Source organism: Equus quagga, chromosome 16 (assembly GCF_021613505.1).
Source record: "Equus quagga isolate Etosha38 chromosome 16, UCLA_HA_Equagga_1.0, whole genome shotgun sequence".
Classification (NCBI taxonomy): Eukaryota; Metazoa; Chordata; class Mammalia; order Perissodactyla; family Equidae; genus Equus; species Equus quagga.
The window spans coordinates 29,594,962-29,716,857 of NC_060282.1; the positions used below are offsets into that span (position 1 = coordinate 29,594,962).

Genomic DNA, 121,896 nt, shown 5'->3' on the forward strand with positions numbered 1-121,896 from the left:
TTCCAATTCCACTTTATTCATAATAAAGCTGATCTATTGATCCTTGTCTCCTGTGACTCTTCTTCAATTGCTTCAGAATCTGGGAAGGAGAACTAATGTGTTCTTCGAATGACCCTCAAACCCAAATACAAAGACATTTCATTGTTTCAGAGTTTGATGTGTTACAAAAGTGTGGAAATTCAGCATGACTAGATGAAACGATGGAGAAATAGATGAAATGATGGAGACGGTAGAACTAAAGAGGGAGGTGCAAGACAGATTGTGAGGGATATTTTATACCATGACAGAGAAAATTTACTTCATCTCGTTGGCAATGAAGAGATTGTAGGAATTTTCAAGCTGGCTAATAAGACAATCAGATTTGTTTTGAACATATTAACTCTGGTAGTAAACTGATGGGTTAATAACAGTTACAATATACTGTTTATGGTGACGTATGATCACTGAGCTATTGATGTGTCCTACAGCACAAAGTTTAAGCATAAGGCAGACTTGGATTTCAATTCCTACTCTGCAGTTCCTACTAGCTATGTAACCTTAGTCCAGTAACTTAACCTCTTTCAACTTAAGTTTAATCATCCGCTAATGGATAGTACCTAGCTCTTAGTGTTGATTTGAAGGTTAATTAAATGAGAAACTAGATGCATACAGTTAACCATGAATAATGTTGGCTTTTATTAGTCCTCTAACACTTGAGATACTCACTGTCATATCTAATGCATAACGTACAGACAATCACTAGTGCACCAATGCTGCTCAACCTCAACCCACGCTGTCCATCAAAAAGAATTGCAAAATTTTGAAAACACGTATGCCAAGGTCCTACCTCAAGATTCTGCCTTAGTTGCTCTCTGGGGGAAGGGGAGCGGGGAGGCAGGCATATGCATGTACTTTAGGATCTACAGACAATTCTGATGCACAGCCACAATTAAGAACACTTATTTAGTATGTGATAGATTAAACACTACTTTCAGATTCATTAGAGTGTGTTTGGTTTATATGCCATAAATAACATAGTAGTTGACTTGGAGTTTATAAATCTTTGTACCTCAGCTTCCATAATCACAAAATGAGAAAATGGGAATAGCATTCTTGTTCAAAATAAATAATATGCCAAAACCAAGCCTGTAGCTAAAGATGATAATGCATGTATCTAAGATCAGGAAAGCTAAGGCATATTCAGAGGAAGGGATCTAGATGAATTGATGAAACAGCAACCATATTGCTTAGTCCATAATTCAAACACACAAATGAGTCAGAGGTCAAGATTTTGCAGTCAGTCAGAAAGGAAGAAGAAAAGGAAAATCAGTGCCTGCATGGAAAGTCCGAGTAAACAGCAGATGAGCGAGAGATAAGAAGACATAGATGAACTGAATATTCACAAAGCTGGAAGGCAAGGCAGAAGGTCGAAAGCCTAGGCGGGTCAGCAGGAACTTACAAGTAAGACGAGCAGAAGAACAGACACCAGGTACCAGCAAAAAGGAGAGCTTGATTCCAAGGCAATCTTCAGTGTCTGTCAGGAAGCTTCTTATATACTTCTTGCTGCAGCAGGAACCAGTTGAGGCCTGTAGGTGGAAGCAAGTAAATGCATGAAAGTGGAGGAGGTAAAGCTCATGGGAGCAGGAATAGCACAAGATCTCTGATGAATAATATTAGACAACTACAAAGATGCAAAAACACTGAGAAACAATATTTACATAAAATATTACTAAAACAGAATTTTACATTCAAGAAACTATGACACAAATATGTCAGCGTAACGTGATTTAAAAAGAAAAATGGACCAGAGAGAGTAATTTCATTCATTCATGCATTCAGCCAAATAGCAATTACTGAATGCCTTCAATTGTTGATCCCTGTGCTTAGCATTAGGTATATCAGGACAAAAGCAGAGTCTCCAAGGATCTTATTGTCTAGCAGGAGCAATAAAGATGGAATTATTACAATGCAAAGTACTTAGTCCTATGATACAGTTAACATTAGGGTGTCAGGGAAGACTTCCCAATGTGAAGCTTTGAAAACTTCACAGCTATTAGTTAGGGAAGAATGTAATCTACTGTGAATGAACAGCATGTGCAAGGACAAGATGGCGAGAGATGGTGTGGCATGTTTGAGGAGCTGAAGGTAATTCCATGTGGCTGGAGCATATGTTGTGAGGTTAGGAAGAGTAGAAAGTCGAGGCGGGAGAAACAGACAGGGGACCTCTGATGAAAGGCTATGTGAAAATGTTTGGATTTTATCCAAAAGATAATTTTCTCTGACTTTAAATCATTTTAAGAAATATATCCAAGAATTTGCAACAGAAAATGCAAGATGAAACAGAACACCAATAATACACATGAATTCAGCCATGCAATTACCCATGCATGGTCAAATAAAGATCTGGTTAAAAATAAACTGGTTTAGACCCAGTCCTGAAAATACAGAGGAGCCCTTTTTAAGGGGGGAACAGACACAGCTCCAGATGTTTACATCAGATTTATGTTGTCTTTTCCACGATGGTGTCCAAAAGATCATCTTAAGAAAGTCTACAAAGACCACATCAAGGGCTCTAGACAAATCTAAGTTTATCCCATTTTAATTTTTAAAAAATAAATATAAACCTTTCTGTATCTTTGAAAATGAAGGATGAGTAGAATACAGAGTTCTCATATGAAACAAGAAGGATGTGTTGATTTAATTACAAAATGGTCACAGATCAGTGTTTTTTGATAACCATAACCTCTCAACTGTTTAAGGATATGTCAGCTTAGGAAACAGTCCCAGTGAAGACTATAAGGAAGTTTATTTAAGAATTCTATCCCCTTTTCTAGCCACATCTGCACCTAATCAATTCTTTTCCTATTCTTAGGATGCTGGAAAAAATCTACAACTATGTGGTTTTAAGACACCACAAATTTAAGATCCGCAACTTCAGCTGGGCTCCATGCCCTGACCGGCACGTCTTATTCAGCTCCCTTTCTCATTTCTCTCAGCAGCTATGCCAAACTTTCATCTCTTTGCCCAAGTTCTCTTACTCACTTGCAGCAAATTGCCTTGCTCTTACTCACTGGATGTAGGAACTGAGTATGAAGGTTACAAACACAGTTGACTAAAGATTGTGAGATCAGCAAACAGCCAAGGAAAACCCACATTTAGGGGTAACTGGATAATAGAGGGCCCTTAGAGAAGATTAAAAAGAAGAGGACAGCAAATTAGGAGGCAACCCGAGGTTTTAGCATTACAAAACCCAAACAGACTCAAATACCGCTGAAAGGTCAAATAAGTTAAGGACCAAAGTGTCCGCTGAATGTGGCAATATGATGATCATGGTAAGTAGTGACTTTATTTCAAACAATTTCAATGTGGTGATGAGAATAGAAACGAGGTTGTATTTGGCTGAACAGCAAATGAGAGTGTAAAGAGGAAAAAGAGAGTGCATGCTACTCTTTCAAGAAGGTTGTGTGTGAAACGGGGGGTTGTCTTAACTGATTTAGAGGGATGGAGGACGAAAGGAAGGTTTCACTGTGGATATGGCAATAGTGGTGATGGTGGGAGAGGAGGTGGAGGAGGTAGCAGAGGTGATGGTGAAGACAGTAGAGGTGAAGGAGGCAGTAGTAGTGGTGGTCTTGGAGGTGATAATGGTGGTAATGATGAAAATGGTGAAAGTGGCAGAAGTAGCAAAGGTGGCGGTGAAGATGCTGTTGGCAGTGGAAGTGGTGGTATAAGCCATGATGGAGGTGATGTCGGTGGTGATAGCTAAGATGGCGACGGTGGTGGTGGAAGTGGTGACAATAGAAATGGAAACAGTAGTTTTAAATACAGAAAATACTTGACCATGTTTATCCACTAAGGGGAAAGAACCAGTAAGAGAGATAGAATTAATTTTTAAAAATGGAGTTGGTCCCGAAGTAAAATAGACAAGGAGGTTAGAGCACAAGTGGAGGGACTAGACTGCAGTACCATCTTCCATAGTTAAAGCTCCCATAATGAACGCCTGCAGTTCTCCAAGTGTGTCATGGACTTCCACGACTCTCAGCCTTGGACCGGTGCTATTCCCTCAGCCTAGAACACCCTTTCTCCCCTCATCTTCTGCATATTACTTCTATTTTTTCATCAAAATAGAATTCAGAATCTACCTCTTCCAGGAAGCCTTTTCTAATCCCCTCCCCCAGTTTCATAGGATGCCTGTTCTCTGGGGTTCCAGAATACACTGCACGTGGCCCAGCACAGGACTTCTCATACTAGGCTGTAAGTGTTTTAATCTCTGTTAGAATGTAAGATCGACAAATGCAAATATCATGTTTCGTTAGATTTTCATTTATTAACTCAACAAAATTAACAGACCACTACTACTACTAATAGAAATCTGTTGAGCACTTACCACACGTCAAGCAATAGTGAACAAATTTCAACCCACTTGTTTTTTGTACATAAAGCTCTTTTGGAACACAGTGACTGCCATTCATTTTCGTATTTTTTATGGCTGCTTTCGCACTATATTGGCAAGTTGAGTAGTTGAGACGGAAACTGTATGGTCTGTACATCCTAAAATGTTTACTATCTGACCCTTTACAGAAAAAGTTTGCCAACCCCTGGTTTAAGTAGTAGAGATACAACAGTGAACCAGTCTTGTCCTACAGGAGTCTGTACTTCAGTTGGAGACACAGGCAATTATGGCACAATGTGATTTTTTTTTTTTTTGAGGAAGATTGGGCCTGAGCTAACTGCTGCCTATCCTCCTCTTTTTGCTGAGGAAGACTGGCCCTGAGTTAACATCCATGACCATCTTCTTCTACTTTATACGTGGGACGCCTACCACAGCATGGCTTGCCAAGTGGTGCCATGTCTGCACCCGGGATACGATCCGGCAAACCCAGGGCCACCAAGAAGCGGAACATGCACACTTAACCGCTGCGCCATCGGGCCGGTCCCTGTGATATATATTTTAATAGTGCAAATTAAAAGTGCTATGGGAGCACATAAGAGAAACATTTAATCTAAAGTTTGGGAGATCAGGGATTTTGCATATCTAGCATCTAACACTGGCTAGTGTATTAGTAGAGGAACAATTTTATTTGAAGGGGAGAATTAATCTAGAACATGAAATACTCCAATAAGATGCTAAGGGATACGGTTGAGACATCATCCCAAAAGACTACCAGTATTTTCACCACAAGGGAACTAAACTAAGATCTCATTTAATTATCACATCCAGTTCATTGTAAAGCTAAATTATCCAAATCTTTCAGGTTCATATCCTTATTCAAAAAAATAAGGCTCCAGCTGTGGTCTCCCCAATAAAATAGAAACTCTGGTTCAGGCACCTGGGCTGAGAGGCTGCTTCTAACACTTGCTGACAGCTGGGAGACCCACACAATCTTCATACTGTTCTTTCAATTCCCTTCAGTAGATTTGATAGTGATTTTTTAATGTCAAAGCCTAGCCTAAAAACATGGCATTAATAGCCTCTTGGTGTCTCTTTGTTTTTCACACACACACACATACACACACTCCTATGTTATACTCAATACTATCTCAGATATAATACATACATACATATATATATACAGAATCCACATATATATGTACAAACATATATATACACAGCCCACACATCCTTTGCATACACAATATAACCTCACATGTTCAAGAAATATGTGCATAACTCAAATTCAATACATACGTATATATAGATTTATCCTATATCAGAGATGGCAAATAGGTTCTACTGAAGGATCAATGGCTATCAATCACAGGGGCTGCCTGTGGCACTGTGTTGAGAAAGCTTGTGAGGCGACTTTTGAACACATAAGAAGCAGAGGACCATAATTCTTTTTTGTTTTATTGAAGTATAATTGACATATAATATCATATTAGTTGCAAGTGTACATCATAGTGATTCTCTATTTACACACCTTACAAAATGATCACCACGATAAGTCTAGTTACTATCTGTCACCATACAAAGTTATTACAATGTTATTGACTATATTCCCTATGCTGTACATTACATCCTCCTGACACTTATTTTATAACTGGAAGTTTGTACCTCTCAATCCTCTTCACTTATTTTGCCTGCCCCCCATAATTCTTTAGTGATGTTGGTCTTGGATACCATAGGTGAATGGTGGACATGGGTCAAATTATTTGCCATCCCTGTCTCTTAAGGATCTCACACATTCACAAATTTCTTAAATGTAATCTTGCCTCAAGCTTACCACAGGTAAATGGGCCGTGATTGGATCTCCTGAGAAGTGAGGCAGGTAGAAAAGTTCTTGATGGGGATAACCTTGATGGAGAGGCTAAGGATAATAACTTACATTTGCAAATTACTTTATTGATTTCAAAGTGTCCTCATGAGTACTATCTCATGGAATCTCTGCAAAACTTCTTTTATTTTATAGATTACAAAGTCGAAGTCAGGAGGGCTCAGCCGTCATTCATCCACGGTCGTGTGGAAATTTTGGCAGATGCTAAATGCAGAGGGTTTGACTCCCAAAAGGAATCCTTTCAGGGACAGAAGGCAGCATCCCAGGTAATCGGGAGTAGCCCACTGTTCTGGGGTAAGAGCAACTAGGTGTCACCACACATTATTTTAGCCATTCACTAATCAACATTCCTAAGTTCCTAGTGTATACAAGGCACAGTCACAGAGATTATGAGGATTGTTTGAAAAGTTGTTACAAGATGTTTTGGAGAAACATATTATAGTACAAGGCAAGGACTTATTACATTACAAGTATTAAAACAAACAGTCAATGTAAAAAAATATAACCATCACCTCTCATAAGCCAGGAACTGCACTGTCAGCAATACAAATAAGAAAAAAAATCCCTAATGCTAAAGAACTCACAGGTGTTTTTTTCTTAATTCTCTAAATTAATTCCCATTCTAATAAGTTCATGTCCATATGAATCACCTGGGAAGTGTGCTCAATCTGAGAATTTGATTTATTTGGTTTAGGGTGACTCCAGAAATCCAGATTTTTAACAAGCCCCAAAATATTGCTGAGTGGGAGGTACTGGCCCGTGAAGTTCACTGTGAAATGCATTATTAACCCTGTCAAAGAGCCACACTGGTTGCATAAAATGTAGGAACCTGTTTTACTGGTTCCTTCAGCTGCTCTCCAAAAGAATGAATACTTAGAATGTTCTTCCATCCAGGCCTGCACGATCAGTGCCAGCTTGAACTATTCTCTAAACTGAAAACATTAACTCCATAAACCGCAACAATTTGGTGATGATGTCCTACATTTATGCCTATATCTGTTCCTGTATCAGTATCTGTGTATGTGTATATAACTATACTGTGCAAAATACATGAGCGCTTTAACATTGTTCCATACCTTTTGAGTAATCTTTATAGCTGTAGTTGACCTACAATATAATACCCTGATCACACCCCTACACTCATATACGCATCATCAACAAGCTTGGGGGCTGCCCTAATTCTTTCATACAGATCTTAGAAACTTGCTATTTTGCTACTTGTTTTCTGCTCAACAGTGACCTTGATCCCCTTATTATCTTGATTTACCTTGCATAAAATTGTTAAAGACATTCATTTTAATTTGATGTGAACCCACTCCTTTGCATGAATATCTACATTTTCGCAGACACAGTATAGTGCAGCCATATGATGTAATACTATAAAGCTGCTAAAAGAATTGTGTAGCAGATTAATCAATAGTAGAAAAAATTACATATGATGTCCTGTGGAGAAATCAAGTTTCAAAGTTTTAACAAAAAATACATATATATCATATGTATGTGTACATTCATTAAAAATGTAGGAAAATTTGTAATAATGGTTACCTCAGAGAATGGGATAATAAGTAATTTTTATTTTTCTGGTTTTTTTCACACTTACCTATTTTCTAAATTTTCTATAACGTATTATTTTGTGATCAGGAAAAAGTTATTATTTAAGAAGACAGTATATTCAGTACACTTCCATTTTTATTTTGTTGTATTACATAAGAAGAATATACACACAAATATTATTAGTATTTACCTTTGAGTGAGAGATTGCAAATGATTCTTTTTCCTCTTGCTGCTTTTCTGTATTTTTTAAATTTTCTATACTATGCTTGTACATTTTTACTGTAAAAAATAAAATGCAACTGCAAGGAAAATCATATGCTGGACTAGGGGAAATTATTCTCTAAAGGTAGAACATTAAGTCATTGCATAACCTGAGTGTTTACAGGCATGAGAGGGCCTTTCAGGTCACAGACTTCCCCTTGAGAAAGATTATATCTGAAATCAGTAATCTCTGACTTCATTATTCTTCCTCTAAACCAAAAGAAATTTTACCTAAGAACAACTTCTTTTGGCACATAACAGCAACTGCTACCAGAGTGCTAAATAAAGATTATTGTGAAAGCAGTGAAAGATAAATTTTCTAAAACCCATAAAAATGAAAAGATAAGGGGGAGAGCCCTGTGGTGCAGAGGTTAAGTTCACACGTTCCGCTTTGGGGGCCCAAGGTTCTCCAGCTTGCATCCTGGGTGTGGACCTACACATCACTTGGCAAGCCATGCTGTGGCAGGCATCCCACAGATGAAGTAGAGGAAGATGGGCATGGATGTTAGCTCAGGGTCAGTCTTCCTCAGCAAAAAGAGGAGGACTGGTGGCAGATGTTAGCTCAGGGCTGATCTTCCTCAATAAATAAATAAATAAGCAATGAAAAGATAAGCAAAAATAGGCTCTCAAGATAATTTCGAGAAGAAAATCTAAATTGAGTGATGGCTTTACACATATATCTTAAAAAGACAAATATGAAGCCATTATCATCTAAGTCCAGCTCAGAAGTTAGACACGTGATAATGAAAACCCTTTTCTGCAGAGGAGCTGCTAGTCTCTCCTCACACAACAGTCACTGGAACGGATTTGAGGCACACATTTGAGCCTTAGCAAAAGGAATAACTGTGTGGTCACCAACACCTTCATTTTAAAATGGCAGATATAACTGAAGCCTCAAAATGAGAAAAGATTCCCTATCCCCTTTGACAAGACACTGTTGCTATGGTGATGGTCTGCTAGCCTATGGCTGAGTAGCTTCTGGTGGCTTTAGTTTTGGGGGGATAAGCTAAGATATGTTTGAACCACCTTGCTTGCACAGCAACCTGATCAAAGAAAGCCCTTTATATTTAAGAATAAATTATCCACTTTTTGAAAACCTCCGTGGCTTGGAAGCCATCTATGTGATGAAGACTCTCAAATGTTTATATCCAGCCTCTGAGCTTCAGACTTCCACTCCAGAGCCCCATTTGGATGTCTGATCATTATCTGACATTTCCCATGAACAAAACAGAACTAATCATTTCTCCCATCCCCGTCCCAACCATCACCTCAACCACATCCTGCCTCATCAAAGTATACCGTACTCCCATCCACCAGTTATTCAGAACAAAAACCTTGGCATCATCTTCATATAACCTATTTTAACTTCCTTAAAGCACTTATCAGTGCCTGAAAGGATCGTGTTTGTTCACATATCTTTTGCCTGACTCTCTCCTTAGAATATCAGATCTTGCAGAGCAGGATGCAAACTGTTTACTCCAACACTTCATTCCCAGCATCTAAAACAGTGCCTGATATATAGTAGGTATTCAATACATATTTATTGACTGACTCTGCCTAGTCCTACGGTACCACTTTCTTATTTTAGAATGTTCAACAATATTCCTAGGGATGTGATGTGACTGCAGGCAATTTACTTTCTCTGGGCATTTGTTTCCTCATTTGTAAAGTGAGGGAAATTAATCTCTAAATTTTCCATTTATGCTAAAAGTTCATGACTTTGTGATCAAAGCTTATTTAAATTACAATATATTCCTTTTCCACTTACTTCACCATGTAATTTCCCTTTAGCTGTTTTGTTATGGTCATGTACAATAATGTATACACAGTTATAGTTCTCAAAGAACTTTTGTTTCCATTATTTCCTTTGACACCTCAGACTCCTGGAGCATTGTACTTATTCCTTCTGTTTTAGTTCTATAGTGAAGTTTACTTAGTTTATTACTTAGTTTAGTTCTATAGATCAAGAGCTACAGGCTCAGAGAGTGTATATGTGCTGCTCAAATTCACCTTGCCTCTCATTTCACTAAACGTATCTGTTATGAATAAAAGTTGTTGTCTTGGCTAATACTTTAAATATTTTTATGGTCATATAAAATTCATCATCATATGTGTGGTTTGAGGGAGTCTAACATGGTTCTACTGTCTTCCCAAGGCTTTTGATTAGACTCGAGCCCAGCCCTTTCTATAGGAAAAGAGAAAGCTACTGGCATGTTTGAGTTGAGTGGACAAAAGATGACCAAAACTCCCTGTCCATCCTGCAGTAGCATTTAGTATTTGACTTATTCCTTTGAGTGAAGGCAGGGCTCCAGAAAGCTCTACAGTGAATAGGAATACAGAGTAATCAGAAATATTTGGGTTCAAATCCCCACTCCACCATTTACTAGCTGTGTGACTGTAAGCGAGTCGTGGATCTTCTTTTCTTCATCAATAAAGTGTACGAATAACTACTTCTTAACAAAAACGTAATAATTTAGACTGTGTAAATTGGTGCCTGGGATATAGAACACACTCAGCAAATCTGAGCTCCTCTCCAACCTGGTAACTTGGAGGAGAAACATATCAACCTAGTCACACTGTAACAAACAAGCTGTAAGGAAATGGAAAGAGGAAAAGGGAAAACAAGATAGGTCTGGAATATGGTACTCAGTAAATGTTGCTGAATGAATAAATTAATTACACACAGGTAGTAGCTCTACTTATTTTGATGAAAGCAGGGAAGAACTAAACTTCAAATATTCTTAGCCCAAGACAATTACAGTTTAGCCCCCCCAAAAAGAAAGGTTGACATTTCTTTGCAATCACTTTAACTGAATTTGTTTTCCTTTAACTTTGAGTTTCTTATAGCACCATGTGGCTTCTGGGCACCATTTGAACCTTCCTATTTGTGAGCTAGTTATTTAACATTATTCTCAAGTCTAGAAAAATCAACAGAGAATTTTCTCTAGTCTAGAATCTAGGAAGAAACAAGCAGGTAAGAAAGAAAGATTTTTTAGTAGCCATGAGGAATGAGCCCTGGCTTGGAAACACATGGGTTTTGGGAAGTTGGGTGCCAGACAGAAGAAACAAGGAACTCAAACACTGAGGGAGCGTGATTGATACAACATCTCAAAGGCTAGATGAGACAATCTTTTAAAGTCCCTTCAATCTCCAAGATTCTATAAACCTCCTGGTTTAAACTTTACTCCTAAAATGAATTCAACAACAGTTTCTACAATTACACTGCATTCTTGCAATGTGTCCAGGAAAGAGTGAGTCCAGCAGTTTGTGCTCATAGTTGTCTAGAGATATTTTTGTGTTCTTAATTTCCGAAGGTCATTTTATAGAAGACGCGTTGTGGAGGACGTATATTGACAATGAATCGGAAACTAAACTCCAAGGGACAAGCGCCTCCTTTTGTTCCCCAGCAGTCAACACTGTGCCCATTCACACTGATGAAAACCATTCCGAACAAGATTTCCCTCTCTCTTCCTCCATCCTCTAATCCACTTGGTGCTGCCCACTCAGGAACTCCTCATCAGTACCAAGCCACCCTTCTCTCTTCCCCACTGAACTACTCTCATACTCACCCCACCCCACCTCACCTCAACACACACACACACACACACACACACACACACACACACACAATCCCAGTGCTCTGAAGGCTTCGGAATAAAAATCTAATGACGTTTCCTTCCAAATAGGTTGGAATCCCTGTTTTAAAGGAAGCTGTAAAATTGCAAGGACAGGAGCCTGCTTATCCTTAAAGCCAGTAGGCTTACATTCCCATGGCACTTTACACGCACTTTTTTTTTAGCTTCACAACAATCTTTTAAAGAACTAAGAGGGATTCAAAGGGAACAATCTAGGAATATCTGATGCAGAGGGCCTTGAAGCTTGGATTATGCATAGAAGGAAGAGAGAAAACCAAATTCCTAGGACACAATTCCAAGAGACCATGAGATAGTTGGTGAAGGAAAAGAAGGTGCAGACAGCAGATCTGACAGGAAGCCAAAGGGGTGGATTTATCTCCGTTGACCGTCCAAGGGGGGCTTAAACTCACTGGCTGGACCTTGGATGAGGCCAGGAGGTGGGAGGAGGCAAGGTATATACTAATACCTAGTAATGTCAAGATTTGGTGAAAGAAGAATTTTTGATGTGATGGGGTTCCATTATGATATGAATCTGCATTTTTAATGGAGGAGGGGGTTTCCAAGATTTAAAACACACCAGAGAGAAGAAATCTTAGAGTCTGAGCCTTATGATCAGAGAAGGGGAGAAGGGATGACCAGAGGAAAATGAGCTGGAACAACAGAATAAAACATTTCATGCATTTAATATGTGCCAAGTTAAGTAATGTGAGACTGCTGGGTTTCAACTGTGTAAACTTTGCGGGGTGAAGTTCTCACACACATAAACAGAAGTCTGTTGTACTTTAAGCTGACTGTGTGTGCTAAACTCTGGTGCACAGGGTGAGAAGGGGAGCCAGGAAAAGAAGAGGGTCAGCGTGAGGACAGGGATGCTGTTCTCCAAAAGCGGTCTTCTGTACAGAAAGCTCCTTTTTGGGGTAAAAATGAGGATTAATCTAAAAGTAAGCAGATAACATAACAGTTAGAAACTCACCCGGAACAGCCTTTAGCCTGACCGTGGTGGCTGCTCTTTGACCCTTAGCTATGCTAGGACAGATGCAACCATTTGCATCATGAAGGTCTTTAGTAAAACTGAATGCTCTTGACGGGGCCTCTTGGGCCTCTGGCAATTCTGAGGGAAGAAAGTGTCTTTCCACCAATCTCCAGAAACCCACCTCCCCAGAAAAGCAGGTAGTGGGGCTGAGGAATTAGTGTTGCATTTGGACTAGCAAACTAGAACCGTTTTCTTTCCAGTTCTGAGGTTTCCTTCAGCCTTATCGAAAGTCAATACAAATTATATCTACATTGCATTTGCTATTAAAGAAGTCTGGAGTATTGTATTTTGTTTTTTAAACCCAATCGCCATTTTCTCCTGAGAGCTAGAAAGTAAATGACTACGTGCATCCCCACGATTAGGAAATTCAGAGGCACCTTGTTTAGAGGAGGCGCCCAATGTCACTGGTAAAGTCAGAAAGAACTTGCGGCTGCAGGTAAGTCTTCCTCTCCAGTTTTGGGCGGTGCCTCCTTAGCTGCCCCTAGACAGACAGGCTGTGGTCATCAGAAGAGTTTTCCCAGGGAGGGACAGACCTAAAGGGCACCTCAGGTGCACGCTGCGGTTTTCTGTGGTTTGCATCACCAGCGGGGAGACAGCGTCTTCGTTAGCTGCGGTGAGTGGAGACCGCCAGCGGACTCCGGCCCCAGGCCCGCAGCGGCCCCGGGTCTCCGGGCAGGAGCGAGAAGGGGGTCTGCGCCGCAGATCCTCCGCCCTTGGCCATCCCCCCAACCCTGAGTCTCTGCAGTGCGCCGCCCCCGCCCCCAGCGGCTCCTGGAAACAGAGCGTGCAGCGCCAGCAGCGGGGGCCCTGGCGACAGGGACGGAGCCTGCAGATCGGAAACCCCGGGAGCAGGACCTTGGAGCCCTTGGCGCGCGGCCTTCCCCGCTGCGTCCCTGCACCCCACCTACTGGTGCCGGCCCTTTGGGCCCCCGCCTTTCTCCCTACTCCGTGCGCAACCCCGGCCGCGCTCCAGCGGCTGCGGAGGCCGAGGGGCCGCAGGGACCCGAGGTGCGGGTGGCGAAGGCACCACGTGTCCGGCCCGGGCTGGCGCGGGCGGAGCGGGCCGAGCCCGACTCCCCGAGCCTGAGCGCACAACTGCGGCGGCGCCGGGGCTCGTCCGCACCCGACCCCGACCCAGCGAGGCCACGGCCACACGGGCGCGCGCAGATGCCTCCTCCTGGACGGCGCGATGGGGCCCTTCCAGCAGAGAAAGGGTAAGACCGGGCGTCTGTGCGGGCTCTGCTGCATGTGCCCGCAGGCACTGGCGGACCACCGATCCTTGCGGTCCAGTGAGGGCCGAGATGGGCGCTCGGGACCCCGGGACGGCCCCTTCCAGGGCGTGCGGTTGTCCAGAGTGTTTCGGGACCCGCAGAAGGAGATCTTGGGAAATGGAGGCTCAGCAGAGGGAGCCTGAGGGGACGGCGTCCCTGATTGATTGGTTATTGAGATGGTTGGGCTGGACTCGTCGTTGCAACAGGCAAGGTTGACAAGGTCATTTGTTTTGGATCGCCCTTTACTAGTTGTCCTCGAGAGTCGGGCTTAGAAATGGTGCCTTTTAATAAGGAAGGTTCAGTGAAGAATTCATGCTATCTAAAATGAAATCCTCAGGAGACAGCGCCAAAGACGTGGATGGTCCAAAGTCCCCAAAGGACACTTTTCAAGTTTCTGCTTCCTCGGGGGATTTTTCGTACAGATTATTTGAGGTGGGGGCGGGGGGGGGGGGGACCCATTTTTCATCAATATGTTGTTGAAGGCCTCAGTTGATGAGCTCCAAACATCCTCCTGCTGGGTGGCTTCAAAATGAGTGAATTGTAGAGAGAAAAAGATCTGTAAGCTTAAATTGGTGCCAGGGAAGAAATTCTTAAAGGTTTAAATGGAAGGAGTCACTGGGGGAAAACTGCTTGTTCTCCCCTGTCGAGCAAGTAGTGACGTAAAGGAAAGCAGGAAACCCCTCTGCTAGTTTCCTTGCGGGTCCTCTGACCCCAGACTCTGGGCAGCGGAAGCCAAGAGCGGCTCCAATGTCTGAATCTCCTTTCTCAGAAAACGGCCAAATTTGAACCCCACAGTTCAGAATCTTCACCTTACAGTTTCTGCTGCAGCATCACCAGCTCAGATACTTGGCCAGGCACATTTTCGGGATGTTTGCTTTTTCCTCCCCAAAAGGTGCCCTTGGGGACAAAGGAAGTAATGGCAGGGCCAAGTTGTCTCCACCTGTACATTTGGGAGAACAGTAGTACCTGTCACCTTGCGAGATGGGTTCAAGTGAAATCATTTTTTTACTTGCTTTAGATTTTAGAGGAGCGATGTATTATCATAATGCAGCTTTTGGTTACCTAAGTTATTTGACAATGTCGCTGTTTTAATGCAGAATACATTTAAAACACTTCAATCCTTGTTGATCTCCACATATTTAAATCATATTTTATTAACTTGGTTTGCATTTAATGGTCTTTAAAGTGGTATCATAAATGAGAGTAAATAACTGTATGAGTTGTTAAATGGTGGTGTCCTAAAAAAAATAGTCTTAACCTGCTTTTTTTGTTGTTGTTTGCTGAGGAAGATTCATCCTGAGCTAACATCTGTTGCCAATCTTCCTCATTTTTTTTTGCTTGAGGAAAATTAGCCCTGAGCTAACATCTGTGCCAGTCTTCCTCTATTTTGTATGTGGGTCGCTGCCACAGCATGGCTGACTAGTGATGTAGGTCACCCCCAGGATCTGAACCCACGAACCTGGGCCACCAAAGCAAAGCCTGCCAAACTTAACCACTAAGCCGAGGGACCAGCCCCAAACCTACGTTTTTCTACATGAACTACTGAGGCTGGCAGAGAGTGAGTTGTCCAGGGGTGTGAATTAGCCAGTGGCAAACTTAGAACCAGCCATCTCTTCACACCCAGTCCTGTGGCTTTTTCGTATTTTAGTAAAAGTATGTAAGAAATAAGCATAGAAGAGTAATTTTACAAGCTAATGATTGGCTGGGCTTAAAAATGGGATGAAGGGGTCTGTGACTATAAAGGAGAAGCATGAGGGAGATCTTTGTGATGATGGAATGGCTGTGTATCATGATTGTGATGATGGTCATATGAATCTACACATGTGGTAAAATGTCATAGAGCTATACACACACATTGCATTAATGTCAATTTCCTAGTTTTGATATTGTAGTACTTTATTATTTTTTTATTTAATTAATTTTTTATTGAAGTAACATTGGTTTATAACATTATATAAATTTCAGGTATATATCATTATATTTCAACTTCTACTTACTGCATAGACTATTTCATCTTCACCACCCAAAGTCTAATTGCCATCAGTCACCATACAAATGTGCCCTTTTACCCCTTTCACTCTCCCCGTACCCTCTTCCCCACTGGTAACCACCAGTCTAATTTCTCTATCTATGTATTTGTTTGTTATTGGTGATTTTTTATCTTTCACATATGAGTGAAATCATACGATATTTGGCTTCTCTATCTGACTTATTTCACTTAACATAATACCCTCAAGGTCCCTCTGTGTTGTTGCAAATGGCAAAATTTCATCTATTTATGGCTGAATAATATTCTATTGTATATATATGCTACATTTTCTTTATCTATTCATCTATTGATGGGCACTTACGTTGCTTCCAAATCTTGGCTATTGTGAATAATGCTGTAATGAGCATAGGGTGCATATATCTTTTCGAATTAGTGTTTTCATGTTCTTTGGATAAATACCCAGAAGTGGAATGGCTGGATCATAAGGTAGTTCTATTTTTAATCTTTTGAGAAATCTGCATACTGTTTTCCATAGTGGCTGTACCAGTTTACATTCCCACCAGCAGTGTATGAGGCTTCCCTTTTCTACACATGCTCTCCAACACTTGTCATTTCTTGTCTTTTTAATAATAGCCATTGTGATGGATATGAGGTGGGATATCTCGTTGTGGTTTTGATTTGCATTTCCCTAATGATTAGTGATGTTCAGCATCCTTTCTTGTGCCTGTTGGCCATCTTGGAAAAATGTCTGCTCAGATCTTTTGCCCACTTTTTTTTTTTTTTTTTGAGGAAGATTAGCCCTGGGCTAACATCTGCCGCCAATCCTCCTCTTTTTGCTGAGGAAGACTGGGCCTGAGCTAACATCCATGCCCATCTTCCTCTACTTTATATGTGGGATGCAATCCGCACCCAGGATCCAAACTGGCAAACCCTGGGCCGCCGAAGTGGAATGTGCAAACTTAACCACTGTGCCACCTGCCCAGCCCCTCTTTTGCCCATTTTTTAATGGGGTTGTTTGGTTTTTTGTTGTTGAGATATATGAGTTCTTTATACATTTTGCATGTTAAACCCTTATCAGGCATATGATTTGCAGATATCTTCTCCCAGTTGTTAGGTTGTCTTTTTATTTTGTTGATAGTTTCTTTTGCCATGCAGAAACTTTTTAGTTTGATGTAGTCCCATTTGTTCATTTTTTCTTTTGATAGAGATTGTGTTGAATCTATAGATTGCTTTAGGAAATATGGACATTTTAACTATGTTAATTCTTCCAATCCATGAGTATGGAACATCTTTCATTTCCTTGTGTCTTCTTCAGTTGGTTTCAACATGTTTTATAGTTTTCAGTGTACAGGTCTTTCACTTCCTTGGTTAGATTTATTCCTAAGTATTTTATTCAGAGTTTTTATCATAAATGGATGCTGTATCTTGTCCAATGCTTTCTCTGCATCTATTGAGATAATCATGTGATTTTTACCCTTCATTTTGTTAATGTGGTGTATCATGTTGATAGATTTGCAGATGTTGAACCATCCCTGCATCTCTGGAATAAATCCCCCTTGATCATGGTATATGATCCTTTTAATGTGCTGCTGTAATCAATTTGCTAATATTTTGTTGATGGTTTTTACATTGATATTCATCAGTGATATTGGCCTGTAATTTCTTTTTTTGTGTTGTCTTTGTCATATAGTACTTTAGTTATATAACTTATAATCACTGGGGGAAACTGGGTGAAGGGTACGTGGGTCTTCTCTGTACTATCTTTGCATCAGAGTGGAGTATCAAGTATATTTAGCTCTGCCAAAGGTAGAAGCTATATTTGCTTTTTATTCTATAATTTATGGTAATGATTATTCAAATTATCTCCAGTCCTATGGATGTGAACTTTTCAGTCTCTCTTATCAGAGTATGTTAACTCAGTTTGCTTAAACTCTGTGGCATCTGGTTTGGTGTAGAAATCCCTTTGAAAAAAATCCATGGATGAGAAACCTTTGCGTTCTCAAAGTGAATTTTAAAAAACTATATGAGCTGGACCTTCAGAGCCAGTCTTCCTCAGCAAAAAGAGGAGGATTGTCAGCAGATGTTAGCTCAGGGCTAATACTCCCCCTCAAAAAAAACCAATTATATAAGCAAAGATAGGTAGATGAATCTGGAAGGACCACAGCAGCATTCCTAAAAATACTTTCAAGGAACTTTGCTTCTGCTGGTTCCAAAGTGAACTTTTATGACCATCAAACCTCAGTGAGAATGTTCACTCAACAGACAGGAAAGAAACAACATTTTGTATATATATAACAACATGTGGCTTACAAAAGCATTCTTCAGGGCCGTGATTATTTTTTTATTTAAACAACCTATTTACAAGCATTAAAATGATCCATTGCTTGTTGCTCTGTTTTTAACTTTGTTTCTCAAGAAACATTGGCATGCCTCTTGTACAATTGAAAACTATCTTCCTAGACCTTACCTACTAGCAAGATCCAGATTTGAGAGAAAAGAATATTAATTCTTTGACCATGACTGAATCGATATAAGGAAAAATAAACTCAGTCACAAACTGAATTCCCCAGTTATTTCTGGCCCTTTGTTTTTAAAAACCTGAAATACTTACAAAATCAGATGGGATTATTTTTAATACTCAGTAATTTTTAAAAATCATTTTTCTTACCCTATTATCGATACAGATAGAAAACCAAGAAATTGGATTAGAATAGACTCATTCGTAGGTCTCTCACAAGACTTTACCATGTTTGCCCCCTCATTTTGGAATCAGTCTGCCATGGCCTGATTTAAAAACAAATTCAAGGTGTTTTTCCCCAGGGGAGTCCTAATGATGTTGGAATGACCACTACCACGTGGCAGATGATTTCATCCTCTTCTCTACTTTATTTAAGTTTGTGGAAGGCTGATTAAAAATAAGGTAGGACGTGTGGGCTGCTGAGTCATCAAGTATTCAACAAGTGGGCGCCTGTGGAGTGCCGCTATCTATCCCAGCTTACACCTCTTGACTCTATATCCCGTCTGGTTTAGCATTTTGCCCCAGAGAAATGGCAGGTGCATAATAAATATTTCAGAAAGAAAATTTAAATTAATGAATAATTGTATGAGCTAACACCACCTATTTGTCATGGTGTAAAGTGCTTTTCATCCAAAGTAATTTCATGTCTTATGCTGAATGGATACGAAGGCTCCAGAATGAAGAGAGTGCACAAAGAGACACATTCATAGAACGCCCATATAACTTAACGTCCAAACTGGGGCAAATAGAGAATGCAGATTCCATAAGGGCAGAGGGTTTCATGCTATTGTATTACCAGAGCCTAGAACAATGCTTGGTAATAGTATATTTTTAATAAATATTTTCAAATGAATGAGTGAATAAAAGAAGACATGTATATACATATAAGTGTATTGACACTTATGAGAAAATATTAACATTAAATTCAGAATTCAGGGGCTAGCCCCGTGGCCAAGTGGTTAAGTTCGTGCGCTCCGCTGCAGGCGGCCCAGTGTTTCGTTGGTTCGAATCCTGGGCGCGGACATGGCACTGCTCATCAAACCACGCTGAGGCAGCGTCCCACATGCCACAACTGGAAGGACCCACAATGAAGAATATACAACTATGTACCGGAGGGCTTTGGGGAGAAAAAGGAAAAAAATTAAATCTTTAAAAATAAATAAATAAATAAATAATTCAGAATTCAGCTCCAGGTTATTTTTTCCATGTGGTCTTGTGAATTGCCAAATTGTATTTAAGGTGAGTAGTTCTAGTGTAAGGGCAGCCCATTCCATCGCTGGCAAGATCCAATTGTCCTTATATTGAGAATAAATTTGAACTCACATAATTGCAATGCCTCTACTGTCACCCAGCCAGAAGTTCTTGATAATGACATTATGTGAAACCTTGCCAGATGCGTCATCGAGGTCCACGTGCTCTGCCTCGTGTTCCAAGCTAGCAGCCTAGGGGCCGGACTCAGTCTACAGATGTATTTTGTTTTGTTTTAAAAATCCAGGGAGTATTCGTTAATAAAAGGATGCAGTTAAATTTTTTAAAATCAAGAGGATTCACATAAAAATCCCAGGTTTCTGGCTTCCCTGGGAAAATCAATTAAAGCTGATAAGTGGTAGCTGGAGCACAACTTCTTCTGTTCAGAGTCCTCATTAGCATTCCATTTGCTGGTACACTGGGCCACTTAGATCATTTATGTTAATGGCCTGGTCTACGTAAACTTCTGAGTTTGTGACTTCCATCCTGACCACTTCTCAGATTTACTAGTCTTAACCCAATCTGTAAAATAAAAAAAAAGACAAAGAAGCTAGGCTTGCTAAGTTATTCTTTGGAGCCCAAGCTGATCTCTAAATTTAATCCCTTTTTTTCCTTTTCTAAGTGCTCAGAAACCATCTTTTTCTGAATTTGTGCAAGAATATTGCCCAATATTTCATTTCAGTCTCACCAAACCATGTTTTAGAGAGTCTCCCTTCTCTCTAATTTTTGAAAATCAGAACTTTATGCTTCATTCCTAGATTTCCACCCTCTTGGCATCTCTCTTCATCTCCAGATTCTTCAAAGACATGAACATTGTTATCATAACCCGATTTGTAAAAGGTGAGATTATAAAGCCCAGGACATAATTTGTCTGTCAAGTGAACTAAATGCCTTAGAGGAAGCTGGTAGCATTACTAGGTCTGAGCTTTGGTCTCCTTTACTGAGTTTTGTTCCATCCTTTTTAGTTGGAGATCATTTTACTTGATAGACAAGCAAAAGAGTAGCTACAAAGTTCTGTCTTCTCTTAGTCATCCATCAGTCTAAAGAGAACTGCAACAAGTAGTGAGTTTATACTTTCTCTTCTTCCTTCAAAAGTAATTAAAGTGAATATTTTTCTCATTCTTAATATTTTTGAAAGTCATAGTTCAAAAATAGATTCCAGTCTTCCTAAGACAATGAACCAAAGTTTTGCTGTATTAAGTATTCCTGGGAACAGGACCTTGGATTTTTCAGTTTTTCACATGAATAGTAATAGTATTTATTATCATATTTATTTCAGATTTTAGATTGATTAAACACCACCATTTTGTCTGATACACAGTGATGATGTGAAGGAGACATTACAAAGTAAGAATATCTTGAATGACCCTGAGGTTGAATCTGCGAGATGAGTACTGGAAAGAAAGGAAGTGACAATTTATCTATTTCTCTGAAACTATGGAATAAAATATGAATTTAATCACAGAAGTGCACATATTTTCTTATTCCCTGAAGAAAACTGCAAACCTTTGGTGACCCAACCAAAGACAGTTATCTGAGTTTAAAACCATAAAAATCAATTTAAATTCAACTTACTAACAGTGAGTATTTCTTCCCCAAGGGCAGAGCTGACATCTTTTGTAGTACAAATGAAGAATGGGGTGGAAGGTAATATTAACCTGTCCTCTCCCTTCCTTCTTGGTTTAACCTGTACCCAGGGAAACTCAATTCATAATTTCATCAATTTCACACCATTAATACACATTAAATTAACCTTAAAAGGTGTGGTATAATAGTCTGAGTGGTAGGAGCCATTAAATCTGACACTTAAATGCGTTTATCACAGTGATGCATGTCTTTAAAAGGGCCATTATGTTTTCCCTTAAGATAGAGGGGATTTGAAAACGTAAACTTTATAGTATCCAGTTGAACATTCTTTAGTATTCATTTGGTCCTTAAAACATATTAAAATGGAAGATGGCTACAATAAAGTTATTTCTTGTGTTTTAACCTAAGAGGAACGTTTCCTGCTCCCAAGAGAAAGGCTGACTGCTTTCGGTGCTTTTGTCCATGGTACTGAAACTGGCTCTTCCTCAGTGGCCCCACTACAGGGTCAGATAGAGGGGGGACAAAAGGATTGACATTTATTCCAGTTAATGACCTATAAGAATATGAATATTGACTTAGAAGTGAATGTATTGTTTGACTTTATAATCAATGTCACAAGAAAATTTCCACAGATTGCATGTTTGTGTTTTTGAATAATGTGCAACATGGAGTCTGAACTGGCAAACATTTGCTTTTAAGATATTTGAAGTACAACTTGGGAATTTGCATCATTTTGTTCCTACATGTCCTTTATTTATTAATATATACCAAGCAATGATATTTAACAATTGTCAATTTTTACTTGTTTTCCAAAAACTCTTTATTTTGGATTTTCTCGGGCCCATATTAATGCTTTCTCTCTTTGACTTGTTTTATATTCCTCCAATACAATGAGAAACAGTGTTTAAAATGATCTGAAATTAAATTTCTCGTATACTTTGAAACGTATCCTGTTAACACATGAATAAATTACACTATTAGGCTTTTTTCCCTCTTCTTGGCTTTAACTTTTTTATAATATTTTCCATCCCATTATGCTATGCCTTGATCTATATTTCCCTGCCCTAAGGAATTTCTTTCTCTTTTACACTACCTGCTTTTATCTGCCAATGAAAATTTTGCACACCAGGGAGAAGAAAGAGGTGAAAAGAATTCAAACACACACCCTTGACTTCCTTAATGGACATTCACAAGAAGTGGAAAATTTCTTTTGTCAATGTCTCCAGTATATCTTTCAAAGGAGTTGTGGTAATATTAATGTGACTACAAATTTCCAACTGGTCAGATCTACACATTCACTGTGTGGTTTGTTTTATTAGTATACTAGGGAGGTTTCATCTCTGGGACTTATTTTCTCCCTATCAGGATATTTAAGCTGGAAGCTTTGTCGGACTGCATCAGCGTTCCCTGAGCAAGCAGTCACGCAAACTGCGATTTTAGCATTAGCATTCTAGCTAGAACAAAGGGAGGCACCCAGAAGCACCACACACCAGTGCAGATTCCTCTGGCTTCCCTTTCAAGGGAAGCTACAGCCATCTAACTCTTGGGTTCATTTAAACAAGTCTCCAACCCTTGGCTCCAGAACTGAATCCTCACATAGCTCTTTATCTTTGCCTGAGACAGTGATTTTTGATTACTTCTCCTTCCCGATAGGTAAGTTTGCTTGCGGTGATGAGGGAGGAATATTTGTTTGCTCAGGGGTTCTATTTTTGTCAAAGATTGGTCATAAAAATATTAAGGAAGATGTGGTTAACTAAACCATATTTTGGAAAATGTTGCTGATTTTTCCAGAGGAGCCTAGTTTGGGAGTTGAAAGGGATCTGGAGAAAATCTGTTCCCAAGTGAGCATTTAAACAGCAAACAAGTTACACTGGCTGATTCAGGATTCCTGCAAAAATATTACAAAATACGTTTTATAAAAACTAACCCTATGGGGCCAGCCCAATTGTGTAGTGGTTAAGGCCACTCACTCTGCTTCTGTGGCCCAGGGTTCATGGGATTGGACCCCAGGTGTGGACCTACACACCATTCATTGAGCCATGCTGAGGTGGCGTCTCACATACATAATAGAGGAAGATTGACACAGATGTTAGCTCAGCGACAGTCTTCCTCAAGCAAAAAGAGGAAGATTACCAACGTATGTTAGCTAAGGGGCAATCTTCTTCACTAAAAAAAAATTTTTTTAAATTAACCCTAATTTGTCACTGTGGGAAAATGCAGCTTTTCTTTTTATAAAGCCGTACAAAACTGTTTCCTGTGTTATTCAGTATGAGTGTCTCTAATCTGGTTGACAAGGAGAGAACTGCTAACTACACTGGCATGTAGCCATTCTGACACTTGCCAGCGAGGTAACAGTTGACTGAGTGGTTGAGCTTCAGCGAGTCTCTATCCACCTTTTACTCTAGACTCGATAATTTTATACTGCAGGCTTTGCTTTAGAATGTAACTGAGAAATAATGCTCTGGATCTAGAAGCATTTTAATTAAATTAATTTGAATGTGATATGTTAGCTGTTTTGAGGTTGTACTCATGGAATGCTTCTGTAGCCCATGAGAGCTTATACATGTTCTCCTGGTTGGCAGTTGTCACAAATTAGAATTAAAGTGTCATATCCACTATTTAGTAGAAGTGCTGTATTATATTTTGCTAAACCATCTAGTATGCAGATTTTCAAGAATAGCTACCATGAATTCAACAGTCTAGTTTACAACTTGATGGAGACTCTTGCAAGTGAAACTGGATTTAAATATAAGTTTTTCTCTAGGCTCCAATCCCAGTTGGCATTACGTGGATGCCAATTAAACTCCCACCTCAGCAAGGAGGAAAGGGTTGTTGCCCACTGCCTTAAGGCAGCTTTCTCTCCAATGAGGCTTATACTGTTTTTGCAGAACTTCACAAATCTGTCCCAAAGTGACAGTGGTTATTGTTACTACCCAAGTTATCCTTTTGCCAGTAACATAGAGAGCTGCCATACCTGTGCTGTTCCTAATTCCTCACACCCACCTGCTGCCCCAAAGCTCATCTTATAAGAGGTCATGTGGGTACAATAACAAAGCAATTGCAGAAGATTAGTGCCCTTGTTGTGGATGGAAACTAAGAGCAATATTTTCCAACCTTAGCTGCACATTAGAATCACATGGGGGCCCCAAGCATCAGTATTTTTTAGTTTCCTAGGTCATTCTAAGATTTAGTCAAGGTTGAGACCCACTGCCTGAGAAAGAATTATCTCCCTGTGTAATTTTTTTTTTTTTTTTTGAGGAAGATTAGCCGTGAGCTAACTACTGCCAGTCCTCCTCTTTTTTGCTGAGGAAGCCTGGCCCTGAGTTGACATCCATGCCCATCTTCCTATACTTTATATGTGGGACGCCTACCAGAGCATGGCGTGCCAAGCGGTGCCATGTCTGCATCCGGGATCCGAACCGGCGAACCCCAGGCCGCCGAGAAGCGGACCATGCGAACTTAACCGCTGCGCCGTAGGGCCGGCCCTCCCTGTGTAATTTTTAAAAGCCATTTGCAACTGCTCTCCTCTCCACCCCAGGCAGCAATGTCAGCTACTGGAGTCATTTATCTACTTGTGAGAGAAGTAGGGACGTATCAATGTTGATTCAACAATCTTGAGTTACAGAGCATGACAAATAAAATTCATAGGGGTGCAAGTGTATTTAGCTTTGAGAATATAAAGCAAGATGTTTTATCTAAATGGTGATGTATTTGGAGTAAGGTATGGAAAAGTAAAATTTTTAAAAGTATTTAATTTTACTTTTTCATATCTCTGTATGCCTACAACTAAATATAAAAAGTGGCGTTTGAGGAGCTAAGAACAAACAATGGAGAAAGGAAAGTCTCAATCAATCAATGGTGTTGGGAAAACTGAACAGCCACATGCAAAAGAATGAAAGTAGATCATTATCTTTTGCCATACACAAAAATAAACTCAAAATGGATTAAAGACTTGAAGGTAGGACCTGAAACCATAAAACTTCTAGAAGGAAATATAGGCAATACACTCCTTGACATCAGTCTGAAAAGGATCTTTTTGAATACCATGTCTACTCGGACAAGGGAAACAAAAGAAAAAATAAACAAGTGGGACTTCATCGGACTAAAGAGCTTCTGCAAGGCAAAGGAAACCAGGATCAAAATGAAAAGACAATCCACCAACTGGGAGAAAATATTTGCAAATCATATATCCAACAAGGGGTTAATCTCCATAGTATATAAAGAACTCACACAACTGAACAACAAAAAAACAACCTGAACAAAAAATGGGCAGAGGATATAAACAGACATTTTTCCAAAGAAGATATACAGATGGCCAATAGGCACATGAAAGTATGTTCATCATTACAAATAATCAGTGAAATGCAAATAAAACTACACTAAGATATCACTTTACATCCATTAGAATGGCTATAATCACCAAGACAAAAAATAGCAAATGTTGGAGAGGTTGTGGAGAAAGGAGAACCCTCATACACTGCTGGTGGAAATGCAAACTGGTGCAGCTACTATGGAAAACAGTATGGAGATTTGTCAAAAAATTAAAAATAGAAATACCATATGACCCAGCCATCCCACTGCTGGGTATTTATCCAAAGAACTTGAAATCAACGATTCAAAGAGACTTGTGCACCCCTATGTTCATTGCAGCATTATTCACAATAGCCAAGACATGAAAGCAACCCAAGTGCCCATTGACTGATGATTGGATAAAGAAGATGTGGTATATGTATACAATGGAATACTACTCAGCCATAAAAAGGATAAAATCATCCCATTCATAACAACATGGATGGACCTTGAGGGTATCATGTTAAGTGAAATACGTCAGACAGAGAAAGACAAACACCATATGATTTCACTCATATGTGGAAGATAACCAGACACACGGACAAAGAGAACAGTTTAATGGTTATCAGGGGGAAGGGGCTGGGGGGAGCATAAGGGGTGAAGGGATGCACTTATATGGTGACTAACCAATAACAATGTACAACTGAAATTTCACAGTGTTATAAACTATTATGACCTGAATTAGAAAAAAATGAGTGTTTGAGTTATTCAACAATGCTTATTACAGTTCTCCTCTCCCTGAGACCCACCTCAGCCTGCAGTTTGGAAAATACCCAAGCCCGTTTCCTCATCTAGAACAAGTGGCTGGTTTACTACTTTACTTAAAGGGTTATTGAAAGGGTCAATGGGGTAATGCAAGTTCAGGTGTCTAGCGTGGTGCCTGACACACAGCTGATGCTTAATCTAAGTTAGTTTTCCCCTTCCCTCTTGAGCTTATCAATTTTAACATTAAAACATCCCAGGTTAGAGACTAGCCCTATGGTGCAGTGGTTAAGTTCATGTGCTCCGCTTTCGCAACTCCGGGTTTGCTGATTCAGATCTTGGGCACAGACTTACACACCGTTTATCAAGCCATGCTGTGGAGGTTCCCCACGTATAAAGTAGAGGAAATGTTAGCTCAGAGCCAATCTTCCTCAGCAAAAGGAGAAGGATTGGCAGTGGATGTTAACACAGGGCTAATCTTCCTCAAAAAAAAAAGAATCCCAGGTTAACCTTCAGACAATGCATATGGACAAACACTTAGGTCCTAAATCTGTTGATTCTCTGTTTTTTAAAGTGAATTAATTCAAAGCTTTGCATAGAATATGATGTGTATTTCTTTGTAATTCATTTCAAAGTAATTAAGGAAATTCAAAGTAAGTAAGAAGTCACTCAGAAAATGCAAGTTTATTAATTTGCCTAATTGTTGTTAAAATAAGGAAAAGGAAATGACTAAAATGCATCCTTATTTTGGTAATGGTGGCAAATGTACTGCAGAAAGCATTTGAAAATGAGTTCTCTCATTTTTTTTAAAGTTTCCAGGGATTAATTTTTAAAGTGTCTTAAATTTTTTAGTTTTATGAACAACCATTACCATTTATTGACACAAGTTCTTTAAAAAGCTTCAACTCAAATCTTAACTCATATGTGTATAACTTGCCTCTATCCAACTGAATACATATTTCTAGTTCTTTCTTTTCTTTATCTTCCTTAACAGAGAGAGGAAGAAGAGATTTCCACCCTATATACTCTGAGATCTTAGCCAATTTAAATGTTGATATCAACTGACTACTGCCGGAGCAATCCACTAAATGCCAAACGACATGTTCTTAATTATACAGAAAATCCCATTCTCTCTTGGGTATCATGTCCACAGCTCAATTTATTAAGAAAATATTTGTCATTTTTAATCACATAACTTCTGGACATCAAGTTGTAAATCTCAATACAGAAATTACTTATGCTTTTTCTATTTCAGTTGAATTCTCGCTATTTTATATTTTGTGTATGAAATAGCTGATTCTGTGTTTTGAAATTAGCGTTAGACAACTGCTGTTGATATTGAGACCCCAGATTCTACGTTGCTCAACTAAAGTTTACTAAATGCACAGCAACCTTAAAATTACTTGCTTTTGCTACATTCCTTCTAATAATGATAACCAACTACATGAGAACTTAATTTATTTATGTCAGTAAATATTTTCCTGAGATAACAACTATGAATCTGTCTCAGATATATGCAGAAGTGAGGTGAAGAAAGAGGTTACTTCTAAAATTCATTTTTATTTCCCTGTTTTCTTTTTAATATTTCATTCCTTACTGAAATTATGTATATGGTTCAAGGAAAAAATATAATCTGATATTAAGGAAAAAGGTTTTCATTCCTATTCTTAAGTTACATAGTACATATTAACACCCAATTTATTAGTTCATTTTGACTTCATAAATGAGTTTTTCAAAAGGATTTACACTAATAACTCCTTTTTAATTCAAGTGGAGAGGAACAGGCTGTCCTCATTTTTATAATTAAATATTTATAAAGTACCCACAGCATCTTCAGTGCATATTAATTAAGTCATAGTCCTAAATCAGCTGTATATTCTTGCAAGCAGCATGAGTCCAAGTTATACAAGTAAATAAATAAGTGACATGAGTGCTCCCAAAATTGAATTAGAGATTTTATTTTGATGTTTCAGCGAATAATATTTCTGAAACCCGTAGAACACACTTATGTAGTTTGAAACTTTTCAAATGCTGTAATCACTATATTAATCAAAATTATTTTAGGGTGGGGCCGGCCCGGTGGCGCAGCGGTTAAGTTCACACGTTCCGCTTCTCGGCGGCCCGGGGTTCGCTGGTTCGGATCCCGGGTGCGGACATGGCACTGCTTGGCAGCCATGCTGTGGTAGGCGTCCCACGTATAAACTAGAGGAAGATGGGCACGGATGTTAGCTCAGAGCCAGGCTTCCTCAGCAAAAAGAGGAGGACTGGCAGTAGTTAGCTGAGGGCTAATCTTCCTCCAAAAAAAAAAAAAAAATTATTTTAGGGTAAATTGCTATTGGGCTAATTCATGAGGCCAAAAATTAAATTCCAGCAGAACTTGGAACGCACTGGAGTATTACTGTAAGAATATATCTGAGGAAGGCCATCTGCCATCTTCACTGAGTCCCCCTCCATCCCCCACTGAAAGAGACCCTTTGAAGTTTAGGCTGAGTGTACCTCTCGGAGGACACATCTGAGAGAATGCTCCATGTGTATATATTCCTTCTCTCTCTAATAGTATGAATAATAAATAAGAAGCTTATGAAATATGCAGGCACAGCCTTCCTCTCTTTTTGAGAAAACGCTATGCCACACCCATAATAAGGAGAAAACCTGAGAGATCTGTAATAAAATCTGTCTTGAACTTAATATGACTTCACCGTAAGGAATGGTTTTCTGCATATAAATTTGAGTTCACTCTATCAAAAAGAATTATTATGGGAGGAAAAACTAACATTATACATTTGAAGTCAAGATTTTCATACCTAGTTACTATGCTGTAAATTGCAAAGAGCAATTTGAGAAGTGTTGTCTCACTTGGTCCTTTAAAAAGAACCTGTAGATTCTTTTATTCCTTAGAGAACAAAGATGAGAAATTCTATGTTAAGATTCCCTTTGTTACTTGCATAAAGTAAAGCAATGTCTCTTCCCTCTCTCTCATTTCTTTAGAGAAAAATAGAGAAGATAATTACATTATATTCCCCAAATGATAATATATAAGGAAGAAAGAAAGGGAGAGAGGGAGAGGAAGAAGAGAAGGGAAGGAATCAGGATTGTTTGGTAAAAACTGATATCCTGGCAGAGATAAAACAAATGTTCTTTAATTTGAAATTTTATTTAAGGTATTATATCTAAACAGTTATGACAGAAGTGAACGACCATTTATATCTTAATTCAATAGTATTCACAAAACCAAAAATAATTACACTAATAGGCTCTTTAAAAATAGTATTATAGAAAAACATCATCGTAAGGGTCAAAAAGTATTTAGAAATTAAATGAGCTAGTATACATGAAAATGATTTGTAAGACTAAAATATATAAGGTAGAGGCCAGCCTAGTGGCTCAGCGGTTAAGTGCACACGTTCTGCTTCAGCCGCCCAGGGTTTGCCGGTTCAGATCCCGGGTGCAGACATAGCACTGCTTGGCACGCCATGCTGTAGTAGGCGTCCCACATACAAAGTAGAGGAAGATGGGCACAGATGTTAGCTCAGGGCCAGTCTTCCTCAGCAAAAAGAGGAGGATTGGCAGCAGATGTTAGCTCAGGGCTAATCTTCCTCCAAAAAAAAAATGTATATAAGGTAATATTATTAGAGGTGTATTTTTCTGGAATTTTCTTTCTGTAAATATGAAAAGTTTGATTTAAAAAATTTCCTTAAAGTAGAATTTTACCTTTTTAGTGTTTATCTTTGGTATTTTTATTGGTATGTTGATGCATACATATATATGTTGGTAATAGCCAATAACAGAAATTGCTTTCTACATCATGAAAATTATTTATTAGAGTTCTGTTCATAGTTCTTTGCCTGTCACTAATCTTTCCTTCATTTGGCCTAAGACCATTAATCCTGTACATTTATACTGAAAATAAATGTGCCTATGATAAGTATTCATCGGTTATTGAAGGATTAATGTGTTTTAACTGCACAAACATGTATGGATTTCCCATGTTTTACATATATAGCTAGGATCCAGGCTCAGTCAATATTACTTACACAAATATTACTTACACAGTTTTAATCAAGGCATAAGCACTATTTAAGCTACCAGATAAATGTCTTTTATATGGAAACTATGAAATCAATGAATATGTTCTTCTCTGGCTGCCTTACATCCTTTTGGAGAGGTTGGGGAAGACAAGTGCAAAGAGGAAAGAATCAAACCAAAGAAATTTTTCATTAGTAGAATCTCTAACTTGCACTCCAGAAATACTGATTGAATAAAACCCAGCGTGGTATTTAATCAGAAATGACAATAAGATGTCTTCGATTTGAAATTCAACACATCCATGTGTTTTATCTAATAATACTGCACAAGTGTATTTACTCATTCAGATTTTGTACGTATTTATGCCACAGCCATGAAGATCTTCAATCTCATAGGTCTGTTGCGTCATAGAATAATTAAATAAATTAGGGAAATAAGTTTGCATTTCCACTGCCTGGTAAAATTTTTGCTCTGTTTTCAATGTCTTCCCTTTCATAGGCACTCAAATATTTGACATGTAGATGAATTTCAATCCATTTGTATCTAAAATCTAATGTATTTGAATTAAATACACATATTTACTATTTTTCAGAAGATATACATAATAAAAATAAGGGGAATTTCAAGTTATAAATTATTGAGCTTGAGTTATCAGCACAATCTTTTTCACTGTGACTTTTTTGAAGGACTATTCAATTTGCAAAGAAAACACTTGCCTTTCAGTGTTGTCCTGGCTGAATCTGAATTGCATTCATCTTGAGAACCTCTGAAATATATGCATCTTTGCCACCAGTGATCTAAAAGAGTAAGATACTATTTTGCTTTTTTAAATGGTACCATGAAGAATATGTTTTTTGGTTTCATTTTTTTTGTTGGAAAATTGTGGAGTGACATCCCCTTTAAAATCACTCCTTACTCCCTGTTGTCTTAGCCTACAAACACACATACGCTCACATGGTAGAATCACATTGTATGCTGGGTTTAGGTTTTAAAGAAAGTGTGCAAATTAAATAATAATAATAATAATAATGTTCAAATTATATTTGAAAATTCTTTAGATTGGCCATAGTTCACTATTTAGCCAGTTTCCTTCCATCATCAGAACAGGGCACTTTTTTTAAGTTAAATACCATATGAACTTGTTGGTTTATAATTAGAACCTTTATATAAAAATATTTGTATTTTTAGAAGCACATGGTTTAGTGAGATGTGAGAACTAAAGAAATAGAAGATTCATATCTCTTATTTCACTTTAACTCCCAGGCCTAAGCTGGAAAACGTCTACACTATTAAAAGTCTCTCTCTCTCTCTCTCCCTCTCTCAAATTGAATAGTTGAATTTGATTAATTTAAATGAGAATATGACAAGACTCCACTGTTTTGCCAAAAAGTCCATTAGCCTCCTTGAATTACAAGCCTCATGGGCCAGCTCTTGTTAAGAGTTGCCAGAAATCTTGCTATTTGCAACAACACAGAGGGACCTTGAGGGTATTAAGCTAAGTGAAATGTCAGAGAAAGACAGATACCATACAATTTCCCTCATATGTGTAATCTAAAAAACAAAACAAACAAACAAAACAAAAACAAACTCATAGGTAGAGAACAAATTGGTGGCTACCAGAGGAGAAGGGGGTTGGGGGTGGGTGAAATGGGCGAAGGAGGTCAGTGGTATGGTGATGGACGGCTGCTAGGTCTTTGGTGTGGAACACTTTGTAGTGTACACAGATGTTAAATTATAATGCTGTACACCTGAGACTTATGTAATAAAAAATATGAATACGAAAATATTTTTTTAAAAAAAGAATTGCCCGGGAAGTAGTAAAACACGAAGAATGAACTTGAGCCTTGGCATAAAGGAAGTAGGAATCTAAATGCTATTGCTACCAGATGTGTCAATTTGGACAAGTTACCTCAACATTTTGAGCTTCAAGTTTCCTTAATTATCAGGTGTGGGTCATAATACTCATCTCAAGCAGCTGTTAAGGGTTAAATAAGAGACTGTTCATTAAGCCTAGTATAGTGTTTACCAGTAAATGGTAACTGTTGATATTATCAGTGATTAGATCAAAGCTTCTTTAGGTTTTCTTTTTAACTATTACTTTTTTTAACTAACCACCAGAGGGTAGTAGAGAACAAATAGTTTGTATACATTGTGCCAGGGGCTGCCAACCTGGCCTCTTAAATTACGTTTCTTGTCCTCATATCACATCTGTATGCCTGTTCTGTCATTTCAAAACAAACATATGAGCTTAAAAATATGAAATATGCTTTTACTGTTCTTAAGTTCTCCAAATTTTACACATCACAAGAAATAGGCTATACTAAGTATAACATGCTTTATTTCTGATCTGTTTTAACAAAGAAAGAGAAATATAAATCTTGCTTTGAAGCATTTTATTTGCATATAGTATTTTATGTGATTGGAGAGGTTTTAGGTACTATTTAAAACATGAATTACTGCATCTTCTTTGTGGTACTACTGAAAGATACCAAATTGATGGTAATGAAGTTTTAGTGTCCTTGTTTATTTAGGGAATACAGGTCATTATAAAAACAATTTCAGTAAACACCCTTGAAATACAGCTAACGGGTTTCAAGATACTACATCTTTTCACTCTCTGTTACATGTAGTAACTGATTGTGCGTGAAAGTGGACATTATCAATATGGTATACCAATTCCAGGTAAAAATGAAGTGGAGTATTTAACTTTAAATTAGAAGGCAAGCTGAAATAAGATCATCGAGATTGAGAAGGTGAGACACGAGAGAATAATATGTGCATCTAATCCATTTTCCAAAGGCTACAAACTCTTAGGAAAAGAAGATGTAGATAATAATGACTTTGTCCTCTGAAACTAGAATTCATACTATATTTTTACGTATATAATTTTTAGACTTTGAATAAAGCAGTGGTTCTCAATCAGGGGCAATTTTGTCGCCCAGGGGACCTTTGGAAATGTCTGGAGACATTTTTGATTTCTCAAGACCTGGGTGGGCAGGGGGAGGGGGTGCTACTGGCATCTAGTGGGTAGAGGCTATAGATGCTGTTAAACATCCCACAATGCAAAGGACAACCCCCTACCAACAAAGAATTATCTAGCCCAATATGTTAATAATGCTGATTTTCAGAAACCCGGGAATAAAGCCAGGGACTTTCAAAGACTATGTTGTGCTGTTGGATATTTTCCATTCCTATCCGGTGCCCACATTGATCAATTAGAGGTGAGCTCTCTACTCAGAGGCACAGCAGTGGGGAGTGGGCGTTCATCTTTCCTTTTGAAAGCAGCAGATTTTCTAGAGCTCCCATTTAAAGAATGTGCCATATTCACTCAGTTTCTGACGGGTATTAAATGTGCTTTGGAAACTTAGCAAGAAATGTACAAGTTCTCAGTAAAGAGAATTTGTAGAAAACAGAAACAGAACAGCAGGCTTCTAGTTTCTCCTCCTCCAAAATGGCTTTAGTGGATTCAAAATGGGAAGTGTGAATAAAACTGCCTTGTATTTTAAGTAGGAGCATTTGGAAGTATTGGTAGAATGCCTTCAGGACATGAAATCTTCAGTTACATGATCACTTATTTAGAAATGCGATGAAGTGTGAAGAAACTGCACCAGCAGGAAGAATCATTTAAAATTTTAAAAACCTGAAAAATCGTTTCATAGAGCATGGATATGATTACAAATCAGCTGGCACATGTAGTAGAGGCTTCGTGTTTCACTGTCACAAATCCACTGACTTTCCTTAACTTATTAGTAGTTAAGAGAGCCAAAAGAGAGCAAAAAGGTAATTTATTTACATTAATTAGCTGATTTGGAGGGAAATGAAGCTTTTTGCTTCTAATCTATAGTTACACCTAATTTGCCTATTTCAAATCCAGCCAAAAACTAAAACATAAATTTCAAAAATCAGTAAAGTAAATGTCTTACCTATTTAATCTTAAAGAGCTTAGAACTTTCAATCTTGGTTAAAGTTATTAGAAAACTATCCAAATTGACTGCTTTATCCAGCTAATTTAGGCTAATGTACAGACCTGTGCAGTCCAGTTTGGTGGTATTAGCCACATGGTTATTGAGCGCTTGAAATGTGGCTAGTCTGAATTGAGATGTATTCTAAGTGTAAAATACAAACCACATTTTGAGGGCTTGGCCAAAAAAGAGAAAAATCTCATTAATAATTTTTATGTTGATTACATGTTGATATGATAATATTTTAGATATGTTGGGTTGAATAAAGTATGTTGTTAAGTTCATCTGTTTCTTTTCACTTTTTTTAAAGTTGCTGCTAGAAAATTTAAAAGTACATTTTTAGCTCACTATATTTCTGTTGGATGAGTTGGCCTAGGCCATTCACGTTTTAAGTAAGTAGTCACTTTCATGATCAAATAAGAATTTAAGAAATTATGGTAATATGAAAGGAAATGCATACGAGTACAGGGTTTGCTAGTCATTCTACTGCGTAGCATCGTTTGCATAATGTTAATGCCCCGTTTCTCCTTTTCTGCCCAATGGAACCTTCTGCAGGTTCAGGTTCTCCCACACCTTCCTCCGAGTACCTTGTGCTCTCTCCTCTGTGTTTTCCTGCTCACCATATTCCCCTTCTCTGAGATGCCTCCCCTACCTCATCTCCACCTCAGTCTTAAAGATCGAACCGGAAATATTCCTTATTCGTAATGATTCTCCCCAAGCGCAAGTGGCCTCTCCCACCTTTGAACTCTAGCACTTAATCTACGTGGGCCTTTCTGGAAGTATGTTTTTTCTAACACTGCCGGAGTTAACGTTTTCTGAGAGAGCAGTTCCATGGTTAAATAAGTTAGGTGAATACCAAGCCAAACACAGTCACATAGGTTCTTTACTGCAAGATTTCTTAGGGGTTTAATAGCTTAATCTGATTCGAGAACTTTTAAAGAGCCATTTGGTATACAGCATTTCCCACTCCTATTTGACAGTGGAGTACATTTTTTTTCCTCCATGCATTTCACAGGACTAAGGTACTAGCAACATGCTTTGAGAAATAGTGCATATGCTATTAAATTGGCATATGCTCTTTTGTGGCTTTTTTTTCTCTTGATTCGAACCATTACATAAATAAATCTTATACCTTTACTTACATTTTCAAAGTTTTACTTCTTGTTTCCTAACGTATACTGTATGTGATTTTTTAAAGCCAGAAATCATCTTGGTCAGCACTGTGCAAAATTACTAATTACCTCTTGACTTAGCTTAATATCTTAAGTGATCATACCACACATGTATTAGTTCTGTTAATGATAATAGCAATATTAAGCGGACATTCAGTAAGCGAAATCCTATACCTCTTACAATTGCACACTTCTTTCAAATTTAAACTCTAATTAGTGATAGAAGCACAAGACAACCCATTCAGTTTGGAATAGCATAGCAACACTAAACAAAGCCAATACATCTCTCTGGTGTTTCTTTGAAGGCAAAAGGAGTAAAATCGCTGGAAAATATAACCTTGGGAGACAAGTTGAAGACTAGAAAATGAGAGCAAAAAAGAGAACTTAAAGTAAAAAGTGTACTACAGAGAAGGAAAGACAAAGATGGATAATAAAGTACCCTCCAGAATATTTTAATTTTAATTAGATTACACTTTAAAACAAACAAAGAAAGCACCTCTATCAAACATTAGTTTGGTCATATGTTAACTGTAACTTATTTTTTCAAAATTATGCACTCAGTGACCAAATTCAAAAGCCTAGTTGATTCATTACTATTATACACACATGCACTGACTAACCGAAATTAGAATATTTAAGCCCGTTGTAAGAGTTAAACATGACAGATGATACCTAGGAAATGTCATATTAGGTCTGACCCAGAGACTATCCTATCCCATTCTATCCTTTATTGTCCCTGTCGAAGTCAGTCCTATCTCTGTCCCTATTCCCTTGTTTTATTCAAATATTTTTATGAACTTGACCTCCTCCCCGCCCCAAGTAAGATATGAGTTAAGGAGACAGAGAAGAGACTGAGTTTTATGCCTCTTTGTATTTCTATTGCCTGACATAATTCACTTAATATTTGTGGAATCTCTAACAGCGGCATTAAACATGGTGTTGAAGAAGAGAGTAACTGTTTTCCTGATTTCCACCTTAAAAATCAGGAGTACCTCCCAGATCCAAGTTTCTCGTCATAACCCATGATAAATAGCATCCATTACTTTTTCTATATTGTAAAATATTTTAATCAACTGATCAACAAGTGTGTATGAACAATCTGTTTATTGTATTTGGGGCCAGGTGCTTTGGGAAGGTAAAAAAGAAAGTAAAATACCTATTGCTTTGCCTTCAGGGTTGAGAAGAAAAGACAAACAGATAATTAGAAAACAAATGGCGAGTGAGTGCTAAGTTCTGTGCAACAGTTACTTTAGTTCAGAGAAAGAAAACTGAAAGCAGGCTGGGACAACCAAGGAAGTTTGCAAAGTAAAGCCTACTTTGAAGGCTATTAAAGCCAGAGGTATGATTTACATTTATGTTCTGGTAGACGTCAGATTGCCCGTAAAGATTTGAGGAGAGGGTCCACAGGATGATTCCTATGGTAAGGTTAGACCCAGGTGGCCCTGTGTGGAAACAGAATAGAGTCGAGGAGAGACTGCATAAGGAAGATCATGTCACAGAGTGTTGGCCTTAGCCTAAGTTGGAGGATGTGTCTCTCTAGGGCAGTGGCCACGGGACTAGACCAGGGGCAGCTTTTGAGAGGAAACAGAACTCAGAGACTGTCTGAAAACAGAAGATTAAAAGATGCGGATGAGATGGTCAAAAATGACCTCAGAGTTTTGAGCACAGGTTAAAAATAATAACAGCTAATGTTTTTTGAGCATTTGCTCTGAGCCAGACAGTGTTTTGTGTGCTCTGCGTGGATTTTCCTGAGTTTCCTGATGCGTTTATTGATGTAAGCACTAGTATTTCCCCCATTTTGTAGACGAGGAAACAGATTCATAGAGGAAATGTAACTTGTCCAAAGTCACAGCTGAGCAGAAATTTTAATCCAGGCAGCCTTGATTCAAATCCCGTGCTCTTAACGTCTATGCTATTCTCCGTCTCATGCCCTAAAGAAATGAGGGTGACATAGGTAAATTTGGGATGAGGAGCTAATTTGGGGAGAACAAGAAATAATGACTAATATTTGAGATAAAGTTTGAGTTTGAGACAGGAGTATTTCCAAGTAGACGTGTCCAGGTGAGATATGGAGATGAGAGACCTCACCTTGGACAGGCTGGACATCTAAATTTGGCATGTAAGCATCACAGAGAAATCAAAAGTTCTCAAGGGAAGAGAACATAGCAGCCATATCAAAGATTGCAATGGTTCAGTAGATATTACTGCTTGGAGGTAATGGATTTGGTAAGCGTGCATATTGGTATTTCATGTTATACGACCCTGGGTCAGCGCTCTACAAACTTCTTTCATCACATACCTCTATTATAGCACAGTTTTTGAGCATGCGCCTTGAGTATATATAAATGATTTTCCATTGTTTTCACTTGATAAGGTAGTTAATGAAGAGTTCACACTGGGAGAAGAGGCAACTCTGTCATTTTCTGGTTCTCCTTGCACTCTCAGCATGAACTTCAATCTGCAGTTCCTTTGCAGGGCACTTTTTAAAGCCATTTCTCCATTTGGTTGAGTTAAAACTATTCTGTATTATCCAGGCACATGTAAACTGCACTCTCTTACAGTACCTTGTACATGCCAGGACACCACTGTCTAGGCCTGCCTTATGGGGTTCTCATTCTCACAGCACTTACATGGGTGGCACCAGACATCTGATTTGGGAGCAAAGTTATGCACTGGTTTCATTCCATATATAAATATCATAATTTTTTATTTACAAATTGCCACTCTAGAATTTCCTTTCCATACCCAATAGTTTCTTTAGCTGTTCGCTACCTCCACCAGGGAGCTTCTCTGCACTTCAGAAACCACTGACTCTGTCTTAACTTTCTCAAGGGTCAGGAGGTGCTTCCTCAGTACTCATATTCCAGCATTTGCTGAGTGGACAAGTCTGAGATCACTAGATCTATACACTGTATGGTGTACACACTTCTGTCCAAAAGCCACTCAGCTTTCCCTTTCCGGATTAGAATCCTTGTAGATTTAGTCCCCTCATACAAGATCCTCGCTCCTTTTTTCCATTTTAGTTTCCCATTTTCCGTTTAATCACTTTAGCTTCAATCTTCTCCTGTTTTATCTTATGGTTCTTGGGATATGGTATCGAGAATTGCATTGTATTTCCAGAGGCAGCGACTATAGATACATACATGGACAGATCCCTGTTCCTTGCATGTTTCCAGAATTTCCTTTGATAACTCCCAGCAATCCATGTCTTTTCCAGCTCCTTTCACTGTGGAATGAGGACCTCCCTTTTATTTGTCATAAGTAAAAGCAGTATCAGAGTCAGAATAAATATTCAGTAAACATTTGTTTAGTGGAAAACAATTTGGAGATTAGAGTCAGATGGTAATGTCAAAAATATTTTTTAATCCTTGTTAAGTGAGTAGAAAATGATATTAATTAATGTGTCTTATTTATTTTTATTTAGTTATTGCTTTTAACTTATTTTTAATTCCTATCATTTCTTGTCAATCACTTTATTGTTTTCTTTAGCTCTGAATTAAAAGTTTTCCTATGCTTGGGCAGATAATAATCCTGCAAACAGTTAGACAGGCTAGCCACACTACACTTGGAAATATATTTGCGTTTGAGCCATAGAAAATAAACCTTAGCAGTGAAAAATGGCCAGTGTGAATATTAAAATATCAGACAACAGTTGGGAACTCTAACTAGATTATTTGAAATAAAACACAATACTGATACAGTTAAGTGCACTGTCCAGAAAGTTTGTGATATACTCATATTTCCAATATATATAAATAATAAAATAGATGTTAAAATAACTTGTAACTTCTTACCATCATGCTGAGGTCATTTATTATAATTGTAAATGGAAAAAAATGAAAGATTTTATAAATAACTGTGGACCAACTCCCTTCCTAGGCTACAAGTAAGAGAGCTTTTATTTTTTTGATTTATAAACAAAAAACATGGTTCTGGTTTTATTTTAAATTTGAAATCGATGTGGAAAGATGTCTTTCTATATATTTCTTATTAAAATAAATGAAGCCAAATGGATACTGCCAGAAGATGCTCAGAACTAGGTATATTTTAGAGTTATATCATCAGAGCTCTTTGGCTAATTGGAAGCTTGATTCATAAACATTCGGGTTGATATAGAAGCAAAATTAATTTTTTTGTCCTTTTCTATGCAGCATGTCTGTTTCACATGACAGATGTATTTAGAATCTTATCAGTATAATTTTTTAAAAACTGACTTGAGAAACAGTTTTACAAAAACACCCACTTCTATTTCTAAAACTAACTGATAATGATAAATATGTGTTTTCCCCTTCTCATACTGACAGTTCACTAGATTGCACGTATGTCCAGGGAAGTGCAAAAGAGCTGTAAGATTTGGAAAAGAGGGAAAAAACTAAGTGAAAAACAGGAGTAGAAGGGAACAACAGAATGGCTCCTGGTGTGAGGAGGGTTAAAAACGGCAGGCAGAGGTGAAGAGCGCCATGAATCTGGTAAAATTTCTTGTTCTCTGTGTCTAAAGAAAAAATTCCAGTTGGGCCATTGTGAAATATAGTTCTGCTTTTGTCAACGACATCATGGGCTCCTCATTGAAAAGGACAATGTAAATAAACAGGCATGAAATGCAACAAAGAGCTATCAGCTTTGAAAAATCCCCACCCCTGTTCCACTGGAGAACTTGAATTTGGCAGTCATGAATAGACGTCTTGTGGGAGCTGCAGCAAACAAGAGGCAGCAGATTGTCGTGTTGTTTGTTATTGCCGACACAATGGCCAAACTGGAAACTCCCCTGGCTTATTTTCTCTCATTGCCCAACTAGAAGCCCATCAGGGAGCGGACTTTCAGATGAGACTGCCTTTCTGAAAGTAAATATAAGGCTCGCCCACATCGTTGGAAAAGTCATCAAACTTCTGATGATCATTGTTTAGCAAGCCCAGTACTTTTCCATTCTTGTTAATGGGTCTGAAAAAAGTGCTAGTGACTGCAAAATGATGTATACGTTCTATGTGGATAAGATAGCTTTGCCAAATGTTAAATTATTGAGTTTAAAAGAGGCCAAGCAGGTGAATGCAGAGGTTTGAAGAATATAGTTCTTAACGCAGTTTCAGAACTTGGAGTGGGTGTAAATAACAAGCATATTGGTTTAATGGGTGACAGTATTAGATCTAATCTCCAAATGAAGAGAGAAGCTTCTGACCTGTTCAAGCAGGAAATGCTCTTCCAGATTTTAATACCTTGCCTTAGTCACCATTTGGAGAGCTAGGTGCTGCCCAAACACATTTAAAACACTGGCTCTGTTAACATTTTTGCCAGACTTACTTCTCTTTGACTTACATCAAACAGCCCATGGCGTCTTTGTGAAATAAAAACATTAGCTGAGGTTGTGGAAGACTGTTTAACAACATTAAGGGAAGCAGATGGAATGCACCGGTTACAGCATAAAAACAGGGCAGGCAAAGTCCACCTTTACATATTTCCTGTGTTCGTGCCTCAGTTTGAAAGCCTGGTCGCTGAGAAAATCACAAGTCCTGTCCTACAAATGAGAATCTAGAGCTACCTGAGGATATTAACTAGCCTAAAATGTGTCCTACATCTTCTACTCATCCTTGAGTTGTTAGACCTACTCTCCAGATGGTGCTCTCTTCTAGCACAGTGTGATTGGCTGTTTGCCACATCACTTCTCAAGAAGTGCTATCTTAGCCTCAAGAGGATCAAGAAAGGGACTTTATATGGTGCATTCAGTGATTTACTGGTGAATGCAGAAAGAAATTCAAAGGTAGCATCTTTTAGAAGGATCAGACTAAACGGGGGATAGCATTGTGATTAAAATTTTTAGGGAACGAATCTTCATTTATACTAATGCAACTTAAGACTGTGCATATCACATTTTGGAGGTGTCCATAAAGAATACGCATCCTGGTGTTTCCAATTATTGGACACAAATATATGACCAACAAATAAGCAAGCCTTAAAAGAATATGGAGTCAAAGAACTTGAAATGTTTATTAATCCCTTTGAAGGGCTGCTACAGTTACATCATGTGGTTGCTTCCCAGTTGGCTAGAGAACAGGATTGCTCAAAGGTTTCAGATTGAAAAGCCTCACACAGCTCTCTAGGCAAGGGGTTTGGCAGTGATGCTGAAAAACTACAAAGACAAATTCCCAAATATTTATCATATGATTTGTATTCTGCAGTCATTTCCAGTATCAGTGGCAACGGTGGAAAGGAAAGGATGAAGTCAGGTTACAGGAATAGAATGCTTGAGACAGGGCTTGAATATCTAATGCACATTTTTATGAAAGGCCCAATGCCAGGAGTCTATAACTACGGACCTGCCGTCAACCTTTTCTGATTAAAGCTCACCAGAACAAACAAATTACCTTCTGGCAAAAGACCATCTGAAAAACCTCAGTTTTGAAGGAGAACCATATTCCTTCTGATAAAAACGAAACAGAATTTTCTGCTCAAACCCCCTCTGTAAATCACTGTTATCTCTCGCTATATATCTCAGCTAGGGAGAAGTGAGCAGTCCGTAGTAGAGTGTAATAATACAGCTACTAGGGCGAAATAAAATCAAGTGAGTACGTTTCCTACCGTGAAGGGGCTGTGTGTCCATTTAGTTTGCAATGTTTGTAGAAACAGCAGCACTCTCTGGAAAAGAAATTCAAGGGATTCAGCCAAGGGGAAAAAAAGCCTTCCTTGATTTTCACTTAACCACATTTCTCAATTTTAAAGAAAAAAATACAGTGTTTGGTTCGTATTAATAAATAGGATTCTTCTGTCATACTTCTTTTCTGTTTTTTTTTTTCTATTCTTGGTTTATCCTAAAATATAGTTTAAAGCTAGAAATTGAAATATCTCCATACTAATGTTAAATGAGGCATGTCATTAGACCTATAAGAGTTAAAATGATCATCTTTTATTTTATTATTTAAAACTTGCCCAAAACATGGCTTAATATTTGGGTGGAGGTCATCATTTTACCTTTATTCTCCATGGCCACATAACACTCCAAACACTGCTTGGGTTCTGTGCAAGGGCACAGAGTAAAATAAAAAATCACACCTACTCTTACTGCTATGGCAAACTACTTACATTTTTCCCAATATTTACCAGGGTTCTTGGTACATAGCATGGAAAGTATTTTATGTTGAATGCATAAAATTGCTCATTAATAAAAAGCCTGGAATTCACAGGGTAGGATTTGCAGCAGTAAAAGTATAACTCTGTAAGGCAATTTTTAGGTGAGCATTGTACAAACTGCCTAATTATTATTTGCTCATCTCCATTGTGTTTTGCGATGAATATTTTAAAATAATATTTTTCAGATATTCATTATTGCATAATTAAAAGCCAAAAATGAAAGACAGAAGATTCTTAATTCTGTATTTATTTCCCATTGGCAACATTTCACAGTCCTTTCCTATAGAGGTATTTCTGAATTTAGATCTGTGTGGAGGGGACTACTGATATTAATGTAGGCAAAAAAGTTGGTAATTTATATGCAAAAATTATAAGTGTTTGCTATGGGAGACGTAAGCACATTGGTTTTAACAAGTCACACTTCCCTACTTAGCATCTCAGACATTAGGAAATTGGCTGCTTTCAAGTGTATTTAAAAAGGGTTTGTATTGTGGGGTTTTCTAGCATTCTCTTGGCCAAGTAACTGTTTAATAAATCTTTTCAAGTTTCAAAATTGGCAAAAGTAGAATTTTCCTGAGTTTATTATAACAATAAACATAGCAAATGTGGGGCCCGGCCCGGTGGCGCAACAGTTAAGTTCGCACGTTCCGCTTCTCGTCGGCCCGAGGTTCGCCAGTTCAGATTCTGGGTGTGGACATGGCATTGCTTGGCAAACACCATGCTGTGGTAGGCGTCCCACGTATAAAGTAATGGAAGATGGGCATGGATGTTAGCTCAGGGCCAGTCTTCCTCAGCAAAAAAAGAGGAGGATTGGCAGTAGTTAGCTCAGGGCTAATCTTCCTCAAAAAAAAATATATATATATATATATTATATATATATAAATGTGTCTTTTTACAAAATAAATCCTCATCTAGAATTGTTTTCTATTTTAATACTAAAAGTCAAATAAGTGGTAGGGGAAAGCAAGAGAAAGAACTATAATAAGGAATCATGGGAATACTTTTTCAAAGAGAATTCTTTGAATTCTCACTCAAGAGAAGTGAGTCCATTAAAATAATGAAGCTAAGATTAATATTTTATAATAAATGGGATGGAACGTATCTATTTTCTTTTGCAGAAGCTTTTCAGGTTATATCAATTTGGAAGTCAGTATTTCACTTGATCGCTAAAAAAATGTTTTGACTTACTCTTCAACTCATGTTACAAACCCAACAGCAACCACAGCTTCCATGCGCATCATATCTTTCATATGGCTTTATCATTCCATAATACTATACACCTGTATAGTTCCAGCAGAAAGCATTTCCGAAGCCAGAAACGATTCTCTTCTCTTTCACACTCAAGACTGGAGTAAATTCCATGACTCTGATAAATCAGATTTTCCAGCGAATATACATGGAGGGCAATAGGAACTGGACGGTGGTGGTGGGAGATGGAGGTTTGAGATTGGGAAGAGTGTTCTGGGTAGAAGGAACAACATTTGTGAAGGTGAAAGGTAGAAGGCAAGGATTAGACCATGAGGGATCTTGTAAATCATACATTAGGGTATGAACTTTTTTTTGAGGGCAGTGGTGAGCATTGAAGGGTTTCAGCTGGGGCAGGAGGGATGCAGGATGGTATGGGGATAATCAGGTTTGCACTTTAAAGAGACTATTCTGGCTACTATTTAAAAATGTACTGAAGGGGGAAGTCTGTAGGCCAGGTTAGAAATCCAGGCAGGAAGAGCTGGCAGAGAGATGAACGCATTTTAAAGATAATTAAGAGACAGAGCAAGAACGATTTAGGTTCCGATTAATTGTAAAGGTGAGAGAGAAAAGAGTTAAGAATGTCATCCAGCTTCCTGGGTGTGCATGATGACAGCATTTATTAGGGAACACAGAAGGAAGATCAACTTTTAGAGGAAATGTGATGAATTCAATTTGGAATATAGTGAGTGTGTGGACCCTGTGGGATATAAAAGCCGAGATTTCCAGATGGATTATGAAATAGTCATGGAATAAGGATGTGGATTTATAGAATTTATGGGAGAACTGATTATAAGTAGTAACTGAAGCATTTACAAAGAAAGATAGTACTTAGGGAGGGAGGGCAGGATGAAAACATAAGGGGATCAGGGCTGGAAACTGAGGAACACCAACGTTTAAGGAATAGCCTGAATGGATACCGAGAAGCAGAAAAAACAGGAGGGTGCGTTACGGAAGGAAAGTAGTTTTCAAAAATGTGCGAGTGTTTAACTGTGCTAAAAGCTGACGAGATCAAGATTAAGATGAAAACTAGCCATGAGATTAAACCACATGGACGTAATTTGTGCCTTTGGGCAAGAGCTACTTGGCAAAATGGTAGGTACACGTATGTGAGTGGAGTGGGCTGGGTGAAGAGGCAGGGAGAGTGTGAGACGTGAGTATAGACTCTTTCAGAAAGCTGATGATGAATGGGGAGAAGCAACTGGAAAGATCCAAGAGTTTAGGAGAGTCATTTATTTAGTTGGGAAAGGTTTCAGCATGTTTAAATGCTGATTTGAAGTGTCTGATAGAAAAGAATGTCCACATTATAAAAAAAAATAGCTAATAAGAACACTAACACTCACTGAATGTTTAATATACACCAGGCACTCTTCCAAGTTCTTCATGTATATTAACTCCGCTGATGCTCACAATAACCCTGTGAGATAGGTACTGTGTTTATTCCATTTTATAGATAAAGAAATAGAAACCTGGAGACTTAGAAGGACTAACTGATGAGATAACTTCCCTTAAGAGGTGGGAAAGGATGGAATCCAAAGCCCAGGTAAAGAAATTACCCCTGTACAGAAAAGGGACAACTTCCATTCTAAAGGACCGGAAATGGAAAGGGTGGGGTGGAAGCAGGGGAATCTGTAGGTTTGAAGGCAGGAGATTGAAAGAGTTCTCTTAATAGCTTCTATTTTGTCTGTCAGTCAGGATAAGGGCATCTGCATAGTGCGAGGGTTGAGGTGTTAGGCTGGGAGGTTTGAAGTGTGGCGGATTCAAATAGACCCCGTGGAGAATAGGAGAGAATGCTGACGAAGGGGCATAAAATGATTGCCAGGCAGCACTGAGGCCCCACTGCAGTTAGAGAGCCGGTGCTAGCAGTGTCACTCATCTGCACGGTTGTGGGGTTTCTCCCATGGTCAACTTCAGGTCAGAGGAGAGGTAGTGCTGTTAGGACTATCCAAGAAAGATCCAGAAGTCTTGGTGTTGAGTCCACAATGGAGACTTAGAAGACCTTGGAGGCAAACCAAACAGGCAAGGGGTATGGGGAAGAGGAGAAGGTGTAGATCCGTTTCAAAGGGACTTGTTTGCACCTTCTTCAGACATAGCGTATAATTACGCTTAATTAATCAGGTAGACAGGGAATGGATCGTGTCCAGAGATAAAAAATAGATCTTGGTGAAGGGGTATATGGGAGCTCTCTGTACTTTCTGCTTAATTTTTTGTAAACTCAGAACTGCTCAAAAAATATAAAGTCTATTAATTTAAAAAAAGTAGACCTGGGAATATATAAAGTAGTGATTATCTGAATATGTCTTACAAATATGTGTTACGTTGCTTGTCTATAGTGGCTCAGCAGATAAAGAGAAGAAAAGTGTTTGGAACTATCAGAGTTTGGTCTATCAGACCACAAAGTACATGCTCATTGTCCCATACCCATTATTGATTCTATTCATTGGTATGCATAGGCTTAACCTTTGAAAGCTTTCTGAAAGTGCTGAAAATTTGAATAAAGGCACTAGCATTTGTTTTTGAAGACTTGAGAGTTTATCCGTCAGAAGAAAAATTCACTAATGAACCAGTAGGTGGCAGTATAACATGGTGTTCTTGAAATTTTTAATAATATTGCTAATTAACAAAATATTGATTGAAGCACCAGGTACAGTGCTTGTTGCTGTGCTAGGTAATCAAAACTCTGAGACAAAATCTCTCTCTTCCAGAAGCGTACAGTCAGACAGTAAAAATTCAAGGGGAAACCCAGAGCTGCTTCTCTCTGCATGAATCCACTGGGGCCCAGTATCTAGGGCAGCAGAAGTCTCTCAAAGTGGGAGGAAGGTGGGTAGGGAGCGGCTAGGAGGAGGAGTGGAGAGGAGAGCAATAAAGAGAAAGAAACTCTGCAGGAGCTAAAATTATAATAGGACCTATTCATCCTTCAAAATTCATCTCAAAACTCACCCCTGGGAGTCTCAGACCCCAGTCCTGATTCAGATGCCAGTAGGCCAGTCTGATTCAGATGCCGGCACGCCCTCAGGGCATTCATCTGTCATGGTACTCACACAATGAATAGTGTGACAGCTGATGGTCATGCCCACGTCTCTATTAATTAGACTGAGAGATACTTGAGGACAGGAAACACTGTTGATCTTTGAATACTCTGGAACCAGTATCAGCCAGTATCTGAGCCAGTGACTGTCTCAGAATAGGAATGAAATGAATACTGATGGATGAATGAATGGATGAATGAATGATAGGTATCTGGGCATTTATCATGCCTTCTCCTCTAACCTTTTTGATCTACCTTTAGGAAGAAAAGTCCTGTCAACATCTTTTCTAATGAGAAATTCAGTTTCTTTATTTGTATCTCAGAAGTCATTTGGGAAAGACAATATTTCTCCTTAATAAAAGTTAAAATAAAAATCTTTACAATGAGGAGAATGGGAAACAAGCAAGCAGGAGGCTGCAGTGGTAGTTTTAATAGTTTGATCCTGCGGGAGAGACGATATCTATTAAGCTATAACCATGTGCCAGACATAAATAGTAGGCTTTGCATGGATTCTTGTCTAATCTTTGCAACAGTGTTATGAGCTAATTACTGTTATTAAGCCTATTTTATAGGTGAGAAAATGAGGATCAGAGAAGTCAATTTGCCCAAAGACATTAACTGGTGCAACCTGATCTTTCTCCTTTCCTTCCTTACTTCTTTTTTGAGCGTGCACTTATCACATGCTGAATCCTGGAGGGGTTCAACAACTTGTCTAAGGTCACAGAGTCAGAAAGAGGCAAAGAAGGACTCAAAACCAGACCTATGGGACTTGAGAATCTGTGTCCTTCATTAAACTACATTTTTTCGTCACAGATCTCTTTGCAGACTTCAGGGAACTCATTTCACTTTCTGCTCTCCTTTGAATTAGCCTCACACTTTGGCAGCCTGTAGCTGGGCTTCTGAATAGAAGGAGACACAGGTGTTTTTCTACCAGCCTCTGAGGTGAGGTCATTTCTCCGGTCTTGAATTTGCTAATTCTCCACCACCAGCAGCTCTTCTTGAAACTTTTGCCTGGTCCAGTTGCCACCAGGGCCAGGGACCTGGGAAGCCACCCTTTGACTTCTGAGCTTCCGGCAGCAGCCCCAGCTGTTTGTCAACAATGGTTAGGAGGACTGAGAGCTCCCATCTCAGATCAGTGCTCGATCAGAGGACAGAGGTGAGTGACTTCATGGGAAAAAAAAGGGGTGTGCTAGCCTATCACGGCCATCTGGAAACAGCCAGATGTGATGGCGTCAATGGCCCAAAATGCCATAAGTCACTTAGAATCCTATTCTCATTTTAACAGTGCTGTTTTTGATGCACAGTAGATAAGCCTGAAACCGAATATACAAAAATGCTAACAGAAGGAATATGGATAATTGGTGTTAGGTCAATAAGATGATGAGGAATATTTTTCTTTTATTTTCCAAAATTTTGATGATGTGGTTTTAGTACCTTTAAAAAGAAAATGTTAAAGTTATGTTTTTTTAAAAAGTACTTTTTTTCTCTCTTTGATTACACAGCATTCTAGAAATAGCTAGAGAGGACACATGGGCAGATGAAATAATGTAGGCCAGATTCCCAAATTCTGGATTTATCTTCCTACAGAATTTTCTGCAGCGGATTGGAGAGGAGCTACAATTACATAGCTAGGGCTACATTTACTCACTGGGTCACGAGATTTCAGGTGACAAGGGAAAATGGTTCACAGGAATGGCCTGGGAGGTGGAAATAAGGCAGCAATCAAAACTGTCCTCAGCTCTACAGCTTACAACTGCAGAGATACACACACACAGCTGTCCTCAGCTACACAACTTACAATTGCAGACATACACAGAGCTGTCCTCAGCTCTACAACTTAGAACTGCAGAGATACACACACACACAGCTGTCCTCAGCTCCACAACTTACAAGTGCAGACACACACACACACAGAGCTGTCCTCAGCTTTACAGCTTACAACTGCAGAGGTACACACACAGACTCACACACACAGAGCTGTCCTCAGCTCTACAAGTTACAACTACAGAGGGACACACACATACAACTGTAATTTACAACTGCAGAGGTACACACACACACCCAAACACACACACCTGTCCTCAGCTCTACAACTTACAACTGCAGAGATACACACTCATGCACAGCTGTCCTCAGCTCTACAACTTAGAACTGCAGAGGTAGACAAACACACACACACACATACACACCCACCCCAGCGGTCCAGTTGGTTGATGCTTCCAGGTTTCCCCCGCCCCTGTAGCTGCCATCACAGTAGTTGGTCTCTCGGGGCACTCTGCTCTATTTTGCAATACTGCTTTTGTCCTTTGAGTAGACAGTCTCAAAATCCTCCTATTTTCCTCCCATCTTTTAGCAGAAATAAAGGCAGAATTCTAAAATAAATCGTTACCGGAAAGTTGAAGGGAAAACAAGTAAAAAGTCCTGGAAAGAAATGCTATAATGGAGAACAGATTCTTTTATCTTAATGTAACTCAAATCTAGGCACAGATCTGCTTTCTGGGAACCCAGATTATGAATTTCTTTATAAATGTCTAAGCCTAGGCTGCTGTGGATGCTGAAGGAGTCCCTCGGAGCCTCTAAGCTGGGGTACCTGCTCTGCCCCTGCCACGTCTGAGAAGAGTTTTGGCCTCCGCTCCTGTCTCCTCTCTAGGTAGCCACCCCGCTGGGTTCAGGCAGCTTTCAACTGCCCTGTCCTTCTTATACTTTCTGGTCTCTTGGTCTCCTGGGAAGGGAAGGTGCTTTTCTCTCAGGCCCGGTATTCAACCTCTGGATTTAGGTCTTCCTTGTCTTCTTTACAGATCCCTTGCTTTGCCCTTTCTGTAAGTCTGTAAGACCCACACATCTCCCTGTCTTGTCTAGTCATTAGATAAATGTCAAGACTCAGTTTCTCCTACCTGGGATGGCAATCTTTACACTCATACTCTCGGGAGCATCCTAATTTCAATCATTCTACTCTATTGCTGCAATAAGTATACACCTACTTGTCCAACCATGCGTCCCCAGTTTGTTTAATACAGTCACCCTACCTACGTCTTTGGCTAGTGTCTTACCCTATTCTCACAAATGGACAAAAGGCCATAAACAGCAGATGGCCTTTTTGGAGGATTCCCTCATGTCTGCTGCCCCATCAGGGAGGCAGAAGCCTGTATCCTCACCATCCTCCAGAGCCGACAACCCCCAACCTCTGCCTCCTCGTCTGGATGTTCCCTTAATTCCTGTTCTTCATCTGAGAGATGCCTCTGACTGAAAATTCATTTGCAGAGCAGAGATAATTGACACACTCTGAACCCAGTGAATGTTCTAGCCGGTCTTGCCATAGGTTATCCTCTCCCCTCTCTGACCCAGGTCCTCTCTGTGCCCCTCCTCAGGGAGTAATCTTGCAGAATTCTACTCATTACAGTTTTACAACCTGAAGATCTCTTAACCATATCATAACCCACATACAATAAGAGGAGGGTTGATTACTCACACTTTTACAGGAAAATGGACAGCTGTCTCCCTAGGAAGAAAAATATGGGTCTCCACCCTACCATAAAAAAATCCCAAGATGCCCCAGAATGCAGTTTCTTTTCTTCATGACGTGTTGGAAAGCACGTCAGCTGCTCCTTGTTGCTGTGCAGATCGCCCAACGCTGGGTCACTGAGACAGACGGCAGCACTGGCTCGCACAGCTCATAGGATTAGGAGCTGGTGCTCTATCAGCCTTGAGTGAGTCCGAGAAAGCCCCAGCATACGCAGGTGAGCCATGAGGAAGAGCGGATGTGGGGGACCGCGATGGGTCTCTGTTGTGTGATGATGTTTTCTCTTTGCGTGCATTTGTATTGTCTTTTCTGTGAAGTTCACAGTCTGGGGAGTTCCTATCAATAAAAACCTGTCCTTCATCACTTCTCTGGTGTCAGGGATTGGCCACATACATCTCACAGGATTTTTGTGAGGCTCAAATAAGATTATATATGTGAAAGAGCTCTGAAAATATAAAGTTGTGTGCAAATGAGAGGTATGAAGCATTTAATTACAAATTTTACATAAACAAAGAATCAAATAATTTACCCCAGATATGAGGGCATAATTACATAAACACATTCCTCTTCCCCCAATTTACAATACTCTCTCTCCCCTGTTCCTTCCCAGGTCAAGGGAGTGCTATTATTTATAATCTTGAAGGGTTCCGGCCTTCTAAAGCAGTTGATGTTTTCTAAAATCCAGCATTACATTCATTTCTAAAGGAAAAGCCACAAAACCATAAAACCAGAGAATAAAATTAGTATTTAAGTAGAAACTGAAAATGATGCATGAGAATATTTTAAAACAGATGAAAGATGAATATAATATGCTGTATTAGATTATATCTCTTTGATGGTATAATCCCAATGTTATAAGACATTTCCCTTAATGACATCAGAAACACTTGAATGAAATTAAAGCCAACATAGATATTATCATTTGTAAAACTGGCCTTTTAGAACAGTAGGAAAACAAGCTTGGGTTCCAAAAGTAGAGAGCTAAGAGGCATTTGAACACTAGATCGTCAGCCTTTCCCTAGGCAGGGTTGCTATGGTAACGGTGGGCTACCACACAGCCTCTCACTGCCTGCACTTCTGCAGTAAAAGCTTTCACTGAGCACGTGTTGGATTTTTTAGGCACACACCCCATCAGCAAGTACAAAGACATACCGGAGGCAGCTTTATCTGGGTCGTTTTCAAAACAGAAGTTATTTCTGTGTTTTTTATCCTGTACTGATGGGCCCCTCATGGGGTTATAGAATTCACTTATTCATGCATTCGTTCATTTGGCTGTTCTGTATTGATCGCCTACTGTGTGACAGGCCGTGTGCTAGGCACTGTCAGTGAAGACAGACAAATAAGGCATTCTGACCCAAGATCATAACAGCTTTCCTGGGGTAAATTAAATACAGGTGTCCTGGAAGTACCTAAGGACTGACCTTCTTCAGGGACCACGGGAGGTTTCCTGGAAGAAGCTGTCTCTAAAATGGAACCTAATGTATCTTTAGGATTTGAGGAGGATGTGTGGGTGGTGTATAAGAAATGCTCTAGACAAAGGGATCAGCATCTGCAACAGTCTAGAGGAAAAAAGAGAACCTCACGCCCCAGAGAACTGAAAGTTCTACAGTCTGAGGGGTTTCTGTTTGTATGTGGAAGGAGGGGGGGCAGGGGCAGGCAGGGGGGGAGGTGAGGGGGTCTATAGAAGAGGAGTGGCAAGAAACGGAGACCAGAGAGGCAAAACAAGGCCAGATCGTAAAAGGCCTTCGTGCCACATTAAGGACTTTGAACATTACTTGGAGGACAACCGGGAAGTCATTAATGGGTTTTAATGAAGAAGCTTGACTTGACCTTTCCGAAAGGGCTTGTGGAAAAATTGAAAAGCTGGTGAGAAAGGAGTAAGAGGCAAGACTGGAAGCAAGACAACTTCAGTTAGACCACTATTGCAGTAATCCAGGATGTTTGTGGTTTAGCCTCTAAATGAAGATAATGGAGTCAAACAGAGGACAGAAGTCATCAGATTCAAGAGATTAAAACTAGAGTGGCGTGGAGTGCACTTAGTGGTTTCTGCTACGTGGGGGCCACAGGAGGGAGATGAAGTCGACAATGACTCTGAGGCTCTGGCTTGGACAGCTCAGTGGAGGGTGCTTCTGCTATCAAGCCACCAGGCTCAATTCTCAGTTCTTAGTAGGGAACTCAGAAGCGCCTTTTGACCTTAACAGTTGATTGCTATCCCACAGTATATGTCCTCAGCCTCATAATTTTGGAAATCATAGATTGTAGGAATCATCCTAGACAGTTACTTTCCTGAAGTCCATATCTGAGACAGCTGTGGGTATAGAAAGAATGAATTAATCACCTTTTCCCCTCAAATAAAGAATCCTAAGATTACCAACCTCACTGCTTAAGAGAGCTAAGTAGACTAAAAAGGCATAAAGCTGTATGGAGTCAAATTTCTTTTAGGGTATAGGAAGAAGGCAAATTGATTTCACTACTCCTCTGACTTCAAGCTGTCTCTAGATTCACACTGTACATTCCTAGACTTGAGAATTGAGGACTCAGGAAAGAGCTGTTTGGAGGGCAGACAAATGGGGATGGTGGAGGGTCAAGTACTATTGTCGAGGATCATCGTCCTCCCGTGTGGGACACTGGGGTGTAAGGATCAGACTCTTCCTCACCTGCCTTACTTCTTAGAATGTTCTCCACGTCAGAATAAAGGGCATGTAAGTCATTATACATGTTGAATTCCATCACCGGGTAAGATTTAAATATAGTAAGTGTAATAAATCGAGGCCTGTGACCCAGCCCATGATCCCGATTCAGAGTCCTCAGTTGGCAGGTTTTTGAGCTTTTTTCAACAAATTTGTCTGCCTCACAAATTTTTCTGCCTGTCAGGTAAGAGGCCTCAGCAAACATTGCATGAACGACCTGGACGTGACGTAATTGTCCTTTGGAAAGTTCTGTTCAGTCAGCTAGATACCGCTGTTTTGTTTTCCTCATCTCATCCTCCCAGCTACCCCCGAGGTAGCGTATTATTATTATCATCCCTCAATTTAACGAGAATAATTTGAAGTTCAAAGAGGTCAAGAACTTTGGGCATAAAGGCACTCCGCTTGAAGGGACTGGACTGCTGCCTTGAACCCGGTTTTCTGAGTTCAAGTGCGGCGTCCTTCCCATCGCTGGGTGCCTGGGGCTGACCCCCGGGCTGGGGCAGAGCTGGAGAAAAGGCTGTTCTCGCCCTAAGCTGCCTGGCTTCCCCACGCTCGCGGGAGCCAGCCTCGGGGGTCTTTTCCTGCGACAGGCCCTTCCCATGAGAATCCCCCAAGGAGAGTCGCAGCCTCTGAGCTCCCGGACCGAGATGCTGTGTCAGTGCTGCAGTATCAGCTTGGCCGGGGTCCGGGTGGAGGGGGACCCGCCCGTCTCTCTCAGGAGAGGTAATTGCTGGGAGCGGTGTGTTGACTTAAAACCGAGAGGGCAGGGAGGGGCCGCGAAGGAAAAACTTTCCCTTTCTCCATTTTGGCTCTCCATGATGTCGCAGCTCTTCTCAGCTTTTCCATCCAACGTGCACCCCCTGCAAACCGGATACCAGGTGCCAAACAGAGGGCGTCGGGCCCCTCCGGGCTGGAGATGCTCCGAGCCTGCGCCTGCCCCCTCCGGGTCGGACTCGGGAGAGACCGAGGGGTGCGCGGCCCGGGGTGGGGAGTGCCAGCGGCGACACGGGGTGGGCGGGGCATGCTGAGGAGCCGTCCGGGGCCGGCAGGTGAGGGAGGTCGGGGGAGGGGCGGCGCCCCGGGAGCGGCCGCGGGCGGCAGCGGCGGCACCACGTGTCCGGCCGGGGCGGGGCGGCCGGGCGCGCCCTCGGAGCTGAGCGCGAACGGCGGCAGCGGCGGCGGCGCGTCAGCCCGCAGCAGCGGCCGCCCGCAGCCGGCGCGGGCTCAGTGCGGTGTCCCGGCTCTGGTGTACGCAGGTGCCTCCTCCTGGACGGCGGCAGCGGCGGCGCGAGGAGCCGGCCGGCAGCAGCGCGATGGGACCCCTCCGGGAGACCAAGGTAAGGAGGGCACGTCGTGCGGGCGCGGGCGGCAGTGTCCGTCGGCCCCGGAGGGAGAGGGAAGGTGGGCACTGCGGGGCAAGAAGCGGGTCAAGTGAGGGCTGGAGGGGTGGCGTTTAGAGTCAGAGTAAACGGGGACAAGAGGGTGATGGGGATGGTGGGAAGGCAGAGGGGGCATTTGCTCAGGTGATGAGACCGGGGAGATGGGGAGGTGGTACTGGAGGAAAAGATTCGGGGGATTGACTCGAGGATTAAAAAGATTGATTTGAAAGGTTAATCCCATCTCCTGAAATTGGGGATTTGGGATCTAGCACTCAATTGATGTCCTGTGCGTGTGATCCGAATAAAATGGATTTAATGTATTGGTGACTGAGAAATAAGGACTCCAGCATGTCAGCGACTCAGCATTGGTTCAGGGTCTGCAGTGTGCCGAGTGGCTGGCTGACGTGTGATACCTGCTGGGTGACTGATGTGCAGAAGTAATCCAGAGGCTGGGCGCGGCTTTCGCCCCTGGATGGGGTGGATGCCAGAGCGACCTCAGCCATTCCCCGCGGCTGGGGCTTGCCATTCAATTCCTGCGCTGTGCGGATCTCCCAGAGGTGTTTACTTTGGCACCGACCCTTCCTGGTAAGGAGCGTGGAAATAAGCAGGAGGTCGTGTTTCGAAATAGTGTTTGTTACCTAATCCGAAACCTTTTTCGATTGCCGAGGTTCGAGGAAGCAGTGGGCTTTTTGCAAAGAGCTCCTCCTAGGAATCCATTTTAATAAGACAGGGTGGTGGTGACCCTGAAAAGCGCTGGACTTCAGGCTTCTAGATGATGTGCAATCTTGGCTAAGCATCTTTACCTCTTTTAGCCTCAGTTTCCTCATCTGCAAATAGGGATACAAATCAGTGTCTCTGTATGGCCTGGGTTGTAAAGGTTAAATGAGATATTGGTTGGGAAAGCACTTTAAAAATTGAAAAACATTGCCAAAATATTACTTTCTATGCATTTTTTTTTAACCAAGGCATGGCCGTCTGTCTTTAATGCTGTATTAAGGAGAGAGAGAAAAATCTCTTGTTACGGGTGTCCTGTAAGGAAAACAAAAGCTGAGCATGATGTAGAAGGTGGAGCCATCTTACCGGGTGTTGGATTTGTGTTTGCTTTTCTGTTGGCAACAAGCCTTGTGTACCAGGATATTAATGAATAATTAAGATCCTGGCCGGAAGAGGAGGGATTTGAAAGATAAGGCGCATGATCTAACAGGAAAGAATTGTTCCAGGTGGTCTACTTTGTGAGGGGACAGGAAAACAGAAGTCACATTGTCACAGCTAATTCAGGGAAAGTGAAATGGAAGTCTAAAGGAAATCGAATAATAAGCTGTGAACCTTTGAGAGCGGCTTGAGTGTGATAGAAAAAGCCAGAGTGGGAAGGTAAGTTAGGAATGGCCTGGAGAGTGGAATGGCCTTCCTGCTAGTGGGTGGAAGTGTGTGTGTGTCCGTGAGTGTGCACATCCACGCCCCAGTGTGTGCTCTTCAGTAGATTAGAAGGGTTAGCTCAGTAGAAGAGTTTCGGAGTTCATTTCAACAACTGAGATAAGGATGACTCTGTGAAGATTCCGTATTCAGAAATGTGATTTCTTAGAAACTGAGCGCAGAAGGAGCAGCCAGGAGATAAGAGGGGGAAACAAGTTTCCTTCTGTTTTCTTTTTGATATCCAATTTTGAGAAGGAGCAAAGAGTGCAGCATCATGAGAAGGAGATTTCCCGAAGCCGAATTCCCCGTTTGATTCTTCGGCCCCATCTGCCCCAGCAACAGCACAAAGTGTCCCCAGCCTCTGAGTCTCCCTTCTCGGAGGAGGAGAGCCGAGAATTCAACCCCAGCAGCTCTGGGCGCTCAGCGAGGACCATTAGCAGCAACAGCTTCTGCTCAGGTACGGTGTTCACAGGAAGCCACACGCGGGCATGAAGCGTGTGCCCTGTGGGTGCGTTGTGAATGGACCGGGAGTGGGCCCCTTCAAGCCTGGAACTAGACTTCTGTTATTAGGATGAATTGTATAAGGTTGCACCTTTTTGGCTGTGTTGACCTGCAGATACAGTAGTTTCATTTGGTTCAACCCAATGGAATTTCATGCCTGTTTTTATATATTATTCTAGTTTATAATTCAGAATGTAAAATAGAATTTCTTGTTTCTATGACTATTTAAAAAAATAGATTCCTTCTTAAATCTGGAAAATGTATTAGCTTGCATTTTATACTAGCAACCTTTATAAGCCTTTGTACTTTTATTTTTGGAATCTCCAGAGATAAGGCAACTCCTAGTGAATGAGGTCAAGATCAAGGAGGCTTGTATCCCAGGCTTGGCCTGACCGTGTAGTTTAGAGGGGAAGAGCACAGGCCTTGTAATCTTCCAGGCCTGAGCGGGAATCCCTGACCTTTCCGCCCTTGCAGCCCAAGCTCTGTGACCTTGGGCAAGTTGCTTAACCTCTTTAAGCCTCAGTTGTTACTTCCATGAAATGGGATGATAATTCGTACCTTGTATAGTTGCTGTGAGATTGAATGACACCACTTACCTAAATGTCCTCCTAGCTCAGGGCCTGGCGTATAGACGTGCTTCATAAATGATGGGTCTTAATATAAAGGGCTGTGGATGTCAGTTTTGGAACATGATTAAGGAAAGTTTCATTGTGTTGTGAGCATATTTCGTAAAGGCACAAATCTCTTTGTAGCTCCCAAAGGTGCCACCAGTATCACTTAACAGGACCTGATTAATCAACCCACTGAAGCACATAACTTAGAAGAACTTGTATTCTGTCAGAAGTATTAGGAATTTGGGTAAAATTTAAAGGAGTGACTGTCTTATGATTAATGAAGAATGTTTCATAATGGACAATTTTTAGAACTTATTTAGGGAAAATGTAATTTGGAGATTAGCACATGTCTGAGAAGGGACATGTGAATCAAGATGCTATGATTAATGCCCTCATTTAGCAGGATGCAATATTCCATTATATTTATCATTGGTAACTACATTTTTCAGAGATTTTTTTTTGGAAAGTGTAGCTTTAGATTTATTATATACTTTCACAAAATAATTGTATCCATGAGTTATGTATTAGAAATACTGTGCTGCCTATTTTTTAATTTTGTCTCTGTAATGATTCTCTGCCTCAGATTCTCCGCTTGGTTCTGAAAAATAATTGTATGAAAATATTAGAGTTTAGAACTTCTTTATTATTGTTTGAATTGTATGAGTCTAGCTTAAAATGGAAACCCACTGAGGGTTTGCATGATACTCTCCCAGGAAGAAAACAAAAGGAAAACTGACAAGCTGGAGCGGTTAAGGTCTCTAGAACCCAGAGTTGTATTTGCAGAATGTAACACTGTTTACTTGAACTCCATTTTGGAGCTCCGGAATCTCTCTGGTTGAATGTGGATGAACCCAGGGGATATCATTTCAAACTGACATGGCTTTGTTTACATAACTCAATTCCACATTCATTCCTGATATTCTCTCCACATAATTATTTTCTCTGTGACTTACTTCCGGGTGAGTGGTGTTATCAGAACAAAAGAAAAGTTTGGTCAAAACAAAGCAAAAGAAAAACTCCAAAAATATTTTAGAAAATATATTTGGCAAACCAGTAAAATATTAATTTGGGTCTTGAATCATTCTCTCCAAGATCCATTTCCTGCTTCATCCCTTCTTCCCCGGAGACCTGTCTCCCACTAAGGCTATAATGCTGTACATGAAAATCGAAAGTAGATATTGATCCTTCTGCCATTAACTAGCTGAGAATTGAGTGGCAGAAGCGTCTAATTATGGGTGTCTATAAACCTACCTTTCGATCTGTAGCCTTGCATCCTGTCTCTAGATGGGATGCCCTCCCTTCCTCGGCCTTATCTTCCTGTGTTGGCAATTCCCCAAGGTTTCGGTTGGTGCTTTTTCCTTCTTTGCTTTCCTTTCCTCCTGAACCCTGATAAACCTCACCACAGCTCTGAGTGCTGCGCTGACTGCAATTGACAGGAGCAAGCCTTTGGGGGCGTGTTAATGATGCTTTAGGAGGTCACTTGGTGGATGGGAAATAAATGGGTTTGGTACTATGGGGAGCATTAAAGCTGCAGGCAGTGAGGTAGAGAATGTAAAACACATCCAACCAGCAGGGGGAAATAGCTGGTTTTAATCCAGCCGCTTGAACACAGGCCAGAATATGTGTTGGTTGCTTAATCACGGCAGTTAAGTCAGAGACCAAGGTACATGCAAACATTAACAATGCATTAACAATGCCATCCTCTGCTAGAATGAAACTAAAATAATTTAGAGATGTCTTTTGCTGCCGTAGCTTCATAACCTTACAGAGATCATTCTACATTAGTTTGTCATCTTTACAAATCATCGCATTGACTAATGTGGAAGGAAACATTCAGAGTTAGGGGGATTCTAACTATGTCCTAGTGAAATTATACAGGAAGATGTGACTCAAACACAGTGCACTTTAATCGGAAGATTACATTTTCAGACCTGCAGGCTAGAGACACTTTCCCCAAATCTGTATTAAGGGCTGTATTAATTGGGAAGAGCATTGTATGTTCTAAGATATTTAGTTTTTAAAAGAAGGATAATGCAGTGAGTTCATATAAAGTTAAGTTTACTTAATATAAAGGATTATCCTCTATTTTCAGAGTCTGCCTTTCCTATTGTTTGTATTATAACAAAAAATTATGATAGTGGATGGTGGTTATGCTTTGGCAAAAGAAATGACAATTCTGTGTTGATGTGTCCTCGACCCTTACCCTCATGTTTTCTTTTAATTTTACTGATTTGTGAAATTAAAAGACTGGGAACTATTTTCAAAGTGACCTGGCCCTTTTTACACACTTTCTCGATTCCGTCCCGAACTCCTCTGCGTTCCCCCCTTTCTTCCCACGGGAGCTTTGACAAGGAACATTTAATGACTTGATGTTCTATATGCTAATCTGTATGTCATGTCTATATCATTTCAGAGGGAGGGACCCTTTGCACTTCATTTGGGGTGTGTCCCCAAAGAGCTCTTCTTTTAGTAGCTGCTGCTTAGCAGAATTTCTTTGAAGATACGCATGTGTTTTGTGCATTTCATCAGCATGTGTGCTTTCACACTCAGACTTCATTCTCCTGTTAAAACAGTCTATTTCTTCCAGTTTGTGTTCAGGCTTAGTCACTGTGACCTTAGTTGGGCACAGTTAAGTTTATATTATATTGGAGACCAGGCCCTATTTTGTGTGCCCGGCAAGTAAAACACTGTATATTCTTAGTAAATATTAACTAATGCTTTCTTTAAAAAAGAATGAAAGAATACATAAGGAAGTACATTTAATAGTAAGTTAATAGAAACAAAAAATCTGCTTTCATGTTCCCTCTTTTGTTTTTAATTAGTTTTTTTTAACCTATGTTTTGGCATAAAGTCACTCTATCTTGCCCCCCCCCCCCCCACCAACCCCGTGTTTCTTGTTTTAACATGCCCTTGAGAAGTGATAAAACTCATATTTGTGATTTGTGTCCTGGGTGTGGCACATTGAATCTAGGCTTCTGCCCATTTTTCTCCCCCTTTTTCTTTGGTAGTGAATTGTGTCATCGTACCACAACTCCAGCCACTATTAGAAAAGCTGATGGCCTGGGTGGGGAAGTCAGTCGCATACATCAGTCACCTGACATGGTTAGCTGCATGCTGTGCATTCTTCTTTGCTTAGTTGAGGCAATAATCACCCCTTAGAACTGGGAGGCAGATGTATTGCTGGCATTTAAGCTACTTCTCCTCGGGGTGCCTTGTAAACATGGCAGGTGGAACAAATTATGCGTATAGAACACTGGTTGTTTATTGGGAGACCAATGATTTCTCCGAGTTATTTCCGTGTTTCTGAGGTGCACACACAGATGCATAGGCAAGTTCGTAACTTAACCCATTAAAAAACATGTTCCAGGTCAATACACTAAATGGTCAGAATCGGAGTCTGAGCAGTCTAATCTCGAGTAAGGTTTTGCAGAAAGTATTTTGGTTTTGACAGAGGCTGGGAAGAAATCCTCCTTTGGGTGCCAGTGGACTAGAGATAATCATTGTTGCTGTTTGTGGGAAGAACAGTCAAGGCAAATTGCAAGCTGACTAGTGCCCTGCCGCGGCATGACAGTGCCTCCAAAAATTTGCCAGGCTGTGCCAAACAGAAATATTTTTGCTATGCTTTTGTCCAGTTGAGGAAACTTGGCAACTGGCTAGAGTAAGCCTTTGAACATAATGATGAGAACTGAGATGAACTGCTTAAAGTGAAGTGAGCTGCGGTACCGAATTACGAATTATGCCGTAATTGAATGACTGCCAACCTGCTGTGAAGAAAAAAACAAAGACTCTAACACTTTAGTATCCTTTTAATGAATATGACACCTAGGCACTGTTGCATAGTATGTATTTCAAGTGCTTAGCTGCCTCAGCCATGGAAATAAGTACCTAATGAAACAGGTTACAAATGAAGGGTATATAGGCAGTATTTCTTTGAGGATGCGGTAACTGCAATTAGGAGGACAAGCTAAATTTGTTCCCACTTAATAAAAAGTACGTAGCAGTGGGGACTGTGAAAGGTAATCACCATGGAATTTGACCATGCTTGAGAGCAAATTATGGTACTTAACATGACAGTCTTTCATGTTCTAAAATACTCATCTTTATGACATCGTTTCTCAATTTCAGAATGTGGTGTTTGTCTGATTTTTAATCCTCAGGAAGACTTGTTTAAAATGCGGGAGTCTTGGCCCCTCCCTAACCTATCATCTGGAAATGGGAGAGCCCAGGAATCTGTATTTTACAGGCTTTCCAGATGATTCTTATGCCTCTTGAAGTTGGAACCTTACTGCTTTGTCGTCTGTGTGTGTTTGGGGATTTTGTATGAGGGATGTGATGGGTGTGCCCCAGCTGACGTCACAAGATGAACAAGGATCAAAGATGGTAGAAGTGGTGGCCAGCCAAGCTGTTTAAACCCATGGCATGGAGCAAGGAAAATGCCTCCACATTCCCTGGAAATTATTGCTTCTCACTCTACATTTGCAATTCCCATGTTGTTAGTCTTAGCAATAATATTGTTTATATCTACATAATGGGTTTAACTTCTGTTCAAATGGTAGAAAAGTAAAGATGAGAAAGCATTTCCTTCCTTTATTTTGCTGTATCATCCTTTCTCTGAACTTACTATCTCTAGCCAGACTTTTAATTTTTTGCATTTTCTTTCTTCAGTGTTGGGATGATTTGGGGTACACTGAAAGCAGGTATCTTAGGTACACCACACATGTACCCTGAACACCCAATGGTACACTGAAACAGGTAGAAAAAAGAGAAGCTGGCCTGTGAGTAGCAGGACATTCAGCTTTTTTTTTTTTTTTTTTGATGTGGAAGATTGGCCCTGAGGTAACATCTGTTGCCAATCTTCCTCTTTTTGCTTAAGATTGTCGCTGAGCTAACATCTGTGCCCATCTTCCTCTATTTTGTATGTGGGATGCTGCCACAGTATGGCTTGATGAGCAGTGTGTAGGTCTGCGCTTGGAATCCAAACCTGTAAACCCCAGGCTACCGAGGCAGAGCACGTGAACTTAACTACCATGCCACTGGGCCAGCCCCAACATTCAGCTTTTCGCAAGCTTGCACAAAAATGCATTATCCAATAATCATTTATTAAGTGCCTGCTAAGGATCAGGAATTGTGCTAAGACTACAAAGATGGATAAAACACAGGGATTGGAAGCGTCAATTATTTTACTGCCTTAACCTTGGCACTGAAATAAATGGGATAACTCACATCTTTGGATGTGATTCCCACACAGCTACCTTCCCTCACTTATTTCTTTCCTGACCCTTTTACGCACACCCACACCACAGACACCTCTTCCTTGTAATTTAAGTTTGTGGCTCCATTTATTATCTACTTGGCCTCTCACATTTCATAAGCCCAAGGATTCAAAGAAATAACATTAGTTAGTGTGGTGTAGTGGGTAAATATGAGCCCTGGCATCAGCGGACTGAGTTAAAAGCATGAAATGAGATTAGCGAGGCAGGGAGGGCCAGATGGGGAAAGGCTTTGCATGCCGGGCGAACACTCAATCCCTGAGATCAAGGATACCTACAGGAAATAGACCAGTATTGTAAGCAGTGAGGCCCCCCAGAGAGATGACAATAGAGGGGACTCTAGAACTGGACAGTGTGCCCCTTCTGGAGGTATTTAGAATTTTTAAAATGCCGCTTTTTAACTAACTTTGTGGGCCAGAGAGCTGGCTGTGGCTCTTGGGCTGCCATTTTGCAATTCCTAAAGATCTTACAGAGCCAAGGAAGTGTTTTCAGCAGGAAAGAGTTATGACCAGATTTATATCAGAAAAATCTTCCTGATGATCTGTTCGACAGTGGGTGAGAAGGGGCAGGAGGTGATGGCAAGGAGCCTGCCTGGTTTGAAGACAGCTCTGGCAGCCTAAGTGAGGACCGACAAAATGACATGTATGAGGATTAGGGCCTAGAGCATATGAAGCTTAGTCACCAATTGCAGTGGAAGGATTGTGTCTGCCTTTCCACTGGATGAACAGCAGTGGAGTAGCAGGGCAGGGGAGAAGGACAATGAATGTGGTTAGTGGGCTCAGATTTGCCTTGTTGCATTTGAGATAAGGTATAGGTTTGGAGCTCTGAAGAGAAGTCGTACATGTTGGCAACTGAAGGCAAAGGAGTTGATGATACTGCCCACGGGAACTGCTTAGAGGAGGAAGATAAGAGGACCAAGGCTAGAACCTGAGATCCAGCAAGAGCAGGCAGAAAAAGAAAACCAAGGCGCCTCAGAATGAGCATTCAGAGAGAAGGGAGGCAAGCCAGGAGTGACAGTGCCTCCATCCCAAAGGAAGAGAGAGGTTCGAGAAGAAAGTAGCCCACAGGTTCCGAGGTCACAGCAGGATAAAAAGTGCTCAGGGATCAGACCACTAGGTTATCAGTGGTCTTAGGCAGAAACAGTCTCAGAAAATTCAGGGGATGGAATCCCAATGGCATCCGGCTGAGATGTGAATGGGAGGAGACAAAGTGTAGACAAATTTTTTTAAAAGCTTAAGTGGGATGGGAAAGAGAAAATAGAATAAAAACAAGTGTGGCATTTATAGTAAAGATAGAGTATTTATCAAGTGACAGGTATTTGATAAGGTTCTTAGGCTGAGGGAAAATAGACAACGAATAAAGAAACAAACAAAGAAAGAGACCGAAAAATAGTAGAGAGGTGATAGCTTTGTAAGAAGACTGAGGGTAGACCAAAAACACACATAGGAAGAAAAGAAAGGCTGGGTGGATATATTTCTAGATCAGGGCAGCTGAAGGATAGATATTTCAAAGTCTAGCTTAGCTGCCCTGTCTTTCTTCTTCCTCTGTCGTACCATATCCTATCTTTCATATCAGACCTGGTTTTACAATTTTGTATCTAGTCATCTGACTCCCCGGTAGTCTGTAAGCTCGTGAAGGCAAGAGCAGTATATTTCCTCGAACTTGACCTGACACACAGGGGCTGCTCAGTAAGTGTTTGTTGGAATTTGGTAGAAGCCATAATTAGGGGAACAAGACAAGTATTTCCATTCGTTTATTAAAATACCTTGAGAATAGGGCACTATCTTAGTAGTTGGGGGAATAAAGCAACTAGAACAGTACCCAGGACTCAATTTAATAGATTAAGACATTCCTGTGCTGAGGAGTTCAGCATCTCTAAGTGTCAAAAAGAGTAAGCTCTTTAATAGAACCGTGACCCCAGTGCTGTGGGTAGCTAGAAGAGAGAGGTCTTGCTAAGAAAATCAGAAAATGCTCCACTCAAGAGTTGGCACTTGAGCAAGGTTCTGAAGGTTGTGTAGGAGTTTGAGAAGCAGAACGTGGCCTAGCAGACAGAGAGATCCACGTGTGTCAGAGCCTAGAGCCCTGAAAGTGCAGGGCAAATTTGGGGAGCGGCGAAGAGTCCTGTCTTCCCTAATCCTTGTTTCCCAGTCACACAGCCGTGAGAAAAACCAGCAGCCTGGTTTAGAGTCAAGAAGGTATTTAGCACAGAGCCACATACCTGCTGTTTCCCAGGACTCTGACCTGACACTGACCCCCACTCCGCCCTACCCCCAGGTTGTTTTTACTCTGAGAAAGCCGCAGTCTCCTCCCACTGACCCCGGGCACTTCAGGTACCCAGGGCTGCTGGGCGGGCCTCTATTGTAAAGTGGTTTTGCTGGCTCCTGGGCACAGTAACTGCCCCAGTCCTGGCCTGCTGCTGCCTTGGCTGTCTCCTGCTTTGGAGACAAAATCCAGCCCTCCCTCTGCCAGGGCAGAGACATTCCTGCCCCAGCTGCTCCCCCTCTGCTGGATAGGCCTGTACCCAGCGCCCCACTGCCTGGGTGACACTCTGCTGGCTCCAAAAGGAGGCCTGTCTGCTGACTGCTCTCTCTTTGTAGGGAACCCAAACCAAGCTCCCAGTGCACCCCAGCGCTCACCCTCATCCTCATAGAAACACATCCCTCAGCTTTTCCCCGCTCCCTGTGGATTTTCCCAGGGCTCCTCCTCTGTCCCGGCCACCTGTCTTTATTCTCTCTCCTTTGGTGTGGGTGCCTCTGCAGACAGGATTCCTGTTAGACGCTGACCTAACCCACAGAATTCTTGAGACCCTGTGGATAACCTACCCTTCTGGTTATTCTGGGGTGTTTGTGAGGATTATATTTTCTTTACGGCTAACCATTATATTTTTTAAGCTCAAAAGTAATAACAATGTGCAAACGCATATGTCAGAACGAATGTAATCACGTTTATAGGATTTATTTTGTTTTACTTTTTTGCCAAAGCGAGATCATGCTAGATTGATCTGTCAGCCTTTCTGTTCATATGTTAAGTAAATATTTATTGAACATCTGACGTGGGCAAGGTACTATCCTAGGAGCTAACCCAGAGTGATGAACAATACTGATGGGCCTCCTGCCCTCCAGGAACGTGTATTCCAGGCAGCACCTGTTCCTGTCATTGCTTGTAAGTACATAGAAGTCTCTCCACCCATTATAACGACAGCTCATACTCCATTCTACGGAGAACCATCGTTCATTCAGCCATTCTTCTGAGGATGGACATTTCATCTGTGAAGCTAACTTTCAAATTTTAGAATTTTATTTTATGAATGTCACTGCTATAAGACTATTTATGAGCATATTTCTTCTTTTTCTCTCTTTTCTTTGTTCCATTTTTAAAATGAAGTCAATACCTTGATACACATATATTACCTAAACAATCCTTTTTTTTCCAAATAGAAAAAAACCCCAATGTAGCATTTGCATAAACTGTATAATAAGCATTGTTTTTTCCTTAGCTTCCTTCCATTTTTATCCCTTTTCTTTATCTTGACCATCACTATCTTAAGATTCTCAATGTGAGAAAAAATAGAATGGAAGGGAAAAATATTTACATTACTACAAGAGAGCTGACTGTAATTCAGGTGTCCTTAGCGAGTTTTACAGTGTCCTTGTTATAAGGTTGTGAAGAGATTAAGAGATAGCGTCTTGGTGTGTGTCTGTCTCTCTCTCTTCTCTCCTTTCTCTCCTTCCTGTTCTCATCCCTCCCTCTGCCGTCTCCCTCTCCTCCCTCTTTTCCCACCAAGGAACCTGAAAAAAAATAACTGAGTCTTTAAAAAGGCATGGCTTAGCAACCGCAAATAAACTCCTATTGCTAAGTAGAGGAAAGGTCAGAAGTATTAGTAACATGCCTATTTGGAAAGATCATAATCCTACAAAAGAAAGAACAAGAGAAATAAAAGCTTGTGTGACAGAAGAACTCCCCATCGCCTTTGCCAAGGCTCACCTGTCTTCTGGCAGTGATGGAGCTGCCCTGTTTCCCAGTTTCAGCATCACCTCCTCTCTCATCAAATCTCCTAGATAGGTTTGTTGCTCACACTACATGAACTATTTGAATGCTGTTTCCCCTCCAGAATCCTTCTCCTCTGGCTACTAATGCAAATCAAACAACTTGACGCTTGGTGGATAACCAAGTGGAGCCCCCTGTTTCAGAGAGAGCATCAGTCCCATGAAGAAATGAGATTGCCTCACTTCACTTCACTTCACTTCACTTCACGTTCTCATTTCCTGCCAAGGGCTGCACCAGAATGACTTTTATGGGAGCACTCGAGGCTCCAAAATAGCTCAGAAATCCGGGGAATGTTTGTCTGTGAAATGATTATTTTGTCTCCAAGAAACCAGGGAGACATTCATTAAATAATTACTCCACTCTCTGCTTCATTTTTATAGATGTAGGTTGCATGCCTTAGCAGAGGTGCTACATTAGAATTACTTTTAACAAGCTCGTTTCCATCAGCACACATATATGCTTGAAGATGCACCTTTCAAAGAAAATAAGCTCCCTGTGACCCCTCATCAGCTTGCAACTGCCATCTTGTTTCTTTGGTCCTCTTCACAACGAAACTTCTCCAAAATCTCCTCTCCACAATTTGCCCTTGTCAAGCATGTGAGTGACCACTTTAGCAAATCTGACATTCTCTTGTCTGCCTTCATTTTCCTTGACTTCTCAACAACACTCAACACCATTGAAAAAGCCTCTCTCTTAGGGAAGATTTTCCTCCTTGTCTTCTGTGGTCCCACCCTTCTGAGCGTTCCTCCTGTCTCTGGAGTCACTCCTCAGTCACCTTTGTAGGCTCCGCCCTCTCCCTGTCCTCACTGTGTCCAGTGTCTCAGGTCTTAGTCCTCAGCCCTCTTCTCTTCCTGCCCTCCTCTCTTCCTGCCCTCCCCGAGGGCTCCAATCTCTAAATTCCTCACCTGTAGGATGGTGATGCTCCCCAGCTTCTCCCCTGAGCTTCAGGTCCACATACCCAACTGCCTACTTGATAGCTCCAATGTTGTGGTTAATTTGTGCCTCACGTTTAACGTATCAAAAACAGAATTCTTCATTTCACCCCCTACAAACTCAGAAATGAGCACCACATTCCCCAGTGTTTATGCAAAAACCTAGAAAACATCCTTGGTCCCTTCCTATTTTTTCATTATCATAAATTAGTGCTTTCAATTATTTTTCAAAAATATATCTCAAATCCACCTACTTCCCTCAATTTTCACTACTACCACTCTAGTCAAACCACTTCATCTCTTGTTTTTATTGTTGCAGCAGCCTCCATGTGGGTTTTTTGCTTCTGCTCTTTCATTCCTAAAGAAGCCACACAGCTTACTTGTTACGAAGGAGGCTCCTGAGTAGCCTGTTTGGATTCATAGCACGGCTCTGCCACTTCCTGACTGTGACTCAGGCGGGTGGCTGAAAGGCTAGTGCTAGTTTTCTATGCCACCTGCAAAGCAGGGTAATATTAGTGCCTATCTCAGAGGTCATATTAGGTTAAATTAAGACTTGCGTTAAGTAAGCATTTAGGAAATGCCTGTACTTCGTAGGCAATAAGAAATATTAGCTAGATATAGGATCGCTAATACAGCCTGTTCTTCACAAACCACATTGTTGTCATCTCCTGCTTAATGCACACTGTGGCTTCCATTGCCCTTAAGATACACTAAGGATTCCTGGCCTGCAGTCCTGCACATACTCGGGCTTCTACCTCCCTCCAGCCTCATTATCATCCTTCTCTCCTCATCAGCCTTCCTGGCTTCCTTTCAGTTTCTTTAATGCACCAAACTGCTTGTTGTTCTCTCTGCCTGGAGTAATTTCCCTTGCCTTTTCCGTGATTGGTTTTCATTTTTCGGTCTTCGCTCAAGTTACCTCTTCAGGGCTTTCCATGACAACCCGCCTAATGAAGTACCTTCCCACCTCCCACCTGGTTAATCTATGTATAATATCACCCAGTTCGTTTCATTAACAGTACATCACAATCATTAACAGTACAGCACAATCAAAATATGTTCTCTATGTATTTTTTTTTACTTGTTTATTAACTGTCTTTCTCCACCACTAGAATGTGAACTCCTTAAGGACAAGGATCTTAGAATCTTGATCTTTGTTATAACCCTAATATCTAGAAGACTACCTGGCACACAATAGGAAGTCAGTAATTATTTGTGAAAAGAATCATGGACGGATGGATGGATGGATGAGATTCTTACACTTCAACATTGGCAATTGGGTGGTGACACATCGTATAATATTGAAGCAAAATTGGTATAGAGCCATGTAGACTTGTGAATATTCACTCCTAAAAGATGTTAAAATTAGGTGAAGGAATAGAAGTTCAGATTCGGCTATTGAAAACCTAGGATGCGAAATTATCTGAATGGCAAGCATTATATGGTTACCGTTTTGAAGCAGGAATAATGGAAACCTGGAAACAACTAGAAAGAGGTTCTTGCCTCAAATTTTTGTGGTCTATTTATTATGGGATGGCTTCTTTCTAACAGTTTCCTTTGTCTGTTTTTAATTTGAGCATTCCCAGAATTGCTGCTGTTTCCTCTTGGAACAAACATAGGGAGAAAAATTTAGAAAACAGCTAGCTTGTGGTGCTGAGAAAAACAAGAACTTCAGAGTCATACAAACCCAAATTTGAATCTTGAGTCAATTACTTGGTAACTGTGTGACAGTGGAATTCTTAACCTCTCTGAGCCTGTTTACCCACCTATAAAATAAGACCTTATTAACATTATATGATAAAAATTAGTGTTCTTGCCACATGATAGCTACTTAATAAATGTTACTTTTCTTACCTTACCAATATCCTTTCAGTGAATTTGAATGGTTTATGGTAAGAATTTCACAGGGTTCAAGTTAACCATGAGTTTAGGCTGTGACATTTTATCTGTCTCCATCAGACTGTTTTCAAAAATGTCAGTATCTAGAGCAGTAAGAATAATAACGGCGACGTCAGTGCCTGGCAAATAGTAGATACTCAATAAATATTTGATGAATGAACGACTAAGAAGTCTATAAATGCTTCTGTCATTCATGAGAATCAACTCGATTTCCATATAATTTAAGGTAATGTTTCCTTAAAATAGCAGGGATTTTTCCTCCAAATTATGCAACTGAACATTGAATAGCATTAAACCATAACTGAATGTTTCAAGACATTATGGCACAAAAGCACGTTTTTCTCTGCCTGATGTTATTTTTAAGTATGCCTCCTGGAATTCTTTAATTCAGCATCTTGGAAAACAAATGAGTTCTGAGATCTAAATTAAAAAATGAACCAGAAGTTTTAGAGACGCTTCTTGGACCTTGAAGAAATATTCTATTTGTAACCTTGAGAACCTGGTGTTTTATTCTTATATGTAATTGGTGCACGGAGATTGACGTAGGGACTTGGTCAGCATAGTTGCTACCAAACGTGGTTGATGGCCCTGGTTGTTAGTTAAATATCAGGAAATTATATCACACACACACATACACGCTGTGGGCAATCCTAATATTTTAAAATGTGGATTACAAAAATTCGCTTTTCAAAAAATATTTATTACTTTCAAAACTTCATCAGAAAAGCATTGCAAAGTAATGTGGAAAAGATAGATTTCCTAAAAATTAACAAAATAAGAATAAAGTTAGCGTCTAACCTCACACTGCATAAAATGAATTCCAGATGGATTTAATTGAAATGAAAAGCGAAACTATAAAAATCTAGAAGAAAGTATAGGTGAGTATTTAATTGATCTTAGAGTAAAGAAGGATGTTCTAAGCATTAAAACATTGGAAGAAATTGCAAAGGATATGGACAGATTTGACAACTAGAAATAGAAAAAGCTTTGAATGTTAAAAATTTAAATTAAAAGCAAACAACAGATTCAGTGAAATATGACAGAAGGCTGATACCTTTCATGTGTAAGATTTCTTACAGATCAATAACAAATCCTTAACACCTTCAAAGAAAGATTGTCAAAGGACATGAACAATTCATAGAATAAGTAAAAAAGACCAACGAACATATGAAAGACCTTAAGATCACTAATAATTAAATACATGCAAACTAACACATCAGAAATAAGTTTTTCATTATTAACTTGGAAAAATGCAAATAAAATAGTATTCAATGCTGGCAGGAATTTAATAAATGGGATACTCTCATACAATATTGACAGGAATGTAAGTTGTCTCGAACTTCCTGAAAGTTTGAGTAATTGCACTTTTAGGGATAGATTCTAAGAGATACTCAAAAATTTGACCAAAGATTTATCTGTAAAATATGTCTTTCAAGCAGTTTCCAGAATAGTGAGAAAATTTGAAACAACCTAAAATACCCTACAAGAAGCAATTGATTTTTTTAAAATGCTATGTTCGTATCTATTTTAGTTACTCATTTAAAATATCAAGAAATTAAATAATATATTTTGAAACTTTTAAAAACGTGCTTAAGTGCAGAGAGAATATTACAATGAACCTTAATATACTGCTTATCCACTTCATCCAGATTAAGCAATAGCAAGATATTGTCATATTTGCTACGTCTTTCCCTTTTTTTCTTTTCTTTTTTACTCTGCTGAAGCATGTAAAAGCAAATCTCCAGACATCATGTCATTTCATGTCAACCTACGTACCTCAGCATGCATTTCTTTAAAAAATAGACATTTCCTACATAATCATAGTGCCGCTTTCATTACTAACGCAATTAACATAATTCCTTGGTGTGATAGAGAACATTGAAATAGCCCTGGTTGTCTCAAAAGTGTCTGCTTCCTCATGGCATCTTTAACCCGGAGGCCAACAAACTTTTTCTGTGAAGGACCAGATAGTAACTATTTACGACTCTGCTAACCAGATGATCTCTGTCACAATTATTCAACTCTGCCGTTGTAGCTTGAAAGCCACAGTAGACAGTAGTAAAGGATTAGGCGTGGCTGTGTCCAATAACATTTTATTTACAAAAGCAGGCAGAGAACAGAATTTGGCCTGCAGGCTGCAGTTTGCCAACCCCTGACTTAACTCATTCCTCCGTTCTCCATATATTTTATAAGGTGGACATTGGCTTTAAAGCTTGATTAGATTCAGGGGCAGTTTTTTTTGTGGCAAGAATACCATGGGGGATGCTGCGTGTTTCATCTCACTTCCCGTCAGAAAGTACACCATGTCTGTTGTCCCACTGTTGATGATGCTAAGAGTACTCAGTGGGCACAGATGGGTAAGACCTGATCCATCCACTGTAAACTCTCCATCAGCCTTTTGTCTAATGGTTTCATCTGTTAGGTTCGTTGTCTAAATCAATATTTCGTTAGAAATCATTGCAAAATAGTAACTTTCAGTTCTCTTGTTCCATCTAGTTTCCTTAACCAGAATGCCTCTATGAGGAAGAACTTTCCAATATCAATGAGGGATTAAGGGATTTCAGTTATACTGAAATAGAACTTGTACAGGAACAGCTTTTACAATCTGTATGCTAGTTCGTTCTTTCCTTTTAATTGCCAAATTTCAATATGACGAATTGGTCCCTGGGTCACTTACAGTGATTTCCATTGGTTTGTAATTCTTTTAGGTGACAGAATTCTTTCTTTTTCTCTTTAGTTTTATTTTTTTGTATGACTATGAACTCATAGATTTTTTAATATATTCAGTGGTTGTCAGTTAATTGCATGTATTATTCTTTTTGATGCTCACACTATTCCATCTTTGGCCAGTGGGGGCCCTTTGTGTTGGCTCCTCTTGGTCTTCAATTGCTTCTTTCTTTCTAGCCTACAAGTTCCAGGGAGAAGTTTTCAATGACGGAGTAACGAAACTGTTAATAATATACGTTGGAATTTTAACAAAACAAAAAGCAAGCAAGTAAACTATATGCATATAAAAGAAAGATTGATAAGAAATATGCCAAATTGTTAAATGTTTTTTCTGGGTAATACAATTATAGGAAAATATTATCCTTTTATTTTTTTTTACTTCTTTGTACTCTTCTGCACTCTAGGTCTTCTGCATTAAGAATTTCATTACTTTTATAATTTAAAAAATTAAGTTACAATTTTAACAACCCCAGTAGATTTCTTTTAATTTAGCAGGTACCTTTAGAACATTTAGAATAAGATACAAATTATTTTAAACGATATTTATATACACCTTTTTCAGAAGTGTAATTGTACAATTATTATGCAATTATTAAGAATATCCCGTATTCTCAAAGAACCTGTAAAGAGAGAGCAAAAATCGATTAAAAAAATCCGTTTTTTAACAACCTCCAGACTACAAAATTATAATAGATGCCTGTTTCTCCCATTTGTCTTTATAAGACCTTAAATTCTTTTCCTTGGTAACAATTTGGAAACTAATTAGTAAGTATATTTCTTACATCACTTTAGATAGTCTGCAACTTCTGGAGGTTCCTGGATCTGCGAGTATTCTTTCTGCCGTCCTTAATCCTGTGTGTTGACAGATTCAAAGCAAACGAACAAGAACAACAACAAAAGAACCTCTTCCTTAATATACGTCAAGGAGGCATGTAAATTAGTCTCCTTCACGATAGATGGTGATCATTGAGATGTGGCTTTGATGAGAGTCACATTTACCCAAGTCCCACCAGAGACCGTCCTGGGCCTGTGTAAGTGGGATTTAAAATTGTGAGCCCCAGAAGGAAATCATCCTATATTTTCAGATGGATCACACTGTATAAAGCGTGCAACATGGGGCCGGACAGGTGGCGTAGCGGTTAAGTTCACACGTTCCGCTTCTCGCTGGCCTGGGGTTTGCCGGTTCGGATCCGGAGTGCGGATATGGCGCCGCTTGGCAAAAGCCATGCTGTGGTAGGCGTCCCGTATATAAAGCAAGTAGAGGAAGGTGGGCATGGATGTTAGCTCAGAGCCAGTCTTCCTCGGCAAAAAGAGGAGGATTGGCAGCAGTTAGCTCAGGGCTAATCTTCCTCAAAAAAAAAAAAACAAAACATGCAATGTGGTCCTGTTGTGTGTGTTTTTTAATGAAGTTATACTTACCATGAATAATAGAGAAAAAAGTGTAAAAACTCAGCTATGTCAGAGCTGGTGTGTGTGTGTGTGTGTTTTAAAAGAAGAACAACTCCCTCTCTTGATAGACTGTCTCCCACACCTAAAGCCTTGGAGCAAAGCTCCCCTTATGCTAAAACCAGGCTGAAATGTGCTTACTTTTCTCAGGCATTTTGGAAATTTGAAACACCTCTCAACTTTTTGGGTAGATCATTCAAGATTTCTACCATTTCCTGCCCAGAAATAGTTTCCTCATGGTGTCATACTAGAAATTTTTGCCATTGATAATTTCTTTGTACTAACATAACTAATAAAAGCTATCATGATAAATATTGTGTATATAAATCTGTGGATTCTACAGGATAAATGGGCAGTCACGGTGGCAGCAGGAAACAGAAGGCACCCTCAAAGGGTTTGACAGGAGTGGGTTCAATAAATAAATCTCTTTAATATGTGCTTGATCCACGTGGAGTTTGGCACATACTAAGAGTAGACATGAGCGACCAAAGAACATGAACTTGGCTTCACTGTTTTTAGAATCTTGGAGTAAATGTGAACTGAGAATATTTTAGAACATAGACTTTTGGAAAAGAGTATTTATTATCTTCATCTGGACTGGTGATCCGCTTCCAGCTGTGACCATGGAGTTAAAAAGGAGGAGGAGGAGGAAGAGGAGGGAAGGGGCGGAGGGGAGAAGGGGCCAGAAACAAGACTTGTTGAAAAAATAACCACTTCTCCAGGGCTGCACAGAGGAGGAGAATTCCTCAGGTACCACAGGTGACCAGATGATTGTCTGGGACAGGAAGCTCTCTTGCCTTTGCTCTGTCTTACTTTGCATAACTTAAAGTGTGTTCTCTCTGGTAGGAAAATTAATGGCCTTGCCCTTTCGAAAACTAGATTCCTTTGTTAGTGTTGGTCCCATTAGACAAAACAGGCAAATGTCCCAAGCTTCTCTGGTAACTCACAAATTTTCTTGGGTATGGATTTGCTTTAACAGGCTTGCCAGTTTACAGGAACTGTGCACTGTGATATTTACCCAACTGCTTTTGCTTTTTTCTAAGCTCCATCAGTATGGGGACTGGGTATTATGCCTGTGGGCTGGTTCAGTGCCAAGAGTGGATACATATTTGTTTAACCAATGAAATACCAGGTCTTATATTCCTACAGTTTCCTCCTCAATATGAAGGGCAAGATTAGACAGTTAAGAAATGTTGGGTGAACACTAGTTTATGTAGTGGTGCAGATGCTGCACGAGGTAACTCAAGTTAAAGATTTACTTAGGTATTCATCTTCTCAATCCCGGTCCCTGGAGATACTGACTGTAAATATTGGTGACAGGTGAGGCATACATTCCAGGTGAAAAATTGCTACTGCCTTTTCTAAACTGTTGCCACTCTAAATAATTTCAGTTCCCAATTTTTAACCAGACCCTGGTACTTAATCCTCAAAATTACTAGTCCTGAATACAAGATGTGTACGTAGTATTTCTTAACTCTAGCAAAATGGTAATAGAACCAAACAAAGCACATTTGTTTTCTGTTTATTTAAAATATAATTTTGACGGTGTTTCTCTATACTGGAAATTATTTAACTTTGTCCCCTTGAGTCGGAGTTTTCATGAAAAATTGCTTTTTAGGGTAGAGAATCTGAAACATGGATTTTTATTTATTTGAGCCATCTCTCTTTCAAAAGAAATAATTTATGGAACTGACTCATAGGAAATAATTTTAAAGGCGATAGGTAATTTTGAAGGATTAGACCTCACGCATTTAGGTTTATCTCCTTTGGGATGAGAGTCAACAAAGAGAGGCTCTCCTGAGGCGATGTGCAGACCTGTTGAGCCTTGTGAAAGTGCTGGAATCTGTCTGAGTAATTAGCAGCTTTGCGCATGTAGAGAGGAGCTCAGATTTCTTTGGGTTGAAGCGTGGGACATGCAGTTGTAGGAGAAAGGCAGGGACAATAAGTGATGAAATAGCTGAGCAGTAGCAGCCAAGAGGGTTCTCATCACTCTGTGGTTCAGGGCAACGTTTCTTCAGGAGTTCCGGAAGAACACAGGGCATTTAAAAGAGCAGCAAAGACAGCAGGCATGGGAAGTGCGCTAAAAACCATTCACTTCCAGAATTACCATTGAGGTCTTATGTGTACTATGTCCAAAAGTCCAAAAAGGACATTAAGAGAAATAAATCATTTTACCAGTGCCAAGTTCACTTTGTCCCAGGAACTGGGATATTTCATAATAAATTGAAATAAAGGCCAAAAGTGCAGCAATGGCAATTCTTTTTCAGATGGATTTTAGTCATCTTAATTCAGGCAATCAGTATATTTTATTCAAGCCTAGCTCTGTTTCTGTTTTTATTCAAGCTGTGGAGTTTTAAGATAGCCTTTCATAGATGGCAAATTATTTTACTTCCTTTAATATTTATAAAAATGCAGAAGTTGTAAAAGTTATTTGTACTAAATGTCTATTCATTTTTTTGTCTAAGTAGTTACTAAGGTAATGCTGGCATCAAAATATTTTTGTATAATAAAGAATTATTTAGTAGTGAAAATTTACCACTAATTGATTAGTTTGAGTAGACATACTTTCGAGTAATATTGATTTGCATTAAATTCCCGTGCAATTCTCATCAAAGTATAAATGAATTAATCAACCTCCATAAATATTTAATGAATATGGAGCACTTACAGGAGTCAGCATATGGCTTTTGTTTGCCTAATAAGCATCTACACAGGTTACTTCATATCATGCATATTAACTTATAATAATGACCATGGTAATAATCTATAACTTGGAAGTTAAGGGCACATTTCTAATGTGAACATCATTTTCATTTTACCAGTTTAGCCCAGATTGCAAGATATCTGACTGATATATTTCTGGTTGGGTGTATATGATAATAAAAGAAGATCACTTCTTTCTGCTTCCTTGAACTCCTAAAGCCAGATGTCTTGTCTGTCAAACTCTGTTAACCAATTGATGGGCTAAGTGATCAAAAACTGGGTATGGTCAGTAATATTCAAATAACTTTTTTCCCTAACACAAACAGCTCTGAAGACTTCACCCTAAGGATCCTGAGTTGCCGTGGTGAACTGTTTATTACTAACCCCATCAAAAATCCGTAGACAGTTATGACCCAAAAGTATACTACTGAATGTGTGAAATAGACAAACCTTTCAGTTTTGACAACGTGAGTGTTACAGATGTATTTGTGATCTAAAAAGCTTATAAGGTTTTGCCTTAAAAGATGTTGTATGATCGTTCATATTTTCTTCATTTACATAGTTGGCCGAAATATGGAGAATAAATGGAGAGTCATCCACAGGAGTTCCCTTGGGGCCTCGTAAGCAAGAGTACATGTGTGTGAGCGCCTGTGTGCATGGCTCCCTGCTTGGCTTCTCTTTGCCATCATTGATTTCCTCCTCCTCATTAAACTCTTACTGATTCCTGTCTTCCAGATGACACCGGCTGTCCTAGTAGCCAGTCAGTGTCTCCTGTGAAGACGCCCTCAGATGCTGGAAACAGCCCTGTTGGCTTTTGCCCTGGAAGTGATGAAGACTTTACCAGGAAGAAATGCACAATTGGAATGGTTGGTGAAGGAAGCATCCAGTCAGCTCGATATAAGAAGGAACCCAAGTCAGGCCTTGTAAAGCCAGGTGAGTGCCCTTGCTCTTCTCTCCGTGTTTTTCTCAGAGTGATATGACTGGAGTGATTTCACATTTAAAATGAAACACCTGTATATCAAGGCAGGGAACACTAACACTGTAGTACCCAGGAACATCTGTCTTTTTAAAGGAAGAGGGGCAGAGGGTAGAATATTTTCTGTACTGGTTGTTAATAACTGAGTAAGTATAGCGACATGTGCGTTATAAAGACATAGAAAAAGAATCAAAGTCGGAGAAATGCAAACTAGATGGTCTAACAGACATTTAAACTATATAATTAATTCGAGCATAAATTATACTGAAAAATTGCTTGATACCATCTAAAGTGCCTACACATTATAAATAGAACAGGTTATCTTGATGCAAATCTATATAAATGGAATCATATAATATGTGGCCTTTGGCGTTTGGCTTCTTTCACTTAGCATAATGTTTTCAAGGTTCGTCAAGGTAGCCTGTATCAGCGCTTCATTCCTTTTTACAGTTCAGTAATATTCCATCATATATGTATACCACATTTTTTTTTTTTTGAGGAAGATTAGCCCCGAGCTAACATCTGTGCCCATCTTCCGCTACTTTATATGTGGGATGCCTGCCACAGCACGGCTTGCTAAGCGGTGCATAAGTCCCCACCCAGGGGCCGAACTGGCGAACCCCGGGCTGCCGAAATGGAATGTGCAAACTTAACCACTGTGCCACTGGACTGGCCCCCGGAAATACCACATTTTAAACCAGACTTCTGTTTTGAGCAATTTTAGGCTTACAGAAAGGTTGAGTGGAGTGTACAGAGAGTACACATGCACCCTCAGCACCACCTCCAGCTTCCTCTGTTATTAACATCTTGCCTTAGCGTGGTGATATACCACATTTTACTTATCTATTCACAATGGATGGCCATTTGTGCTGTTTTCACTTTCTGGCTATTATGAATGATAGTGCTATGAACGTTCATGTACAAGGTTTGTGTGAATATGTTGTTAGTTCTCTTGAGTCTAACCTAGAAGTGAAATTGCTGAGTCACATGACAACTCTATGTTTAACCCTTTGAGAAACTGCCAAACTGTTTTCCAAAATGGCTGCACCGCTTTACATTTCCACCAGCAATCCATTAGGGTTCCAGTTTCTCCACATCCTTGTAAACAAATGTCATTGTCTCTCTCTTTGATTGTAACCATTCTAGTGAGTGTAAAGTGTTATTTCATCGTGCTTTTGATTTACATTTCCCGATGGCTAATGATGATGATGGTCTTTTCATGTGCTTGTTGGCCATTTGTATATCATCTTTGGAAAAATACTCTCAATTTTCTTTTAACCGGGGAGTAATTACCAGTAGAATCTACTTCTGCAACATATGAGATGTAAGTTTAAGAGCGGGAGCCCTGTCATCCTCTTTGTATTCCTGACACACAGGGTCTGGTGCATATTGGGGGCTCAGTCAACATTTGTTGACCACAACAGCAAAGGTTGGCTGTGGGATTGAGAGGATAAAATGGTGCAGGAAAGAATGTCAGCTTCGTGGATTACAAAGAAAAAGTACATTTCATTGTGAAGGTATTGTAGGATTTGAATGCAACCTGAGATTATTTTGTTTTTGTTATCTACCCCCCCCACCTCATTTCAAAACCCTTTTACAGTGGTGACAATAAAATGAAACAGTGAAACAGGAGACAAGTGTGGTACCGAAAGAACAAACTGAGATTAAATGGGAGTTAACATTATCATTGCCCTTCCTTGTTTCAATAATCATAATAAGAATAATCACGTTAACATAAGACTTAAAACCCTATCTATATATACAGAGTTCACACCAAGAAAGTCGCTAATCCTAGAACAACTGCTAAAGATCAGCTGCTTGTCTTGCTGAGAATGTTTAAGGTCCTACATCTTCATGAGGAAAATGCAGACAAAAAAGAAAAGAAAGAAGAGAGGGAGGGAAGGAGGAAGGAAGGAAAGAAGAAAGGAAAGAAGGAAGGAGGGAAGGAAGGAAGAAAGCAAGAACAATTGTTCTTCGTGTTGTTTTGATTCATGGATCCTTTGAAAGTCATGAAGGCAGTGGACCCATACTCCAGAAAAATACCCATAAGCAGAAAACATCGCATACCCTTTCTGAGGTTTTGTGGCTATTCTTTATTAGGGTTTCTGAATCCTAGTTTAATGACCCTTGTCCAGAGGCAGAACCTGAAACACCACTTTCATCACCTGCTTCTGATTTAATTGCTCATAGGCAAACATCACCTAAGTAGGCCTCACTTGGTAATCTTTTTATGTATTTGCATTTAAAGAAGGTCAGAGGGATCCCTGAAGTTTATTTCTTAGTTGCCTAAAATTCCTAACATCACTGAAAAAGCTGCCCGAGCTTTTGAACAGGACCCAATTCTATACAGTGAGCTCATTGTATTTAGAACAATCTGCACCGTGACCTATATTCTCTGAACTTTCAGCAGAGTAAACCCGTCAGTCTCATAAATCTGAAGAGAGGAAATCCTGGAAATGAGACTGCTGGATGCCTCCAAAATTCATAAAAGGCAGAGACATAATCTGCTAAACCGCCAGAAGATACTGCTCTGGGTTAAAGTGTTCCACCGCTTCCGTTGCCTCACGTGACCATCTCTCCTCAGCCCAAACTTCTCTTCAGCTCTTGATGCGTGCTCTACTTTTTTAAAATAAATCCACTCATTAGAACCAATACCAGTTTATTAAAATAGCAGGCAATTAGTGTCTCTTATACAGATGCTCAGGGGCCCTTTAACATTAAATAACCCCAGCCCGTTTAATTTTAGGTCCGTTGTTCTAGATTCTGGAAAACTGCTATTAGCCTCAGAAAGGAATGATTGAAATGCCCCTTGGTCATTCAGATACAGACCTGATAATGTTCTTGAGTATCTGACGCTGAGGGAGAAGGGAAAAACGTCACAGGATGCCAGGAAGGGCTTAGAGAGGCCAGCTGAGCACGCCTGCACCTTTCCGACCCGGCGCTGTGGCACACACAGCGTGATCGCCCTTCCTTCCTCCGGCAGGACTCGCTCTAGAACTTCTTGGAGGCAGTGAGCCTTGTGTCATTTTGGCTTCTATCACTTAAAGCCTGTGCAGATTTAATTAAAAAGTGCCACCCAAGAGCAAGAGAAAATGTCCCTGGAGTCCAGTTCGATGACTTTGTGTTTTCACGTTTTCCTTTTATCTACAAGTCAATTCAGCAGACATTCAGGACTGAACCTCCAGAGCCTAATGCGGTGTCTGTCATAAAGTAGGCGTCCAGTAAATACTTAAATGAGAAATAGAGTGTACACTCTCTGCAGGGATTACGTTTAGTGTGGGAGGAGCATCGGAAAGATAGGACAAAGATGACCTCAACATCGTCCTTGCTCTTAGGGAACTTATAATTTAAGGCAGAATACTGTACAATAAATCTGGCCCATAGTACAGATGGAAAGCAAAGGAATGAAGGCATTCGGACCGGGAGATTTCGGAGGAGTCTGCCGTGGTAACATTCCTTCTCCCAGGTGCTCCTATATTTAGTTTGCAGTTTTCCTGATGAAATTTCTTTTTTTGCCCAGAATGGAAAGACCTAAATGAATTAGTGCTCTTGTACATTAAATGACATTCCAGGGCCTCCCGTAATACTTGGTTTACTGCTTGGACGTATCTCAATCCAAGGAAGAAAAAGACCCAGTGTCGTTGTTTTACAAATAGCAGTACTAAATTCTTTCTCCACCAGGCTTGTCGGAGATCTGGGGAAACAGTTACACAATTTAAACAAATAATCGGAAAATGTGAAAGGGAAGAAAAAAGAGATAGGTAAGGAGCAAAGGTTAGGGTCACTATAATTTCAAAGAAATCCACATTTAGAAACTGAAATGTTGAAATCTGCATTTGAAAGATGTCACCGTATTCCATCAGCATTCAAACTAAGTTAGTCTTTCCTTGTCATCAGACACCACCCAGGCTGTTGAAACTGGAGACCTGGCCAGATGAACTGTAATAACCTCACCATAATACCTGAGGATTGGTTACTTTAAAAAGACTGTTTCCCACATTCAGAGGCATTTGCTAGAAAACTCAGAAGGCACCAACTAGGTTAGAGATTACTCAACACTGGTTCCCTTAAGAGCTAGAGGCTCTTTCACGCACAGCTGACGGCCTACAGATGTTCCTGTGCTTGTCCCAGCATTCACTTCAGAGGTGGTTCTGTGAAATAAAAGAGAGCTAGACAACTCACCTGGGAGCTACACAGCTTACCTGGGAGCTACACAACTTACCTGGGAGCTAGACAACTTACCTGGGGAGGCCGTTCTGATAATAACTTGAGCTACCTAGAGGGGAGTTGAGAGCTCACTTATGCAGCTTCTCCCCAGCTTACCCAGCTTGTCCTGTCTTGGGAAAAAAGTGTATGTGTGTGTGCGGGAGGGTGGCGGGGCGGGGGGGTGTGGAGACACTTTCTAATGACAAGACTCTGGAGTCCAGCATACTAGTTCGGAATCTTTATACCGCCACTTTGTAACTGTGCTCTCTTCAACTACCTGTTATCTTCTTGAAACATTGCATTCAGCATCTGTAAAATGAGTTGTTGTGAAGATTAAATAGTCTAATGAATGCCAAGTACCCAACAGTAGACCTGGCACAAAGTAATTCCTCAGTGAATGTTAATAATGGTCATTTGTTAATATGGTAATTTTAACTTTAATGGTTATTTTTAACCATTAAATTTTAATTTTAATGGTAATTTGTTAATAATGGTCATTTCTGTGGAGGACCCTGACAGGAGTAGAAAATGACAGCTGGTGGCTTGACAGTGAGGAAAAGGACAGGACAACATGAAAGAGCAGACAAAGGACCACTAGAAAGCATAGTGGCCTTTTAAGTGTTTAAATGCTTTGTGGCATTTAGTGCGGTAATTAATGTTCTAGAAACAGACTGAGTCATTGCGATGGTGGAGTTGGCAGAAAATGATGTGTATGAGGGCAGAAAAATGTCTTAAGCATTTTAGAAATATTTTCATAGAATGGAAAAAATTAAAATTTCAGTGCTAAATGAGATTTTGGTTGTATGGAAACTTTCAGCATTCTTGGCAAGGCGTTATTTTTCTAATAGTTTACAGTTACACTCAGAGGTCTTAACAGCAACAAGGCCCAGCCTCAAATACAGGCTGTACTCTATTTCGGATACTGAAATCCTTATGAAAATATCTGGAAGGATGTATTAGGTGTAATTGTGGGCTTGAATACACTCTGAAATTGGGTTTAAAAATGTTTTAGCTGACATTTATTGAGCACTGACTGTCCCAGGCAAAATTCCAGGCACTTGACTCATTTAATCCTAACATCAAGGGTGATATTATGCCGTATTTTACAGATTGGGAAACTGAGGCACAGAGAGGTTAATAACTAATCCAAGGTCACACAGCTTGTAAATAGATTTTACACCAGGTAGTCTTGCTCCTGTTAGCCATTGTACTGGTCGTAAGGCCTGCCTTCAGAGTAGTAATTTTAATTGCAATAAAGGATATCAAAATTGAGAAAGACAAGATAGGAATTATTTTTCTTTAATATTTGTAGAGCCCTAACAATTTTTATTGATTTTTATAGATTAACTAATATAGTCCATGTGTAGATTATGCTGGCTGTTGCTCATAAAAAAATCAATGAACTTCAGTGAAATTGTGGAAAGTTGAATACATGAGGCTGTTTGGATGCAGATCAGTAAAATAAACCATAAGGATGTGAACATCAAAGGAATGTTAAGGTCTTCAGTATTTTCCACTTAATCATGAACTAGTCCTTTCTCTATCTGTCAAAATGTTTTATGTGCCACCCGGCGTATCTTGAGTATTTCCGTAAACAGATATCATTAGATTTTGTCAACTTAATCAAGAGCTTTTGCATTTCTACTGAAGTGGAGCTCTGGAACTTCCACCCGAGAGAGAGAATGCTCAGCCAGGATACAGCAGAGAATGTTTTCTGGTGGACTGTTGTGTAGTCTATCACTTCTCCCCAACAGGGGCCAGACCAGGAAAATAAAGCTCAAATGTGGGAGTGGACTTGAGTGTTTATCTTTATGGCAGGGTTACATATGTACTCTCATGCCTTTCTCCCATCTGCACTTTTGATGGTGCACCCAATCAATGTAACGCTGCCAAATGGTCCGTTAATGGTTTTTTCCTAAGAATTAGTGAATTATAATCCTCATCTTCCCAAAGGTAACTGTCATCCAAACCCCAGTCTAATAGGATTTATTGCATGTGCTGTGTTCTAGCCACTGATCTGGGGGCCTGCCAGATGCTTAGTAAGTGCTCTGATGTGTTGAGAACAAAGCATTATAGGTCTCTCATACTTAGCAGAGGCTCCAGCGGACCACACACCAACTGTTAAACATATCTATCGGCTGCCAACATAAGAGAAATAAACGTGGAAACTTCTTTTACACACAAACTTATAAACCAAGAGTTTTAAATCATGCAGATATATGCTTTAGATTGGGCTTTTTTTTTTTTTCCTAATTGAGGAGAGTTTATTGAGGAGACTGTCTGCATGCAGACAGATGGGCATGATTAAAGAGCTCTAACAAGGTCTGGTGAAATACTTGGCGCTGGCAACAGCTTGGAGCCATTCCCACATCCTGAAGGGGCAAGAGGAGGGTCAAGTGACCCAGAACCCAGAGGGAGAGGACTCTGAGGCTCTGGTGAAGTACTTTGATAGAGGAGTGAAGCCCCGGACAGGAAGGAGCCAGAGAGATGAATAACTGCCCTGACTTCTCTGTGTCATTGGCATAATTTGTTGTGTGGCATTTGGTGTACAGTAGGTTATTGACAAAAAGTTAAGCGTTGGACAACATCGTGTGTTGATTTGGGTAATTCACTGAGTTAAAATCTTCTACCACCTAGGCCTGTATCTGACAGCAGCCAAGGGGAAGCACTAAGCTCCGTGAGTGCAGGCTGTGGTTCAGTGAGTGACGCTTCAGCTTCAGGGACCTGGCTGCAGTGGGCTTAGATCCCAAGATGCACGGACTAGAATGTTTGTGGCATTGCAGGAAAGCGATCTCTATGTAGGAGTCTAAGGAAAGGAAGGGAGCCCTCACTTCACCACATATCAAAGGTTTCTGCCAAACCTAGGTTTGAATCCTGGCTGTATATTGACTAGCTTTCATTCATTCACTCAATCAGTAGTTATTAAGCATTGCTCTGTGCTGATCCACATTGTTCCAGGCACTAAGGATAGGGGAATGAGAAAACAGACAAGGTGCTTGTTCTTGAGGAGCCTGCCTTGATTATGGGAGATGGCTGATACACAAACAGACAGGGTAAGTTCAGATAGTGACAAGCAAAACAAGGTAATGCTATAGACAGCCACTCGGGGTGAGGCAGGGGAGTGGCTGGGGAGATGACCTTTGAGCTGAGAACTTAGCCATATTCATGCATGTTTGGGGAGGGCTGGGGCAGGACAGAGCAGTGAGTTAGGAGGGGGAAAAGAGTGGTCATAGGTGAGGTCTGTATTGTTAGAGTAATGGGGAGCAGTTGGAGCGTTTTAAGAAGAGAGACATAATTTGATTTATGTGTTTGAGATTCTTCTGGCTACTCTGTGGTGCTTGGATTTTTAAGAGATAAAACTGGAACCAGATACACTAAATTTGGGTGTCTTAGCCTAGGAAGGAGGCAGTGAAAAAAGAAACAGTGTATGGATAGGTGTATATGACGGAATATAAGGTCCCCTATTTTGCTAATAAGATTTTAAAATGTTTTATTTGCTCACTTGAGTAAAGCTTTAGAGGTATGGGTGAAATAGTCAATATCCAATGGGTTTTTGTTATTTTAATTAAGCATGTTTGTACTCTACTATTAATTTAGAAACATTGATTTTTTTAATTCATAACTAATTTAAAAATTTCATTCCATTTTTCTCACCCCTAGAACTACTTTTTAACTCATCTGGCTTTTCCAGAGCAAATCATCTTCACTTCTGTCCAATTTATTTGATAGAAAGTAATTTTGAATCCGTGTCTTGTTTTCTCATTGGATATTTTTTCAAGCCTACAAGTACTGTAAGGTTATGGGTTAAGTTACTGTAAAAAGAGACCCCAAAATACAGAGGTTAAAACCAGACAGAAGTTTGTCTCTTGCTAACCAGCACATAGGTATTTGGGTGATTCAGTCTGCTGGCAGCTATGTCAGGTTGACTGTCATCTGTCAGGAGAAGGAAGGGGGAAGGGGACCAGGGGACACTCACCCAGTCATTTTAAAGTCAGGACACAGAAGTGTCACATGTCATTTCCAATTATATCCCGGGACACTTAGTCTAATGGGCACCTGCTATTCTGGAAGGAGGGGCAAATGGAGGTGGACATTGGAGGACAAGTAGCAGGTAGTCACAACAGCCGCTGTACAGCTTGGGGACAGCTGGTGGTTCTTTTTCCTATAGATGCGTATGAGTAGCCTTCACTCTCCAAAGCTATTCAGTTCCTGAATTCAGTTAGGCAGGAATGTGAGTTTTTGCGACCTCTACAACTTACCTGTTGACTGTATTGCTATTTAAAGTGATCTTTAAAAAGCTGGAGGAGTCATACCATGGGAATGACTACAAAATCTGTTTTGAATTTCTCAGCCCCCTTCATTTTACACAATCCCCCGTCAGTTGACCTCCGAAGGTAGCCCAAACCAGCTCTGATTGAGATCAATTTAGACTGAAGTCTTTTTCAGATGACACTTTTTGTTCAAAGAAGGTAATTATGAAAGAGAGCTCTATAATAACAGGCTTTGGAAAGACTCTAATATAAGAGGATTTCTTTCTTCTTTTCTGAGAGGTCATTGTGGGAGGAGGGTACCTCACTTATATTTAGACACTGAATAGGGTGGACCAGGCCGCCTGCAGAGCAGTCGGGGGAAGGGGAGTTAGTGGATGGAAGAGTTTCTTTGGTAACATAAAGAAATATTGTCTCTTTTTCTCTATAATGTGGGGGAATGAGTAATACTTAGCTTTTTCAAGTTGCTGTGAGAATCATAAAATATGCTAGGTATATGGCAGAGCATATGTGTCACGTAAATACTGCACAAGCACTAAGGAAACATGCACATCCTGTATCTTTGCAAAAATCAGTGTCAGCATTTGGCAGAAAGCTGTATTGGTAGTGACAGTGTTTGCCTGGTATACAGTATGTGCACAATAAATGATCACTGTGATTACTGTTATTAAATGAGGAATGAGGAATGTTTACAAATAGCCCAACTTTAAGGCGTTTGAATGCCCACTCATCATCTTGTCTGCATTGGTCCTACTTTATCACAGATCCCGTCTGGGTATGAATTATTCTGATATAATGGAGGACTTTGGTGGAAGCTTGATAAAACGTATTTACTCTAAGCAAACTCTTATTTGGAAGAAATATGCCAACAGTTGTCCCAGAGAGCCCTCGATTCCGTTTTCTCCTTTCAGAACAACAGATCTCTCCTGTTTCTCGCTCCCAGGCAGCACTGTAAAGTGCCTCGCATGTTTAAGTAGCTGGACTTTATGGAGTACACCAAACATTCTCCTCAAAGCATCACATGCTTGCCATTAAATTTAGGCATATGTGGGGTTTTGACATAATTTCTTTCTTGCCCATTGGGATACAGTCATTCTAGCAGAACTCTTAAGTGTTTTGTTCTAACGTTGTCAAAGGACCAGCCTTGACTGTTGTTGTAGGCATTTACTTCTATTTGACAATTTGGTATTTCTTTAAATGCTTTGTGTCCATTCATGAGGGCGATGGTTTCATTTGAAATGCTGCACTCACCAGGGAGAAGCTCCTGTGCTCTTCTCTGATAGGCCAGCCTCCCCTCTGCCTCCTGTTGCTATGGTGCCCGGCAGAGTAACTTCCTTGCCCTGCACATGTAGGAGGCTCGGTCTCCATGGATACCCCACTCTGAGACTGTACTCCACTGAGCAATGAGCTGCACACACTGTATTTCTGCACAAAACATACCCCAGCCTGTGGTGGGAGGCTGTCTGCAGAGGCAGTGTTTGCCATGAAAGTCTACGGAGCTTACCTTCTAAGTAAGTAGTACTAGTCACAGTAAGTAAATAATTATATTGGATCACAGAGGATATGCTCTTTGTGTGTATGTTGGGGGGGCGGGGTAAAGTTAGTTGTGGTAGGCCAAAAATGTGGTCTGAAAACAAAGTTTCAACTCTGCCTTTCAGAGGCAACTCCGAATGCAGAGCCTGTAACTAAACTTTTAATAATACACACATGGATTGTTTTAAATACCCCTTGTCACTTGTGACAAATCACTTGTGACACTTGTGAGTCTGTCTGAGCAATTTGAAGCCAAAATGAAAAAGAATGACTACTAGATACTTCCATTTTAAAATGCTCTCCTAACTGAGCATTGCATGCTGCATTTGTAAATGCAAAGCCTGGACTTAACCCAATGGTACTCTGGGAATAGATGAGCACAGCCACAATTAATGCTAATTGGCACCGCACAGAGTTTGCAGTGGGCCTCTGTGTAGGCTGAGACGCCATGTATTTATTATCAAGAGAGAGCCTGCTCATGTGCTCATGTCTGCCGGGTCACCATGGAAATTATTCAGAGCACATCTCTCTGACCAGTTTTAATTTACTTTCCTGACTTGGCATCCAGTAGAAATTCTGAAACTCTTCATGTCCATGGAATTAGGATGTAGAAGAGTTTTCTTTTTATTAACTGATTTGATCTAATACTCTTTACTGTACATTCTAAGAGCATAAGGGTTGGGTTTGCAATGTTGTAAAACCCATGCATCATCTTAAAGCCATTTTCGTGTGCTGGGCAAATGATTAATGCCTGTGGTGTTAACATTAATTGGTAGAAACAGAAGAGCTAACGTATGCTAACCCCAGCTCTAGTCCAATAACTTTAATATTGTGTAAAATTTAGATTTTTAGACTGTCCGTAGTAGATAGCTGGCATCTAGCAGCTCTAAAAAACAGTAAAAGAGGTACTGTATTGATATAAGAGAGATTCATATTTTAATCATTTAAAAGTATGGCCACAGTATTATGCTAGATTGTAAATTTCTCTTATGTTCGCTACTCATGACCGACCATTAGGCAAACGACAACCAATGTGATGTCATCTTTTCCAAGTGTTAGTCATGGCTTAATTTTAATTGCCCCAAATGGTAAAAAGGTACCACCCTTTGTGAATGTGAATGTGCTGGTGACTACTGTGGCTCTGACTTTGTCACTGAGGTCAAGCTTTAGGTCATCGCTTTAATATTTTATGTTTAATATTTTATAAATATAATTTCCATCCATCAAAGGAGCATCAGACAGATAAGGGTGTGTGATGAACTCTTTAGTGATCATGGTTTTGAAGAAATTGATGTTGATGACACTTTCTCCGAAGTTTTTCACTTCATTAGTAGTATAAGGCCCCTTTTCCCTTTCTCATTGTGTCTGTGATAAATTCCCCTGCCCGTCTCTGAAAACCAGCATAACATGGAATCTGTTTCTACCTGCAAGTATCTGAATCTCCTTTCTGAAACTGTTTTCTCATCTGTTTAGTAGAATAATAATAGTACCTATGACATGAGCCTGCTTTGAAATGTCAGTGGCATAATCAGTGGTGCATGACATACAATAAATATTTACTGCAGTTGTATTATGGTTATTATAGACATCATCATCATCGTTACAGTGCTTTGTAGTCCAAGGAAGCTGTAGCTATAGCTTGAACAATTCTTTAATTTGGTTCCCTTCAGCCTATCAAATTTCCTATCAAATACTTATTAAGAACTTATGTGCTTGGCATCCTGATGGGAATTAATGGCATGCGATGTACATGAAAATGTCTCTAACAAAATGTGAGATATACAATAGCTTTCTCTTTTCAAATGCATGGGTTTCTCTTGTTGTTAAATGGTTATACATATATATAATAAAATGTTTGCCAATTAATTTTGCCCCCACTAATGAATTTGTAGGATTTCACGATGGATATGTAAGATAAAAGGGGCTAGGCCATAGCTTGTCTAGTTAATATTTATAACTTGAATTTAAAATGTGACAATTAAAAATCTAGGTTCAAATTTTAAGCTCACTTCTTTTTCTGAAAGGATTTCCGTTCAGAGTGCAATAAATGGCATATTTTGAAAAGAGAGCAATTTCATTAAGTTGAAAGTTTGGGGAATGATGGGAGAGGAAGAGATGGGAAATGATTGATTAATCTGTATAAAAATAGACCCCATGCTGGGATTTTTCCTTTTGCACTAATCCTGTGTGACATCTGAGCCAAAAAAAACATAAAACCAATGCCATATGTGCAAAGCCTGCTGGTACTGATTTTAAAACGCATGAAGAGTTGACCCAAATTATATTTTGCAGCTTCATTTTTATTGTAATGTCATTTTCATTTTCCATTTCTTCTTTCTGGCATATTCTCTTCCTTCCATCTGTTTGCCCTGGAAAGAACATGGCATGTGCAGCAAGGACTATACCAACGCACTTGAATGGAAAAAGGGGAGGACATTTGTAGGATGTGATTTAAAATGAGGTGTTTAGAGGTCAGAAACTTGGGAGTCAATGTATGTCCAGCTCTATAGCTAAATATATTTCACTAAACATGATTTCAGATGTAATATCACTCAGATAATCTAGCAAGAATAAGCCTTCTGTTGTAATGTTTCAAGGCAAAAATGAAATCCCATTAACATCCCCACTAGCATGGTGGCCTTTTATCTCTACTGTACTGATCTGTGACCAAAATCATGCCCCCCTTCCTTTTCCATTGTTGTTAGTCATACACAATTTGTCAAGTGTTTCTTAGACGCTTGGTGCTGCTCCAGTGAGTTGTGGATCACATCCTTGTGTCGACGTCTGAGGAGCATTTTGAGGTGTCGGTTGACAGTTCTATTTGTCGAGTCCTTCTTCCTCAGAGGGAGTTTGTGGCAGTTTCAGAGGGAGGGATGCTCGCTTGTCCTGTGCAGCAGCAACATTATTCAGGGAAACTGGATCTTCCTGAGTCGTTGGCTTCTTGTACTCACCCCTGTGGCGGAGATACGCAGGCTCTGCAAGCCTCTGCCAGGAAGATCTGATTTCTGCTGGGACTATTGGCGGGCCTGACTGTTCTTGAGAGGTGGAGGCTGTGCCTGAACCTGATACTGGGTTACTGCCTGACATCCAATGCTCTTCCCCTCGTAGTGGGATCCAAGCCACAGGCTGAGAAGCGCTAGTGCATACAGAGCAATGGTTTGCAGGCCGTGCCATCGTTCGTATACTGCCAAGCCCAGTTTACCAGGGACAGTAAAAGGGTTTTGTCTGTGCAAAGCTGGGGCATTCTTGAGGTTTGGATGGGATTCTCCAGCTTAGCATTTCCACCCTTCTTTTCTCCTCAGTCTCAGCCACCATTTAACAGAACTGAATGAATCCAGTAATGCTACTCATTTGTTTTCTGAACAAATATTTATTGATGTGCCAGGCAGTGAGCCAGGCACTGGGATACAGCAGTAAACCAGGGGCTCCCTGTACGTTTGTCTTGTGTTCCTGGGGGAAGTACAGGGTCCCATGAATGCACAGAAGAGGACCATGGGATCCATACTCCGGCAGTCTGGAAAGTGTCCCAAGGGAAGTAATGCTGTAATGACACTTATAAAGGGTAAAAGTAGGTTTTTAAGTGCAAAGACATTTGGAGATCTGAACGTTACATGCCATTGCTATTAATATGAATGTTATGTACTCCCTTAGATTTTTTTAACATTTTATTGTTATGATTACCATGTTATATTTAATAATTATTTCTTAGATCACTCTTTACTAGGATGTGAGCTTCTCTTAGGTATGGACATATTCTTTCTTTCTGTCTGTCTGTCTCTTCTCTCTCTTTCTTAATTGTTTTATTATCTTTTAAGTTCATTTTAGTTGTTTCCCATATTCTTTTTAATATTATCTATAAAATACGTTGCGTAACAAGAATCTATGTGACATATATGTAAGCCATGCAGTATAGTAATAAAGCAAACCTTCCCCTTTAAGAATTCCCACCTCCAAAGCCGCCTGCGTGCTCTCGCAGATCTCATTCTCTGCCTCTCCCCAGAGGTAACCACTGTATTGAAATGTGTGTTTTACCATTTCCTTGCACTTTAAAAATAATTTTTACCACTTTGGGTATATGTCCCTAAAAATATGTTGGAACACGTGGGTAAAATTTCAAAGTCCTGGAGCCTGATTTCTTTACCTTTATGTTCTCTCTAATTAGCACAGTGCTAGAATTGAGTAGGTCCTCAGTAGATGTTTATGAATGAATGAGTATGCCCCAGAGCTAGAAGATATTTCTGTGATGCTATATGTCAAGCGATATTGGAATTCATCTTTAGTGGATTTGTTCCTTTTGAGCCTTGTTAGTTTTGTCTCTTTGGGGTGCTTATAGGTATAGGCTACAGAAATTAGTCACATACTATTTTAATTGTTTGGGGATATTTCCAAACTACCATTTCCTCTCCATTTTACTGCCATGCAAATGCTCTCTAGTGGTCCTACAAAGAGTGGCCTTAATATTTTTGTAATGGTCTGCTTTGCTTTTCCATTCCATTTTGGTTTTTCATAGAACGTTAGGGGGTGGGGAGGAAAGGGGTGGAGAGAATTGAGAACACTGAGTACACTGGAATTTAAAAGTTAACTTGTGTAGGGGGTGGAGCAGAGAAGCTGGGCAAGCAGAGGGTTGGCCTGGGAACATGTGCTCCATGCCAGATATCACTTTGAGTTGAGATCCTGGGGAAGGTTCCATTAAACAAGTCTGTGGAAATGCAGAGCGTCATTTGTGTACAGAACATAATCTAATCGTGAGTATGCTTCATTCTTTTTCAATGCTATAAACCACACAAGAGTAAGTAGAGAACTTTTTCAGGGGGACCTGCAAAACATTTTGTTCAGAAGCTTGAGAGTTCGAAGAGTTTTCAGTTGATAAACAATGCTGTGAGGTGAAATGCTGGAGCTTGCTGCTGGAAGCTCAGCTGGTTTGCAGAACGCCTTGTCTCTCCCCAGTGTGCACCCAGCTCTGCAAGGCCACCGTGGGAGTGTGGCATCCCAGGTGAAGTGGCCTCCTGGGCGGGTGCTAGGCTCTTCGAGCCTTTAACAGGTGTCCCAGGGCCGGAATTCAGGAGCCTTGCACCTGCTTTCCTCCGAGCCTGGCCCTTGATCCAGAATTCTCTGTTTGCTGCCGGGCCTTCTCCTGGAAACACTTCATGCGACTTCATTATTCCCTGTCTGTCCCCCTGGTTCTTGCTGTAGTTCTTGAACATGTGTCTGAATTAACACAAACCCCACTAGGCTTTCCATGGCTTCTTTTGTTTTTGTTCTAACACTGTACAGATGCCAGCAATTGCCAGAATTTACCCAGCTTATTTGTTTTTATTATATTGACGTTTGTGCTCACAAGTAAAAAATAATTGCGTTAAAGATTGATTATACAGTGGTAAATCTGGCATTGATCTTGGAGCATCTCAGTCCATTCTGATTAGATTATTCAATTTTTCACATAGTCTTCAGGCAATTGGAGAGATATTTTTCCTTTCATTTGATGGAGATAATTCCTGTTTTGTTTTTCTGCTCTTTGGTTGTACAGAAAACATACGTATCTCTATTCAGCTGTTCTTTTATGGCGCCAGCACTGCAGTCAAACGTGTAACATAAGATGGAGGTGTTTCTTAATGTTTAACTTTCTTTGTACTTTTCCTATTTTAAATCCTTTTGTTTACTCGGAGTTTTAAATGAATTTGAACCTATGCAGTTACTTTTGTGAACCTAATTGCTATGTGGAAAGGGACTCCATGGTCTGAGCTCTTTCTCCCTTAACCGTAGGCCCATTTTCCTGTCATTGTCACCTGCCTTGCCTTCCATCCTCCAGACCCTCCTCCAGCTATTGCTGCCACAATGTCTCCATAAAGCATCACTCAGTTCATATTACCACCCCGTTCAAAACTCATCATGGCTCCCTCTTGACTTCAGAGAAAACGCCCTCAGCATAACGTTCCATGCCTTCCCTATTTTAATTAGCATAGTATTCACATTCTTCAACTCTGTGGGTACAAACTCACCCTTTTGGCTGCGTTTTCTCATCCGATCATTATGCTCCAGCCAAACAAGGGGTTCAATATATCCTAAATATGCCCTGTGTTTCCCTTCCTCCGTGTGTCAGTTCATGCCATCCCTTTCACCTAAGGTCTGCTCCCTTCTCCACCCCCAACACTTGTTCATATTCTCCCCGGTGCTCAAGGCCCATCTCAAGTGGCATCTCTTTGGTGACATATTCCATGCCCTCCTCTCCTCACCCTAGCTGAGAGTATTCCTTCTTCCTCCGTGCCCTCTTAGTGCTCCTCTCTGTATTGCACTCATCATGTCCTGCCTCATAGCCTAGTTATTTGCATAGTTCATGTCCTCCTGAAAGGAGCCTTGAGCACAGAACTGTACTTCTCCATGTTTCCCCCCCAGTGCCTGAGCGTGTGCAAGGCTCAACCCATATTTGAAACGGACTAAATTGAATGTTATCATCTTGGTTTCCAGTTATTAGATCTTTGTGAATTCTGATCACAAGGTACCAAGCAGAGTGGGCAAAGAAGAAAGAAGAGTCTGGAGTCAGACAACCAGCATTGCTATTTACTAGCTCTGTGATTTGGGGCAAGGCTCATCACCACTCACAGCCTCAGTTTCCTTGTCTGTACCCTGTATGTCTTTGGGAGGAAGGATTAAAGGAAATAGCAGATGTAGAGTTCTTGACAGAGTAGACTTTCAGTCTGCGGCGGCTAGTGACATTAGTATCTGACTCTGTTATTCGTTGTTAGTTATCCCTTCAAGGCTTGTGTAATCTGTCAACACCATGCCTTCTGTGTTTTCGTTCATGTCATTAATAAAGCATGTTAAATAGGATAAGGGCAAAGACAGAGCCAGGTGACATGTTACTAGAGATTCCCTCAAGGGTGACAAGCAATCCATTAGTCAACATCCTTCGAGTACTGAACTATGCTGTTGGCCAGTGCACATGTCAGCCTTGTTCATAAGACTATCCTAAATGTTTTGACTAAATGCCTACTGCATTCCAGATACATGATTGATGTGGCAGCCCGCAATCATAACTCTGTCATAAAAGGAAGTGAGAATTGTTTTTTATATCTAGTTCCTAGTGAACTCTTGCTGCTCTAACTTGCCTTATTAAGGGAACTTTTCTACAGTTTTGCTGGAGATCAGCACCAAACTTAGCAGTTTCTGGTCTTCAGAATGTATCTTTTTCTCTGCTTTGATAACTGGTGCACTTTTTGTCCATCTCCAACCTGCTACCTCTCTTCCTTTGTGATTTCTCAAAAATTAGTGGTGCTGTTTCCACAATCACATCTGTAAGTTCTTTCAGTCTCTGTCTTTCCTCATTCAGTAAATATTCTTCGGAGTCTACTGTATGCCAGGCACTGTGCATGGCTTTGGGAATACAGTGATGAACAAGACAGAGGTCTTCCCAGGCTGCATGGTTTCTGTGTGCTAAGTTTTGGACTGAAAACTTGAGTTTTAAGAGATCTGGGCATCTTGGGTGGAGGAAGTATTTATCCTAATTGTAAATAACACCAGTCTGTCAACCCAATCTAAAGGGAGAGAAAAAAGAAGGTAACTTGGTAGAGAGCCTTTCTAGGAGCCATTGCTGAATGCCAAGAGTGGAGGAACCTTTAATGCCATGAAATCTTTCAAGGTGGCAGCACCTACTGTGTGCTAAAGGCTGCATTAGACCCTGTGGTACAGTGGTGAACAAGCCCTCAAGTGTGCTGGGAAATTGCAAACAGGCGATTGCAGTGCAATTTGATAAATGCTTGTGAAATTGTGGGTGGGGTCCGAGGATAAAGGAGAGGCACCCAACCGCTTCCTGAAGGAATTAAATGTGGAGGCTAAAGAGACCTGAAGAACAGGTAGTAAGTACCCAAGCCCAGAAGGACAGGAAAATCATCCAGGTAGAGGGAACAGCATGTGTGAAAGCTGAGAGTCCATGGAGTGTTTGTGCCGCCTTCAGGAAATGGTGATGGTTGCCTCGTTGAGGGTGTGGCAGTGGCTGGCTAAAGAGATTATGAAGGGCTTGTGAATCATGCCAGGGAGTTTGGACTTTATCTTAAGGACACAGGGCATCATTAAAGTGTTTTAACAGGGGAGTCACCTAATGAGATTTATGCTCTGGAGCAGTGTGGAAGATGGAGCGCTCAGGGCCACGCCGAGCAGCTGGGACACAGTGAGGGGCTGTTTCATGAATTCCAGGTGAGAAATGATGCTGGGCTGGCTTGGAGCATTCAGGCTGGGAAGAAGCAGACAGATCACAGAGTCACTAAACAGACAGATTTGAGGAAGTGGCTGTAGTTTATAGTTAAATATTGAAAAAAAGAACCATTTACTGCAGTGGTTCAAACTTTAGTGTGCATGAAAGATCACCTGGGCAGTTTGTTAAAATGTGGGAATGACTTGAAGAAATCTCTGTCAGCAGATCTGCGATATGAGTTGAGAATCTGTATTTTCAGCAAATAGTCCAGGTGACACTGATGCAGATGGTCTTCAGACCATACCATGAAAAACCCCTTTCTACTGGATGTTTTAAAATGGCAGTACTTCTTTTAAGTGTATTCACAATGTAACTTTTCATTTAAGAATGAAGATTCAGTCCTGTTATCTCTGCTGAAAATAGGTGAGTGGCTCAGCCCCCAGGGTTAATGTGCTAAAAAAAGAGCAGTCTTCTTGCTTGTGTGGTCTGTGTTCACTAACTGTTTGCTCTCGGTAAGGGATGCAGAGCAGGGCAGAGCAGTGATAATGTTGTTAAGACCCTCTGCTGCAGACTATTCATAAATGAATTTTCGAAGATTTCAGCATGCGCTTTGCAAGAGCAAGCCAGCAAACATTTACAGGGAAAACAAAATTTCCCCAGCTCTTGAAGTTCCATGGGGATGTGCATTCTTAGGGTTTACAGCATATTTTGATGTATTTATTATTGTGATATTTCCCAAGCCAATATGCCTGGCTTCAAATCTCAGCTTCACCATTCACAAGCTGGGTGACATCAAACAAGTTTTCCGTCTTGCATCTGTAAAATGGGAATAAAATTGTACTTATCTCCTAGGCTTGATGGAAAGATTAAATGAGAATACAGGTAAAGTGCTTTGAACAGCTTGTGAACATAATAAACCATTTCTGAGCATTACCGAGAGAAGCCAGGTAATCTGTAATAAACTTATCACTTGCATTAGAGTTTAGTCATGTAATAAACACTTCATCTTCTTATTTGTCACAGTACTTTAAAAAGAACACATACCAAACATATGGATAAGTAGGCCAATAATAGTAATGATGAATATTTACTGTGCACTTACTGTAGTCCCCATTAGGTCACTTAATTCTTACACCATCCCATGCGAGTGGCCTCTGTTGATCCCTTTTTAGAGTGAGGAAACTGAAGTGTAGAGAGGGTAAGCGATTGTCCAAGGTCACATTACCATTAAAGGAAAGATCAAATATTTGAACTCACAACCCATCAATGCTAGAGCCTGCTCTGAACCACAGCTGTTAAATATGTGTTGTCAGTTCCATGAAAGCGTGGTTAGTAACACTCAGATTTATGCCAAGTAAATTAAGAAATTGACTCATTTCAAATGTGAAATGTGTAAAAATGATTCCCAAAATGTATACCATGGCGTACAACTATATTTTATATCACAGTCAAGGCTGCTGCTCTTTCTCAGAGGCACCCACTCAGGAAGCTGCTCTAAGAGGGATCCCAGTCAGAGGGTGTCTTAGAGCGGTGGTTCTCAAGCTTCAGTGTTCAGATACCTGAAGGGCTTGTTACAATATTCCAAAGCAGGACAGTTGCTTTCTAGTATAGAGACTTTTATATAGTCTTAAATATTAGCTTAAAACCCAATATTTCCCTCACCTATGGCTCAAACCAAGCATTTGACCTTGTAACTAGGTACTTAACCAAGTTCTGGGCACCAACACCTACTCACAAGGAAGCCACTACCTGTCTCCCTTCCAACCCACCCTGGGACAAGGATTTTCTCCTTTAGTGAGGTTATGTGCATAATCCAGTAACTCTGGGTCAGCTTCTCACTTTCTTGGGCTGATCTCATTGCCAAGCCTAAGGGGCAAGGTCATGGAATGACCTAAACAAAACCCAAGAGGACATCAGGTAATTCTTGATCTTTTAAGACTACTCAGAATGACTCTACCTAGGACGAAGGGTCACCTTAAGCATGTGGGATCCTAAAATTGGGAAAGGGTACAGCAGACATTCTGGTTACTTTTAACTCTTGATTCTCTGTAACAGTGAGAAGGAAAAGGGTAGAAGGACAAATGATTCACAAAGCATTTCTTTTTGCCTACAGAATACATTACATAAAAGTAGAGATGCTCTTTTGATTTTTTTTCTTAGGGAGACTTGTGCCTCTGGAAATGCAAGTCAATGTTTATCAGAATGGAAGATCTAGCTAGATGAGTAACTGGAATGAACCAAACTCATATTCTCATCACCATGAGAACAGAGAAATAAGTTACAGTATAAGTCATACAATGGAATATTACATAGCAGTCAAATGGACTACAACTATATGGAGAATTTTAGCAATATAATTTTGAGTGAAACTTGTCCCCCAAAATTATATATATCTTGATAACCTGTTTATTAAAAAGTGAAAAATAGGCAAAACAGAAAAAAAATCTACTTTTTCGGAATACTTATAGATGTCATAATTCTTTGTAAAAATGAAACAAGGAAATGTGGACCAGGGATAGAATGAGAGGGTAGATGTAAGTTAGCATTAATGTTCTAGTTTTTGTGATGGGTGGTGGTTTCTCTATTATACTATTAAATGTAAAGAAATAAAAACATAAATATATAAAAGGCCAGTCAGTAAATAAATAAAATAAAGAAAGTCTTGCTTGGACCCATAATGAGAGTGTGTCAAGAACCAAGGAATTTGATTCCAATTTTGTGCATCTGAGACTCATATTTAAAGGGGGGGACGAGAAAATAGCGTTCTGGATTGCAGAGAAGATAATGAAATGTCACGCTCTGGGTCCATGCTTGCTTTCCACACAGCACTGGAAGACCTGAAGTCTTTGCCTCTTTCTCCCATCTCTCATCTCAGTTGGTCCAGCTTATAAATGGAGATCACTAGGGAGGGTATCCATAGACCACTGAAGATTGTCACTGGAGTCACTTCAGACACAACTATGGCCATGTGTCACTGGGGTGGGAAAAACATGTGTTTCCTTTTCTTTGCTATTCACTTTTATGAGAAAGGTAACACGTTTGCATGTTTTCTCAGAGAAGCAAAGGTAGGAATTTTAGAAAATAGGAAAAGGCCTATGTGGGGCCAGCCCAGTGGCATAGCAGTTGGGTTCTCACACTCTGCTTAGGCGGCCCAGGGTTCGCTGGTCCGGATCCCAAGCACAGACCTACGCACCACTTGTCAAGCCATGCTGTGCCAGCATCCCACATATAAAGTGGAGGAAGATGGGCATGGATGTTAGCTCAAGGCCAATCTTCTTCAGCAAAAAGAGGAGGATTGTTGGTGGATGTTAGCTCAGGGCTAATCTTCCTCAAAAAAAAAAGTGACAGATTTCAGAAAAAGACCTATGTGTCCAATATGAGGAACTTACAACTTTGCCAGTCACAAACTTTGGGGCCTGTGTCTTAGAAGGATTTTAAACCAGCCTGCCTCCAAGTTGCCTTTATTGCATCTTTCCCTGCTGTTGCTTCCCCTCCCTCCAGTGCTGCTGTCTCCATATGCTGTTCCCTTCACCCCAGACGCCTGTCTTCGCAGCGCTTTGAGCTACAGTCTGGAATAGTCATGAACAGTTTCAAAAGCTAGCAAGTTCAGTGAGCCTCCTTCATAGAATCTTAATCCTTCCAGGTGGAAATAGTGATTTCCCTTTGTTAATTTCAGCACCTGATTTATGTCCCTTCGAAGGCATCTGCCTCTTTCTGAGGGCAGGATCAGTGTCTTAGCCCAACATTTATGAGGTGGGCAAAGATCTATGGACATACAAATATGAACTAATGAAATCTCACGCTTGTGGAGATGTTGTCTCCTGTAGTGCATTATATGTGACCCACAGACCCTACGAGAAGGTTTGGTAATTAGCTCTCTGTTATTGAGTGTGCTTTAGGCTTTCCCGTGATGTTGGAAGGTTCAGTCAATACAGCCCAGGTCTGAGGATTTACTCATTGGTTTATAATCTAAAGGGAGGAGGAAGCATCTTTACCACCCTCTGTCAGAACCATCTTCTGTTTGTTTATTTTCATGCTTGTTTTGAATCCTTGCTTGCCACTCACACCCACACGACAACCTCACCTCTCTCCTCGTCCATGCTCCAAGTCCTTCTCTCTGATTTTGGCCTCACGTGTGTTGGAACCCAAATGTGGTTCAGAGAGGGTGATCATGGAAGAAAAATAAAAATAATAGCAATATTATGAAGTGCTTACTGTGTGCGAGGCACTACATTTTACACGCTTTACACATGCTAACTTACGTAATCCTTACAACTGTGTAAGATAAATAAGACTATCATTCTCCTTTCACGAAAGAAAGTGAGTCACAGAGAGGCTAAGTGCCTTTCCCAAGGTCACACAGCTAGTAACTAAACCTTGTCAAGTCTGCTAAACCATTTTATCTCATAAAAAGCAAAGAAAAACAACTTTATGGAGACTGAAAATGTAAGAGAGAAAGGAGAGCTAGATCATTCGTGAACCAAGGTGAAAGGACGTCAGAATACTACGAGTGGAGCATGGCCGGACGCCGACAAGCCATGCTGGCAGACGGTTTAAATGGAGTGAAGGCGAAGATCAGTGCTGCTAAGAAAGTCAAGGGCGTGAGCCAGAGGGGAGACACGACTGCAGTGTAGACCGTGAATTGTGGCGCTCCCGGGGCTGCTGCCGAGGGTGGAAAGCAGACATTGTGTGTCGCCCTGGAGGCTGCGAAGAGGCGGTGATGAGGATGAAGGGAGGCAGTCAAGTCTGTTAGGTCTTAGAGTCAATTAAAAAACTGTGCTTAAGGACAGAAGTGAGGTTAAAAACAAAACAACGCACATTCTGTGTTAGAGCCTTGTCGTGTGTCTCTGCAGCGAAGTGTAAATTATGTCATCTATTTCCCAGCAAGACAGACACACCACCTCACTGAGAAGAGTGGAAAATGAAGCGACTTCCAAAACGACCCAACCTTTCCTACTCCTTATATTCAGGACTTAAAATCACAGACGTCAATCCTGGCCCTGCCCTGACTTTTAGTGTTGGTGGCGTGTCAGTCACCATTTCTCTCTCCCACCCCTTCATCACCTCCTTCCTCCTCTGTGAGCTCCACCACAGTGTCATCCCTGCTCTGAACCCGCCACCACCACCTTGAGGGCTGCTTTTCCCTGATTTAGGCTTTCCTGCCAGACGTGGAGGGCAGGCACCTCATTTTGGTAAACACTGGATAAACACTTCTCCTGAAATAGAAGCAGCAGGCTCTCCAGCTAGCTTTTTTAAAGAGGCAGAAATCCAGTTCAGTTCAGTAACTTTGACAAGAAATCAAAGATAAGGAACATGGAAGAGTCTGGAAAATTCTTCAGGGAGGATTTGCACTCATTCTTACCAGGCCCCCAAGATAATCAATAAAGATGAAGTTTATGGCCTCTGTGGGGACAACCCTTTCCAGATCTGTTCAGTGGAAGGCACTGCCCCTCGAGCCTGCCTGCCAGAGAGTTCTTGACTGATGCTCGTTCAGTGTGGGAGACGATACATGCCTGTGTGGTTCCTATGGTGCCATTCAGCGTGTCACCTGTGGACGCATTGACCACACCATAGCCATCAGGTTAGGGCTGATGGGATAACCCAGATGGAGAGTATGCCAGATTGCTGAATGGTGTTGACACCCCCAACTCCAAACCGCTCAGCCCCTCCTCTTTGAAACAGGATTATAAGGACTTCAAAGCATGCATCAACTGCTAAGTATCCTGCTAGCTTTACATGTGTACATGGGTTTGTCTGGAACTGGCCCAGTTTTGAACAACCTGTGCCTTCTCTATGTCCCCTTCTTCCCTTCCAGTCCTCTGAGAACGCATTTAGCCCAGAAAGTGCTTCTGGAGAGCTGTGAGGGGACAGTCACTCTGTATGTTAAACTCTTCTCCCTTGAATTAAATCGTCTTGGTGGTGGTCTATGCACCTTAACTTCTGCTCACTCGCCTTCCACTTCCCGTTGAAGAAAGCCCTTGCAATTTGACCGGACCTGGAGAGAGATGCGGTGTGTGCTGGATCTTTGGAGCTCGCCTCCTCACAGTGTCGTGCCTGACCACTCACTGCGCAGTCATCTACGGTAATTACTGAAAATGCAGATTCCTGGCTTCCCCCAGATCTTCATAGCTGGGATTTCTGTGAATGTTGCTCAGAAATCTGCACAATTATTCAACTTCCCAGGTGATCCTTATGCACAATAAGGTTTAGGCGTCATTGCATTATTCATAATTATAGGATAATACTTAGGAGCGTGTCAAGCACTTTACGTGCATTTCACTTGTCATTCATTTCAACTTTGCAACAACCCTACAAGGTAGGAATTGTTCCACCTAGAACAGGGCCTGACACATGACATGTGGCAGACACTCAGTAAATTTTTGTTAAACCATAAATTAACCTTTAAAAAATATATATTTACATATGTATCTGTATACACATAAATAAAGAAGCTAAGGCTTAGAGACGTTAAAAACACTTGACCAAGAACACATAGCTAGGAGCCGGCCCCATGGCTGAGTGGTTAAGTACACGTGCTCTGCTGCTGCGGCCCAGTGTTTCGCCAGTTCGGATCGTGGGTGCGGGCATGGCACCGCTCGTCAGGCCACGTTGAGGCGGCATCCCACATGCCACAACTAGACGGACCTGCAACTAAGATATACAACTATGTACTGGGGGGACTTGGGGGAGAAAAAACAGAAAAAAACAAAACAAAACACATAGCTAGTGAGAGGTGGAGCCAGGTTTTATGGTGCCTTCTGTAGGTAGAGCTTGTTGGGGTGTGAATTTGCAGGCTGGCACCCCCTTCAGGTGATGGTGGGTAGTGCATGGAGGTGGTGCTGGAGGACCCAAGAGGCAGCTGATTTGGGTTGAACTGATTAATGGCTTCTCTAGTATTCTCCTCTTGGCCATCGCTGGTAAATTAACAGGGCCCCATATTTACTTATTACTAATGAAGAGAGCAGGCCAAGGGAGGTTGGGTGGTTGTCCACAAAGCCAAACAGCACCCATTCTCCTCCCCTGTTTACTGTAAGGTTGGCCAATGCGTAGTCTTAATTTTTGCTGGGAGTGAAGCAGGGGGAGACCAAGTGGATCCTGGGTTCCTGTGGGAAATTAATAAGCTTTTTGCCCTGGTCAGAATTTTCACTTCCTCCTGCTTTCTGGAATTTTCTTTACACCCTCTTTGTTTATCACTTTTTTCATCCATTTTCTTGGTAGGCAGGTAGATTGCCTGTATTTTTACCAAAATAAGTAGCCGAACCTGCCCAAGATAAAGGAGCGAATGAGGTAAGTTGTCCTTGACCCTCTCAGTCGTGTGAGGCCTCTTCTTCCACACTCCCTCCCCCCCTTTCTGAGACCCTCAAAGCTACCTTACTTAGGGGACTGGGCTCCGCTAAGAAGAGAGCTGCTGTAAACCTACGTGCATTTTCCCTGCGGCTTTCTGAAGGCAGAGTCCTAACCCAGTAGCAACACTAGAGATTTTTGGAGGCAGCCATGGGGAGTTTGTTTTAGGACCACGGATCTTTACACATACTGTGTTGTGTGCACACACACGCACACACATACAGGGTAAAAAATAGAAATGTGCTCTCCACCGAAGAATGACTGAGGGAAAACCACCTTTTGTAAAGAGTGATTATAAAATGTATGACTTAAGTAGGATAAGGCGTTTCCTATTATGGGGCTTTTTAAGACAAAGATGTTTAGAAAGCCCTCTCCTGGCCCTAAGCCACTGTAACAGTAGTGCTAGCTGCACATAATAAGAGCTGACATATATTAAGTGTTTGCTGTGTGCCAGGCACTGTTCTAATTTCTTTGCATGTTCCAGCTAATTCCCACAAGCCCTTAGCAATACTTACTATTAATATCTTCATCTCCATTTTACAGATGAAGAAACTAAGGCAGAGAGAGGGTAAATAACTTGCTCAAGGCTCCACAGAGTCAGTAGAAGAGCCGTGATTCAAACTCAAGTGGCTTGGCTCAAAGCCCTCTTAATACTACATTGTATGGCATGACTACTTTTATTATAAAATGATGTTTCTTTGAAAAATTTAGATTTTTTAAAGAAAAAAACAATTTTCCATAATTGCGCTGTACCCCTATTTTTATTTTTTATATTAAGACTAATAAGCACATGGTTAAAAAAGCCAAATGGCTCAGAAATATATGAAAATAGGAGTCCCATTCCTAAGGGAAACCACTATTAACAGATCTTTTTTTATCCCTCAAGAAAAGTCTTTTATACATATAGCAGTTTAATTATTATTTAAAGATTTATTTACACAAAAGCAGACATGCTACACCCACCTTTCTGCATCTTGTTTTTCTTATCTAATAGGTCTTCCAGATCTTTTCACGTCAGCACACACAGGTTCATGTCACTCCTTTTCATGATTGTAGAGTGTTCTCCTAGGTTGCTGTACCACCTGACTCAACCAGCTATTGTTGGTGGACAATTCACTTGTCTCTTTGGATGCTGATGTGCAGGATAAATTCCTAGCAGTACAGTTTCCTTTTTTATGCATGTTGCATCAACTTGCACTCTTGCTAACTCTTTTTTTTTTCTTCTGAGGAAGATTAGCCCTGAGCTAGCATCCACTGCCAATCCTCCTCTTTTTTTACTGAGGAAGACTGGACCTGAGCTAACATCTGTGCCCATCTTCCTCTACTTTATATGTGGGACAGCTACCACAGCATGGCTTCACAGTGTGTAGGTCTGCACCCAGGATCCGAACGGGCGAATCCCAGGCCTCCGAAGCTGGACCACTGCACCACTGGGCCAGCCCCACACTCTCGCTAACTCTTATCAGAGTGTTTATCCCCAAACCCTTAACAGAACCAGTATTATCAAACTTTGTTTTTTTTAAATTTTTTGCTGATCTGATAGAGGAAAAATATCTGTTTTCATTTAGATTTTTAATGTTATAATGTGAGATTGTGTGGCTTTTCACATCTATTGGTCATTTGTTTTGCTTTCTTTGTCTGCCATCTGCCTGTTCATGTCCTTTGCCCATTTTTCTGTTAGGGTTTTTTTTTTTCTAATTTGTATGAGCTTTTGGTAAATTTAGGAGATTAGCCTTTGTCTATTGTGTTGTAAACATTTTCTTTCAGTTTATTATTTGTCTTTGACTTTGCTATTTTCCCATAAGCAGTTTTATTTTTATGTAGTTAGATTTATCAGTACAAAATTATTCACTTCTGAATAAATTTGAACTTCTCTTTGTTTTTAAATGTTTATATATGTGCTTTTAAGTTTGTGGCGGCTCCATCCACCGCACATCAATCAGAATGAGGATAAATCCTTTCCGAAATTATATTTACAATTTTTCAGAAAGACTTCTGAAATGCCAGAAAACCTCTATATATATTTATATAATATGTACTTATTGATCTTTTGATCAAATATTCCGTTTCTGAGATAAGCACCTATGGAGGTTCAGGGCATAGTTTGCAAAAACTGAAACAATCCTTTTTAGGCAGTGAAGCATTTCCTGGATTCCTAGGCTGGGCCCCCCAAAGCTTTGCAGCTAAGAGTCAGTTCTCCTGAATCTACTTTAAAGGAGCTTCTTTTAATTGTCTTCTATAATTACATGTGTCTGCTGCTCAGCTGCTCCTTAATGGGTCTGCTTGGTTTCAGTGAAAATGGCTCCTCTCTCCTCCCTCGAGACCTTTACATAAAAGATCCCTGTATCTGCGTGTGGGGCCAGGGGATGGGAGGATGAAGCCATGAGGGACTGTTTTTTGGGTTTTTTCTGTTTTAATTTGCTTCCTGTATTTGAGGTGGGGATATAGATGGCCAACCTGAATTAATTTGATAGCTTTGTGGTGACAAAGGATAAAGGCAGGTTTGGGGTTGCTCCAGTCAGTGGTTTAGAACGGCTTAGTACGGCTTAGCAGACGGCAGGATTGCTCTGTTCTCAGAGGCCCGTGGTGTTCTGATGTATGAGGCCTCCACAGTCTCCTGAAAGCGGGCAAAAATAATAACATCCTAAGAGACCGGATCGCAGGCAGTGTTTTAAAAAAATAAGTGTAGTTATCAGATTTTGCACAGGCTCTTTTTGTTTCCATTTTTCTTTCCTTCTCTAATTTCCAGCCTTACCACCACACGCACAGACTGCTTATTATTATCATAACATTCTTAACAAAAGTTAACACCTCTCGAGAATCCAACAGTCCTACCAAATGAAAAACCACCTAAGCTCCTGGGGGCTTTTTGGGAGTGGAAATGCTGTAGAAAATGGAGTCACCAAGATTTGATACCACAAGATATCTTAAAGGTCATCTAGTTCATTCTCCCTGTTTAGTCCTGGAATACTGGAAGCAGCTGATCGAAGACAACGTTGATAAGCAACGAAGACAGTATTGATGAGGATCACTTGGATGTTGTTAAATTCCCTTCAGCTTTTCAAGCACAACTCTTCGATGGCTAAATATTGTTTCCCATGCTTTGTCAAAGTATTCCCTGTGACATCAGAGAATTACCAGTAGGGTGCCTGCACACAGGCGGGTGGGGGCAAACACTTCTTGACCACAAAACCTGGTTTACTAATGCATCCAAAAATTCCCTATGGAATATAATATTAAAAGGCTTTAAATTGAGCATATCCTTTGGCTTAAAAATTCTAATTTTAGGAATTTATTGTAAAGAGATAAGAAGACAAGGATTTAAATTTGTATCCCCAAGGATATCTGTTGAACGTTAGGCCTATGCTTAAGAACATGGACCCTGCGGCCAGAAAGCCTGGGTTCCTGTCTTGGCTCCCCTTCTTGTTAGTTGTGTCACTTCATGTGTGTCACTCAACTTCTCTGCCTTATCTGTAAAAGGGACTGATAATTGTCCCTACCTCATAGGGTCTGTCCTGTCATGAGAAATGAATGAGTTAATAGGTAAAAGATACTTAGATGGTTTCTGGCACATAATAGAAGAATTAGACATAGCCTACGTATTTATTGATTTAATAAAACAAAATGCAGTAGGTTTTGAAGATATTCACATATTAAAAGAAAAACAATTAGGTTACATGATAACGTGTTAAATATGAGTGCTGAACAGTTGTACACCAAAAGGTTAACTCTAGTTATGTTTTTGGTGATGGAATTATAGACTACATTTTTTCCTCTGGATCATGGCTATTTTCTAAATTTTCTACAAAGGAAATATATAGTGTAATAAAAGTTGTCTTTCTAACCCCTGCAGAATAATAATAACAGCTAACGTTTATTGAGAGCTTACAACACATCCACTGTTTTCTAAGATAGATAGATGTATATTCATTGTTTACAGTAACCTCCTGAGGTAGCTGCTATGATTATCGTCTCCATTTCTCAGATTGGGAAACTGAGATGCAGAGAGGTGAAGTAACATGCCTTAAGTCCTCTGTCTAGTAAGCAGTAGAGAGAGGATTTGAACACGGGCTGTCTGGCTCATATTTTAGATTAGGTACTCTCTTTGTGTGATTTTAGTAACCCAAAAGGGCATTGCACTACAGTAGCCCCAACAACCCAGCTGCCTCCACTGTTTAGAGGAAACAAATTGAGTGCCTCTCCTTCCTTGTATCTTTGTTGCCAGCTGATACATAAGTGGGGAGTTTTCAGGTCTCCGGCCTTCCTCTTAGTTATCTTGCTTAGTAAATGGGGAGAGTATACCAGATGATGTAGTAAAATTGACTTTTCTATGTATCCCTTAAAAAGAGTGCATTGACTTTACTTTGCATTAACCAAACTAGAAATAATTTATATTTTTTAAAATCATAAACTGAAATAGTTTGGAAGTAGCCTATACATTTATCACTAGGATATTACTCAGAGTCCTGAACACGGCTGCTGGGTACCCTGAATGAGTCTTCTAATTTCCTTCAGATGTGCTGGAACGAAGTTAGAAAAGCAGAGGAACAAAGTGACCTTTGGCCACGTACATACATAAGAGTCAACATATTGAGTTCCAGTAGCAGTAGAGTGTAGAAGAAAGTTGTCCCTTCTGTTCAGAGTACATAATTACCACAGATCAAAGGCACCATGAGGTAACAATGAATTTTCAGCAATTGTCTATTTTGCTTTTAGAATTTCCGTTTGTATTCAGGCAGTTAAATTATAACAGGTGAGTTTTTGTGCGTCTTTTAAGGAATAGCCGTTGGGTGTTTCAGAGTAATAATTTTACATTAGAAAATAATGTCTCAAACATGGTGCAACCTGGCTGCAACCAGAAAATCTATTTTTTTAAATCGTCTGATGTTATCATTTAATCACCAGCCTGCTAATTTACCAGCAGAGAAGGCTGGCTGAATTTGGTTGTCAGGTCTAGTGTTTTCCTGGATAGCACCAATCACGACTCTTTGAGATTGTAAAATACTACAGTGTAGCCAGTAGATTACTCAGAGGCAACTAATTAAGTTCCGGGAGCTTCTAGGAGTTCATTACATCATTAGGCAAAGTCTCTGAAATCCAGAAGGAATAGCTGGTCTCGGTCCTGATCGATTGCCACGCTAGTCTTCCCAGAATTCTACTGGGACTTGGGATTCACTGCTGCCGTCTGTGCTAAGGGGTCGTTCTTGATCTCTTCCCGGAAGAGGCTGAACTTCCTGAGAGGTCCTGGAAGCCATAGAAGGGATTTTTCCCTCTCTGCCATTGCCTACTGCCCCCTTTGGCAAAACTAACACAACCCATCAGTGAGACGATCTGTACACAAGTGAGTCAGTCTGGCCACATCTTGTATATGTGGCTCATCCTGGCTGTGAGGGAGATGACAGTGTACAGTTTGTTCAGGAACCTCTTCTGGAACCCACTGCCTTCCCAAGGATGCAGCATGGTATCATAGAAGGAGCCTGGGGATTTGGTCCTGGACAGAATTCATCGCCCACAAGCCTTGGGCGAATCAGCTTCAGTTTCCTCAGTAAGTAGAGTGCTGAGATTAATGTCTGCCTTACCAAGTTGTCAAGATTCACAAATACAAAAAATAGAAAGCATCTCCTACAGGGCCTGGAACCCAGTAGGCGCTCAATAAGTAGTTATGATGATGATGATAATTACCATTCACTGCTTGTTAGAAACTCAAGCAATTTAGATCATCCATATTTTCCTCAACTCAGAAATGAGAGCTGACTCTGGATTCTAGACCAGAAGAGTCAGAAATGGTGTTGTAGGAGTTGAGAGACAAGGTCAAATAAAATTGTATACCTAGATTTATTTTCCAAAATCATATAGAATTGCATCCTTTAAGAAAAGATCCTCTTTTTCTTCTTCCCATTATTCTCTCTTGCCTCTTCCACTCCCCTTCCCTTCCCCAGGCAACCCATGAAATATTTCCTTTATTCCTCTTTCAGAACTATGGATTTTTTGTTAAAAGTCAATTTATATTAATTATTCTACCACCTGGCATGTTTTTAATTACATACTGAACTCTAGTCTATACTCAAAATGTAATTTGATCTTTGTAAACTAAGGAGCAATCCCTCCACACACCTCCCCAAACTAAAATTTCAGATTTCGGTATAATTCACAGGTTCTGTCACTGTCCCTGCGAACCTGTTCCATTCTGTTTGGGAAGGTTCCGTTCCTGCTTTTGGTTAAGGGTCTGTTCTTTATCGAATAGCTCTAGCTGCAGTCAGAGTCAATGATCAGATAGTGCCGGTGCACACAGTTATCTGGAGCCCAGGCTTTCTGCGGACTGTTTCTAGCTGGTTGATTATCTCCAGACCCTAACGTGCCAAATTCAAGTATGGCTAGCTGACTGCAAAAGCCTAAAGATAAACTGTCTTGGAAAAACTGCTTTCGGACTGACAAGTAAGCTTTTCATGCTGCTTAAAGTTTGGGCCAGCCAGCTCGTTGGTGTTGGGGGCGCGCCTGACGCAGGGAGAGTCGTGTGTTTCTCCCCTCGCTTGGGTCCCTGGTGATAGTCTGCTGGAAGAACGGCGACCTTCGGAAATCAGCCTTACTGTGCTCCTAAGCTGTGTTTATGAAATGATGTCCTTGTGCTTGCGCCTTCTCTTGTCTGCTAGGAGGAAAACACCGAGAGCCTGCAAGTGCTGGAATCTCGCCACTTGCTGAGTTGCAGTTGCAAACACGGGGGCGCCAGGGCCCTGGGAAGGCAGGGAACCGGCCAGTGTGTTCTCGGGTTTCCTCTCCCTCACGCTTCTCTCTCCCCTGTCGTTTTTCAGGTAGTGAAGCTGATTTTAGCTCCTCGAGCAGCACGGGCAGCATTTCCGCTCCTGAGGTCCATATGTCTGCAGCCGGAAGCAAGCGGTCCTCTTTTTCACGCAAGTAGGCACTGTCTCCTGCTCTGTAATTAGGAAAACGCTTTACACAGGTGACTTACCTGTACTTTATGTTTCTATAGAACCACCTGGATTGTTGCCTGTTCCTATTTTTTTATTAGTGAGTGGTTTTTGTTTATTGTTTACAGTGATTTGAAATTGGTACTTCTCCCTGCTGTGGTCACATGGCTTGGCCTGTGTTTGTCTACCTGTGGCTGTCGCCATCCAGTCCTTGGCCCTGTGTCCACTCCTCCTTCTCTCCCTTCTTTCCCTCACTCACCTGAGTACTCACCTGGGTATCAAGCTAATAGTCTCCTAGTTCCCACTCATGAATCTATCGTCTCTTAGCTGCGAAGATGCTGACTTCATCCTTCCTTTCCTCTAGCTGAGCTTCTTTTTTTTTCATCTTTGTGAAAGTAGCCTAATGACGCTCTGGCCACTCCCAACATTCACTTGGGGAAGGAGGGAAAAGAGTATGAAGTTCATAGGCGTGGGCGGCCACCATGGAAAAAGGCAGTGGAGCAGAATGGCCAAGTGTCTGGGTTCTGGAGCCAGGCTGCCTTGGTTTGAATGCCAGCTCCACCCCCTACAGGCTGTGTGGCCCTAAGCAAGTTGCTTAACTTCTCTGTGCCTCAGTTTCCTCATCTCTAAAATAGGGTTATAGTCATACCCACCTCATAGCGTTTATTGTTAGGATTAAATTAGTTAATACAAGTAAAGTGCGGGGTCAGTGCTTGGAAATAGTAAGCATCAACAAATGTTCGCCATTGATGCTGTTTGCATTGGGGAAGAACAGGACTGTGGGGAAAAGGGAGCCACCGTTTACATTTGGTGGGACAGGTTGCAAGCCGCAAGATTCTCTGCTACCATCAGTGGCTTTATTTATTCATTCAACGTGTATTTATTGAGCATCTACTATGAGGCAGGTTCTGGAGATATAGCAGTAAACAAAACTCCATGAGAATTATATTCATTCTAGTACAGAAAGGACAATAATACATAAATATAATTGTTTTTAAAAACACGCAGGGAAAGGAGATAGAGAGTAATGGGGTGTGTGATGTGTTTTAGATGGGCTGGTTCCAGGAGACCTGTGTGATGAGGTGAGCTCTGAGCTGGCCTGAACAAAGCAATGGAGTGGGACAAACACTTGGGGTGGATTTGTTTTTAGACTCTGGCAAGGCAACTTGCCTGTCCTGGGCCACAGTGTCCAAACTTGTAAAAAGGGTGTTGGGCTCTATGATTTTTAAGATCCTTTCCTAAAGAAAAACCATTTAGTTTCTAAAAAACTAAAACTTGAATTTCTAAAACTTACATTCCTAGGACTCAGCAAGCAGATATTTCCCATTTCTCTTGGGTGAGCAGGAGGTTTGGCTGACGTTTAGAAGGAGGCCTGAGACCCCCAGTGCAGTTTTATTGTTAAAAACAAAGCTGAAGCCAGACAAACCCGTAACAAAAGAGTGAGGTCCACAGTGAAAAAGCAAAATAGTTCTATCCCCAAACACCATCTATTTTGGAAATAAAGTGCCTCTGGGATCACAGGACTTGACTATAAACATTCTCTACAGGACTGTGACCATACACTATAAATCAGATGGGGCTTGTTCTGAGAATAAACCATTTATCTAACCGATTCAAGAAATTAGCACATTCCCATGGTACAAGGTATCCAGGGAACAGAAAGGCAAAAGAAAAAAGAAATGGCCTGAAGAGCAGCCAATTTCATTAAGCATTTCAAAAGAATCTGTGTTTGTTTTTAAATTCCAAGGTAATGTCAATAATACTGAGTGACAAAGAAAATATTCTACTCTGGAATCCATGATTTCTCTAAGAGATTAAAAATTGACGTGTTAAATGTAAAATAGCTAAATATAATTATGTGCAAATCAGATATATGCTTAATAGATGGAAAATGGAAATTGGCAATGTTTTCTCCATTTCCCTCGCTTTTTTTTTTTTGCCTGACCGAGGCACAGAGCACCATCAGTGGATTGCAGTGTTGGAATATCTTGGGCATTTCATGTAATCTTTGTGTTCAGCAGGACCGTGCATGGAGGACGACTCCTCTGGAAGGTCCGGGTCTCCATGGCAAACTCTGTAATAGCTTGTGATCCTTTTAATTGGCTCTTTCCTCCTGTAATAAAGGAGCTTTCTCTGTGGAGAATCAGCTCCTGGGAGGAAGGCTAGCAGGAACATCTGATGAAGGGGTAGGAGAAATGAGGGACAGGTGGAGCTGGCGAGAATATTTTTGACAGATGATTTTGAAAATAAAACTTTAAAGATTTACAAATGATCTCTTCTTCTAGAAAGGCCAGATCTGCTGATATTTCCGAGGAATTCTCTTCCTTAAACTAAAAGCCTAATCTGATCAGAGGCAGACAGAAGCGAGAAGAAAAACAATGCTTGGGATGTGGAGTCAGACAGACTTGGGCTTGAGGTCAGTCTCCATCGTTTATAAGGTGCAAGACCCAGAGCTCTGAGCCTCAGTTTCCTGTTCTGGAAAATGTAGCAGTAATGGCATCTGCCTCACTGAGTTAAATGAGCTGATATCTATGAGTGCTTAACACAGTGCCCAGAACTTAGTAAAATGGTTAGTAAGCGGTTGTTTTAGTTAGTAGTGGTAAAAGTAATACAAACGGACGTGCTGCTGCTGCTGCTCTTGTTGACGGTGGTAGCGGTGGTGATGGTGATGTTTATGATGATGAAGATCATGTAAGTTTGCTCAGGCTGCCATACCAATGTACCAAAGACTGGATGGCTTAAACAACAGAAGTTTACTTTCTCACGCTTCTAGAGACAGTTAGTCCGAGATCAAGGTGTCTGCCTGATTGGCTTCTTCTGCGGTCTCTCTCCTGGGTGTGTGGATGGCCGTCTTGTTCAACCTCTTTCTTCATATTGTCTTTTCTCTGTGCCTGTCTGTGTCCAGATTTTTCTCTTCTTGTAAAGACAGTAGTCAAATTGGATTAGGGCCTACCCTAATGGCCTCATTTTAACTTAAATACCTTTTTTAAAGCCCAAATTCCAGATACAGTCACATTCTTAGGTACTGAGGGTTGGAGCTTCAACGTATGAATTTGGGGGGACATGGTTCAGCCCATAACAGTGATCATGGTGGTGATGATGGTGATGCTGCTGCTGCTGATGGTGATAGAAATGTTACCTGAAGTAAAGGGCAATCGCTGGGGAATAGAAATTCACCTGGGCCCCCTCTGAGCTTCCCTTCTTCCCTCCTTTTCTCTCACTTTCCATCTACTGTATTCAGGTATGCGGATGGGGGCGGGGTCAGCAGAATTCTTTGCCCTCTTTGTGGCCTGCATTCTCCTTGTCCACCAGACCAAGGGACTTGGGGTGAGCTGAGGAGGATAGCCTCAGGTAGCCTGTTCAGGGCCATGACCACCATGGAATTCTGGCTTCTCCTTTAAAAATGTTTTATCCACAATTATTTTGTACCTACATATGTTAGCATTTGAACTAAACTAAATGTAAGCAACAGAACTGATATTTTTAAGCATGTAATTTATTTTTGAAAAGTTAGCTATTACAAGTAGTCTAATAACTCATTTCCTGAAATAAATTTGAACCCTTGATTGTACTTTAGTGATGTTTGATAGCTTGAAAAGTTTTTGCTTAGCAGCTTATTTGTATAGCAGCTGAATTCTTACAAACTTCTCATCTAATTTGAAGAGATTAGTGCACCACACTAAAGAAGTCGGTGGTGAATTATTCTGGTAATAACCACATACATAGCCGGTATCTAATATGCCTGTGTACAAGCCTAAAACAATGTATTCCATTTCTGTAAAGTAGGCGACATTCCGCAGAGTTAAAAGACCTGGATTTAATCCCAGTTCAGCTGTGTGTTCTCAGACCAGTTTGTTTCCCTGAGCCTCACTTACTGACTTCGCTGAGTACTTCACGTAACGGGAAAGGGAGGTGATAACTGTACCGGCTTCATAGCATGATGGTCAACATTAAGTGAAACAAGGTTCATAAGGTATCTGGAACAGGGCTCGGGTCACAGACGGTCCTCGGTGAAGGCTGACTCAGGCTGGAACTCCTCGGGTCAGAATTAGGGATAGCTCTTCACTTTATCTCCTGACTTGTAATGGTTAATCCTCCATATTTCTCATAGTCATGTTAAGAAATAGGCCGCTTGGTGCCAGACTTAGAAATGAAGCATGGAGAAGCAAATCCAAGCCAGAATGCATGTTCTTTTCAGCTCTCATGGAGTCCTCCCCACCACTGGGCTGCTGAAGCTGGTTTGTCACAAAGCCATCAGCCCATCTGTTCCATATAAAGTGTCCTCTTCTCACGAAAAGGAGGCAGAGGCCATTTGGATGATTTCAAAAGAAAAGAACTTTTTAACTTTAGAATTCGATGATGTTTCATTTATGTGTGATTTACTGGGTTGACGGCTAGTTGAAATTGTATTTGATTTTAAATAAGTATTTATGATTTTGGAGCCAAGTCTCCCCACACGCATGCTCATATTGACATTGACACACGTTTCCCATCCAGATATGTTGGTTGCATACAGCTGTAATTAAAATTACAGAGAGGGGATTGTCAAAAAGCAGTACTGCTGTATGAAAGGTATCTTGTTCCCTTTTGTTTTCTTGTAATGTCATCAAGAGGTATTCCTGACACAGAACCATTATCCTATTTAAGTAATTTCAACACTCTCAAGATGCTTCCTTACACTGGTAGGTATCAAATCTCTGGAGCTAGATTAACAGGGAAGTCCAAACAAGTTTATCCTGTAATAATACCCTGCACTTTAATTGCCCTTAACAGCTTCTCGAATGCGCTCACATGCGTTCTTGGGTTTGATTCTCTCATCAATCCTGAGGAAGGAGGCACATAAGGTTATTATATATCCCCAATGGTAAATGACTTATTTGCCTAAATTCCTAGTCAGTGGCAGTGCCAGGACCCAAACCCAGTTTGTTCATTCAGGGAGCACTTAGCATGTGCCCAGAAGTCATGGGGATGTGAAAGAACCGCCTGTGTTCCTGCCCTCAGAATGCCCGAGTCTAGCGGGAAAGACAAACACGTATGCAGCTGTGTGATGCGGTGTGCTAAGTCCCAGGCTGGAAGTTTGCACAGAGTATTAGGGAGCACCAAGGAGCAGCACCTACCCTGGCCTAGGGAAGGAAGAATCCAGAGAAGGCTGCTTGGAGTAGGTTCCCATCAGTCTCGAAGTCTTAGGATAGGGAGCAGAAGGAGAACATTCCAGGCAGAGAAAATTACAAATTCAAACATGTAAAGATGATGGAGAGCATGGATCGTCAGGAAACTGTAAGTGGTTTGGAATGCTGGCCATCAGAGGGAGGAGGGTGGGATGGCAGAGGGTGGGTGGCCCCGGTGCTGGGATCGAACCTGTGAGCCATGTTAAGAAGACTGGCTTTGCAGTGCAGAGTCATTGAATAGCTTTGAGGAGGGCAGTGATACTCAAATTCCATTTTAGAAAGGCCATTCCAGCCACAGGGTCAGCCTCCTTGCTGGAGGGGGCAAGACAAGAGGCCGGGGACGAAAAGGGGACTGTTACAGCATTTCAGCTGTCAAATGATAAAGGTTGAGCTAAGTCACTGGGGATGGAAAGAAAAGAAAAAAATAGGTGGTTAAAATTATAGATTGATATATTTATGTGGGCTGTGTTTATCTGTCCTGTTTTCTCCCCATTCTGTTTGGGCCACCTTTTTCTCCCCCATCCTCCAAACGAAACACTAATTTTCTTACTCCAACATAAACCAAACCCAAATATTTTTAAACTGACACAGGTATACTGGAACAAAAACCACATCTTCGAAAATGAACCTAAACCAGATCAATATTTCACATGGGTTGTGTTCTTAGCAGGCAGTTGGGTTTAATCCGAAACAAGCATTATGGTCAGAAAGAATTTGAAAGAACAGCAGAGGGAGAGGTTGCCTGTGCTGATGACACAAGGAGAGAAAATACCGGGCAGGCGAGAAGAAGGCTGCTCAGAAAGACAGTTTGCACTAATAATGATTTTGCCCCTGTCAACTCTATAAATTGGATTTCCTTAGTAGTAAGTAGCTTTAAAAAGGAGTAAAGCATTAGCATTTGGACACCAGTAGCCCTAAGGATTTTAATATTTTTCTTGCTTTTCTCCCAGTCGAGGTCCCCATGGGCGGAGTAATGGAACTTCATCATACAAGTCTGGCAACAGCCCACCCTCCCCCCGGGAAAAGGACCTTCTGTCCATGTTGTGCAGGAATCAGCTGAGTCCTGTGAATATCCATCCCAGTTACGCGCCTTCTTCCCCAAGTAGCAGCAACTCTGGCTCCTACAAAGGAAGTGACTGCAGCCCAATCATGAGGTGAGTGCTGGTCATCTCCCAATTCATGATTTAGCTTGTCCCACTTAGTAAGCTTTTCTTTAAAAAAAAAAAAGTTATGCCCCTCTTGATCCTCTGCCTTATTCTGCAGTAAGACATTTCTCTTTGCCTTTCCACACTAAGCGAATCCTTCAAGGGCTGCTGCAGTGGGAAGGCGAGCCCCAATTTCTAAGAAGGTCCAGCAGTCCAAGAGTGGATAGGGAGGAAATGGCGCAGTGGCAGGAGGAAGGTCCTCCGTGTTTCCCTCAGAACAGGGACGAAGCATTCCTGTGTTCATTCATTCATGCAGACTCCAGATGTTTACTGAGTAACCACATTGCGCCAGGGACTGTGTAAAGTGCTGGGAATAGAGCAGTGAACAGCAGAAATGGTCCCTGTGCTTCCCGCCCAGAGGAGAAGAAAGACGTTAGTCATCTAAGGACAAAAACACATTCAGATTATGCTGCAAGTACCTGTTGCTACATGTGTCTGTAAAAGGTGGGGAGGGGGTCCAGCTCAGTCTGGAGGGATCAGAAGAGGCCTCTCTGAGGAAGTGAAATTGAAATGAGATCTGAAGGTCAAGCAAGGAATTAATTAGTCCCTAGGGGGTGAAAGGGAGCAGAAAGAAGGAACTCCACATCTAAACAGGCCACAGGGGGAGGTCTGGAGGGTTGGAAACTGGACATGGGCCATCCTGGATGGAGTGCAGGCTCAAGGGGAGCAGGGCGAGGGCAGTGGCTTGGATTGGGCCCAGAGTCGGAGAAGAAGCTGCCAGCTCTCCTCCTTCAGTCTTCTTCCTTCTGGGCGTCCTATTCTCATTAGTCAGCTCTCTTACAGGCGGGTTACCCAGCTCCTGGCCAGGCCGGAGAGGGGCCAGGATTCCAGCTAGGGGAGTTTTGTAGAACACTGGGCACCTCTCTTGCAAAACACGCTCTGGTGAGAGTGGAGCAGCCCTTTCCCTTCAGAAGAAGGAAACTTTCCACCAAATCAGCACTCTCACGCCAAGCATTGATTTCAGAACAATTTGAACTCAGCTAATAACAATCAGGATCTTTAGGCAGGAGCGCATTGTGTGGAAAGTTAGGTCATCTCGCTCCCGCTCTTCCCTCCCGCCTGCCCCCACTCATTGTCCTGTAATGTAACAGCGTGTAACTCTGGACTGACAGGCAGGCTGGTGGACAATCGTGCTTTATTTTGTGTGCGATCATTCCTAAGCCATAGAAAATCCTCTGTCTCCACTGTCCCCACCCCCTCCACACACACCCCCCTCAATCTTCCAAGTAATGAACAGTCCTAAGATGGGCAGCAATCTTACAGTCCCCCTTCCAACATGAGGTCACATTACTGAGGTTTAAGACCCCATCACACAGCTGCCATTCCTTCTCCCACTGTTAGCTGTGCCTTAACTTTTCTTTTTCTAGAGGAAGTCACCTTTCTTTCCTTGTGTTGTTTCAGGCGGTCTGGAAGGTACATGTCCTGTGGTGAAAACCATGGTGTCAAACCCCCAAATCCAGAGCAGTATTTGACTCCCCTGCAGCAGAAAGAGGTGACGGTGAGACACCTGAAGACCAAGCTGAAGGAGTCCGAGCGCCGACTTCAGGAAAGGTGGGTCGCGTTCCTTGCCCGCTCTGGTTTAGGGCGGTTTCTTTTGCCATAAATGAAATATGAACCCTCACTACAGAAAAAGAAAAAGAAGAAACATGATTTCACATAATTTTGGTCAGATTTCTTAAATCAGTCTCTCAAAAGAGCCATTTCATAATCCTGCGTGATTTGGCTGTTTCAGGAGTTCAGGGGACCCTCTGAGGTTAGGGGGGACCCTCTGCTTTTTCTGGCTGTGTACAGCTTTGACATGAAGAGTTGGGTTGAGTGTGTGTGTGACTATTTTTAAATCTCAAGAACACCTGCGGGAACAATCCCGTGCTTCCAGCAGCATGGGTCACACTCAGTGGGCCCTGTTAAACCCTATTCATCTCTGTGAGAGGGTGGACGGCTGTGCGCATTGTGATTCCTGCAAGCTATTTCTGTGCTGAAGGAAGAGGTTCGTTATTCTTGGCCAAGTCTTAAGGTAAAAAACAAAACAAAACAGCTCATGCTTAAGAGATCTTATCTCAGAGAGAAAAGACCTTTGACATCCTGGGGCCGGGCGGATTTTCTGTTTGCTGGTTTTCCCCTGGAACATTTTGAGATAGACAAGCAGAGCTCTGACCGGGGTGGCTGTGAGGGTGAGTCAGACCCTACTTTCTGGAAGTCTTTGGTTTATGATTTGAGGCATCTGGGCGGGTTTGAACCGTCATGGTGGGGAGGTCTGAGAAGGCAGGGAAACTAGAGAGTATTTAAGCCTAAACTTAAAGAAGCCATACTCACAACACCTCCTCACATGTGTCGGGATCCTACCTGGACTTCACGTCCACTGAGAATATGAGATTCTCTTCAGCATAGGATGGATCCCATATCATCTTACCTGAAAGGAGATAGAATAATCAACTTTTCACAAAGTCCTTGAAACATGAGCATTTTATGATTTAAACAAATTTTTAAATTATCATTGGAATATTATCAGAACAGTTTTGCCAGGCTAAAACTTATCAGTCTACCTTCTGTCTTTGATAGGTAATTAAAAGTACAATGGAGGGGCCAGCCCTGTGGCCAAGTGGTTAAGTTCACGCGCTCTGCTTCGGTGGCCCAGGGTTCAGATCCTGGGCATGGACATGACACCGCTCATCAGGCCATGTTGAGGCAGCATCCCACGTGCCACAAGTAGAAGGACCAAAACTAAAATATACAACTACATACTGGGGGGATTTGGGGTGAAAATGTAGGGAAAAAAAAGATTGGCAACAGTTGTTAGCTCAGGTGCCAATCTTTAAAAAAAAAAAAGTGAAATGGACTTTCCTTCCACACACTGTAGACATGAAAGCGTAGGCTATGAATATGAAAGCAGGCTAAGAGACTAATGTGTTCTAATAGTAGAAATTCCCATGTTAAGTACTGAGTCGAGGCTAATGCTTGTATAGTACTTAGTACAATGTCTGACTTACAGTGAGCACTCAAAAAGAAAAAAATAGTAGCCTTTTTTTATTCTGATTCCAGTTACTGTTATTATTGTAGCTATTTTACAATTGAGTGGGGAAGTTCATGGGTAGTACCTACCAAGGAAAAAAATTTCAAAGCTGATTTAACCTCTCCGTTTCAAGTGGAAGAGCATGGCTTGGCTGTGTGTCAGAATTGCTTGCTGCCTGGTTCAACGTTGACATTTTTCTTAACCGTGCTTGTCTTCTCCCTCTAGGGAAACGGAAATTGTGGAGCTTAAGTCCCAGCTGGCCCGCATGAGAGAAGACTGGATTGAGGAAGAGTGCCATCGGGTGGAGGCCCAGCTGGCCCTCAAGGAAGCCAGGAAGGAGATTAAACAGCTCAAACAGGTCATCGAAACTATGCGGACCAACTTGGCTGATAAAGACAAAGGCATTCAGAAATATTTTGTGGACATCAACATTCAAAACAAGAAGTTGGAGTCTCTGCTTCAGAGCATGGAGATGGCACACAATGGCTCTCTGAGGGATGAACTGTGTTTGGACTTTCCCTGTGATTCCCCAGAGAAAAGCTTAACCCTAACCACCCCTTTTGGCAAGATGGCGGATGGGCTGTCTCTGGAAGAGCAGATCATAGAGGAAGGGGCCGACAGCGAGCTGCTGGTGGGAGATAGCATGGCCGATGGCACAGATTTGTTTGATGAAATGGTGACAGCCACCACCACAGAGGCTGGCGACCTGGAGCTTCTTCATTCCACCCCCGGGGCAAAGGTCCTTGAGATGTTCCCCATGGTGGTGGATCAGGAGGAGGGCAGTGTGGTGGTGGAGCAAGCCGTACAGACGGATGTGGTGCCCTACAGCCCTGCAGTCTCGGAGCTCATTCAGTATGTGCTCAAGCTCCGGGACGCCTGTCCTTCGAGTTCAGCGTCCCCTGATGAGTCTGTGGCTGACTCGACAGAAAGCTTCCCGGAATCCATCTCTGCATTAGTGGTTGATTTAACTCCAAGGAATCCAAACTCTGCCATCCTTTTGTCTCCCGTGGAGACCCCATACACCACGGTGGATACGGAAGCTCATGAAAACCGCCTCATGAGAGAGCTGGATTTTGCAGTCTCCACGGAAGAAAGGTTGGATGGCATCATCCAGCTGCCTCGGGGGAGCGTCGGGAGGCAGTATTGGAGCAGCAGTTTCCTGGTGGATCTCCTGGCTGTGGCTGCCCCCGTGGTCCCTACCGTTCTGTGGGCATTCAGTACTCAGAGAGGGGGAACAGATCCCGTGTACAACATCGGAGCCTTGCTCCGGGGCTGCTGCGTGGTTGCCCTGCATTCCCTCCGCCGCACCGCCTTTCATATCAAAACCTAAATAGAAGTGGTTGTTTCCGTGTGCCAGTCTGTCCCGTGTGGCATTGTGCCAGGTGGAGAAACAGCAGATCGACCTATGGCAGTCTCTCTTCTGTCGTTTTGCTCCTCGGTATTTGATTTGCACTATATTTAGTTGAAGCCTGTTCACTGTCTAAAACCAGAGGTATCTTCAAAGGCATGGAGACCTGGTTCAAGTAAATGTCCACCAGTGTGGTATAGACAGCATGCTCATGACCCTGCCGTGTCGTCTGAGGTACCCGTTCTCATCCTAGTGGTTCAGGAAGAGAAAATGCAAGGTTTGCACTTTCCAGACAGCTTCTGTAAGGCTGGCATGTTATCTCCTTGCTTTGCTTTATGCCGTTTTAAAATGTGTAATTGTTCCAGCATTCCAATGGTCTTGTGCATAGCAGGGGACTGTAACCAAAAATAAAAATGTATCTGTGTCATTGGTTTGAAGAAGTCTTGACTAGCTCTTTAGTGTCTTACTTGGGGTTGATAAGGTTTGAGTGTTTGCAGTTTTTTACTAAACGTAGCTCCAGAGTCTTAAAATGGCTTGTTCTTAAACCTGTTAATTGATGAAACTGTATGTAAGTTTACAATGTATTAACTTATTTTTTGCTTATTATATATAGTGTTTTATTGGAAATTGTTTGTAACCACGTCAGCATGGTGAAAATAAAGATTAGTGTTTCCATTTAAATAAATGTCTTATCCCCCTTAAAATAATTATCTTTGCGATTTTATTTCTCTATATGATAAGAAAGACTAAATGGCTAGCAGATCCTTCCATCGTTAATCAGTAAGAGTCTAGAAGAGTGGAATTAAGAAACGAGAAGGAGAGAACAATAATTATTAAAGATAGATGAGGATTTCCTGTTCTGTCTTTAAAAAAGCATTGTTTCTGAATAAAAGTAGTTTTGAGTGTTTGCTTTTAAGTTATGCATATACTTGTTTGTCCATATATTTATTCAGTAAGGATGTGTTGAATATTTTCAGGAAAGTTGGGTTGATTTTTTTTTTTAAGCATGTTAGGGGTGCAGAGAGGGAGAACCTGCTAGTACCCATGTGCCTCCTCCCTTTGGAGTAATAGGGTGAGCGTGGGGGGCTGGGAAGGGATGAGATAACAGTTGACTGATATTCCTTCATTTCTTCCTCATACCAATCTTGTGAGGTGGGTCATTTTCTATTTTACAAATAAGGGAGCTGAGCCTCAAAGAGGTAAATTGCTCAGGATCTCATAGTTCATCTCTAGAAGCCAGGATTTCAAGTGTCTGCAAAGCAAATGCCCTTTGCTCTATACCACACAAAGGGAAGAGACTGGAGCATATCCTAAGTTCTCACCCAGAAACTCTCCTTCCATAGCGCTTACCCTTTTACACATACAATATTTTTACTTACTCTATCTTGGTTATTGCTCATCTCCCACACTAAAATAGTAGCTCTCAGAGTGCAGGGATCTGTGTTCTGTTTTGTTCACAGATGTACGTCAAGAACTTAGAATAGTGCATGGCACATAGTCAGGTTTCTAAAAAGAGTTATCAAATGAATTAATTCATACAACAAACATTGGTTGCTCATATGGCACTTCACTAGGTTGGTCATCAATAGTGACAGAGACAGACAAGGTTTCTGCCCCCAGGGAGCTTACATTCTGCC

At 40.9% G+C, this 121,896-nt stretch overlaps 1 protein-coding gene across 9 annotated transcripts; it reads left to right on the plus strand.

Annotated features, from left to right (window-relative positions):
- The first annotated feature begins 13,905 nt into the window (after positions 1–13,905).
- On the plus strand, positions 13,906–120,963 carry SYBU (syntabulin). Of its 9 annotated transcripts, none has more exons than XM_046641965.1 (8): positions 53,963–54,037; positions 54,416–54,496; positions 56,204–56,408; positions 76,823–77,020; positions 109,412–109,514; positions 115,647–115,850; positions 117,303–117,452; positions 119,137–120,963. In XM_046641965.1, exons 1-8 carry the CDS (start codon positions 53,975–53,977, stop codon positions 120,239–120,241), a joined length of 2,109 nt encoding a protein of 702 aa, XP_046497921.1. In that variant the 5' UTR covers positions 53,963–53,974; the 3' UTR covers positions 120,242–120,963. The 9 variants fall into 9 exon arrangements, with proteins under 9 accessions (XP_046497929.1, XP_046497927.1, XP_046497921.1 ...); XM_046641967.1 differs by having other exon boundaries at positions 56,207–56,408; XM_046641968.1 differs by lacking the exon at positions 53,963–54,037 and adding an exon at positions 54,044–54,129.
- The last annotated feature ends 933 nt before the right edge of the window (positions 120,964–121,896 follow it).

What these genes read in the sequence shown, in the direction of transcription:
- SYBU (XM_046641965.1), top strand. Translation starts at nt 53,975, where the DNA reads ATGATGTCGCAGCTCTTCTCAGCTTTTCCATCCAACGTGCACCCCCTG. An exon ending in CCCTGCAAACCGGATACCAG is followed by an intron (nt 54,038 to 54,415) that starts GTGCCAAACAGA and finishes TGGTGTACGCAG; the next exon opens with GTGCCTCCTCCTGGACGGCG. An exon ending in GTCAGGCCTTGTAAAGCCAG is followed by an intron (nt 77,021 to 109,411) that starts GTGAGTGCCCTT and finishes GTCGTTTTTCAG; the next exon opens with GTAGTGAAGCTGATTTTAGC.